The sequence below is a fragment of the Panthera tigris genome, chromosome D4 (assembly GCF_018350195.1).
Source record: "Panthera tigris isolate Pti1 chromosome D4, P.tigris_Pti1_mat1.1, whole genome shotgun sequence".
Classification (NCBI taxonomy): domain Eukaryota; kingdom Metazoa; phylum Chordata; class Mammalia; order Carnivora; family Felidae; genus Panthera; species Panthera tigris.
The window spans coordinates 1,884,493-2,028,671 of NC_056672.1; the positions used below are offsets into that span (position 1 = coordinate 1,884,493).

The window sequence follows — 144,179 nt, forward strand, 5'->3', positions numbered from 1 at the left end:
GAGCCGGTACAGGGTGGCTGGAAGACCGCCCCAAAGGGCTTCCTGCAGGGTCCTGGATTCACTGAGGTGTGAATCTTACCTGGGGTGGGGGAGGTGTGCCCTAGCTCTTGGTCTAGGGATAAGTTGTGACTCGGTCCAACCATTGATAATGTAAGGAGTGGTGGAGGGGAAGAGGGTTCCTTAGGAAGGTTGTGGAGGAGAACGCGGCTGCTTCCCTTTGAACACAGTTGTGTGATGACCAAGAGCCCGAGGAGGGGTTCAGGCCCACCTCCTCTGACATCACTGAGCTCCTGGGGCAACGCCAGCACTTGCTCACCTCCACACCTTAAGTTGTGTGAGAAGAATGAACTGTACCACAGTGAGTGGGTGTGCTGTTCCCTGCAGAGGAAATCACTGGATCCCACCCAGGTCAGGAAGCGCAGGGCAAGCCCCCAGGCATGCCGGCCTGCGAGAGAGTGCCCAGGTTATCAGCTGGGAAGGACCCTTGCGGCTGAGATAAGGATGCTGAAGAGTGGGTCTCTGGCATCCGAAGGCGTTGGTTGAGCCCTGACTATAAGCTTGACTTACGATGGGGATTGACAAAAAATCATATTTATTTAAGGTGTACAATTGGTGTTTTGATGTAAACACACCTGGTGTCCATCACCTCATAGACATACCGTGTGTGTTAAAACCAACTCAGATTTAATCTTACAGCAAATTTCAGGTATATGATACATTATCAACTGTAGTCGCCACATGTACAGTTGATTTCTATAACTTATTTTATAACTGAAAGTTAACTGAAGTTTGAAGAAAGTGAACCCTATGACCAATATTTCCCCCATTTCCCACATGTCCCAACCCCTGACAACCACCATTCTGTACTCTATTTCTCTAAGTTTCAACTTTTTAAAATTCCACAGACAAGTGATAACCCTGCAGTATTTGTCTCCCCGCATCTAGCTTATTGGATTTAGCATCAGGTCCTCCCAAGTTCATCTGCATTGTCATACATGGCAGGATTTCCTTCTTTCACATGCCTAAATAATAGTCTATTGCACATATATGCCACATTTTAATCTGTCAACGGGCATAGATGGTTTCAATACCTTGGCTATTGTGAATATCGCTGCAATTAACATGGAAGAGATATGTCTTCAAGATACTGATTTCATTTCCTTTGGACAGATACCCAGAAGTGGGATTACTGGATCATACGGTAGTTTTAATTTCAAGTCTTTGAGGGACTCCCCATGCTGTTTTTCTTGGTGGCTGCACCATTATGTATTCCCACCACCAGTGCACAGGGTTCTCTTTTCTCCACATCCTTGCCAACACTTGTTATCTATTGCCATTTTGATAATGGCTATCCTAACAGGTGTAAGATGATATTTCATTGTGGTTTTCATTTGCATTTCACTGATAATTAGTGATGTTGAGCACTCTTTAATGTAGTTGTTTGCCATTTGTATGTCTTCTTTGGAGAATGTCTGTTGAAGTCCTATGTCCATTTTCTTAAGAATTTTAATCCCGATATAATTAATATACAGTATTAGTTTCAGGTGTACAATATAGTGATTCAACAATCCTATACATTTATCAGTGCTCATCAAGAAAAGTGTACTCTTGATCCCCTTCATCTAGTTTATCCCCCAACCCCCCCTACCCCCACCCAATCTATCTCCCTGTCAGTTCTCTATAGTTAGGAGTCTGGTTTTTTTGGTTTATCCACTCTTTCTCTATTCATCTATTTTATTTCTTAAATTCCACATATGAGTGAAATCAGACAGTATTTGTCTTTGTCTGATTTATTTCAGTTAGCATTATACCCTTTAGATCCATCTGGCAAGATTTTCATTATTTTATGGCTGAGTAACATTACATTGTGTGTGTGTATCACATCTTTTATCTATTTATCAATGGACACTTGAGTTGCTTCCATATCTTACCTATTATAAATAATATTGCAATAAACAGGGGTGCATGTATCTTCAAATTAGTGTTTTTGTATTCTTTGTGTAGATAGTAGTGGAATTACTGGATCATATGATAATTCTGTTTTTAACATTTTTTTAAAAAGATTTATTTTGGGAGAGCACAAGGTGGGGCAGGGGCAGAGAGAGGAAGACAGAGGATCCAAAGTGGGCTCTGCATTGAGAGGCTGACAGTGGAGAGCCTGACGTGGGGCTCAAACTCACGAGCTGCAAAATCATGACCTGAGCCAAAGTCAGATGTTCAACTAAGTCACCAGGTGTTATTTCTTGTGTTTTTTATCTTAGCCATTCTGACGGGTGTGAGGTGGTATCTCAGTGTGGTTTTGATTTGTATTTCCCTGATGATGAGTGATGTTGAGCATCTTTTCATGTGTCTATTGGCCTTCTGTATGTACTCTGCACATTTTAAAATTAGATTATTTGTGGGTTTTGTTTGTTTGTTTTGGTGTTGAGTTGTATGAATTCTTTATATATTTTGGATAATAACCCCTTTTGGATCTATCATTTGCAAATATCTTCTCCCATTTAATAGATTATCTTTTTGATTTGTTGATGGTTTCCTTTTCTGTGCAGAAGTGTTTTATTTTGGTGTAGTCCCAATAGTTTATTATTGCTTTTGTTTCCCTTGCCTAGGAGACATATCCATAAATATATTGCTAAGGCTGTTGTTCAAGAGATTACTGTCTATGTTTTCTTTTAGGAGTTTTCACATCTCATGCCTATGTCTTTAATCCATTTTGAGTTTGTTTTTGTGTATGCTGTCAGAAAGTGGCCCAGTTTCATTATTTTGCATGTCGCCCTCCAGTTTTCCCAGCACTTTTTATTAAAAAGACTGTCTTTTCTCCATTGTATATTGTTGCCTCCTTTGTCTAGATTAATTGACCTTAAAAGTGTAGTTTTATTTCTGGGTTTTCTAGTCTGTTCCATTGGTTTGATTGTCCATTTTTGCACCAGTATCATACTGTTTTGATTACTGTTAGGCTAATGGTTTTTAATGTAAACAATATGAGAATTTATTGATTGGTATTCAGATTCTACATTGCATTCCCTTAAAAAAAACTACCAGTTACTGTGTTTCAGTGTAGTATTAAAGTAGAATACCCAGGGGTGCCTGGGTGGCTCAGTCGGTTAAGTGTCCGACTTCAGCTCAGGTCACGATCTCATGGTTCGTGAGTTCGAGCCTGGCGTTGGGCTCTGTGCTGACAGCTCAGAGCCTGAAACCTGCTTTGGATTCTGTGTCTCCCTCTCTCTCTGCCCCACTCCCACCCATGTTCTGTCTGTCTCTCTCAAAAATAAACATTAAAAAAAATTTTTTTAATTAGAATATCCGTAATTATCTAAAAAACAAAACAAAATGGGCACCTAGGTGGCTCAGTTAGTTAAACCTCTGACTTTGGCTCAGGTTATGATCTCACAGTTCGTGGGTTTGAGCCCTGCATCTGGCTCTGTGCTGATGGTGTGGAGCCTGCTTGGGTTTCTCTCTCTCTGCCTTGTTCTCTGCCCCTCCCCAACTTGTGTTCTCTCTCTCTCTCTCTCTCTCTCTCTCTCTCTCTCTCTCTCTGTCTCTCGGGATAAACAAACTTGAAAAAAAAAGCCATTAAGAAACACTATTAAGAAAATCCCCTCATTCCAACTGCATACTGGTATGAGGCTAGATTTTTATCAACAAAAATAGTATTCTCACCACAGACTGGAGAAGTAGATATGAGAATGCACTTGTCTTCTAAGTCAGACATTGAAGAGTGTTTTGCAAATGTAAAGCAATGCCACTCTTTCCTTATTTTTTTTTTGTTTTGAAAAATATATTTTTTAAATATTTAAACATTTTCTCAATCTTAACTTTTAATGTGTAAATATTGATAGGCTTAACCAATAAATGAAATTCTTTGGCATCTTCAATAATTTTAAGTATCTAAAGGAGTCCTGAAACCGAAAAATTTAGGGGCCACTGCTCTGGAGATTTCAATATACTCATGCAACTTATCACTGTCTGCCTTTAAAATAGGCTATGTTGCTTCATGGGCAATATAAGAACTTTATACAGTATATTTCCAGTTGTAACCTCCGTGCCTTTGTTGTCACATATGTTACTTCTCTATAGGGTAAAACCCCCGTGTTATGCTATCTTCACTTTATACAGTTTAGGAATCCATAGACTAGGTGTGCCTCTCAGAGCTGTCTTTAAGAAAAAACTCATGGTTCCTGTGAGAAGTGCAGTTATATGAGAGCCTCTGGTTACAGAACATCCAGGACTTGCCTCAGCTTTAGAACTGAGGCCATGGTTCCTTAGGCAACCTGCAGCCAATGAACGAGCATGGTGGGCTGGCCAGGACTTGTCCATTCCAGCACAGTGTCGCGCTCCTATGGTGGGTTTTCTTTGCTGTGGAGCTCCCTGTTAGATTGACTACAATTTCAGCAGATCTTCCTGCCAAATCCTGCTCCTTCTCCCATTCCTTTCTCAGATGTTCAATTTACATTGTGGTCTGAAGGCTTCCCCTGCCAAATTCTGACCCCTCTTATCTTTCACAGACAACACCTTCAATAAACCTCTTGCATTCCTAACTCTATCTTGTCATTTGCTTTCTGGAATATCCAGCTGATACAATGGTATGTCGTTCAAAAAGATTTTACTGTCAGGTGTTCTATTTCTCCCTGCAGAATTGAGTTTCTCCCTGTATCATTTCTTTTTTACCCTGAAGGACTTCTTTTCACATTTTGTGTAGGTCTGATATACTAGAGACAAAATATTCCAGCCTTTGTTTGTCTAATAGTATCCTTATTTTGAAGAGTATTTTCACTGTATATGGAATTGTAAGCTGACAGTCTGTCTTTCATCTCTTTAAAGATGTAGTTCCATTGTCTTCTGGCTGTATTGTTTCTGATGAGATGTCAGTCATTTTTCTTCTCATTCCTCTACATGCATTGTCTTTTTTTTTTTTTTTTTTTCCTGACTGCTTTCACGATTTTGTTATTTTTGGTTTTTAGCAGTTTGGCTAAAATATGACTGTGTGTGGATTTCTTTGCATTTATTTACTTGTGGCTCACAGATCATGCTGGATTTATGGGTGGATATATTTCACGAATTTTGTTACATTTTGGCCATCATATCTTCAAATATTTCATCTGTCCAGTTCTTTTTCTTGTACTGCAATAACACATAGGTTAGACTGATATTGTGTCAATTACTTCAGAGGCTTTACTCCATTTTTAAAGAAAACCTGTAGTGAAGAATAAGTGACATGTAATGACATATTTAAAATGTACATAAAATTTGATAAAAGTATACATTAAAATTGGACATAAAATTCTAAATTTAGTAAGTTTTGACTTATTTATGCATACATAAAACTATCACTTCATCATCTCCACTTGTAAACTTGAATGGCTTCAAGTTTAGCCATTCTAGTAGGTGTGTGGTGGTATTTTATTGTGGTTTTCATTCCCTAATGACTAATGATGTTGAGCTTCTCTTCATGTGCCTATTTGGCATCCATACATCTTCTTTGGTAAAATTTCTGTTAAAACTTTCCCCCTTTTTAACAAGTGAGTCACTTGAGTCCTTATTATTGAGTTTTGAGTGTCCTTTCTATATTTGGATATGAGTTATTTTTCAGATACTTGGTTTACAAATATTGTTTTCTTTTTTTTATGTTTATTTTTATTTATTTTGAGTGAGACTGAGACAGTGTGAGTAGGGGAGGGACAGAGAGAAAGGGAGAGCAAGAATCCCAAGCAGGCTCAGCACTGCCAGTGTGGAGCCCAACATGGTGCTCAAACCCACAATACCATGATATCATGACGTGAACCCAAACCAAGAGTCAGATGCTTAACTGACTGAGCCACCCAGGTGCCCCAACAATACTTTTTTCCAGCCAGTGATTTCTTTTCCATTCTTCTTAACAGTGTCCTAGGGTGTCCACTATCATATCCAGGAAATTGACATTGGTACAACCCACCAACCTTTCCTAGATTTCACATTTTCCATGCTCTCATTTGCATTTGTGTGTGTGTGTGTTGGTTTATGTAATTTTCATCACATATGTAGATTCATGTGATTAGCACCACAGTCAAACAAAACTGTTCCATCACAAGGATCACTGATGCTAATGTTTTATAGCCATAGCTACCTTCTTTCCTCCCCCTTCCTCATCCCTGGTAACCACTAATGAGATCTCTATTTCTATAATTTTAGCATTTCAAGAATGTTATGAAGTGGAATTATTTGTATGTAACCATTTGAGGTTGGCTTTTTTTCACAGCATAATTCCCTTGGATCCATCCAAGCTGTTGTACTCCTATTGATAAGTAACATTCACTCATTGAAGGACAGTGGGTTGTTCCTATTTTTTGGTCATTAGGACTAAACCTGCTTTGAACACTTGTACACATGTTTTTGTGTGAGTGTAAGTTTTTGTTTCTCTGTGATAAATGCCACAGAGCAATGTATGAGCAGTCCAGTTTTTCCACATCCTCACCAGCATTTGGTGTTATCACTGCTTTTATTTTGCCCATTTTGATAAGTGTGTAGTGATATCTCATTGTTGTTTTAATTTGTATTTCCCTAATAGCTAGTGATATTGACCAACTTTTCATGTGTTTATTTGCCATCCATATATCTTTTTTAGTGAAATGTCTTTGCATATTTTTTGGACCTTTTTAAAAATTGGGTTGTTTGAGTTTGAGTTTTAAGATATTCTAGATGTAAATCTTTTGTTGGATTTGTGGTTTGAAGTTATTTTCTCCCAGTGGGTAGCTTGCCGTTTTATTCTCTTTTACAGAGTGGAAGTATTTTGATTGGGTTCAATTTATGAGTTTTTCTTTTTATGAATCATGCTTTTTGTGTCAATGCTAAGAATTGTAGGCCTAGACTTGCTAGTCTTAGGTCTCAAGGCCTTTCTCTCTCTCTGTTTTTGTTTTTGTTTTTGTTTTTGTTTTCGTTTTTTGGTAAAAGTTTTATGCATTACATTTAAGTCTGTGATCCATTTTTTTAAGCTGTTTGTTTATTTAATGTTTATTTTTGAGAGAGAGAATGTGAGCAGGGGAGGGTCAGAGAGACAGGGAGACACAGGATCTGAAGCAAGCTCCAGGCTCTGAATTGTCAGCACAGAGCCCGACACGTGGCTTGAACTCACGAACAGCGAGATCGTGACCTGAGCTGAAGTCAGACACTTTACTGACTGAGTCACCCAGGCACCCCTTAAATGTTTGTTTGTTTTTTTAGAGAGAGAGTGGGAGCAAGGGGAGGCTCAGAGAGACAGGGGGACAGAGGATCCAAAGCAGGAGCCATGCTGACATCAGAGAGCCCGATGTGGGGCTCAAACCCATGAACCACGAGATCATGAACTGAGCCAACGTCGGAAACTCGATGGCTGGGCCAGCTGGGCACCCCAAATCTGTGATCCATTTTGAGTTAGTTTTTGTATAAAGTGTGAGGGTTGCTCCAGCACCATTAGCCCAAAAGACTATTCTTCTTGCAATGCTTTTGCAACTTTGTCAGAAATCAGTTGAGCATTTTTGGGGTCTATTTTGGGATCTCTCTTGTGTTAATCTATGTATCTAACCTGCTGCCAGCATCACACTGTCTTGATGACTGTAACTACATAGTAAGCTCCCACTTCTGCTTAGCTATTGTTTTAGCTATTCTAGGCCCTATGCCTTTCCATTAAACTTTAGAATAAATTCACAGAAACTTGCTGGAGTTTTGATAGGAATTGCATTGAACCTAACAATCAATTTAGGTAAAATTAACATCTTTACTGTGTTCAGTTTTCCAATTTATTTAGGTGTTTTTTTAATTCTTTTTTCTATCAGCATTTTCTAATTTTCATCGTACAGATCCTGTACATGTTATTTATTTACTCATTGAATTTAAACTCAAGTTAGTTAACTTATTGTGTAGTATTGGTTTCAGAAGTAGAATTTAGTGATTCATCACTTCCATATAACACCCAGTGCTCATCCCAACAAGTGCCTTCCTTAATGCCCATCACCCACTTAGCCCATCTTCCCCCTCACCTCACCTCCAGCAACCCTCAGTTTGTTCTCTGTAGTTAAGATTCTCTAATGGTTTGTTTCTATCTTATTTTTCCTTCCCTTCCCCTATGTGCATCTGTTTTGTTTCTTAAATTCCATATATGAGTGAAATCATTTGATATTTGTCTTTCTCTGACTTATTTCGCTTCGCATAATACACTCTAGTTCCATCTACATTGTTGGAAATGGCAAGATTTTATTCTTTTTGAATGATATATACCACAAATTCTTTATCCATTTGTCAGTCAGTGAACATTTGGGCTCTTTCCATAGTTTGGCTCTTGTTGATAGCGCTGCTGTAAACCGTGGGGTGCATGTGCCCCTTTGAATCAGCATTTTTGTATCCTTTGGATAAATACCTGGTAGTGTAGTTGCTGGGTCATAGGGTAATTATATTTTTAACTTTTTGAGGAACCTCAATACTGTTCTTCAGAGTGACTGCACCAGTTTGCATTCCCACCAACAGTGCAAAAGGGTTCCCCGTTCTCCGCATCCTCGCCAACATCTGTTGTTTCCTGAGTTGTTAATTTTAGCCATTCTGACAGGTGTGAGGTGGTATCTTATTGTGGTTTTGATTTGCATTTCCCTGATGATGAGGGACGTTGAGAATCTTTTCATATGTCTGTTAGCCATCTGGATGTTTTCTTTGGAAAAATGTCTATTCATGTCTTTTGCTCATTTCTTCACTGGATTATGTGGTTTTGGGGTGTTGAGTTTGATAAGTTCTTTAGAGATATTAGATACTAGCCCTTTATCTGATATGTCATTTGCAAATATCTTCTCCCATTCTGTTGGTTGCTTTTTAGTTTTGCTGCTTGTTTCATTTGCTATGCAGAAGCTTTTTATCATCCCAATAGTCCATTTTTGGTTTTGTTTCCCTTGCCTCCAGGGACATGTCTAGTAAAAAAATGCTGCAGCTGAGGTTAAAGAGGTTTCTGCCTTCTCCTCTAGTATTTTGATGGTTTCCTGTCTTACATTTAGGTCTTTCATCCATTTTAAATATATTTTTGTGCATGGTACTGGACAGTGGTCCAGTTTCATTATTCTGCATGTCGCTGTCCAGTTTTCCCAGTACGATTTGCTTAAGAGACAGTCATTTTTTCCATTGGATATTCTTTTCTGTTTCATTGAAGGTAAGTTGACCATACATTTGTGAGTCAACTTCTGGGTTCTCTGTTCTGCTCCATTGATCTGCATGTCTGCTTTTGTGCCAGTACCATATTGTCTTCATGACTAAAGCTTTGTAATACAGCTTGAAGTCTGGAATTGTGATGCCTCAGGTTTGGTTTTCTTTTCAAATTACTTTGGCTATTCAGGGTCTTTTCTGGTTCCATACAAATTTGTTTTAGCTCTGTGAAGAATGCTGGTGTTATTTTGATAGGGATTGCATTGAATGTGTAGATTGCTTTGAGCATTACAAACATTTTAACAATATTTGTTCTTCCAATCCATAAGCATAGAATACTTTCCCATTTCTGTATTGTCTTCAATTTCTTTTGTAAGTTTTCCATAGTTTTCAGCATACAGATCTTTTACCTCTTTGGTTAGGTTTATTCCTAGGAATTTTATGATTTTTGGTGCAATTGTAAATGGAATTGATTTCTTGATTTCTCTTTTTGCTGCTTCTTTATTGGTGCACAGAAATACAACAGATTTCTGTGTGTTTATTTTCTATCCTGCAACTTTGCCAAATTAATGTATCAGTTCTAGCAGTTTTTTTGTTTGTTTTGTTTTGTTTTGGTGGAGACTTTTGGGTTTTCCATGTAGAGTATCAGGTCATATGAGAAGAGTGATAGTTTGACTTCTTCTTTGCCAATTTGTGTGCCTTTATTTTTCTTGTGTCACTGCTGAGACTAGGACTTCCATTACTATGTTGAACAACAGTGATGAGAGTGGACATCCTTGTCATGTTCCTGGCCTTAGGGGGAAAGCTTTTAGTTTTTCCCCACTGAGGATGATATTAACTGTGGGTCTTTCGTATATGGCCTCTATAATGTTGAGGTATGTTCCTTCTATCCCTCCTTTCTTGAGAGTTTTTATCAAGAAAGGATGCTATATTTTGTCAAATGATTTCTCTGCCTGTATTGAGAGGATCGTGTGGTTCTTATGCTTTCTTTTATTAATGTGATGTATAATGTTGATTGATTTGTGGATATTGAAGCACTCCTGCAACCTAGGAGTAAATTCCATACCTGGTCATGGTGAATAGTTCTTTAATGTATTGTTGACTTTGATTTGTTAGTATCTTGTTGAGAATTTTTGCACCCATGTTCATCAGGGAAATCCATCTGTAATTCTCCTTTTTAGTGGGGTCTTTGGTTTTGGAATCAAGGTAATGCTGACCTCATAGAATGAGTTTGGAAGTTTTCCTTCCATGTCTGTTTTTCTGGGACAGTTTCAAAAGAATAGGTATTAATTCTTGTTTAAGCATCTGGTAGAATTTCTCTGGGAAGCCATCTAGCCCTGTACTGTCATTTGTTGGGAGATTTTTGTTTACCCATTCAACTTCTTTGCTGGTTATAGGTCTGTTCAAATTTTCCATTTCTTCCTGTTTCATTTTGGTATTTTTTATGTTTTTAGAATTCTTCCATTTCTTCCAGTTTGCCCAATTTGTTGGCATATAATTGCTCATAATATTCTCTTGTAATTCTTTGTATTTCTGTGGTGTTGTTTGTGATCTCTCCTCTTTCATTCGTGATTTGTTTTATTTGGGTCCTTCCTTTTTTCTTTTTGATAAGTCTGGCTAGGGGGTTATCAGTTTTGTTAATTCTTTTAGTGAACCAGCTCCTAGTTTCATTGATCTGTTCTGTTTCCTTGATTTTGATATCATTGCTTTCTGCTCCAATCTTTATTATTTCCCTTCTTCTGCTGGCTTTGGGCATTATTTGCTGTTTTTTTCCAGCTCCTTTAAGTGTAAGGTGAGGTTGTGTTTTTGAGACATTTCTTCCTTTTTAAATAGTTTATTTATTTGGGAAGAGAGAAGGGGAGAAAGAATCCCAAGCAGGCCCTGCCCTGCCAGTGCAGAGCCCAACGTGAGGCTTGAACCCATGAACCGCAAGATCATGACCTGAGCTGGAATCAAGTCCGATGCTTAACCAACTGAGCCACCCAGGCTCCCCACATTTCTTCTTCTTTAGGAAGGCCTGGATTGCCAAATCATTCCCTCTTATGATTGCCTTTGCTGCATCCCAGTGGTTTTGGACTGTCATGTTTTCATTTTCATTGGTTTCCATGTACTTTTTAATTTCCTCTTTAATTTCCCAGTCAACCTGTTCATTTTTTTGTAGGATGTTCTTTAACCTCCAAGTACTTATGGTCTTTACAGATTTTTTCTTGTGGTTGGTTTCAGGTTACATAGCATTGTGGTCTGAAAATATGCGTGGTATGATCTCAATCTTTTTGTATTTGTTGAGGCCTGATATATGACCCAGTATGTGATCTATTCTGGAGAATGCCACACTTGAAAAGAATGTGTATTCTGCTGCTTTAGCATGAAATATTCTGAATATATTTGTTAAGTCCATCCAGTCCAGTGTGTCCTTTAAAGCCATTGTTTCCTTGTTGATTTTCTGCTTACGTGATCTGTCCATCTCTGTAAGTGGGGTGTTAGAGTCCCCTACTATTATTTTATTATTATCAATGAGTTTATGTTTGTTATTAGTTGATTTATATATTTGAGGCATACATATTTATAATTGTTAGCTCTTCTTGATGGATAGACCCCTTAATTATGATACAGTGCCCTTCTTTCATCCCTTGTGACAGTCTTTGTTTTAAAATTTAGTTTGTCTGATACAAGTATGGCTACTCCAGCTTTCTTTTAATGTCCATTAGCATGATAGACGTTTCTCTCTCCCCTCCATGCACTTTCAACATGCAGCATGTCTTTAGGTCTAAAGTGAGTTTCCTGTAGACAGCACATGGTTGGATCTTGGTTTTTTTTGTTTGTTTTTTAAATCCATTCTGGTACCCTCTGTTTTTGATTGGAACATTTAGTCCATTTACATTCAGAGTGATTTTTGAAAGATATGTATTTAGTGCCATTGTCTTCCCTGCAGAGTTGGTGTTTCTGGTGATGTTCTCTGATCCTTTCTAGTCTTTCTTGTGTTTGGTCTTTGTTTTGTTTTTTCTCCACTCAAAGAGTCCCCCTTAAAATTTCTTACAGGGCTGGTTTGGTGGTCATGAGCTCCATTAGTTTTTGTTTGTCTGGGAAAGTCTTTATCTCTCCTTCTATTCTGAATGGCAGCCTTGCTGGATAAATAATTCTTGGCTGCATATTTTTCCCATTCAGCCCATTGAATATGTCTTTCCCCTCCCTCTGGCCTGCCAAGTTTCTCTGGACAGATCTGCTGCAAACCTGATCTGTCTTCCCCTGTTGGTTAAGGACTTTTTCCCTTGCTTCTTTCATGATTCTTTCCTTGTCTGTGTATTGTGTGAATTTGATTATGATATACCTTGGTGATGGTCAGCTTTTGGTGAACTCAATGGGAATTCTGTGCATCTTTGATTTTGATGTCTGAATCCTCCAGATTAGGGAAGGTTTCACCTGTAATTTGCTCATATAGACCTTCTACCCCTTTTTGTCTCTCCTCATCTTCTGGAATGCCTATGATATGAATGTTATTCCTCTTTAATAGGTTTCTAGGTTCTCTAAGTCTTGTATCACGATCTTTTGTCTTTGTTTCCCTCTTTTTTTTTTTTCTGCTTCATTATTTAACATGACTTTATCTTCTATATCACTGATTCGCTGCTCTGCTTTATCCATCCTCCCCATCATGGCATCCATTCCTCATTTTTTCTGGGTTATACCATTTTAAATTTTGGCCTGACTAGATTTTAGTTCTTTCATCTCTGCAGAAAGGGATTTTCTGGTGTCTTCTATGCTCTTTTCAACCCCAACTAGTATTCTTATAATTGTGGTTTTAAATTCTAGTTCAGATATCTTACTTGTATCTGTGTTGATTAAATCCCTGGCCATCATTTCTTCCTGTTCTTTCTTTTGGGGTGAATTCTTTCACCATGTCATTTTGGAGTAAGAAAAAAAATTAGTAAAATAAAATTAAAAATTAAAAAAATAAAAACAAAGCCAAATAATCAAATAAAGAAGCTAGATCCTAGGTGTGTTTTTGTCTGCTTGTTAAGAGAAGTGTGACAGAAAAGAGAAAAAAAATAAAAAAAATTTTTAAAGAAAAAAAGATTAAAACAAAAAAATTTTAAACAATAAAATAGAATAAAATAAAGAAAATACAACAAAAATTTTCTCTTTCTGTATCCAAGAAAGAAAAAGAAAGAAAAAACCTCAACATAAACAAAAACAGAAGCAAAGAAGATGAACAAACAAACAAAAAGAAACCGAAATGAAGCTAGACCCAGTTTCCCATAGATCTGAAACTTGGCAGCACACTGTGATCTGTAGACTAAGCCTGGGGGAAGGGATTTGTGCTGATCCTCTGGGGGAGGAGCCTGCTGCTCCGGTTCTCAGGCTTACTTGCCCTACTGGAAATGTGCCTGGAGAGCGCAGGTTGGGGGGGAGGGGGTGATGCTTGGTGTAATGACTCCATTCTCCACTTAGTGGTACTGCTTAGCTCTCTAGGGTTGATCAGTGCAGGTGTGCTAGTAGTGAAAATGGCTTTACCCTGCTCTCTAGTCTCTGGAGCAGGAATTTCATGCCCTCACGATCAATCACCCCTCCTTTGTCTCAGGCTTCCGTCAACTCCCTGCCTCTATCCGGTCTGTGTCCAAGCTGCCCACCTGCTAGGCAGTGCCTCTCTCCAGAGTTTTATCTCAGATGGGGCTGTGTTTCAAAACCCCATACTTCAGAGACCCCTGCCGCTTGGACCTGCACTGAACTTCTGTGGGAGGGTCTCACTGAGCAATGGCTGGGTACTGACTTGTCCCAGAAAACATCCACACGACTGTGTAGGGGCAGAGGTTCAGAATTTAGGGCAAATCACGACACACAGCTGGCACCAGGGTTTGCCGTCTTCAGCTGACGTCTTTGTTCCTGTATCAGTAAACATAGCAGCTCTCCAGCATCTTCCAGGACTTTACCCATGGAGAGGCCATAGGGCCTCTACCAATTGCACTCTAAGCAGGGAAACTGCTTCTCTCCAAGTGGCATAGGGGTGCCTCAGACCGTGCTGGCCACTGTTGGGGATTCACCCTACTTCCTCACCCGAGCAGCGCCTGGCACTGAGCTCCAAAACTGCAGATGCTGCGCTCTGCTGTTTTAAAAAAAACTGATAGTATTGAAATCCTCTCCTTTTTCACTTACAATGGTTTTGGGGAATAGATTTCTTGTCCAGTCTTCTGTGAGTGTTTTCACTCTTTCTCTCTCTCCTTCTTTCCAGCTACTTTCAGGGGGAGTGCTTTTCTTGCATGATCCCAACGCGCTTCATTATCTCCCCTTTTCACTTTCTCTCTCTGAAATCAGCTTCCTACCCTTTACTGCTCTGTGGCTTTTTTCTCCCCTAATTCACCTCTCCACACTGTGTACCTGCCAAGATCTCTCACTCAAATTATGCAGATTGTTGCATTAATCCTCAGATCAATTTCCTAGGTGTTCAAAAGTGGTTCAATGTTGATGTAGCTGAGTTTCAGGGACAAGACAAGCTCAGGGTCCCCATACTACGCTGCCATCTTAACTGCCCCCCCCCCCGATCCTGTGAATGTTTAATTAGACTTATATCTAATTATTTCAGTTTCTTTGGAAAAATTATAAATGGTATTGTGGTTTTAGTTTTGGTTTCCAAATGTTTGTTGTCAGTGTATAGAAATGCATTTCGGGGGGCGCCTGGGTGGCGCAGTCGGTTAAGCATCCGACTTCAGCCAGGTCACGATCTCGCGGTCTGTGAGTTCGAGCCCCGCGTCAGGCTCTGGGCTGATGGCTCGGAGCCTGGAGCCTGTTTTCGATTCTGTGTCTCCCTCTCTCTCTGCCCCTCCCCCGTTCATGCTCTGTCTCTCTCTGTCCCAAAAATAAATAAAAAACGTTGAAAAAAAAATTAAAAAAAAAAAAAAAAAAGAAATGCATTTCGGGGCACCTGGGTGGTTAAGCATCCAACTTCGGCTCAGGTCATGATCTTGTGGTTCTTGGGTTTGAGCCCCACGTTGGGCTCTGTGCTGACAGCTCAGAGCCTGGAGCCTGCTTTAGATTCTGTGTCTCCCTCTGTCTCTACCTCTCCTCTTCTCATGTTCTGTCTCTCTCTCCCTTTCTAAAAAACAAACATTTTTAAAAATGCAGTTCATTTTGTATTTGATTTTGTATCCTATAACTGTGCTGAATTTCTGCTATAAGTTTTATAGTTTTGGGTTTTCTGATTAGGTCTATAATCTATTTTGAATTAATTTTTAATATGGTAGAAGGTATGGATTGAAGTTCCTTTTTTTGTTTTGCATATGGATATATAATTATTCCAGCTCTATTTGTTGAAAAGACTATCCTTTATCCACTGAATTGCCTTTGTATCTTTATCAAAATTCAGTTTTCTGTATATGTGTGGATCTATTTCTGGACTCTCAATTCTGCTCCATTTACTATCTGCCCATCTTGATGTCAATACCACACTGTCTTGATTACTGTGGCTTTTTGGTAAGTGTTGAAATTAGATTTTCTTAGTCTTGAGATTACCACTTTGTTCTGTGTTTTAAAAGTTGTTTAGACTCTTATAGGTTTTTGCATTTCCATATGAATTTTAGAATCAGCTTGTCAGTTCCTACAAAAATATCTTCTGGTATTTTGATTGGAGTTTTATTGAATCAGTAGGTCAATTTAGGGAGAATTAACATCTTTAAAAAAAATTTTTTTTAATGTTTATTTATTTTTGAGACAGAGAAAGACAGAGCGTGAACAGGGGAGGGTCAGAGAGAGGGAGACACAGAATCTGAAGCAGGCTGCAGGCTCCGAGCTGTCAGCACAGAGCCTGACGCGGGGCTGGAACTCATGGAGTGTGAGATCATGACCTGAGCCGAAGTCGGATGCTTAACTGACTGAGCCACCCAGGCGCCCCGAGAATTAACATCTTAATAACATTATGTCTTCCTATGCATGAACAGGGTATCTTTAAAATGTCTTTTAAAAGCAATGTTTTGTAGTTTTATATCTTACAAATATTTTGTCATATTTATCTGTCAGAATTTTATACTTTTGATGATATTGTAATTATTATAATAAAATCTTTAATTTCTGATCATTCTTCATAAAAAGGGTTCATTAGAAAACACACTTTTAAAAATATTTTTTGCAAGTTGCTAAACTTAGTAGTTTCATTGAAACTAATCATTGGATTTTCTACATAGATGGTCATGCCATTTGTGAACAAAGACATTTTTACTTTTTCCTTTCCATTTTGGATGCCTTTTATTTATTGTTTTACAGTTATTCCACTGGCCTCCAATTCAGTGTTGAATAGAAGTGGTGAGAGTGGACATTGTTTTCTTCTTTTTGTTATTAGAGCAAAAACCTTTCATTCAGTATGATATCAAGTATGGGTTCACAGGTTGAGACAGTTTCCTTCTGCTCATAGTTTGCTGAGAGCTTTTAAAATTACATATGGATTGGATTTTGTCAATTACTTTTTCTGTGTCTGTTTAAAATTTTTTCCTCTTTCAGCTTATTAATATGGGGTGTTACACGGACTTTCAAATGTTAAGTGAACTTTGCATTTCTAGGATAAACCCACTTGACTATGATGTATTATTATTCAATTAAAAAATCTCCCTAACTATTTTTTTCATTGTTTACTTTTTTATGTTTCAATTTGAATATTTTCTCTTGACTTGTCTTGAATTTATTGATTCTTTCCTCTGCTGTGTTGTGCTGGTAAGTCCATTGAAAGATTTTTTTCTTCTCTGATGTATCTCTTCTAGCATTTCCTTTTGGCTCTTTTTGAAGGGAAAAAAAGTAGTTTTCATCTGTGTGCTAGAATTTCCCATTGTTCATGTTGTCCTCTCTTTCCACTGGATTCCTTGAAATAGTTGTCATAGGTATTGTAGTTTCTGTCTTTCTGCCCCACTTCTGGAGCCTCCCTGGATCCAGAATCTTTCCCGTCTTGAAGCTGACCGCTGTAGACGCCACTGTCTCAGAGTCCCCTCCGCCCTCCTCCTGTCCCCCAGACTTCAGCAGACACTGCCTGCCCCCTCAGCCAGTTCTCTCGGCCCCCTGGCCCGTCCCCACTCTGCGGACCACCATAGCCCCATACCAGTGGAACACCCAGAGGTCCTGTGGAGTTCCTCTGTTTTGCTTTTTGTCCCCATTTTTTTTCCCAGCAGTCTATGAGTGTCTGTGCCTCAAGGGGGTCTCTTTCAGCTCTGTTGCTCTGCCCCCATCTTTCTGGAGAGTGTTCAGTGAAAGCCTGTGTGGTGGCTGTAGGCTCCCTTTATGTCTGGGGCTCCTGAAGGTTCCAAACTGTCAAACCAGCCCCAGTTGGGCCTTCAGAAAGTCTTCCTTCTCATGTCTGTGGCACCCTCCTCTTCTTCTTGCTAAAATAACTGGGGTGCCTTTTCTTTCAAGAGGAGTCTGTCACTTTTCGTATTTTAGCTTAGCAGATTTCTTGGTGACCTCAGTTTTCTTATGGGCTAAACCATCATTTCAAAGAAAAAAATCCTATGATTTTAGGGCACCGGGGTGGCTCAGTCAGTTAAGTGTCTGACTTCACCTCAGGTCATGATCTTGTGGTTTGTGAGTTCGAGCCCCACGTCAGGCTCTGTGCTGACAGCTCAGAGCCTGGAGCCTGCTCCAGATTCTGTGTCTCCCTCTCTCTCTCTGTCCTTCACCTATTTGTGCTCTGTCACTCTCTGTCTCTAAAATAAACATTAAAAATTGTTTAAAAACGCATGATTTTGTAGGGTATCTGGCTTTTGTTGATCTTAAGGGTAGGAGAGATATTTCCCCGTGACTTGCTGTGTCCTAAGCAGGAGTGGAAGCTCCTAGTGTCTCCTGAGTCCCAGTCCCAGTTTATGAGGGGGCACTTCCACCCCATCATCCTGCCATCCTCCCCTTTTGCTGAGGTTGAGGCGGCCCCCGAGCCCTAACAGCAGCGGGCACCGTGGAATACTGTGCAGCTGCCTCTACCAGAAATGCCTCTGCTTGTCTTCTTGTAAAGCAGCGATGAAATTCCCTGCTCTGTCTGCTCATGAATCTGTTGGGAGATTCTTCTGGAATAATAGACGTGAATGAGCTCGATAAAATGTACAGTCTGCATGCATGTCTTTGCTAATGATGAAGTGCTTTTTTTCTGCAGCTTCAGTATCTGTGGAGCCTAGGGCTTCTCTCCATCAGTACATCCACGCTTTGGTTCAGGGCTGCATTTCTCACTTGAAGCTTAGTATATGATAGGTGCCCTGATGTCACTTAGGCATCTGGGCTATTCTTTTTTTTTTTTTTAAGTTTATTTATTTTGAGAAAGAGAGCATATGCATGCATGTGAGCAGGGGAGGGGCAGAGAGAAAAGAAGGGAGAGAATCCCAAGCACTGTCTGTGCACTATCAGCACAGAGCCCCACACGGGGCTTGAACTCACAAACTGTGAGATCACGACCTGAGCTGAAATCAGGAGTTGGACGTTTAAATGACTGCTATTCTTATTACAGATGTGGCCTATGGATTCCTGCAACTAACTCTTAGCAGATATGTGGTGTTAGATAGTACAACACCCAAAAGCCTTGGTTTCTTTATTTTAAACCGGGGATAAAAATAGCATATAATCCCACAGAGTAATTGTAAGAATTAAGCATTATGTTTGTGATGTTTGCCTGTCACACTGGAAGTGACCTGCCCAGGGCCATGTGGATGGTTTGCATCAGGACTAGGCTGCAGCCCACGTCTGGGATGCCCAAGGCATCATTTGGAATCACTGAGTTCTGTGGTCTCTGAATAGCTTCCTGGGCTCTCTGCCTCACCTTTGTTACATATTCCAAAAAAGAATGCTCTTAAGGTCTCTCACCTGCACCCAAACCTTTGCTTGTTCTTCATCGCCAGGAGCTCTCTCAAGTTTAATTACCTCAGCATTCAAGTCTCCTGGCAGTCCCACACAAACTTACCTGTCAGGCATGCCTCGTTGCTATGTTTAGCCCATGCGCGCTCTGGCTGTGCCTTGAATGGTGGGCGAGCTGAGGACAGGCCGAGGGCTGCTACAAGTCGTGTGGCAGAGAACATCTCTAGGAGGAAAGTAATGGGAGCAGAGGCCAGGGGACGGGTAAGCAAGATGACGTGTATGGAAATCGGGAAGCAGGCTGCCTGGGGTGCACAGAAGATGTGTGCTGTGAGAGCGTCATCCACAGCTGGACCGTTTGGACCGTGTGTGCAGGTCTAGGATGCCTGGCTCTTGTTCGGCAGGTGAAGAGGAGTCCACCCATGTGGTTTGGGGGGAAAAGACATGGCCATCTGCGTCCCCTGCAGGGCATCTTTCTGCTGGTTTTGCTGCAACCATCGCAGAGGTCACTCAGAGTAGATTCTAGATGCTCCCCTCCCTCTTTGTTCCCCTCATGGGCTCGGGGAGGCCGAGCCTCACCTGCCATCAGGAAGGTAATGTCTGCATACTCCCTGCCGAGACACCACAGCCTGAAGACCTGAGAAAGGCACAGATTGTGACCACAAGGTCTCAGCTTATCCTGCTTGTCCACACAGATCTCTGTATGCCTCAGTTTCCTCAACTGTGAATTGGGCTTACAGCACCTACTTTGGAAGGGTCCTATGTGGATTGAGTGAGATAATGTAAGAGAAGTGCACACATAGCACAGGGTACGGCATGAAGCCAGCCTCCAGTAAGGCCTTCTGCTCAGGCCTTGTCTCAGCCAGTCTTTCCTCCAGCATGTCCCACCCACAGACAGTGCGGTCTGAGGACACAAACCAGCTATTCTCCCCGCGTTCACTATGTGGGCATCACCTGAGAGGTAAGCCACGCTGTTTCTGCCACCAGGATCTCCCAGGCAACCCGGGAGCAGAGCAGAGCTGAGATGACTGGCGGCCCAGGTTTCTAGCTCACTCATGTCTGAGGAAGGTTCCTTCCCTGCTTGCAGCCTTGGTGGCCTTGGTGGGTTTGCTAGGAGCGATGTGATGCAGGGGAAGACACAGTCTGCATCTGATGACATCTTGTGACAGCTCTGCGAGTCACTGCTGGGGAACTTGGGCAGATCTCTCCACTTCTCTGATCCTATTTCTACCCTGAACTTGGGCTGATGAGAGAGGCCAGGGAGAGAATCCAGGAAAAGTGCTGCATATGGCTGGCCCTGCCAGCGCCTAGTGGGGCGGCCTTCTCCTGCACGGGCTCCCCATGAGACCAGACTGAGAGCAGGAGCCGGCAAGATGGTCAGAGTCCCCTTGTTGCTCCAGGGCCTTGCTGTGACCTGGAGCTCTGGGATGGGGAAGGAGTTCTGTGACATCCACATGCCATGTAGCAGTCCGTCTTCGGTTCCGTGCAGATCCCGTTGGGCGGTCCTATAGAGGGTCTAGCACAGCACCATCTAGTAGAAATGGAATGTGAATCACATATGTAAGTTCATATTTTCTGGTAGTCACATTAAAAAGAGTAAAAAGAGGGGCGCCTGGGTGGCTTGGTCGGTTAAGCGTCCAACTTCGGCTCAGGTCACGATCTCGCGGTCAGTGGGTTCGAGCCCCGCGTCGGGCTCTGTGCTGACAGCTCAGAGCCTGGAGCCTGTTTCAGATTCTGTGTCTCCCTCTCTCTGTGACCCTCCCCCGTTCATGCTCTGTCTCTCTCTGTCTCAAAAATAAATGTTAAAAATTTAAAAAAAAGTAAAAAGAAAAAAAGATGTAAATTTTAATTTATTTTATTTAAACTCATATCTAAAATATTATTTCAATATGTAACAAATGTAAAAAATATTAATGAAGTACTTCATGTTATTTTTTCATATTAAGTCTTCAAAAGCCCATGAGTATTTTACATGTAAAACAATCTTAATTAGGACTTGCTTGCCACATTTCAAGCACTCAATAACCATTACATGGCTAGTGGCTACCATATTGGATAGATTCAGCAGCTGAGACCTGGCCTCCTGAAACAGAGCCATGCTGCCATCTGGTGGTGACGCCATCACATAGCAGCCCAAGTACCCACCCTTGGCCAGGTTTTGTGCTGGCACCAAAGAAGAGAAAGTTACCTGCTTTCTGCTCTGGGGTGCCCTTAAACTAGTGTGAGAGAAAAGAGGGCAGAAAGAGCCAACGTGCAGAGGTACCCTGGGATTTTGAAAGACCCAGGATGATACTCAGCCAGAGATGTGCGAGGGCTCTAGAAACAAGGAGTCCTTTCACAGTTGTGGAGATGAAGGGGAATGGCCTGCTTGGAGCCACATGATAAATAAACAGCTGCCCTGAGGGAAGGAGACCTTTGACCAGGACACTAGCACCTCTCTCCTGGACCATGGAAATTGCTTAAAAAAAAAAAAAAAAAAAGAATACTGTTTCTTTTTAAACTAAGTAATGAATACATTCAGTGATTTAAAATCCAAAAAATACAAAAGCAAAGAAAGAGTTTCCCTCCCATCTGCTCCCCTAACTACCCTGTTTCCCCTTCAACAGGCATCACAAACAATGGTGTGATAACCCCATGTTCAAATTATTCCACATGTGCAAGTGTATCTGTAGAATGTTTCTGGAAATGGAATTACTGGGCCCAAGGATATGTGCATTTGTAATTTTAATACCTAAGGAGTAGCTTTTCTTATGTTTATTTCTGGGAGAGAGAAAGACAAAGAATACAAAGCAAGCCAGCAGCTGAAGTGTCAGCACAGAGCCTGATGCGGGGCTTGAACTCATGTACCACGAGATCATGACCTTGAACCCAAGTCGGACGCTTAACTAACTGAGCCACCCAGGTGCCCCAGGAATAGCTTTTTAAAAAGAAATAATCAATTTTATTTAGACATAATCTACATCCAATAAATTCATGATTTGGATTGTACAATTCGATGAGTTTTGAAGAATGTATACAGTTGTGTAACCACAACTATAATCAGGGCACAAAACATTTCCATCTCCCCATAGAGTCCCTCATGGCCCTTTGCAGTAAATCCCCTCGCCACCACCTCCAGCCTCTGATCTATTACTGATCTATTTTCTGCCCTTATGATGTGGCCTTTTCCAGAATATCACACGAATGGAATGGTATAAAGTGTAACCTTTTCTGGCCGGATTCTTTCACTTAGCCTATGGATTGTATGATTCATCCATGTTCTTATGAATCATGTATCAAAACAGAACTCTTTCTTATTGTTCAGTTGTGTTCTATTCTGCGGGTACACGAAACTTTATCCACTGGATGCACATTTGGTTCATTTCTGGTTTGGGGCTAGTATGAACATTCAAGTATATGTCTTTAATCTTTCAGTTCTCCCAGGTAAATGCATAGGAGTGGAATTGCTGGGTCACGCGTTAAGTGAATATTTAACTTTGTATGAGGAACTGGCATACTTTTTTCTAATGTAACTGCACCATTTTGCATCGCCACCAGCAAGTAGAGTTCCAGTTGCACCACACCCTTGCCAACACTTGGTGCAGATAGTCTTTTTAATTTTAGCGATTCTAGTAGATATGTAGTGGTATCTCACCAAGGTTTAAATTAACATCTGACTGATGCTGCATGCTGCCCGTGTGTTGCTTTGCTATTTGTATACATTCTTAGCTGAAGTGCCTTTCAAATCTTCTGTCCATTTTTCAATGGAGCTGCTTATCTTATTGAGTACTAAGATATCATTGTATGTTCTTAGATACAGATCCTTTGTCAGAAACATGCTTTGCAAACATCTGTGGTCTGTGGTCTATTCATAATCTTATCAGTGTCTTTTGATGAACAAACTTTTTAAAAAATGTTTATTTTTGAGAGAGAGAGGGGCAGAGAGAGGACCTGAAGGAGGCTCTGTGTTGAGAGTGGAGAGCCTGATGCAGGGCTTGAACTCACAAACCGTGAGATCATGACTTGAGCCGAAGTCAGATGCTTACCCGACTGAACCACCCAGGTGCCCCGATGAACAAATGTTCTTAACTTTGATGAAATATGTCTCCAGTTTTCCTATCTGTTGTCCTTAGGCTGCTCCTGTTCTTGGCTTCTTCACTATGTGGCAAGAAAACCATTGTTCTGTTCTCACTGTCTAGGGTGGAATTCTCCAGCATTGCTTCTGGGCTGCAGCTGTTGTATGAGACCATGTCTTCCATTAACTGCTTCTTGTTCTAGTCCTCTGCTTTCAAAGAGTTGTCGTCTTTTTTGGTCAAGGGATAGTATTCTTTTTGTTTTCAGGTTTAGTATTAAAATTTTAAAAATTGATAAAGTCATTGCCCAAAGACCATCAGGAACACACCTGTAGTCAAAGTCACATTTGTTACTATGCAGAACGGGGAGAACAAAGACCATATGGAACTGTGTGGGGCATCTCAGAATGGGGCAGGGCGGGGGCTGCTAGAGTAAGTCTGGGGGCTGGAGTTGGCCATAAGATGACATTGGCAGGGATTAGTCCAAATTTATAAATTAGGGACTTTAATAAATAGTGGTCTTTTTTTAGAATGCACAAGTTTCTTCAGGTTCCTCTTGGGCTTCATCTGTGGTTCTATCCCAGAACGCATTTGGGTCCGTCAGAGCAAACTGTTGTTACAAGAGTTGTACAGAGTTGCCAACAGACATTGTAGTTTTGGTTCAGTAGTTTCTTTTGTGAGTCATGGGACAGTTTATAAACTGTGCTTTTTTTCTTGATTTTTATCTATTATGTCACCCCTGTGGAGTTTTGATTACTGAAGTGCAGGGATCAGGAATATCAAATTAAGACAGCCTACCAAATAAGTGGTTAAGACCCAGAACTTGGCAGAGGCTATCAGGCTAAGTGGATGGCTATTTTGGAAACTATTCACACCTCTACTACCTGGATGATTCATACCATATACAATGCATTATAAGTAGATTAAGTGTCTAAATGAATTAGAAGAAAATATGGGAGAATATTTTTATAATATCAATAATATATTTTATAATATCAGTGTGAGGAAGGCATATCTAATAAAGACACTAAAGCTAGGACACAAAAGAAAACACTTATACAACAGAAGATTCGAAATCATAATATATAAATAAATTCAGCAACCCACTAAAAAAAAGGCAGCTTCTAGGGTGTGGTTAGCAAATGGCCTCAGCTTCTGACTCCTTCAGATTCACTTAAACTCTGGAGCTGAGGCCACACTTTTCTTGGGGTGGTCCCATCACTGACTCAGCAATGCCGTGGTCTGTGGGCCGGCCATCTCCACCCAGCCCGTGTTGTCCTGACAGCCCCTTGCCTGGTCCTGCTATTTTTCTTTCCTTTTCACAGGAAAAGTACTCCCTAATCAGCCCTTTTCTACCCATAATTCTATCTCAGTATCTGTTTCCTGGAGGACCTAATGGCACACAAGTTCAAAGAAAAATATGACAGGGGCACCTGGGTGGCTCAGTTGGTTAAGCATCCAACTTCGGCTCAGGCCATGATCTCGCAGTTCGTGAGTTCGAGCCCTGTGTTAGGCTCTGTGTTGACAGCTCAGAGCCTGGAGCCTGCTTCGGATTCTGTGTCTCCTTCTCTCTCTGCCCCAACCCCACTTGTGCTCTGTCTCTCAAATAAATGTTTAAAAAATTAAAGAAAAAAAACAGAAATAGGACAATTTATAAACAGGCAATTCACAGAAGTATAAAATGAGGAGATGTGATCAACACCATCATTGTATCTCAGTGATGAAATATAATTAAGGAAATGAAAACTTAGGGAGAATAAAGATAGAAAAAAAGTTTAAAGAAGTTGAATACTGTCTGTCTTGGCCAATGTGTATTGGAAATGTAAATGGTAAAATGTGTGGTAATATAAATTCCTGTAGCCATGTTGGAAAGCTGGTGTCCAAAATATTTAAAAATTACATAAAAACCATAGGACTCGAAAAACTTCACTTCTTGAAATGCATTTTACAGAACAGTTTTTACTGTGCAAAATGAGGCATATTCAAGAATATTCATTGTGACATGGTTTGTAATTGTTAAACAGTTCTGGAAAGAAACAAATGAAACTAACAATAGTATATACCTCTGAGGTAGTTTTGTAGAACCAATTGAAATTAGAGATCCTAGGGATGCCTGGGTGGCTCAGTTGGTTAAGCATCTGACTTCAGCTCAGGTCATGATCTCACAGTCCATGAGTTCGAGCCCTGTGTCGGGCTCTGTGCTGACAGCTCAGAGCTTAGAGCCTGCTTCAGATTCTGTGTCTTCCTCTCTCTCTGCCCCTTTCCTGCTTGTGCTCTCTTTTTCTTTCTCAAAAATAAATAAACATAAAAAAATTTTTTTAATAAAATAAAATTAGAGATCCTGTCATTGTTTGGCCAGCAATATACAGGTGAACTTTCAACAACATGGTTTTGGGCTGTGCAGGTCCACTTATACATGGAATATTTTCAATAAATATAGTACTTTAAATGTATTTTATCCTCCTTATTTTTCTTTCATATATATATATATATATATATATATATGTAATTTTAGGGATGGAAAAAAGGCAGAGAGAGAGAGAATCTGAGAGAATCTTAAGAAGGCTCCATGCTCAGCGTGGAGCCCAATGTAGAACTCAATGCCACGATTCTGGGATCATGACCTGAGCCTAAATCAAGAGTCAAGACACTCAACTGACTAAGACACCCAGGCATTCCACTTCCTTATGATTTTCTTTTTTTTTTTTTAACGTTTATTTATTTTTGAGACAGAGAGAGACAGAGCATGAATGGGGGGAGGGTCAGAGAGAGAGGGAGACACAGAATCGGAAGCAGGCTCCAGACTCCGAGCTGTCAGCACAGAGCCCGATGCGGGGCTCGAACTCGTGAACCACGAGATCATGACCTGAGCCGAAGTCGGACACTTAACCGACTGAGCCACCCAGGCGCCCCCCTTATGATTTTCTTAATAATATTTTCTTTTCTCTAACTTACTTTATTGTAAGAATATGGCATATGATCTTAGGGTCGTGGGATTGAGCCCCATGTTAGAGCCCAGCATGGAGCCTGCTTAAGATTCTCTCTCTTTCTGCCCTTCTCCTCGGCTTGTGTGTGCATGCTCTCTCCCTCTAAAATAAAAAATAAAAAATAAATTAAAAACATTTAAGAATATAGCATATGATACATATAACATACAAAATATGTGTTAACTATTTATGTTATTGGTAAGGCTTCTGGCCAACAGGCTATTAGTGGGTAAGTTTTTTGGGAGTAAAGTTATATGTGGAATTGTGAGTGTGTGAGGGGTCAGTGACTCTAGCGCTGGTATGGTTCAAGCACGGTACTGATTAAAAAAAACAACAAGTTTTTTATTGTGGTAAAGATACATAACATAATACTTATCATTTTAACCATTTGTAAGTGTACAATTCGGTGGCACTAAATATATTCACCATGTTTTCAAGGTCCATCTATGTTGCAACACATATAAACATTTCTTTTTATGGTTGAATATTCCATTGTGTGTATATAGCACATTTTGTTCATTCATTGAACTGTTGATGGACACTTGGCTATTGTGCATAATGCTTCTATGAACACTGGTATACAGATAACTGTTCACGTCCCTGGTCTCAACTCTCTGGATATATACCTAAGAATGGAATTGTTGTAGCATATGGTGGTTCTGTTTACTTTTTTGAGAAATAAAACTGTTTATCAAACTGTTTTTCACAGCAGCTGCACTATGTTACATTCCCACCAGCAATGCACAGGGGTACAAATGCAGGTACATATTTGCCAATGCTTGTTTTTAATTTTCTTGATTATAGCTTAGAAGGTGTGAAGTGGTATCTCATTGTGGTTTTGATTCGTATTTCCCTAATAGCTAATGACGTTGAGCATCTTTTCATGTGGTCATTAGCCATTTGTGTGTCTTCTTTGGAGATATGTCTACTCAAGCAAGTCCTTGCCTATTTTTGAACGGGGTTGTTTTCTTGTCACTAAGTTGTAGGAGTTCTTTATATTGTAGATCTAATCTCGTATCAGTTATATGATTTGCAAAAATTTTCTCCCATTCTGTGGATTGCCTTTTCACTCTTTTGATTTTCACAAAAATTTTTAATTATGATGAAGTCCAATTTTGTTATTGTTGTTGCTGGTGCTTTTGGGATCATACCCATGAAATTGTTGCTAAATCCAATGTCACATAGGCTTTCCCCAACATTTTCTTCTAAAAGTTATATCGTTTTAGTTGTTATGTTTAGATCTTTGATCTATTTTTGAGGTAATATTTGTATGTGGTATAAGGTCAGGATCCAATTTTATTCTTTTGCATGTGGATATTTAATTTTGCCAGCACCATTTGGAAAAAATATCATTCTTTCTCCATTGAAAAATGTTGGCACCCTTGGAAAAATCACCCCTGTCAAAAATCTTGTTTTCTTGCCTTTGTGTCCATGTTTTCTTTTAGCTCTTTGAGTATCTTCAAAACAATTTTTAAAAAGTATTTGGTAGTGAGTTTGATGTCTGTGTTTCTTCAGGGCCACTGGCTGTGGATTAATTTTTTCTCTCAAATGGGCATGTTTTTTTTTTTTTTCATGTGCCTTGTAGTTTTTCATTGTTGTTGTTAAAAACTGGACATTTGAATCTTATAATGTGGCAACTCTGGAATCAGTCTCTCTTTCTTCCCTAGGGTTTGCTGCAAGAAAATCCTTTTCTTCTAGTCAAAGGACTGAGAAAAATATGGCTTGAGAAGATAGCAAAAAAAAACTTTGACAGTATATACCTTACCGCAGCCAAACACCATTAGAACTACCACTATCCCCATGGAGTTAGTGGGCTGAGCATGAAGTTAATCTTACACCCACATTCCACTCTATGTAGCAAGAGGTGGCACTCGTATTTCCTTATCTCTCCTTTATTTTTGAAGGATAATTTTACAAGGTACAGAATTTTAGGTTGGTATTTTATTTCTATCAACACTCAATTCACTCTCTTCTTGCTTGCATGGTTTCTGAAGTCAGATGTAATTCTTGTCTTTGTTTCTATATATACATGGTGCTTTCTTCCTCTGGGCTCTTTAAGGATTTTTTCTTCATCTTTGATTTTCTGTAACTTGAATTATAGTACCTCCTGATTCCACGAGGCAAAGGATAAAATATTAGCTCCTTACTTGGTCACACTGACACCACTGATAAGAATTTCAAAGCAGCAATCATAAAAATGCTTCACTAAGTAATTATAAATTCTCAAGACAGATGAAAAAATTTAGAAAATCTCAGTAGAAAAATACATAATCTTAAAAAAACAAAAAGAGTGGTGCCAAAGTGACTCAGTGGGTTAAGTGACTGACTCTTGATAATCAGCTCAGGTCATGATCTCATGGTTTGTGGGTTAGAACCCCATGTTGGGCTCTGCGCTGACAGCACAGAGAATGCTTGGGATTCTCTCTTCCTCTTTCTACCTCTCTCCTGCTTGTGCTTGATCACGTTATCTCAAAATAAGTAAATAAGCATTAAAAATTATTGGGGGCACCTGTGTGGCTCAGTCAGTTACGTGTCAGACTTCAGTTCAGGTCATGATCTCATGGTTTGTGAGTTTGAGACCTGTGTTGGGCTCTGTGCCGACAGCTCGGAGCCTGGAGCCTGCTTCATATTCTGTGTCTCCCTCTCTCTCTGCCCCTCTCCGGCTCTTGCTCTGTCTCTCTCTCTCTCTGTCTCTCTCAAAAACTAAAGAATAAACATTAAAATTTTTTTTTAAATTTTATTGAACTGAAATATAATAAATCAACAACCCATCGATGGGCAAAACAATAGATTGGATGTTAGAAGGAAGGATTAATGAAGTCAATGAGATAAATAGAAATTACACAATCTGAACAACATAGAGAAAATAGAAATGAAGTGAGAATAGAAATGATAAAGAATGAATAGGACCTCAGTTCTGTGGGACAGTAACACAAAACCTTGGTGGTAAGCAATGAAAGCAACAAGCTAATTGTAGACCAGCTAGTTTACTAGAGAGAACCAGGGAAAGACAGCTAGGAAGAAACTTCCAGGGGTTAAAACAAACCTCAACTACTGGTCTCAAAAAATAACTCTTCCTGGGGCGCCTGGGTGGCTCAGTTGGTTAAGTGTCTGACTTTGACTTAGGTCACGATCTCACGGTTCATGGGTTCAAGCTCTGAGCTGTCAGCTCAGAGCCTGGAGCCTGCTTCAGATTCTGTGTCTCCCTCTCTCTCTGCCCCTCCCCCGCTCACACTCTGTCTCTCTCAAAAATAAATAATCATGAAAAAAACTCTTCCTGAATTTATTATATCTGACTGTGGGGCAATTTTTGCCCCAGGAATTTGTTGTAAACAATAGAGTGATAAACCAGCAATTAGTGGAGCTTAACAGATGGGTGTAATATAAGGCAAGGGAAAGAATGTAACACGGAGATCAGGAAAGCCTTTCCTTTTCAGCAGTTACCTTGCTAAAACTTTTGTCACTCCAGGGTACCTGTGTGATTACCCAGTGCTGTACTGTCTGAGGAGTTACATCAGGGTCTTCAAACTTCAGAGGAAATAGAATCATCTATTCATTAAATTTGTCTAGCCCAAACCACTAAACAAGTAAACAAGCAAATGATAACAAGCCATAGAGGGGGTAGGATAATCAACATTCAATTATTACACTATATTACCTAAAATGTTCAATTTTCAACAAAAAATTATAAAACTTGCAAAAAAATGTAGCTGTGATCCATACACAGAAAAAATAACAAGCAAAAGAAAGTGCCTGTGACAGAACCCAGATGTCAGATTTAGCAAAGACTTCAAAGCAGCTGTTTTAAATATGTTCAAAGAACTAAAGAAAAAACTATGCTTAGAGGAAACTATGATAACAATGCCCAAATAGGAAATACCAATAAAAAAGAAATTGTTAAAAATAACCGTATAGAAATTCTGGAGTTGAAAAGTGCAACAGGAAGAATGAAAATTATCACAAGAAATTATTCTAAAAAATTATAAAAATTATTACAAGAATGAAAATTATTACAGTAGATTTTAAATAACAAGACTAAGAAAACTTAGAAATATATTTATAGAGGTTATGCAATCTGAATAGTATAGAGAAAAAAGGATGAGGAAAAATTAACAAAACCTCAGAGAAACATTGAATGCCATTAAGTGCACCAACATATGCATAATAGGAGTACCAAAGAGGTGAAGGAGGAAGGAGCAGAAAATAATTAGAAGAAATAATGGCTGCAAAATTTTCCAAATTTGATGAAAACCATGTATTCACATATCCAAGAGGCTTAATGAACTCCTAGTAGGAGATCCATACCCAAGTATGTAATAGCAAAAATCTCGAATGACAAAGAGAAAAATTTGAAAGCATCAACCCTCCCAACTCATGACATGTAAGGGAACGTCAACAAGACTTAACTAGGTGACTTATCAGAAATATTGGAGGCCAGAACATATTGACATATTCAAAGTGATAACATTAAAGTGCTGAGACTTTGGAAGCCAGAACAAATTAACACATTCAAAGTGTCAATAGAAAAAAACTATGAAACAAGAATTCTATAACCAGAAAAGTCATCTTTCAAATGAAGGGGAAATAAACACATTCCCAGAAGCGAATACATCCACAAGAAGAAACACATTCACAAGAACTGAATTCAGAACAGAGAGAATTCATTGCTAATATACCCAACTTACAAGAAATATTAAAGGAAGACTTTTAGGCTGATCACAGATGGTAATGTGAATCCACATGAAAAAGACAAAGAGCAACAGTAAAAGTAATTATGTTATTATAAAAGAGTATAAATTCACATTTCTTCTCCTATTAACTGATTATAAAAAAATATATTGTTGAATATATAACATATAGAAATGTAATATATTCAACAGCACAAAGGTAGTAGCTCAGAGCAAAGCTGTATTGGAGTAAGGAAATCATCCAATGGTAAGTTGAACCAAATTAAGAAAGCCAAAAATGGTGAATAGAAAGGCTAATATAACAATATTAACAATATTAACAATGTTATATACAATTTTAATATTAAAAACTCTAGAAATTTATATTTCCTTTCTTTTCTCAGCTTATATAATAGGCATAAAATTAGATGTAGTATGTTGGTTTTTAAACATATATAAAAGCAATATGTATAAGATTGATAGCATAAAAAACAGAATAGAGCTACATGGAAGTAACATTTCTGTATCTAATTGGAATTAAGTTAGTATAAATCTGAAGTAGATTCTAATAAGATATATGTGGTAAGTCCTAGGGATACCACTAAGAAAGGAATTTTTAAAACATAGTAAGTCATTAAATATTATACTAGAAAATATTTAATGCAAAAGAAAATAGTAAAGGAGGAAAAAGGAATAAAAACCACATGAGTTATGTAGAAAATAAAATAGATACATATGGAACAAAATAATTATGTTAAATGTGAATGGATTAAACATTCCAATCAAAAGGCATTGTCAGGCTGGATACAAAAGTAAGATCCAAAAATATGCTGTCTACAGAATACAGACCTCAGATTAAAAATACAAATATTTGGAAGCAAAAGAGTGGAAAAAGATATATCCTATTGAATAGCAACCATAGACACCTGGAGTGGCTACACTAATCTCAGACAAAATAGATTTTAAACATAAACTTTTAATAGATAAAAAGAGATATATGTTATAATGTCAGGAGGACCAATCCATCAGGAATTTATAATGATTATAAATATAGATGCATCTAGTATCAAAACTCAGGACACATGATGCAAAAACTCACAGAACTGAAGTGAGAAATAGACAATTCAACAATACTAGTTAAAGAATTTAATATGCCACTTTTAATAATGGATATAACAACTAGTCAGAATATTGATAAGTAAATAGATGACTGAAACAAGATTATAAACCACATCGTCCTAACAGACATCTATAGAACACTCCAGACCCAACAATAGAATACACATTCTTCTCAAGAACTAGGATAAATGCACAAAGTCTTCAAACAAGCCTCAATAAATTTAAAGGATTAAATAATACAAAATATGTCTCTGACCACAATGGAGTAAAATTAGATATTAATAACAGACTGAGAGTTTGGAAATTCACAAATATGTAGAAATTAAACAGACTTTTAAATAACCAATAAGTCGGGGGGCGCCTGAGTGGCTCAGTTGATTAAATAACCAATAAGTCAGAAAAACCACAATGGGAGTTAGAAAGCACTGTACTTTGAGATGAATTAAAATAAGGCCGCAATACACCAAAACTTAAAAGATGCAGCTAAAGCAGTACTTAGATGAACATTGATAACTGTACACACCCATATTAAAACTGAAGAAAGAGGGGTGCCTGGGTGGCTCAGTCAGTTAAGCATCCCACTTGGGCTTAGGTCATGATCTCATGGTTTGTGAGTTCCAGCCCCGCGTGGGGCTCTGTGCTGATAGCTCAGAGCCTGGAGCCTGCTTCGGATTCTGTGTCGCTGTCTCTTTCTGCCCCTCCCCCACTCACATTCTGTCTCTATCAAAAATAAACATTAAAAAAAACTGAAGAAAGATATTAAATTAATAAGCTTCCATTTTAAGACACTGGAAAAATAAGAGCAAATTAAATTCAAAACAAGCAGAAAGGCAATAATGAAAGGAGAGTGAAACTCAGTGTAATGGTAAATAGTAATAATACAGCCGACAAGTTGGATGAAACCAAAACTTGGATTGAGGGGAGCGGCTTAAACATTTCTTTCTCAGTTCTGGAGGGTGGGGAATCTAAGATCAAGGTGCAGGAAAATGTGGTGTCTGGTGAGGACCCACTTTCTCATTCATAGACAGCTGTCTTCTCACTGTGTCCTCACTGGGTAGAAGGGGTGAAGGAGTTCTCTGGAGTCTCTTTTACAAGGAGACTATATCCAATTCATGAGGGCTCCACTATCATGACCTAATGACTTCTTAATACAATCATATTGGTGATTAGATGTCAACATGTGAATTTGGGGGGATGGGAAAGAAAATAAAAACAAAACCCAAAAGTTGGATCTTTGAAAAGATTAACAAAATTGACAAATGGTTAGCTACATTGATCAAGGAAAAAATAGAGAATATTGAAATAACTAACATGAAGAGAGAGGGGATATTGCTGCTGACCTTACGGAAATGAAAAATGATCATAAGGAACTACTATGAACAACTGTTTGCCAATAAATCATACAACTTAGATGAAGTCAACAAATTCTTAGAATGATACAAACTATTGAATCTGATTCAAGAAGAAAGAGAAAATGTGAATAAGCCTATAATAAGAAAATATGTTGAATCTGTAATCAAAATACTGACCACAAAGGAAAAGTTGAGGCCCGGATGACTTTGCTGATGATTTCTACCAATTTAAGGATGAATGCATAGCAATTCTTCATCAACTCTTCCCCAAAATAAGAGGAGAAAACATTCTCAACTCATTCTACGCCAACATTACCCTGATATGAAACCAAAGCCATCACAAGAAAAGAAAACTATGGGGGCGCCTGGATGGTTCAGTAGGTTAAGCATCCAACTCTTGGTTTTGGCTCAGGTCATGATTTCATGGTTTCATGGGTTCAAGCCCTGAATCGGGCTCTGTGCTGACAACATGGAGCCTGCTTGGGATTCTCTGTCTCCCTCTCTTTCAGCCCCTCCCTGATTTGTGCTCTCTCTCTCTCAAAATAAATAAATCTTAAAAAAAGAAAAGAAAACTATGGACCAATACCTCTTAGGAATATAGATGCAAATTCCTCAATAAAAACCCACCAAACTGAATCCAACAACACATAAAAAGTATTATGTACCTCATCCAGGTGGGATTTATTCTCAGAAAGGCATCAAAACTTTGATTTAATGTCTGAAAATTAATGAACATTGTATATCATATCAATAGAACAAAGGACAAAATTTACATGATCATTTTAATAGCCTTAGAAAAAGTATTTGACAGCACTTAACACATTTTCAATATAAAAACATTGAACAAATTTGAGGAGAAGGTAAATTTATCAACCTAGTAAAGGGCATATATGAAAAATCAACATCTAGTATCATACTAAATGTTCAGACACTGAATGTTTTTTCTTCCTATGATCAAGAACAGAACAAGGATGCTCTCTCTTGCCACTTTTATTCACATTTCCCTAATGATTTTAGCTAGGGGAATTAGGTTAAGAAAATGAAATGGAGAGCCTGGCCAACTCTTGATTTCGGCTGAGGTCATGATCCCAGGGTTGTGGGATTGAGCTCTGCGTTGGGCTCTGTGCTGACAGCATGGAGCCTGCTTGGGATTCTCTCTCTCTCCCTCTCTCTCTGCCCCTCCCCAACTCACATATGCATTCTCTCTCTCTCTCTCTCAAAAATAAATAAATAAACATAAAAAAGAATGAAATAAAAGAGGCCCATATAAGAAAGGAAAAAATAACACTTTCTCTATTTGTAGATGACCTTTATATATAGAAAATTTTAAGGTATCTGTTAAAAAGTTAACTGATAAGTGAGTTCAGTAAGGTTAAGATAAAAGATCAAGATATAAAAATCAGTTTTATTTCCATAAATTTATAATTAGCAATCCAAAAATAAAACCAAGAAACAATTTCATTTTATAAGAGCATCAGAAGAATAAAATTCTTAGGAATAATTTAATGGAAGAAATGTAAACCTTATATGCTTAAAACAACAAAAATTGTTGAAATAAATTAGGGAAGATCTAAAGAGTTGGGACAACAATCCATATTCATGGATTGGAAGATTTATAGTAAGATGGCACTCCTACTCAAATTTATCTACAGATTCAAAGCAACCTCTATTAAAATCCCAGCTGGCTCCTTTGCAGAGATTGATAAGCTGATCCTAAAATGCATATAGAAATTCAAGAAGCCTAGATTTCAAAAAAATCTTAAGAAGAACAAACTTGCAAGATTCACACTTCTCTATTTTAAAACTGACCGGAAAGCTACTGTATCAAGACAAGGTGTTACTGACATAAAGTAGACAGTAGATCAATGGGATAAAATTGAAAGTCCACAGATAAACCTGAATGTATGTGATTCACTGATTTCTGACAAACCCAAGATAATTCAGTGGGGGTAACAATTCTTTTCAATAAATGGTGCCAAGAGAATTGGATGGCTACATGGAATAGAAAAAAATTGAACTTCCTCTTACACCATACCCAAAAATTAACTCACAATGGATTGAAGATGTACATATAGAAGTTAAAATTACAATACTCTTAAGATAAACATAGGCATAAATTTCTGTGACCTTAGATTAGGCAATGGTTTCTTATATATGACACCAAAGCATAAGCAACCAACAATAAAATAGATGCATTGAACCTCACTCATTAAAATATTTTTGCTTTAAAGTACATCATCAGAAAGTGAAAAGACAATCCACAGGCTAAGAGAAAATTTCTGTATATCACATGTCTGGTAAAGGACTTTAAAGTATGTAAAGAATTCTTACAACTCAATAATAAAAAGATTGTCCAGTTAAAAAATGGGCAAGGATTTGAATAGACATTTCTCTAAAGAAGATATACAAATGTACAATAAGCACACAGATGCTCAGCATCATAAACTAGTAGTCAAATGTAAATCAAAACCACAATGAGATACCACTTCACACCCACTAGGATGTGATAATAAAAAAGACAATAATATTTATAGGTGATGATATGGAGACCTGCATATACTGCTGGTGGAAATGTGAAATGTTGCAGCCACTTTGGAAATGGGATTGATTTTAGTCATTCTGACAGGTGTGAGGTGATATCTCATAATAGTTTTGATTTGCATTTCTCTGATGATGAGTGATGTTGAACATCTTTTCATGTGTCTGTTGGCCATCTGATGTCTTCTTTGGAGTAATGTCTGCTCATGTCTTCTGCCCATTTTTAAATTGGATTCTTTGTTTTTGGGGTTATTTGTATAAGTTCTTTCTATGTTTTGGATACTAATCCTTTGTCCGATATGTCACTTGCAAATGTCTTCTCCCATTCCATAGGTTGCCTTTTAGTTTTGTTGATTTTTCCCTTTGCTGTGCAGCTTTTTATTTTGATGTAGTCCCAATAGTTTATTTTTGCTTTTATTTCCCTTGCTTCAGGAGACATATCTAGAAAAATGTTGCTGCAGCTCATGTCAGAGACCTTACTGCCTGTGCTCTCTTCTAAGATTTTTATGGTTTCAGGTCTCACATTTAAGTGTTTAATCCATTTTGAAATTATTTTTGTGTATAATGTAAGAAAGTGGCCCAGTTTCATTTTTTTGCATGTTACTATTCAGTTTCCCCAACACCATTTGTTGAAGAGACTGTCTTTTTACCATTGGATATTCTTTCCTGCTTTATCAGAGATTAATTGACCATATAGTTGTGGGTTTGTTTATGGGTTTTCTTTTCGTTTCCATTTTATTTTACTTTATTTTATTTTTTATTTTAGGGAGGGAGAGTGAGAGCGTGAGTGGTGGAGAGGGGCAAAAGGAAAGAGAGAGAGAGAGAGAGAGAGAGAGAGAGAGAGAGAATCATAAGCAGGTTCCACACTCAGCAAGGAGCCTAACGCAGGGCTTGATCTCACGACCCTGGGATCATGACCTGAGCCGAACTCAAGAGTCAGATGCTCAATTGACTGAGTCACCCAGGCACCCCCATTTCTGGGTTTTCTATCCTGTTCCACTGATCTATGTGTCTATTTTTGTGCCAGGGCCATACTGTTTTGATTACTACACCTTGGCAATATAACTTGAAGTCTGGAATTGTGATACCTCTAGCTTTGCTTTTCTTTTTCAAATTTTCTTTAGCTATTTGGAGCCTTTTGTGGTTCCATATAAATTTAAGGGTTGTTTGTTCTAGTTCTGTGAAAAATGCTGCTGGTATTGTCAGTTTTGTTGATCCTTTCAAAGAATGATATATTGGTTTCATTGATGATCTCTATTTTTTTTCTATTCTCTATTTCATTTATCTCTGCATTATTATTTCCTCCCTTCTGCTAGCTTGGGGTTTGGTTTGTTCTTTTCCAATTCCTTAAGTTGTAAGGTTAGATTGTTGATTTAAGATCTTTCTTGTTTTTTGATGGAAGCATTTATAGCTATAAATTTCTCCTTTAATAGGCTTTTGCTGTGTCCCATAAATTTTGGTATGTTGTATTTTTGTTTTTACTCATCTCTATCTTCTAATTTCCTTTGTGATATCTCTTTGATCCATTGGTTGTTTCAAAGTGTGTGGTTTTGTCTCTACAATTTTGTGAAGTTTTCTTTATGTTATTGATTTCTAATTTATCCTCTTGTGGTCAGAAAAGATACTTTGTGTGATATGTATCTTTTGAAATCTTTTGAGACTAAATTGTGGCCTAATATATGGCCTATCCGGAATGTTCCATGTGCATTTGAGAAGAATGTGTATACTATTGTTGGGTTGAGTATTCTGTATGTGTCTATTTGGTATACTGTGTTGTTTAAGTCCTCTATTTTCTTCTGTCTAGTTTTTGTGTCCATTATTATAAGTGGAGTATTGACAATTCTAATTATTATTGAAGAACTGTCCATATCTCCCTTCAATTCTGTCAGTTTTTGCTTCATATATTTTAATGGTCTATAAGTGGGTGTGTAAATGTTTATAATTATTATATCTTCTTATTGCATTGAACCTTTTATTAATATATAGTATCCTTCTTTGTCTCTTGTAAACTTTTTAATTCAAAGTCTGTTTTGTCTGATATTAATATAGCCACTCCTTATTTCTTTTGGTTATTTTTTACATGAAATATCTTTTCCCAGCCTTTCACTTTCAACTTGTTTGTTGATCTCAGGTTAGTCTCTTATAGACAGCATATGTGGTTTTATCCATTTTGCCAATCTCTGGTTTTTGATATGAGAGTTTAATTTGTTCATATTTAAAATAATTACTGATAGGGAAGGAATTTATTCTGTCATTGTATTGTTTTCTATATGCCATATAGGTTTTTTTGTTGTTGTTGTTTCTCATTTCCTACATCCATGTCTTCTTTTGTGTTTAGTTGATTTATTTGTTGTGAACCATTTAAATTCCTTCTTAATTTCTTTTTGTGTATATTTTGCTATTCTATTTGTAGTTACCATGGGGATTACATTCAACATTCTTAAGTTATAACATTCTAATTTGAATATATGGCAATTTAACTTCAATAACACAGAAACTATGTTCCTTTACAACTCTGACCCCACCCCTTTCAGTAGTTGATGTCACAAAGTTACATCTTATACATCGTGTGTCTGAAAACCTAAACTACTAATTCCTTTAAGTGAATTAGTCTCCTAAATTATGTAGAAAACAAGATTTGGAGTTACAAACTAAAGTTATAATGGCAGCTTACATTAATAATCATTGTTTCTTTAATTGTATTAGTATCAAATCATGAAGAAAACAAAAAGTATAGTTATAAACCACTGTTACAATAATACTAGCTTATATAATTGTACATGTATTTACCTTTATGGAGACCGTTATTTCTCTGTATGGCTTTGAGTCAGTCTAGTATCCTTTTGTTTCACCTTTCAGGACTCCCTTGAGTACTACTTGCAGGGCAGGTCTAGTGTCATAAACTCCCTTAGCTTTTATTTATCCAGGAATGTCTTGCTTCTCCCTCAGGATGTAGAATTCTTGGTTGATAGGGTTTTTTTTTTTCTTTTAGCACTCTGGATATATTGATCTACTATCTCCTGGCCTCCAAAGCTTCTGATGAGAAGTCTGCAGATTTTCTTACTGAATATCCCTTGTATGTAATGATTCACTTCCCTTTTGCTGTTTTCAGGATTTATTCTTTGTCTTTTGAAAGTTTGATTATAATGTGTCACAGTGTAGGTCTCTTTGGGTTCATCTTATGTCGAGTCTGTGAAGCTTTTTAGATGTTCATATTCATGTCTTTATTCAAATTTGGGCAATTTTCAGCTTTTATTTTTTCAGATATTCTTTCTGTCCCTTTCTCTCTCTCCTCTTTCTTTCCTCTCCCACAATGCAAATGTTGGTACTTTTGGTGGTGTCCTATAGATCTCTTAGGTTTTGTTAAACTTTTTTCTTTATGCCCCTCAACCTTGATAATTTCCAATGTTCTGTCTTTAAGTTCACTGATTCTTTCTCCTTCCTGCTCAAATCTGTATTTGAATCCTTACAATAAAATTTTCATATCAGTTACTGTATTTTTAGCTCTAGAATTTCTTTCTTTAAATTTAGGTTTTCTATTTATTTCTATTTCTTTTTTATATTTCTTTATAATTCCATTTAGTTAACACCTTGTTTTCATGATTTTCTCCACAGCTTCTTTTAGTTCTTTGAGCATCTTTAAGGCCACTGTTTCAAATTCTTTGTCTAATATATCTTCCAGTAAGTCTTTTTCAGGGGCAGATTCTGTTATTTCTTTCTCCCTTTGAATGGGCCATACTTTCCTGTTTCTTTGTGTGTCTGTGATTTTCTGTTGAACACTAGACATTTGAATTTAATAATGTGGTAAATCTGGAAATTGAATCCCTCCCCTTCCCTAGGGTTTGCTGCTCTGTTATTGTTATTGGGTTTTTAAAATTTTTATAGCCTCTCCGTGCCAAAAGTCTACCTGAGGTATAAACCTAATGTCTTCTTATGTCTTTTCTGAGCTTTTCCTTGGGCATACACTGTCACTTTGTAATGTTCTCCATATATGCAGTTGTTTTTGAATGTCCTAGTCATTAATATCTCATTCCCAAGGGAGAAAAGCAAAAAATGAAGGAAAAATAATGAGTTCTAGACTTTTAAATCTTCTGGAAGTCACTTGAGCCAGAGTGGGGAGGGGCTTGCAACAACAGGGGGCAGTGCAGCAACAATGGCTGCCCACCTCTTTGCACCTCTGAACTCAGAAGCAGCAATCAGAGCACAGAACTCCAATACTTGAGGGACAGAGTTCTTTTTGCCTACCTCAACTTTCACAAGCTCTGTGCAAGCTGCTACAAGAACACGAGTACAGCTTCCTGGTATGTGGGATATTTGTTACTGTGCTAAGAGCTGGAGTTGAATGAACGTGGCCACAATTTACTGTCCAATCTTCCCCTGGAACTTGTGACCCTTCAACAGACTCCAGAGTTCCAAATAATTACATTAGATAGATTCTTCCAGTGTAATTGTTTGGATGAGGAGACAGATTCCTGGTGCTTCCTACTTCACCATCTTCCCAGAATCGTCTAGGAATAGAATCTTAAGGATGAAATTTCTGAATTGCTTCTAGGGTTTCTAAAATTGGCTCTCTAACCTGATAAGACTTAAAGACACTAATTATTCTATTTCTGTTAATAAAGAGAGCCATGATGTGATTTGGCAATAGAGATATATAAAATATCATCATTGGATACTTCTTATTTTATTTTTTAAAATTCCAGTATAGTTGGGGCACCCATATCTCTTAACCAGTTGAGTATCTGACTCTTGATCTCAGCTCAGGTCTTGATCTCAGAGCTGTGAGTTCAAGTCCCGTGTTGGGCTCTGTGCTGTGTGTGAAGCCAACTTAAAAAAATAATAAATAAAAATAAAATTCCAGTATAGTTAACATACATTGTTATAGTAGTTTCAGGTCCACATTATGGTGATTCAACAATTGTATACATTACTCAGTGCTCTTCATGATACACGTACTCTTAGTCCCCTTCACTTAGTTCTCTTAATCCCCTTCACCCACCCCCTACCCACTTCTCCAGTAACCATTGGTTTGTTCTCTATAGTTAAGAGTCTGTTTTTTGGTTTCTTTCTTTCTTCATTTTGTTTCTTAAATTCCACATATGAATGAAACCACATCATTGTGTACTTCTAATAAAACACTTATAAGAACTAAGAATCTAAGTGGCAATGTATATATTTTCAAACACTTTTGTCAAACTAATGAGTATAATGAACTTTGCTGGTTGCTCCTAATATCACTGAACAAAGCGGAGAAAGAAACAGATGAGTTCAGGGATTTAAATTTCTGGCTCAAGTGCCAGATAAATGACCTGAAAGTGTCTATGTCTTTCCTGAAAGAGGCTCTTATCTCCTATCGCCACAGGATTAAGATTGCTGAAAACCAAACCCAGAATTGCATTTTGCAAGTGGATGACTTACAGCGCATTTTGAATTCCCAGCTTTGCAGGATGTCTCTTGATTAGGAAGAAATGAGATTCTGAAAGTTGGCACGGGGATGTGTGGAAAGACCTGGATGAATCTGGGGACATCGAGCACCTAAATTCTGATAAGACTTGTTTGCCAGTAGTAGCAACCTCTTCACCCAGTCTGAGGAGACTAACTGTGTTGTCTCAGGAAACTGTTGATGGCCTCCCTTGAGGCAGTTGCCTTGCAAGACAATGCTGATTCTCTTCAGAATCCACCCCTACCACCCTTCTCTGCTTCCAGACCTATGACTTTGGCTAGTTGATTGTGGTGTCCTTAGAAGTGAAGTAGATTGGAAGCCTACTACATTTTTACTTGGTCTGTATAAGGAGAAAAGTTCTAGGTCAAGAGAACAAAAGTTGTACCTGAATAATAAAGATAGGGAGTCACAGCCCCTGAGTAGATTACCAGACTTGAGTTAGATCCAGAAATTGTTGAATGAAGAATGGGTTCCCTTGAGGAAGGACACTGGTATACTGGTATACTGCTAAAATTTATTTTAGTTGTTTTCCCAGCCTTTCCCAAAGGAACCTATAGCCTCTACCAGGCTAACTCTGTACTGGGGAAAGGGAATAATAATAATAGACTTTTTGGGGCTCTGAACTGATACCAATTCCAGGAGACTCAAATGTCACTGGTGTCCACCAGTTAAAATCAGGGATTTTGCATGTTACATGATAAATGGAGTTTTGGCTCATATTCCTCTCACACTGGGCCAAATGGGTCCCCAAACCATCCTGTGGTTATTTCTCCAGTTCTAGAATGCATCATTAAAATAGACTCAGTAGCTGAGGAATTCTCACATGGATTCCCTGACCTGTGGGTTAAGAGCTACCATGGTGGGAAAGGCCAAGTGGAAGCCACTAGAACTGTCTCTACTTAGAAAAATAGTAAAGTAAAAGTAGAACTGAATTCCTGGAGGGATTTCTGAGATTAGTGCTACCATCAAGGACTGGGAAGATGCAGGGGTGGTGATTCACACCACATTTCCGGTCAGGTGGCAATACATTGTAGGAATGAGACAAGATTCTTTAGAAGGCTAAATATACTCTGAATCACCACTCAATATATGGTGCTGTTACTCCCGTAGCCAGGATTCACAGGTCCAGGAATCTAGGGATGGAATTGGGAGTGGCATCACTCACAACTACCCCTAATAACCTGCTAACAATATTTTTGCCTCCTATACCCACAGTCTTATACTCTGCTGGCCTAGAAGTCTTAGTTCCAAAGGCAGGAATACTTCCACCAGGAGATACAACAATGATCCTATCAAACTGGGAATTAAGACTGCCATCTGGCCATTTTGGACTCCTCATGCCTCTGAATCAACAGGGAGAGAAAGGAGTTGCTATGCTGGCTGGGCTGATTGATTTGGACTACCCAGAGAAGCTAAACAACTCCACAATAGAGGTAAGGAAGAGTATATATGGAACAGAGGAGATTCCTTAGGGTATCTTAGTATTGCCATTATCTGTGGTTAAAGTCAATGGAAAAGTACAACAATGCAATCTAGGCAGGTTGGCTACTGGCCCAAAAACTTCAGGAATGAAGGTTTGGGTCACCCCACCAGGTAAATAACCATGAGCAGCTGAGATATTAGCTGAGGGCTAAGAGAATATGGAATGGGCAGTGATAAAGGTAGTTATCAATATCAGCTGCAACCATGTGCTCAGTTACAGAAATGAGAACTGTAATTGGCATGAATGTTTCTTCCTTATTTTGTTATGAACATGTTTGTGGTTGTGGTTGTGTGTGTGTGTGTGTGTGTGTGTACATAATACAGTATCTTTGTTTTTGTTGTTCTCTTATCCCCTTATCATGTAATGTAAGCTGCATTGACTTTATATTATAGTCTTTAAATATTGTTAATTTTACATTATAGTATTTAAGTTATGTGATATCAAAGGAGAACAGTAAACATCATTTAAGGTCTTTGCATTGTCTTTTGGAAAAAGGGTTAGTGTCTTCATTTGTATGCAGGATAATTACATGTTAGGGGGAAGTATGACCATATCATTCCATATTTATGCATGTCTGTGATATAAGTTTTCTAAATATTGTTATTTTGAAAGCTCAAAGCTGTTTTATTACTTCTCGGCTCAGTGGCTACAGTGAAGCCCATGGAAAATAGGAAGAAAGTCAGTACTGGGTTCTTCCTGCACAACCTTCACTTCTTCCACTCCTTCTTATACCATAGTTTCCTTCACAATATGCTGTCCCTGTGTTCCTGCTGCCACCAAAATGCCCATTCTTCACTAGACATAGTCATAAGGTTGCTAGTTGTAATATCCAAAGTCACTGTATTTTCCCCTTCCATAATTTCTTCTACATAGTTGTCAAAAACACCTATGTAGCCCCCACCCCGGTTCCCACATCCAGGTCCTCCATCACTATATCTTCATTTTTGTCCCGCATAACCAGTACTGCCTCCAAAACTACCACCGAAATCCTCTTCTATACCCATTATAGCTATCCCTAAAGCCATGTCTTCTTCCTCATCCACAAGAACCTCCTCTAAACTTGCCTCTGATCCATTGCCCCTGCATTAATCCTTCAAAGCAAAATACCTTTCTCTGCCATTCCTAGAACTTTTTACCTCCTGTGTTTCTTGTCTGCACAAAGCCCACTGATGGTATGGTATTTCTGCAGTACAATTTTATCCACAGGATCATGGTCATCAAAAGTAATAAAACCAATGCCTCTTTTCTTTCCAGTCTGCCTATCAGTAATGATCTCAAATGGTATAAAGCTTTCTATATTCCTTGCATAATCTCTAGGTTGATATTCTTTAGTATTGTCTTTAATTCCATCACAAGCAGCTTCTTCATAGTTACATGAGCTCCAGGTTTTCTGGATTTCTCTTGCTACAGCACATTTGGACTTAACCGCTGTCCCATCCTTTGAATGAGATCTTGCAGCCATGATAGCACCAATCTCTGCCATGTATGAAGAACTTACAAAACCCAATACTCTTGAGCTCTTGCTTGCAGGATTCCTTGTTACCTCACAGTCTGTAAATTTTCCCCATGGTTTGTAGTGGTTCCTCAAACTTTCTTCTGTGGTTTCAAAACTTAAGCCACCAGTAACGAAGTTCCAGAAATGTACCTTCTCTTTCTCCATAGCAGACTCAGTCACTTCCACTGAACTTCAGTCCAGTGAGATGAGAGAGATCTCTGTGTACGAGCATGAGCACATTTGTCCTGGTGCTGCTGTCTTGAGGCTTTCTCTTCGTGTCTCTGCTTTGTTATAATTCATGCAAAGCCCTTCCGTACCACCAGATGGAACAGAGTGGTTTGCAAAATCATTTATATTTCATCATGTTATGTCTCTGATTTCTCTTTTTACATTTCTTTTGTGAACCAACTTAACTTCCCGCAAATAACTATTTTCTCAACCACTTCAAACTGAATTGAAATTGTCTCACTTTTCCTCTCTTTCTCCGTCTCCTTCCTAGTTCCCTTTAGTTCCATTCAGCTGACTCAGACCATCATCACACTGATTATTATAGTTTTGTATTAAAATGCTAATGATACAGAAAATTAAGCTCTATTGTTTGTCACCATTGTATTGAAAATATAGTCATCCAGATAATTGCTTTGTGGTGTTGAAAAGTATGCAAATGCTATTTGATTGGATCATATTAAGTGTACAGCTCACTTTATGGAGACCATGAATTCAGTCTTCTTTAAAATTTTATTTATATAAGAATATGTGTGATTCTGAATACATAATTCATGTAAAAATGAAAGTGACTTCTAAGATTCCTAAGACATATGTTTTCTCCCCCAAATTTAATATAAGAATTATCTATCAAGCATTCAGGTCTAATTTTGCCCCACTATTGAGACAAAACCTTTTGAGTACTTTATTCCAGGCCATGTGAATTATGAAGATTTTTCATTCTATCTGGTGGGAACAGGGGCGGTTTCTGGCCTATGTGAGCTCACAGTATTTCTTTCTAATCCCATCCAGTGGTTCCTTGCTCGGGGTTGCACACACATGTGTTGGTCAGCACTCAGCTGACACTTGAGGAGCATCCCCACTTGGGTTTCCCTTCTCTGGACTGTGTGACCTGAACTTTCTCTCCATCCAGAAAGTTCAAGGGCTCACCTGGTTTATTACTGACCTCCCAAGGTTCTCTGCTCTTCATTGTCTTATATCCAATGTCTTCAAACCTACTTTCCGGTATGTTTTGTCCTTTAAAAGTTATTTTAGGCAGGAGGTTAAATCTGGTTCCTGTTACTTCATTTTGAGCAGAAGCTAATAGAAGTAACTTGAAAACACTTGTTAAATTCCTAGAAAAAGAGGTGTGTCTCTTTATAAAGACCTTGATGTTTCTGAGCTCTCTGTTCTATTACATCAAATCAGTGATTTTTTTGTATTAGTCAAATAATTTTAGTTTTAATCACTATAGATTTAAGTGTTTTCACATTTACTTTGTAAAAATTAATAAAAGGAAATCTGGTTTAGTATTGAGTCAGGAGGACAGCAGGGAGAACTGTCACACCCTCCCTAATTACCACTCATGGTCAACTGCAGACCCAACAGGAAGAGGTGCACTTTGCAAGTAGACACTACTGTAGCTACTAATTTACTAACCCAGCAGGAGAAAGTAAGATTTCTTCCTCCCTAGCAACTCCCCAGCCAATGAGAGACTGTCACAGTTCAGCCAATGAGAAGCCATGTTTCAGCTTTCAGCTGAATGCACTTTCAGCTCCATGTTTACACCAATGGACTTGTAGTTTACAACATCTCCTCCCAAATCCCCCTTTCCTCTATAAAATAACTTTTCATTCTTTGAATTTCTGGGCTCGCCTACCATTTGCTGGAGCTTGCTTGTCCCAGATTGCAATCCTATGCTGTTCCCAAATAAACCCAGCTTTCGCTGGTTGAATAACTGGCTGTCTTATTCCTAAAGTTAACATTACTTGCTAATCAGAAGTGAGATCCAGCAAAGACCCTAAACCACTCCAAGACTAGGAAGCAAATGGGTGCTGGTCTCCTCAGAGCAAACCAGGCTCATTGGGTCCTGCTGGCTCTTTAGTTTGAGGGTAGATTTTCTCCTGGATTTTGAGCTCTTCTCTCTTTGTGTTCCAGCTCTCTAGGCTTTATTCAGGATCTGTTTTAAGGCTTTATTTTTTCTGAGAGTACTTATTTAGCCTTCAATCCAACTTCTTTTTGGAATTGCCTGTTCCTACTGGAACCATGCTAGCTTTGGTCTGATTCCTTCTGGACCCAGACTATTCCTGCTGAAATTGTGTTTTTTTCAGGATTTTTCTCTTTGCTGTAGAGAAAAATCTCTAAGAAATGGGATCCCCATCATCAAAATACTTTGAGAATACTCCCCCCAACACACACTGGTACTCCAGCTAGTTTTATGTTTAAAAAGACTATGGTCAGGGGTGCCTGGGTGGCTCAGTTGGTTGAGTGTGAACTCTTGATTTTGGCTCAGGTCATGATCCCAGGGTTGTGAGATCAAGCCCTGTGGTGGGCTTCATGCTGAGTGTGGAGCCTGTTTAAGATTCTCTGTCTCCCTCTCCCATTGTCCCTCCCCTGCTCATGTGCACACACACACTCTCTCTCTCTGTCTCTCTCTGTCTCTCTCTCTCTCACACACACACACACGACTATGGTCCTTCCTCATGTGCACTGATTTAACCAAAAGTAATTTATTTTATTTATTTCAGTGTAATCGACACACTCTATTATAATAGTTTCAGGTGTACAGCATAGTGATTTGAAAAGTTTATACATTATGCTATATTCCCCGTAAGTGTGGCTACTATCTGTCACCATACATCACTATCATATTATTGACTGTATTCCTTATGCTGGACCTTTTATTCCCATGATTTATTCATTCCCTAACCGGTAGCCTGTATGTCCCACTCCCCTTCACCCATTTTTCCTATGCCCTCACTCTCCTCTTCTCTGGCAACCATCCATTTCTTCTCTGTATTTAAAGTTCTGATTCTGCTTATTTGTTTATTCATTTTTTTTAAAGATCCACACAGTGAAATCATGTTATTTGTCTTTCTCAGTCTGACTTATTTCACTTAGCATGATACTCTTTAGGTTCATCCATGTTTTTATGAATGGCGTGATTTCATATTTTTTAATGGTTGCATAATATTCCATTGTGTGTGTGTGTGTGTGTGTGTGTGTGTCTGTGTGTGTATGTATGTGTATACATACCACATCTTCCTCATCAATTTGTCTATTGATGGACACTTAGGTTGCTTCCATAACTTGGCTCTTATAGATAAATGCTGCCATAAACATAGGAGTGCATGTATCTTTTCACGTTAGTATTTTAGTTTTTGTTGGGTACTCAGTAGTAGAATTATCGGATCATATAGTATTTCTATTTTTAACTTTTACAGAACCTCTACTGTTTTCCACAGTGGCTATAAAAGTTTACATTCCCATCAACAGTGTATGAAGTTTCCTTTTTCTCCATATTCTTGTCAACACTTGTTTCTTATCTCTTTGATTTTAGACATTCTGACAGATGTGAGGTGATATCTCATTGCGGTGTTGATTGGCATTTTACTAATGATCAGTGATGTTGAGCATCTTTTCATGTGTCTCTTGGCCATACATATGTCTTCTTTGGAAAAATGTCTATTCAGAATTTCTGCTCATTTATTAAATTGGATTTTTTTTTTTTTTTTGGTGTTCGGTTATATAAGCTCTCTGTATTTTGGATATTAACCCATTATTAGATGTATCATTTGCAAATACTTCTCTAATTCAATAGGTTGCCTTTTTGTTTTGTTGGTGGTTTACTTTGCTATGCAAACCCTTTTTATTTTGGTATAGTCCCAATAATTTATTTTGGTTTTTGTTTTCCTTCTCTTGGAATGCATAACTAGAAAAATGTCCCCTATGTTAGAGAAATTGCTGCCTCTGTTTTTTTCAGGATTTTTAGTGGTTTCAGGTCTCACATTTATGCCTTTAATTCATTTTGAGTTTATTTTTTGGCATGGTGGTCCAGTTTCATTCTTTTACATGTGGCTGTCCAGTTTTCTCAGTATTATTTATTTTTTAAAATTAAAAAAAAATTAATGTTTATTTTTGAGAAAGAGAGAGAGAGGGAGAGAGAAAGAGAGGGGGAGGAGCAGAGAGAGAGGGAGACACAGAATTGGAAGCAGGCTCCAGGCTAACAGCTGTTAGCACAGAGCTAGACGCGGGGCCCAAACCCACAAACTGCGAGACCATTACCTGAGCTGAAGTTGGGTGCCCAACCAACTGAGCCATGCAGTTGCCCCTCAGTATTATTTATTAAAGAGAATATCTTTCCCCCCACTGTATACTCTTGCCTCCTTTGTTGTAGATTAATTGACTGTATAATAGTGGGCTTATTTCTGGGTGCTTTATTATGATCCATTGATCAATGTGTCTGCTTTTGTGCCAGTACCATACCGATTTGATTACTACAGCTTTGTAGTATATTTTGAAATCTGGAATTGTGATACCTCTAGCTTTGTTTTTCTTTCTCAAGATTGCTTTGGCTATTCTGGGTCTTTTGTGGATCCACACAAATTTTGGTATTATTTCTAGTTTTGTGACAAATGCTATTGGTATTTTGATAGGGATTGCATTAAATCTGTAGATTGCTTTGAGTATTATGGACATTTTAACAATGTTTATTCCTCCAATTCATTCTTCCAATTCATTCTTCCAATTCATGAGCATGGAATATCTTTTCATTTGTGTCATCTTCAATTTCTTTCATCAATGTTTTATAGTTTTCAGAGTACAGGTCTTTCACCTCTTTAAGTTTATTCCTAGGTATTTTATTCTTTTTTGGTACAATTGTAAATGGGACTGTTTTCTTTATTTCTCTTTCTGCTACTTCATTATTAGGGAATAGAAATGCTACCAATTTCTGGGAATTAATTTTGTATCCTGCAACTTTACTGACTTATTCTAGTTTTTTGGTGGATTCTTTTACGATTTTCTATGTATACTATTATGTCATCTGAAAATAGTGATAGTTTAACTTCTTCTTTGCCAATATGAATGCCTATTATTTTTCTGGTCTGATTGCTGTGTCCAGGACTTTTGGTACTATGTTGAATAAAAGTGGCAAGAGTGGCCATCCTTGTCTCGTTCCTGACCTTAGAGGAAGAGCTCTCAGCTTTTTACCATTGTATATGATGCTAGCTGCAGGTTTTTCATATGTGGCCTTTATTAAGATGTGGTATCTTCCCTCTAAACCCACTTTGTCGAGAATTTTTATCATGAATGGATGTTGTACTTTGTCAAATGCTTTTTCTGCATATATAGAGATGATCATATGATTTTAATCCTTTCTCTTGATGTAGCAAATCACATTGATTTGTGAATAGTAAATATTTGTGACTATTCCTTGCATTCCTGAAAAAAATCCCACTTGATTATGGTGAATAGGTATTAACTCTTCTTTAAATGTTTGGGAGAATTCACCTGTGAACCCCTTTTACCAGTCAGGTGGTTTGACAAATCTGTGCTGTTTGGCCAGTTTTACAACATTTTCATGGTGAATACCATCCTCATTCCTCAGGGCTAGTTGAGCCGGACACAGGGTGGGTGGGGGGCCTCAGTCTCATGATCCTGGGATCATGACTTGAGCCGAGGCCAAGAGCTGGAAGCTCAACCAACTGAGCCACCCATGCACCCCCATGTTTTTTTTTTTTTTTAAAAACTTCATGACCTTCTTTAACAAAGAAAAATGCCAGTACCTTTGGCATTTTTTAAGAAGTTCGTTTATTTCATACTGTTATTCAAATTAAGATTCACAGGGGTGAATCTTCAGGATGGAGGACACACATCCAGGTAACTGACTTTATTATTATTAAACGAAAATTACAAGGCTCTATAAATTAAGACGACCTTCTGCTCACCTAAACCACCCTTCTCTTGCACCTGAAAGTCAGTTTGATTTTGCTCACCTGACTTTTCACAATCTCTTCAAGAGCCCAACGAACGGACTGTAACCCAATCCCTTCAGTTGAGGCATCCCATGGAGCTCAGGGGCAAGTACCAGATGAGGTCGCCCTAGACCCCGCCCTGGCCGGGAGGGGGCGGCGCAGCGCGCTGTGGTCTGAGGCATTGTGGGTATTGAAGACCCTCTCCCAGGGCACTGTGGGTAGCGCAGTCCCGCGTCCCGGGGCACTGTGGGTAGCGCACCCCGGGGCACTGTGGGTAGTGCTGTCCTGCGCCCGCCGGCGTCGCTGGTGGCTGGTGACCGTCCTTGCGCGCTTGTGGTGAGTGATTCCGCCGCTGCCGCCGTTCCGGGGCACTTCGGTGGGGAGAGTCGGGCGGGAGCGGACGGGGTCGGTTCGCTGTCGCCGCGGGTTGCTGGAGGTTTGGGTTTCCCGGCGGGGTTGGGGCGGCCCACCTGGGAGGGGCTGTGGGCGGGAGTCTGGGGGAAGCGCCGTCAGGCGGGGCTGGGGGCCCAGCGACCCGTCCTGCAGGAGCCGGGCTGGCCTGGGCGACTTGGGGCACACGGGCGGTGGGGCGGCGCTGCTCGGCGAAGCCGGCTCTGGTGATGCGGGTGCCGCTTCGCCACCCGCCCCCAGGTTTTGGAGGAAGATTGGCCTGGGGCAGATACCCAACCTCGCCTCGATGGTGGGGGCAGCCGGGGCGGAGACTCGGGTCAGCTGCCTCGGGACCGTGGGCTCCTCGGGGCGTTGGAAGGGCCCGGCGGGGTCAGACATCCCCGGGTTGCGTGGGGAGCCCTTGGGTCCCCTTCGGCGCTTTCCGCTTGTGTCAGCCCCCTCCTGGGGCCCTTCCAGGAGCATGGGGTGGTGCCATTGGAGTGGACCCTACCGGGCAGAGCACTTTCCCTACATCCCCTAGTCACCGGAGGTGGGAGAGGGAATGAATGGTGAGAACTCCGGCCTTAAACTTTCCTTTGTGAAAATGAAACTCGAGCGTACCCAGGAGTAGCCGGGAAGTTCTATGGGTTCATCAGTCTGATCCACCAGTTATCAACGAGAACCCTAGCTTTTCTCCCCCAGCCTGCAACCCCCAAGTGTACATCTCTTTGGGCACTGTGTCTGCCCACGGGCCTGTGCCAGGCTTGCTGTCGGAGCCCCCGACGCCCCTTCCTTGTAGGGAGAGTTCAAATCCAGACCTGCCCCTTTCTCACTGCCTCATCCTGGGCAAGGTACCGAACCTCCTGGAGTGGAGTGTGGAAAGAGTTAAAACCTGTGTCTGACCCATGCTAAGTGCCCCCCCCCCCCCCCCCCCCGGCACATAGAGGATTAATCTCCTGGGCGTCAGCATGCGTTCAGAGCAGGTTTGCTCCAAAACCCACACCCTGACTGTTCCTGGGGTTGTCCTGACCTTCCCTGCCTGCTTCCAGTATTTCAGTGGAGTGGAACCCAGTTGCATACTTGGAGGTTTCCAGCCTGCTCTCTGGGCCAGGAGAGACTCCTAAGGGAGGGAACTACTTCTGGTGTGCCCAGGTGGGCCCTGAAGCAGTCTCCCCTCCCTACTCCCCCTCAATCCAGAGGGAACTAACTGCCTGTTAGGGAGGGGAGGACTCCTAGGGGCCCGGTAGCCTGTTGTGGATGGGCACCACCTCCTCCTGTACTTGTGGTGTCGGCTTTAGTGTGTGTGTAGTATGCCCTGTGGGGTCAGAGCTGCAGGTGGATTCCCAGGAAGCCAGGCTTGTTCTTGAAAGGACACATTCCTGCACAGGGTGTCCTCCCTGGGCACATCCTCTGCCTTCATTCAGGAGCTTTTCAGCATCTCCATACGTTCACTCTGCTGTATTCTCAGGGCCTTGTGGTGTTGCCAAAACAAAGATGGTGAGAGGTGCTGTTTTGAGAACAGTAGTCTTGTGTTGGCCATATTTTTATTTCCTCAGCCATCTTGCACCTTATGTGGTAGAATATTCATTTTGTAGAAAGGTAAATGGTACAGTAGAGGATTAAATAACTTTTACCACGGAGCTAGCTGTTCTTTAACTTTCAAAGTTAATGAAAATTTAAAAAGAGAGGTGCTCTATTTTTAGACTGTCTCATACATCTAATGCTAATTAAATTCATTTTCATAAAGTTTTTTAATGTTTATTTTTGAGAGAGAGCACGAGCAGGGGAGGGGCAGAGAGAGAGAGAGAGAGAGAGAGAGAGAATCTGAAACAGGCTCCAGACTCTGAGCTGTCAGCACAGAGGCAGATGTGGAGCTTGAACCCACAAACCATGAGATCATGACCTGAACCAAAGTTGGACACTTAACCAACTGAGCCACCAGGCTCCCCACACCCCCAAATTTTCTCCTGATCCTTGGTCTCAGCCCCTAATGACATGAACTTCTGTTGGTGACATTAATGACACTACCTTTAAAGTTTCTTCTACTTTTCTTAGTTTTGAGGGTGTGGAGGGAAATGGGATTATTAAATTTAAAATTTATTATGAAAATTTTACAAATACAAAGATAGCGAGAATTTTCAAAGAGCATCTGTGCATCGGCTTCAGCAATTGTCAACATTCTGCTCTTCCTCTCTTCCTTTTTGGTTTTCTCTGCTGAAGTATTTTGCAGCAAATCCCAGATATCATTTTACCAGTGAATACTTCAGTATGCATCTGTTAGGAATTAAAAAAATTTTTTATTAAATTTTATTGAAATATAATTACCATACATTATTATATCAGTTGGTGTACAACATATTGACTTAATTCTGTACATTATTCAGTGCTTACCACAACAAATGTCACCATCTGTCACCATACAATGTTATACTCCTTCTCATCTCCATAACTTACTTATTTTATAACTGGAAGTTTTTCTTAATCCCCTTTATCTATTTTGCCTATACCTCCACCACCTCCCCTCTGACAACCACCATTTTGTTCTCTGTGAGTCTGTTTTTTACTGGTTCATGTGTTTTTGTTCTTTATCCATTTATCTATCAATAGGCACACATTGTTTCCGTATCTGGGCTATTTTAGATAATGCTGTAATAAACATAGGGGTGCATGTATCTTTTCAGATTAGCATTTTCATTTTCTTTGGGTAAATAATAGTGAAATTACTAGATCATATGGTATTCTATTTTTAAATTTCTGAGGAAACTCCATACTGTTGAACACAGTGGTTGTACCAATTTACATTCCTACCAACAGTGTGTATGTAAGGGTTCTTTTTTCATCATATCCTTACCAACACTTGTTATTTGTCTTCTTAATACTAGCCTTTCTGAATGGTGTGAGGTGATATTTCATTGTAGTTTTGATTTGCACTTCTCTGATGATAGGTGATGTTGAGCATCTTTTCATGTGTCGGTTGGCTATCTGTATGTCTTCTTTGGAAAAATGTCATTCAGGTCCTTTGACAATTAAGAAAATTATTTTTTGTGGTACTGTAGAAGTTCTTTATGTATTTTGGATATTAAACACTTATTGGATATATCGTTTGCAAATATCTCCTCCCATTCAGTAGGTTGCCTTTTTGTTTTGCTGATGGTTTCCTTTACTGTGAAAACCCTTTTTATTTTGATGTAGTCTGAATAGTTTATTCTTGCTTTTGTTTTTCTTGACTGAGGAGACATATTTAGGAAAATGCTGTGATGGCTGATGTCAAAGAAGTTACTGCCTCTGTTTTCTTTTAGGAATTTTATGGTTTCAGTTCTCACATTTAGGTGAGAAACCCATTTTGAGGGGTTTCTCTCTTAAAAATTCCAGTATAGTTAACATACACTGTTGTATTAGTTCCAGGTGTACAATACAGTGATTCAACAATTGTATACATTACTCAGTACTCATCGGGATAAGTGTATTCTTAATCCCTTTCACCTGTTTCACCCATCCCCCCCCACCTACCTGTTCTCTGGTAACTATCACTTTGTTCTCTATAGTTAAAAGTCTTTTTTGGTCTCTTTTTTTCCTTTGTTTTGTTTCTTAAATTCCACATATGAATGAAACCATATGGTATTTGTCTTTTGCTGACTGGTTTGTTTCACGTAGCATTGTCCCTTCTAGATCCATTCTTGTTGTAAATGACAAGATTTCATTCTTGTTTTTTATGGCTGATTAATTCCACTATGTGTGCGTGTGCGCGCGTGTGTGTATCACATCTTCTTTATCCATCCATCAATAGACAATTAGGTTGCTTCCATATCTTTGCTCTTGTAAATAATGCTACAGCAAACATAGGGGTACATATATCTGTTTGTGTTACTGTTTTCATATTCTTTGGGTAAATACCCAGTAGTGAAATGACTTCATCATATGGTAGTTCTATTTTTAATTTTTTGAGGGACCTCCATACTGTTCCCACAGTGGCTGCACTTGTTTGCATTCCCATCAATAAAGCACAAAGTTTTCTTCTCTCCACATCCTTGCCAACACTTGTTGTTTCCTGTATTTTTTATTTTAGCCATTCTGACAGGTGTAAGGTGGCTTTTGATTTGCATTTCCCTGATGAGTGATATTGAGGATCGTTTCATGTGTCTGTTGGGCATCTGTCTTCTCTGGAGAAATGTTTATTCTTGTCTCTGCCCATTTGTCATTGGACTAGTTTTTGTTTTGTTTTTTGGTGTTGAGTTGTATTAGTTCTTTATATATTTTGTATTCTTTATATATTTTGGATACTAACCCCTTTATTGCATACGTACCTTGCCAGTATATATATTCCCATACAGTAGGTCTTTTAGTTTTTTTGATTATTTCCTTTGCTGTGCAGAAGCTTTTTATTTTGATGTAATTCCAATGGTTTATTTTTACTTTTGTTTTCCTTGCTTCAGGAGACATATCTAGAAAAATGTTGCTATGGCCAGTGTCAGAGCCAAGGCACAGTGTCAGGTTCACAGGTTAAAAACAGGCTTGGCATACTTTCTCTGACACTGTGCCTTGGCTCTCTTATCACTACCACTTGCATGATAAATGCCTTTCCATCCCTTAACTTTTAATCTGTGTGTGTCTGGCTCTTTTGGGCAGCATATAGATGGATCTTGGGGTTTTTTTTTGTTTGTTTCTTTTTAATCCATTCTGCCACCCTGTGTCTTCTGATTGTAGCATTTAGTCCATTTACATTCAAGATGATTATTGTTAGCTATGTACTTACTACCATTTTGTTACTTGTTTTATGATTTTTTTTGTAGTTCTTTTCTGTTCCTTTTTTCTCTTGGTCTCTTCTCACAGTTTGCTGGCTTTTTTTAGTGATATATTTGGATTACTTCCTTTTTTTTTGCATATCTATTATTGGCTTTTGATTTGTGATTACCATTAGGTTTATAGATGACATCTTATGCATACAGCAGTTTATAATGAGTTGATGGCTGTAGGAGTTTGAACCCGTTCTTTATTCCTCTCCCATGTTTTAGTTATATGGTGTCATACTTTATATCCTTTTATTTTGTGAATCCCTTGACTGATTTTTATAGGTGTACTTAATTTTACTGCTTTTATGCTTCCTACTTTTCTTACTCCTAGTTCTGTCCTTTTCTTTCCACTCATAGTTATGGCCTTTTCTTTCCACTCATGAAGTTTCCTTTAACATTTCTTACAGGGTTGGTTTAGTGGTCATGAATTTCTTTAACCTTTTGTTTGTCTGGGAAGCTATTTATCCTTTCATTCTGAATGATAGCCTTGCCAGATTCTTAAAAAAAATTTTTTTTTTACATTTATTTATTTTTGATAGAGAGAGACAGAGCACAAGTGGGGGAGGGGCAGAGAGAGAAGGAGACAGAGAATCCAAAGCAGGCTCCAGGCTCCGAGCTGTCAGCACAGAGCCCGATGCGGGGCTCGAACCCACAAACTGCGAGATAGTGACCTGAGCCAAAGTCAGACGCTTAACCAACTTAGCCACCCAGGTGCCCCTAGCCTTGCCAGATTCTTAGTTGCAGGTTTTTTCCTTTTAGCACTTTGAATATATCATGCCACTTCCTCTGGCTTGCAAAGCTTCTTCTGAAAAATCAGCTGATAGCCTTATGGGGTTTTGTTGTGGGTAACTTTTTTCTCTTGATGCTTTTAAAATTCTCTTGTTATCAGTATTTTCTGCCGTTTTAATAACTATGTGTCTTGAATTTATTTTGTGGGGGACTCTCTGTGTCTCTTGGATCTGGAATTCTGTTCCTTTCCCCAAATATGGGAAATTTTTAACCATTATTTTTTCAAATAAATTTTCTGTTCCCTTTTCTCTCTTTTCTTCTTTTTGGATCCCTATAATGCATATATTATTACTCTCGATGGTGTTGCTGAGTTTTTTGTTTTCATTTATTATTATTTTTTCTCCTGTTCAGCTTGATTGCTTTCCATTACTTTTGTCCTCCAGGTCACTGATCCGTTCTTCTGCTTCCTCTAGTCTAGGGCTTATTCTCTCTAGTGTATTTTTAATTTCAGTTAAGTTCATCTCTGATTGGTTCTTTTATGTTTTCTGTCTCTTTGTCGAGGGTCTCACTGAAGTTCTCCAATCTTTTCTCAAGTCCAGTGAGTATTTGAATTTTTATAAAACTTACTTTAGATTCTCTATCAGGCATATTACTTATCATTGTTTCGTTTAGCTCTCTTGCTGTGATTTTGTCCTGTTCTTTCATTTGGGATATACTCCTCTCTTCATTTTGTCTAAGTCTCTGTGCATTTTCTCTGTGTTAGGAAAGTCAGCTACATACAACTCCTGGTCTTGAAAGTCATGGCCTTATGAAGAATAGGTTCTGTTGTACCCTGCTGTGCACATTTATTAGAGAGAGAGAGAGCATGCGTGTGCACAAGAGGGGAAGGGGCAGAGAGAGAGAGAGAGAGAGAGAGAGAGAATCCCAAGAAGGCTCCATGCTGTCAGCACAGAGTCCGACTTGGGGCTTGATCCCATTACCATGAGATCATTACCTGAGCCAAAATCAAGAGTCAGATGCTTAACTGACTGATATCTCTCCATTTATTTAGATATTCTTTGATTTTTTAAGAAGTTTTATAATTTTTCTCACACAGATTTTATGCAAATTTGTTTTAGATTTATACCTAAGTATTTCGTTTTTCTGGGTGTTAATATAAGTGTTGTGGTGTTTTTAATTTAAAATTCCATTTGTTCGTGGCTGGTATATAGGCAAATAGTTGATTTTTTTCATATTACTAACCTTGTATCCTGCAGCCTCAATATAATCACTTCTTAGTGCCAGAAATTTCTTGACTTTTTGGTATTTTCTATATAGTCAATCAGGTCATCTGCAGACAAAGATAGTATTGTTTTTTCCTTTTCAATCTGTGTACCGTTATTTCTTTTTTTTGTCTTCTTAGGTTAGGTAGGACTTCCAATGTGATGTTCATAGGAGAGATGAGAGGGGACATCCTTGCCTTGTTCCTGTTCTTCAGGGACAGCATCTGTTTTCTCAGCACTAAGCAGTACTGTGATTGGTGGCTTTTCCACTCTTTCTTTAAGCATGACCACAGTTATTTGCAGAGGCTGTCAGCACAGCCTGTTTTTAACCTGTGAACCTGACAAAATTAATGTTACTCCTTTACTGTTCTCTGACATTCAGTGTTCATATTTCCTGGATTGCTCAAAACTGCCAAAACAGTGTCCATGTGTTGCATTTGGTTGCTGTGTATCTAAAGTCTTTTTTTTATTTCTACAAGAGCTCTCTTTCTTTTTCTTTTTATGCTGTTAACTTGTTGAAAGCTTCACATTTTAAAAAGATTAAACATATGTTAATTCACTCTTCAGTACTTCAGCACCACTTAATAACAATTTATTTTCCCCATGTGCAGAATATCATGATCACAGCTAACCATGTTCATGATAATTAACACCATCTGACACCCACTTCCTCTTGAAGTGTCCTTTGTAATCCCCAAAATGCTTTCCAGTTCATCTGTGCAAAATAGGACCTAGTCAAAGCATATAAGGACATCTGAAGAACGGTTATCCTGTAAATATCTTTGCCTAAGGAAAGGTTTCCCTCTCCTATTTCTTCATGATATTGTCGTGCTGAAGACCTGGGCCATTTGCTGACTGCCTCTTAAATTTCAAGTCTCATTTCAAATCTTGGGAACTCAATCTTGGATATAGAAATGAGGGGGGCAACCAGATAATGGTGTCCACCCTGCTTCACATTCCCCTCAAATTCTGTGGAGACTTGTAACACTCTTTCTGTTTGGATTTCCTAGGACTTGTCCTTTAGCTTTAGGGCAGATATGGATGGAGAGTTTCTGTTTTCCCCATGGTAGGTCACTTTGGCTCTCAACGTGAGTGCTCTCCTGTGGGTATTCTGAGGCCCTTTCCTGCTTAATAGAAACCCCACAGTGATAAAAGTCTCACCTAGCTGTAGGAGGCTGGAGGCTTCCATTCCCAACTGGAGATTGGGGCTGAGCCTGCTGCTGGCCTAGTTCTGGGGGGCCTTTTTAACAGGACACTGGTTAAGAATAGGCTGTTCTGATGCCCTCTACAACCTGCCTTATCTCCCCTGAACTGGGAGGCTAATAGAAGGGTACTCCTCCCAAGCGCCCCCTCACTTTCTTCTCTTTCCCCAGCTCTACCTCTGCAACTTGACTCTTCTCTAGAAAGAGCACTCAGCTGACCAGGAATATGGCCCCAGGGCCCCTGACAACCAGGGATGAGGTGAGTCCTGAAATTTCTTCCTAGCTCTTGCAGGATGGAGTCCTTGCCTTTCCTTGTCCTTGGAGCTCCCCTGGTGGTGTTAGGTCATATTTAGCCCCGATTTTGGAGATGTGGCCCATCTTAACCTGGAGCCCTTTCTCAGACTTGCTCCATTCATGACTCAGGCATTCACCAAGCAGTAAAGTGTGACTATAATTAGTACAATTAACATACAAATATAGGACATTCGTGCTTATGTGCCCAGTGATTCCCAAGGCCTGAAAAATTGAAGGAAGGCTTTCAGGAGAAAGGTCTTTTCAGAGTTGCCTGAGCTGCCTCTGATGGACTTGGCAAGTTGAAGAACCGAGAGAAAGTCTTCCAGTGGGAGTGTGACAGCAAGTCTAGTACACATCAGAGACTGGGTGACTGGGCAGGCCGTCCCTCACTGTTTGGAAAGCTTGGAGCAGCCAGTGGCCTTTGGTCATCAGTTTTCTCTGTGTAGAGGTGAGGATGCAGACCTGCTGTCTGCTTGGGACTCACGGATACATTTAGTTTGGCCAGCCCCATGCTTTATATTTAAATGAGTTTTCCACACCTAAAAATTGGAAGATTATATCTGAAGGTCTGGATTGCCAACCTCTTTGAGAAAAGATTGCTTACCACTGTCCAGAGTCCACCCTTTTGGTGGATGACAAGTAGCTGAAGCCAAACAGTGTCTCCACCCCCGCCCATGGCTGAAGAGTCTGCCTCACTCACTTTCCCTGCTCTGAGCCAGATTCAGCCAGAATCTACAAAGGTAGGCTGAGGAGTGGGGGCTTGAACCTGGAGCAAGCTGGATTTTGAAGGAGTTTGCCATGTTGAAATCAAGGATTTGGAAATAAGCGGTATAGTTGATCCCTGAACAACATGGACTTGAACTATGTGGGTCCACTTATATGTGGAATTTTTTCAGTAAATACACGACAGTGCTATAAACATTTATTCTTCCTTAAGCATTTCTTTTTTTAAACAAATTTCTTAATACTTTCTTTAGTTTATTGTGTGAATATAGTATATAGTATACATAACATATAAAATAGGTGTTCATTGACTGTTTATGTTGCCAGTAAGGCTTCTGGTTAATCATAGGCTATTAAGTTTTTGGGGAGTCAAAAGTTATACGCAGGTTTCTGACTGTATGGTGGGTTGGCACCCCTATCCCCCTGTGTTGTTCAACTGTTAACTGTAACCGAGTGAATATATGTCCTTTCGGACAGATTTTCTCATCCTTAAGACTAGGCAGCATGTGAACTTGACATAATTGGATAAAGTTAACATTTACTAACCACCTAAATAGATACCAAGTAAGACACTTTTGTGCTTATTATATCAATTACACAAAATAGTGTCATTCAGTTTTTCAGTGCCTGTCATATCAAGTGTAGAATTTCTTTGCAGAAAATCTCAACTTGATCTTAATACTGGGCTCATATAGTGGACATTTGCCTGTTAATGTACAAATTAAAAATGACTGACTTCATCAGAACCATTGAGAACTGTGTGTCTCTCCTTTGTCAAATCTTGTATACCTTTAAGAGAACATGTTTATGTAGTGCATGCAGTTCAGAGTGTTCCTTAAGGTAAGAGAGAAAACTTTTTTATATTTTACTTTACCATTTATGGTGTTAATAGAGAAGCATTCTTGGCCAAAATGGGACATGGCACTGGCTTGTTTCATAAAGGGACCATAATTTTAACTTACTTTGAAAGAATGAAAGAACAAAGGGTTGTTTAAGTTTGTTATTTGAGGCATAGAAATTACGTATTTTAGGATTCGTTAAATTACATTTCCAGATACTTAGGTATGTGGCTGATCTGAATTATACAGAATGTTCTAATGTTCTATGTTCTTTGTTCTAATTGAATATATTGTTGACTACATACACACACGATATTTATGCATGTCTAAAGGGTTTGGCTTAATAGGAGAAACTGTAATATGCTTTAGGATTGTGGCATAGATTGGGGCTGGCCCTAAAGGCTCTTAGCTAGTATGAAATTAGCACTATTTTACAGAATCTTAAAATTTGTTTTGAATGTCTGCTGTGTGAAGGAGTCTTTGGTCAACAAATAGTGATACCTATAGCACAGCCTCCATTCTTTTTGTGTGTGTGTTTGTTTATTTTTGAGAGAGAGCACACGTGTGCACATGGAGCATGGGAAAGAGAGGGGACAGAGGATCTGAAGTGGGCTTTGCGCTGACAAACTGTGAGGTCGTGACCTGAGCCGAAGTCAGATGCTTAACTGACTAAGCCACCAGGTGCCCCACAGCCGCCATTCTTATAAGACTCCCATCTTATTTAGGGGTTTACCTATCATTGGAATTAAACTTTTTTTTTTTTTTTTTTGAAGACAAACTGCACTTTTATTCTTTCAGTGGTGAAAACCTAAATGAGAAAATTCCTCCTGACCATTAAATCTCTAATAAAACAATGCACAATAGACCTCTTCCCACAAGATAGCACATCACTATACAATGCAGAATGGCAGTGCTTTTCCTCATAATCCCTACTGTGCTACATATAAATTAGGATTTATATGATAAAAGCAAGGTATTAATTCTATACATAATATTTTTAAGAAATTATAAATTAGTCATCATTCTTCAAATGGAATTAAACATTTAAAAGTTTCTTTCTACTGAGGTATAATTCACATCTGATAAATTTTGCCATTTTAAAGTGTATAGTTCAGTAGTGCAACCCTTACTACTATCTAATTCCATAATATTTTCATAACCCCCAAAGAAATCGCACACCCATTAGGAGTCACTCTTCTCCCCTTCCCTGACCTCTGGCAAGTGCTAATCTATTTTCTATCTCTATAGATTTGATTATTCTGGTTATTTCATATAAATGGAATCATATAATATGTACTCTTTGTATCTGTTCTCTTTCACTTAGCATATTTTCAGGGTTCATCCATGTCGTAGCCCGAGTCAGTAATATTTCATTCCTCTTCATGGTCAGATAACATTCTATTGTATGGATATATGACATTTTGTTTTTTATTCATCAGTTGATAGACATGTCCTGTCACTGGAACTTAATGTCTTTGGTCTGTGGACATTTTTGATAGATTTTAATGATAAAATTGTATTAAAACTAGTGACTACCCCAGTGTCAGATCTTTAAAGATGAAGAAACCACTTACATTCACATTCAAATCTATGACTCGTTACAGGTTAAAAACATTCAGATTTTCACCATCCCATCCCACTATTTCTCAGTCATTGCAAATTTAACTTGTTCTTAATGTCTGAGAACCTGTTTCTGTGGGTAATTTTGTTCATGAAATGAATTTTAGGATTACAGTCAGTTATTCTCAACGCAAATGACCAAGTAAGATGACACGAGTATTTTAAGTTTTATGAGCTACAACTCTGTAAAAGAGTGTCTGTGTTCTTTTTTTGTTGGCTTTCAAAACCATCTGCAGGATACTGGAACACCTCTGCTTTCTATTCTACCACTAGCTACCTTTTCCTCCTGCCAGGTGCTTCTCACCCACACCATGGGCTTTTTCCCTCTCTTCCTCTTCTCATGATATCTGTGTTCCTTACTTTCCTAGGAACATGCTTCATTTTAGATTCTCAGCCCTCTACTCTTTTCTTGATTATTCTAAATCTTACCCATCTTTCAAATTTTAATTTTTTAGAGATATAATTCACAGCCTAGAATTCATCCTGTGGATGAAATAATCAGATAGACTTCAAAGTCTCTATTTTAACTATGCTCAGTGTGGAAAAGGAAAATGTAGTAATATCAATAAAATCCACTTCATGACAAAGGGAAAGAAGACCATTTCAGAATGATAATAAAAGAGTAGCTTCAGGAAGACATGACAATTATATATGTATGTGTCTAATAACAAAGCTTTAAAATACTTGACAATTAAAGGGAGAAAAAGGCAATTATACCTTTAAAAAGAGATTTAACCCCTCTGAGCAACTGATAGGACAACTAGGTGAAAAGTCAGTAAAGACAGGATTTAAAGAAAACTAGCAAATTCATCATCTTGATCAAAAATTATAGAACACCCTACCCTGCAACTGCAGAATATACTTTTTCAAGTACATTTGGTATGCTCAGCAAGACAGACTTAGTGAATTTGAAGGGATTTAAAGAATACAGTGTATATTCTGTAACTCCAGTTGAATTATATTAGAGACCCGTAAGATATCTAAGTAAATCTCAAATATTTAGAAACTGAACGACACATTCTTCACTAATCCTTACATCAAAGGAGAAACTGCAAAATTAAGAGAATATTTCAAACAGAATGATAGAAATAGATCATTAAATCTGTGGGAGGCCAATCTGGGTGGCTCTGCCCCAGCAGCACTCTGGCAGTGCCCTCTACCACCCCTGGGATAGGATCTCTGTGCTAGCCTCAACCCTGGCATCCTGGATATCGCCAGAGGGATCAAGAGAGGACAGCCTATTGCTTTATTGGGCTTCCATGTTCTCCCTCCATCTGACTTTCTGCTTCTTCATGTTGAAGCTTAGGGTCTGTGACTGATGCTGAGGTTATAAGGGTCAGCACCGAGGATGAAAGGGGGGGTTAGCAGTTGGAAAGTGACTAGAGCCAACACCTGCTTGCTTTCTCAGACATGGACAGAGGTAACTGTGTGGCCACAGTGCTAGATTGCCAGTTTGGCTGATGAGCCCCTTTGGATCTGCATTTCTTAGGTCTTAGACACTTTGGCCAGAAGGCAGGGCATCCTTTGCCTAATGCAAATGAGAACTTCAGGACAGAAACTTCACAGGCTCTGCCTTCAGTGGACTCATGTTCAAGTAGGAGAAGATTCATGTACACAACCTAAATCAAAACAGGCAGCTGTACAATAAAGACGGAGACACACAATCTTGTTTTGTGAAAGAAGAAATCTCAGATGATGGTTTCTTCTTGGCATTGAGGAACGGTCCTCAGGAACCTGGTGTGGAGACAGCTTGTGACACTGGCTCAGGTTAGATTTCTGCAAGTCTCTCCCCAAGGGACTCTTGTGTTCCTGGCAAGCACCTATATTCCACAAGAGAAATTCCACGTGAGCAAGAGCCCGGGGAGGTGATGAGCGTGTAAACAATGTCAGTCTAAATGCAGACCTTCCTACAGAGTGAGACTTCAGAAAGAAGAACTCACAGTGTCTCACTGTGGCAGAAGCTTCCTACTCAATTTTGAGCTTAGGCAGCATGAGGAAATCTATTCTGGAGAGAAACCTTTTGTGTGTGACAGTAAGTTCTTCATTCAAAGTTCAAAACTTAGGATCAGAGGATTCACACTGGAGAGAAATTTTACAAGTGTACCAAATGTTTAAAAAGCTTCAGTCAGAATTCGAATCTTCAGTGTTAGAAATTTCATACTGGAGAGGAACCCTATGGATGCGACAAATGTAGGAAAAGAAAGGATTCAAATCCAGCTTAAATCTCTTTCCGAATCAGTGCACCCCCCTGAGAAACCCTGGAAATTCTGGAAGGGTGAGGAAGCCTTTAGTTAGAGCTCATGCCTTGTTCTCACAGACTCCTAGGGGGAAGCCTATGAGTGTATGGAGCGTGGAGGTACTTTATCTGTAGCTCACATCTGGCCCAACAACAAAGAATACTTCAGAGAGAAGCCCAACAGATGTGATAAATGTGGGAGGGGTTTCCACAATTTGGCCAGTGTCACAGAACTTGAAGCATGGGGAAAAAGCCGTAACAATGCAGCATCTGTGGGGAGCGCTTCAGCCTGAGCTTTCACTGTCTTCACGACAGAATCCACACAGGTGGGAAGCCCTGCGGATGTGATAAATGTGTCAAAATGCAAACCTTATTCAGCGTCAGAAAGTTTACACTGGAAAGAAACCCCACGCATTAGTCTGCTAGGGCTGCCATAAAAGAATACCACACAGTAGGTGGCTTAAGCAACAGAAATCTTATTTTCTCACAGTTGTGTAGGCTGTAAAGTCCAAGATCAAGGTGCTGGCCAGTTTAGTTCCTAGTGAGGACTTTTCCTCGTTTGTAGATGGCTGCTTTTTTCACTGTTTGCCCACATGGTAGAGACAGAGAGCTGGAGTATCTCTTCCTCTTATGAGGTACCATTCCTGTTTGATCAGGGCCCCACCCTTAACCTTTGTTACTTCCTTACAAACACTGATATTGGAGTCAGTGCTTCAGTATATGAAATTTCAGTATATAATTCAGGCTATAACATTCCACCCCTGGAGGCCCCCCCCCCCCAATTCAATGTCCTTCTCACATGAAAATGAATTATTTTAAAAATTTATCTGAAGGGGTGGGAGGGAGACGGGGGCGGGAGAGAATCTTAAGCAGGCTTCATGCTCAGTGTGGAGCCCAATGTGGGGCTTGATTGGGATCATGACCTGAGCTGAAATCAAGAGTTGGGCACTGAACCGACTGAGCCACCCAGGTGCCCCAGAAATACATTATTTCTTGTTAACAGCCTCCAAAGCCTTGACTTACCCAGCATCAGATTTAAAGTCCAAAGTTTCATGTAAATGTCATCTAAGTCAGATATAGATCAGGCATGAATCTAGGTATCATTCATCCTACAGCAAAATCTCTCTCTTCTTGTGAGCTTGTGAAACTAGATAAGTTATATACTTCCAAAATAAAATGGTAGACAGACATAGGATACACACTCCCATTCCAAAATGGAGAAATGTGATGGGTCCCACCAAGTCTAAAACCTACCAAGGGAGAACGTATTAAATCTTAATGTTGATGAATAATCCTGTGTGGTTTGATGTTCTACCCTCCAGACCCACTGGGTTGAGTGTCCCTTTAGGTCAGATGGGTGACCCCTACCTCTGTGGCTGAGAAGGCCCTGCCAAACTGAGGAGTGGTGGGCATCCTTGCCCCTGGGCCTGCTGTGGGATTGGCAGCTCTGACAACCTCTGAATTGCCTTCAGGGTCGTTCTTTCCCCTTTTTGAAAGATAACGCGTGTCTGCAGCCTTCCTCATTCTGTCTTGTTTCCTCTGTTTAATCCCAGCTGGCAGTGTTTCTGCTGGTATAATTCCATCTCAATTCCTGGCTTCTAGGTGGCTGATTAAATTCATGGTTTACATCGATACTAATCTCTGTATCAGATTATTTTTCAGACACACCTTCAGTGTTCTCTTCAGAACAAGTTTTCTCTCCCCTTCCCTCTCTCTCCTTTTTGCAATGTGGATAAATGGAATTTTCCACATCTTCAGCTTGGGTTCCTTTTTGCTTAACAATTTTTTTCTTCAGCTCATCTTATGTCTCTTACATTTTACTGTAAGCAGTCAGGAGAAACCAAGTCATTTCTTCAACACTTGGCTCTGAAATCTCTTCAGCTAAAATATCCAGTCTCATTAATCACAAGGTCTACCTTATACAAAACACTAGAACATAGTTCAGTGAAGTTCTTTATTGCCTTATAACAAAAATCATATTTCCTATGGTTTCCAGTAACCTGTACCTCATTTCCATCTGAGACATCAGAATGGCCTTTAATGTCTATATTTTTGCCAGTATTATTTCCATGATTATTTGTGTATTCTCTAAAACGGAAGTGTTCTCTCCAGCTCTTTTCTTTCTGAGCTCTCATCAGAATCACCTTTAACTCCTGTTATTTCTATTAGCAGTCCCTTCATGTCAATCTTGTGTTCTTTTACTATGTGGCTCAACAGTCTTCCAGCCTCTATCACACTGTTCCAAAGCTGCTTCCACAGTTTTAGGTATGTGTTAACAGCGGCTCCTTGCTCTCAATACCAAAATCTGTATTGGTTTGAGAAGTGTGCCTTAACAAGTACTATAAACTGGGTGGCTTAAATAACAAATTTATTATCCACAGTTTTTGAGGCTGGGAAGTCTAAAATCAAGGTGCTGGCTGATTCGGTTCCTTGTGAGGTCTCTCTTCCTGGCTTGCAGACGGCTGTCTTCTTGCTGTGTGTTCACATGGAGAGACAGAGAGACAGGGAGCTGTGGTCTCTTATGTGCCAGCCCGACTGTACCAGAGTCCTACCTTTATGACTTCATGTAACCTGACTTCCTTGGAGGCTCTTGTCTCCATTAGGGGTTAAGGCTTCAACATACCAATTTTAGAAGGACATAGTTCACTCCATAGCACCCGATAAATGTCATGAATGTGGAAAAGCCTTTAGTAAAAATTTATGACTTCACAGTAGTCCATAAGTGAAAATACAGAGGGGTGAAGAGAACCCTGTAAATACAGTCAATGTGACTGTCTGGATTTGTTCAATGTCAGAATTGATAGGGGGAGAAAGCCCATAGCTACAAGTGACATGGAGGAAGCTTTTATGTGCTAAGCCCACACAGGGCTTAATTCCACGTGAGAGTGTTGACGCCAGCAAGTGTAAGGGAGATTCTGAGGAAACTCAGTGATTGTATATAGGATGGTGAGAATCATGTAAGCAGTCTCTGTTCCAGTTTGTTGAAACTACTCTTCTGAGCCATCTACTAGGATATGGAAAGTGCCCTTCGAAACAGATCTCCTCCTTGAAAGTGACTTTAAAAAATTTTATTGATGTGCAATTCACATAACATAAAATTAACAATTTAGAAATGTTCAGGGGTGCCTGGGTGGCTCGGTTGAGCATCTGACTGTTAATTTTGGTTTGGGTCATGATCCCGGGGTTGTGGGATCAAGCCCTATGTCAGGCTCCATACTGGGCATGGAGGCTGCTTGGGATTCTCCCCCCACCTCACCTTTTCTCTCTCCCTCTGCTTCTCTCCCCGACTTACATGTGCACTCTCTAGAAAATAAAAATAAAAAAATTTCGTTAAATGTACAATTCAGTGGCATTTAGGACATTCAGTGTTGTGCAACCAAGGAGTCATTAAGCAATTACTCTTCCTTTGCTCCTCCCCAGATACTGACAACCACTAACCTGCTTTGTGTTTCTATGGATTTAACTGTTGTGGATACTTTGTATAAATGGGATCATACAGTTAGAAACACTGTGACATCAAAATGTCAGAGTAAGGGAAGTATGAGGTTCTGTGCCTTCCCCAAAGCAACTAATGAGCTGCTAAAATCTGCCAGAATTAACTTTTGTCGAACTTTGGAACCTAGTCAAAAGTGGAAAATTTGGTGAAGCAGCTCTTAATTTATGGCAGGAGAGTGCTACAGCATTTTAAACTACCTGCACTGTTTAAATATACACAAAAAGCTAAAGGAAACCATGAACACTGAACTAAAAGAACTAGGTGAACAATGTTTGAACAGATAGAGAAAGTATAAAAAGCCATACAGAACTTTTGGAGCTGCAAAGTACAAAAACTGAAGTGAAAAATTTGTTAGGGGGTTTAACAGCTTATTTAAATAGGCAAAATAGAGACACTGACTTGCAAATAGTTCAACTGAGATTATGTACTCCAAGGAGCAGAAAGAAAATAATGAAAAATGCACAGAACTTGAGAGACCTGTGAGACACCAACAGATGTACTTGCATACGCTTGCAGAGGGAAAGGACGGGGAAAGTTTTCAGGAATCATGTCCAGAAATTCCCCAAATTTGATTAAAAAAAAAATCCATAAATATTTACATCCAAGAAGCTTAGTAAACACCAAGCACGATAAACTCCAAAAAATCCATACCCAGACACATTATAGTCAAATTCTCAAAACCCATACACACAGAATTTTGAAAGCAGCAAGAAGTTATTTGTTACCTACAAGGGATCCTCAATAAGATCTGATTTCTCATCAGAAACCATGGAGACCACCAGTAAGTGGGATGACATATTTAAGGTCTTGGAAGAAAGACTGTCAGCTAAGATTTTTTAAAAAAAATTTTTAACATTTATTCATTATTGAGAGACAGCGAATGGGGGAGGGTCAGAGAGGGAGGGAGACACAGAATCCGAAGCAGGCTCCAGGCTCCAAGCTGTCAGCACAGAGCCCAACGCGGGGCTCGAACCCATGAACCGTGAGATCGTGACCTGAGCTGAAGTTGGACGCTTAACTGACTGAGCCACCCAGGCGTCCCAGCTAAGATTTCTATATCCAGCAAAATATCCTTCAAGAATGAGGGAGAAATTAGGAGGTTTGCAGACTTAAAAAAACGAAAACAAAAAACAAAACCTGAGAGAGCTCATTAACAGTAGACCTGCTCTACAAAAAATGCTTCAGGGGGCACCTGGGTGGCTCAGCCAGTTGAGCGTCCAACTTTGGCTCAGGTCATGATCTCACAGCTTGTGGGTTCAAGCCCCGCATCAGGCTCTGCTGACAGCTCAGAACCTGGAGCCTGCTTCGGATTCTGTGCCTCTTCTCTCTCTGACCCTAACCCACTAGCCTTCTGTATTTGTCTCTCTCAAAAATAAACAAATATTAAAAAAAAATAAAAACAAAAAATGCTTCAGGCTGAAATGAAAGGACACGGCAGTGGTTCTAAACCATAAGAAAGAAAAGTGAACGCTAGAAAAGGTAACGTCATAGGCAAATATAAAAGGCACTATTGCAGGCGCCTGGGTGGGTCAGTGAGTTAATAAGTATCCAACCTTTGGCTCAAGTCATGATCTCACAGTTCATGAATTTGAGCCCTGCATCAGGTTCTCTGCTTTCGGTGTGGAGCCTGCTTCAGATCCTTTGTCCCCCTCTTTCTGCCCCTCCCCGCTTGTGCACACACTCTCTCTAAAAAATAAACATTAAAAAAGCCAATATTGTACTTTTTATTGGTTTATAACTTCTGCTTTTCCTGTATGATTTAAGGCAAACAGACAAGAAAATTATAAATCTATGTCAATGGTTATAGTGTATAACAATGCAATCTGTGACAATTACAAAAGTAGGAGAGGGATTAAAAAGTATAGAAACAGACTATATACTACTGAAACTAAGTGGATTTTTACAAGTTTACTATGTTAATTTTAATCCACAAGGTAAACACTAAGAAAATACTAAAAGAAAAACTGAAAAGAGAAGAAAGAAATAAAAGTGTGACACTACAAAAAAAATCAGTAAATATAAAAAAAGGCAAGAATGGAGGAACAAAAGACACAGACAACAAACAACTAAATGGTATAAGTAAGTACTTTTCAGTATTCATATTAAATACAAATGGAATAAACTTCCCAATTAAAAGGTCCAGATTAGTAGACTGGATTAAGAAACCAAGATCTATGTATATGCTTCCTACAAGAGAGTTACTATAAAGAATGAGGTTGAAAGTAAAAGGATGGAAAAAAAATATTGCAAAAGATTTTGTATTCCATACAAAAAAAAAAGGCTGTATTATGAGACAAACTAGATTTTAAATCAAAAGAAGGTTAATGAAAACAGACTCCTGGATCAATGGAATAGAGAGCCCAGAAATAAACCCATGCATATACAGTCAATCTGTGATAAAGGAGGCAAGATTATACAGTGTGAAAAAGTCTCTTCAGTAAATAGTGTTGAAAACACTGGGCAGCTACATGCGTAGAAATGAAACTGGACTGCTATCTTACACTATATACAAAAACCAAGTCAAAATGAATTAAGGACTTGAATGTAAGACCCAAAACCATAAAACATAAAAAAGGAAATGTGAGCAGTAAGCTTTTTGACATTGGTTTTCGCAATATTTTTTTGAACCATTCTCCTCAGGCAAGGGCAGCAACAGCTAAAATTAAAAGATGGGATTATGACAAACTGACAAGCTTCTGCACAGCAAAGGAAACCATCAACAAAATGAAAAAGCATTCTACTGAATGGGAGAAGATATTTACAAATCCTACATCCTAGAAGTGGTTAATAACCAAAAAATATAAAGAGTGTACACACCTTAGTACTCAAAAAACAAACGGGTGCCTGGGTGGCTCAGTTGGTTGAGTGTCTGACTCTTGATTTTGGCTCAGGTCATGATTCCAGGATTGAGCCCTGCATCAGGCTCCATGCTAAGTGTGGAGCCTGCTTAAGATTCTCAGTCTCTCTCCTTCTGTCCCTCTCCCTTGCTTGCGTGCTCGCTCTCAAAACAAACAAACAAAAAAATAACAAAACAAAACAACCCAGGAAACAAAAAACAAACAGCCTGATTCAAAATGGGCAGAGGACTTGAATAGACATTTTTTTAAAGAAGACATACCGATGGTCAATAGACATCTGGAAACATGTTCAGCATCTGTAATCATCATGGAAATGCAAATCAAAACCATAAGGAGATACTACCTCACACCAGTCTAACTGGCTTTTATCAAAAAGACAATAACAAATGTTGGTAAGGATGTGGAGAAAAGGGAACCCTCATGCACTGTTGGTGGGAATAAAAACTGGTGCAGCCACTGTGGAAAACAGTATGGAGACTCCTCAGAAATGTAAAAATAGAACTACTGTATGATCCATGAATTCCACTTCTAGGTATTTATCCATATAAAACAAAAACACCCATTCAAAGGGATATATGCATTACCATTATTTATAAAAGCTAAGATACAGAAGCAACTTAAGTGCCCAGCAACAGATGAGTGGATAAAGAAGTTGTTTACGCACACATTCGGGAATATCACTTAGCCATAAAAGAAGAATGAGCTTGCTGTCTGTGGCAACATGAATGGACCTAGAGGTATTATGCCAAGTGAAATAAATTAGAGAAAGACTAATACGGTACAATTTCACTTATATGTGGAGTCTAAAAAATACACCAGAATGGAAACAGGCTCACAGATAGACAAAACTATTGGTCACCAGAGTGGGGAGGGATTGAGAGTAGGCCAAAAAGGAGAAGGGGATTAAGAAGTTTCTAATTATAAATAATTCATGAGGATACAATGTATAGCAGAGGGAAACACTATGATATACACCAGAAACTAACGGGAAATTGTATGTCAATTATACTTCAATTTAAAAAGAAAGTTACAAAAGATTAAGAAGGATATCATATGTTGATAAAAGGTTCACTATGAAGAGAGGATATAACAATTATATAACTACCTAATAGTACAGTCCCAAAATATACGGAGTAAAAATGGGCAGAATTGAAGAGAAAACTAGTTCTACAATAATGGGTGTAGTTCAGTAACCAACTTTCTATAACAGAGCAGCCAGACAGGAGATCAAAGGCAATATACAACTTGAACTGCACTAATACACACACACACACACACACACCATCTATCCAACAACAGCAAAATATATATTTAACTTAATTGTACCTGAAAGGATAGGTCATTAGGCCACAAGGTAAGTCTTAATGAATTTGAAATTACTGAAATCATGCAAAGTAACTTCTGATCACAGTGGAATGAAACTAGAAATGAACAGCAGAAAGAACTCTGGAAAATTCACAGATATGTGGAAATTGAATAGCACACTCAAACCTTTGTATCAAAGAAGAAAAATCACAAGAGAAAGTAGAAAATACACTGAGACAATGGAAGTGAAAACTTGACATACTAAAACTTAAGGAATGCAGAAAAAGCAATGCATAGAGGGAATTTTATAGCTGTAGGTGCATCATGTAAACAGTAGATCTCAAATCTGCAACCTAATTATACAATTTAAGAAGAGCAGACTAAACCCAAACTAGAAGAAGGAAGCAAATAATAAAAGAGGAAAGATGAGATAAAATAGAGCACAGAAAAAATGATAGAGAAAGCAACAAAACTTAAAGCTGGTTCCTGAAAAAGATAAAATTGACAAACCTTTATCTAGACTAACCAAACCCCCCAAGTTACTAAAATCAGAAATGAAATTGGAGACATTACTGTTAATTTTTTTAAGAAGTGTTACAAGTAAATACTTATACAAGGGAATAGCTGTATGCCAATAAATTGGCTACCCAAGGTGAAATGGATACCTTTCTAGAAATGCACCATCTATCCAAACCTCAGGAGAGAATAGAAATTCTGAAAAGACCTAGAAATAGTGAAGATATTAAATCAATAATAATAAAAAACCTCCCAACAGAGAAAAGCTCACAACCAAGTAAAGATGGCTTTACTCGTTAACTCTACCAAACATATAAAGAATTAACAAAATGTTTCTCCAATTATTCCAAAATATTGAAGAGGACACTTCCTAACTCATTCTATGAGGACAACATTACTCTGATACCAGAAGTCTTAGACAAAGACACTATGAGAAAAGAAAACTACAGGCTAATATCTCTTATGAGCAATTGCAAAAATCCTTGCCAAAATATGCACAAAACTAATTCAGCAGCGTATTAAAAGTATTGTACCTCTGGGGTGCCTGGGTGGCTCAGTCGTTTGGGTGTCTGACTTCGGCTGGTCTGTGAGTTCGAGCCCTGCATCGGGCTCTGTGCTGACAGCTCAGAGCCTGGAGCCTGTTTCAGACTCTGTGTCTCCCTCCCTCTGACTCTCCCCTGTTCATGCCTGTCTCTCCCTGTCTCAAAAATAAATAAAACGTTAAAAAAAATTTTAATAAAAAAAAAGTATTGTACCTCTTGAGCAAGTGAGGTTTACTCCCAGAATGCAAGAATGTTTCAACCTGTTAAAATCAACTCTGTAGGGGCGCCTGGGTGGCTCAGTCGGTTGAGCGTCCGACTTCGGCTTAGGTCATGATCTCACAGTCCGTGAGTTCGAGCCCCGCGTTGGGCTCTGTGCTGACAGCTCAGAGCCTGGAGCCTGCTTCGGATTCTGTGTCTCCTTCTCTCTCTGACCCTCCCTCGTTCGTGCTCTGTCTCTGTCTCGAAAATAAGTAAACATTAAAAAAATTAAAAAAAAAATCAATTCTGTAATACATCACATTAAGAGAATGTATGATAAAAGCCACATGATCTCAACTGAGGCACAAAAAGCGAATGACAAAACTGAACATACTTTCACACACAAAAAAAAAAAACATTCAGTAAACTAGGAATAGAAGGGAACTTCCTCAACATGATTAAGGCCACATATGAAAAATTCACACTGACATCATATTTAGTGACGAAAGACTGAATGCCTTTTTTTCTGAAGAACATGAATGAGATAAGGATGCCAGCTTTTGCCACTTCTGTTCAACACAGTACTGACAGTTCTAGCCTGAATGATTACACAGAAAAAAGAAAAGGAATTGTAAAAGAAGTAAAATGATACCTTCACTGGAGCCACTCTCTCATATCCATAAAACATTAGAATCCATACACGTGAAAAAAATGTCAGAGCTAATAAATGAATTTAGCAAAGTTGCAGGATACAAAATCAACATGCAAAAAGTCAGTTTTATTTCCATATGCTTTCAATGAACTATCCGAACAGGAAGTATATATTTTTTAAGTTCCAATAAAATAAAATTCCAAAGAATACATTCTAATAAAATTCCAATTTATAGCAGAATCCAAAAGAATAAAGTACTCGGCAATAAATTTAACCAAGGAGGCAAAAGACTTGTTCACTGACACCCAAAGAATATGGCTGAAATTAAAGAAAACCAAAGTATATGAAAAGACTTCCCATACTTATGGACTGGGAGACTTAATATTGCTAAGATGACAGTACTACCCAAAGTGATCTATAGATTCAAAGCAATCTCCCTCAAAATTCCATTTGTGTGTGTGGTTATTTTTACAGAAATAGAAAAAACTATCCTAAAATTCATTTGGAACATCACAAGACCCTTGAGTCTTGCAAAACAAAAAGTATGGAGGAACCACACTGTCTGATTTCAGTACTCCGTACCAAGCTACAAACAGTGGCAAAATCGGTTTGCTACTGACATAAGGATAAACATATAGATCAATGGAACAGAACTAAGCCTGAGGAAAAACCCTCACATATATGGTCAATTGATTTTTGACAAGGGTACCAAGTCCCTACAGTTGGAAAAGGACAGTCTGTACACATGGTGCTTGGACAACTAGATACCTATGCTAAAAGAACACAAGATAAATGAAAAATTAGAAAGTCTCTGAAGAAGTAGATATAATGAATACATATGTAGAGATTTCAGAACTGAAAAATACATACCTGAAAGAAAATGGTTAGTAGATGGCTTACTAGCACATTAGAGGTAACAAATCACTGAACTGGAACACAGAACAATAGAAATTATACTGGGAAAAAAGTTATGAAGAGAGCCTCTAAAACTATGGGAGTATAACAAAATACCATTTGTGTCACTGTAGTTCTGCAAGTAGTAAAGGTAGGCAGTATTAGAAGAGCTAATGGCTTAAAACTTCCCAAATTTGGCAAGAGATGGAAACCTAAAGATTCAAAGAGCTTGAATGTATGTCAAACATGATAAGCCCACTGAAATCCATGTCAAATCCCATTACAGTTTATCTCCATAACCTAAAAATGAAGGAAACATCTTGAAAGTGGCCAATGAAAAACAACACATTTTCTTATAGGGAAAACTATTGGAATGGTAGTGGATGTCTTACCAGAAACCACAGAGGTTAGATGGAAGGGGTGTGATGTTCTTCAGGTGCTGAAAGAAACTGTCAACCCCAAATCCTGTACCACATGACAATATCTTTCAGGAATTGAAGGGAAACGCAGGACATTCTCAAATGGAGGGAAACTGAGAATTTGTCCCTAGGAGAGCGGATAGAGGCAATTTTATAAGCAAAAAGGAAACAATAAAAGAGGGAACCTTGGAACATCTGTGTGCAGTAAGGAGTTAACATAATAGGCCTGAGACTGCTATTGTTAGGAAATCCTGCTTGCAAGATTATCCTTTGGCTGGCATTGGGATCTTGCATTTCTAGAGGGTTGGCACCATTCCCAGAACTGATAAGAATGGCTCACTGTGCCTAAAACTATGCAAACTGTAGGGTTATGTTGAATGTGCCTGTGTGACTAGCCCCCACTAAAAAAGCTGGGCACTGAGCCTTTAATGAGCTTCCTCATTAGATAACGTTTAACACATGTTGTCACAGCCATTGGTGGAGGATTTAAGTGGGTCGTGTGTGACTCCACTGGGAGTGGAGTTTTGGAAGCTTGTTCCTGGTTTCCTTTGCACTTTGTCTCTTGTATGGTTTCCCTTTGCTGATTTTGCTTTGTATCCCTTTGTTATAATCATAGCCAAGTGTGCAACCATGTGAGTCTTGTGAGTCCTAGTGAACATCAAACCTGGGGGTGGTCTTGGGAACCCCTGACACAATCAGGAAGAAAGAAAACACAGGAAAAATATGGGTAAATATAGTAGGCACTCCTCTTACACATGGATTTTCTGAACTAATTTTGATGGTTGAAGCAAAAATTATTACACATTCTGCTATGATTCTAAATATATAGAGAGGAAACACTTAAAATTACAGTAAGGGCAAAAGGATGTAATGGGAGATAAAGCTTCTATACTTCATTCAAACTCGCAAAATGAAGATACCAGTAGACTGATTAGTTATGCATATGTAATGGAGCTCCCAGAGTAACCACTAAAAATGCTATATACAAAGAGATACACAGAAAGCGCTGGATATTTCAAAATAGAATTCTAAAAAGGAAAAAGAAAAAGGTCCAAATAACCCAAAAGAAGTCAGTAAAAAGAAAACCAAGCAAAAAGAACAAACAAAATGGTCTAAATACACCAACCAAAAGAGAGAAATTGGCATAACAGAGTAAGAAAAAAAGAAGCCACAGTAAACCCAATGTGCTGCCTAAATGAAGCTTCAAATATTATAGCTTAGGCAAGTTAAAAGGATAAAAAGAAACATGCAAACATTAATCAAAGGAAAGGAGTGGCTATACTAAATGAATAAGGTAGGCTTCTGAGCAAGGAAAGTTACCAGACACAGAGGGTGATCAATTACAGGAAGACAGTGATCCTGAATATGTGTGTCTCACATACAGTTTCACAACATGTGAAGAGGAAATAGACAAATCAACAAGTGGAGACGTCAACACCCTTCTCTCAATGGTGGAAAATCTAAACCCCAAATCAGGAAGAGCTTGTCAACACCATCAACCAATAGAATCTAATCTTTACAGAACATTTCACCCCCAAATAGCAGAATACATATTCTTTTCAAATGCTCACAAAAACATATACCAAGATAAGCATATCCTGGGCCATAAAACATAAGAAATTTGTTTACCTTAACAAATGGAAAGAATTGATACCACACAAGGTATGTTCTCTGACCATAATGGAATCAAACATGAAGTCAGTAAGAGAAAGTTGACAGAAAAGTCTCTAAACACTTAGAAAATATTTAAACTACACACTTCTAAGTAATCCATGCATCAAAAATGAAGTTTTAAGGGGAAATAAAACATTCTCCATGAAAAGAGCATGGAGAGGAAGATACAATGTATCAAAGTATGTGGAGTACAACTAAAGCAGTCCTGAGAGGAAAACCTGTAGCAGTGGATGTGTATGTTACAAAAGAGGAAAAGTCTCTAATCAATAAGCTTCTATCTCAGGAACCTAGAAAAATAAAAGCTAAATAAACTCAAGAAACACATAGGAGGAAATAATAGTGATAAAGGCAGAAATCAGTGAAATTGAAAAAAACAGAGAAAGGGCTGTTCTTTTGAAAATAATAACATTGAAACAACCTCTAGCAAGACTAAGAAAAACAAGAGCAGACACAAATTACTACATCAAGAATGAAAAAAGGGTATCTCTACATACTCTGAAGCCATCAAAAGAATACCAGCCTACAAATTTCACAACTTACATGAAATGAACTACTTCCTTGAAAAACACAAACTACTGAAAATTTCCCAATATGGAATAATTTGAACAGCTCTATAACTATTACGGAAGTTCAATTTGCAATCTAAAAATTCCTACAAATGAAATGTATAGGCCCACATGTTTTCACTGTGGAATTCTGCCAAATCTTTAAAGACTTAGTGCCAGTGCTGCATGATTTCTTCCAGAAAATAGAAGAGGAAGAAACAAACCCTTCCCAATTCACTCTGTGAAGCAGGTATGTTAACACCAAAATAATTACACACTATTACCAAGTACAATTTACTTTAGGCATGCAAGACTAGTTCCATATTTGAAACTTAGTGTAATCCACCATTTTAACAGACTAAAAAAGAAAAACCACATGATTATATCAGTTGATGCAGTAAAATCAATTATTTGTCAGAATTCAATAACCACTGTGGGGAAAAAAAAATCTTAGAACAAAAGGAATGCAGGGGAACTCCTCTACTTGAGTAGGAACATCTACAAAAATATCTATATCTAACATTCTTTATTGCTTATATATATATAAACATACATGTCTACTGCTGTATATATATTTATTTGTAATAATATATAACTATATATATAAAACAATTTACTGTTTTAACCATTTCACAAATTTATTTTAGAGACGGGGGCAGAGGGAGAAAGAAAGAGAGCATTAAGCAGGCTCCACGCTCAGTGTGGAGCCCAACATGGGCTTTTATCCCATGACCCTGGGATCATGACCTGAGCCGAAATCAAGAGTCAGACACTCCACCAAGCCATCCAGGTGCCTCTTAACCATTTTTAAATGCACGGTTCAGTGGTGTTAAGTACATGCACACTGTTGTGAAACCATTCCCATTCTCCATCTCCAGCACTGTTTCATCTTCCCAAGCTAAAACTGTGTCCATTAAACATGGACTCCTTCCTCATTCCCCACTCCTCCCAGCTCTTGGTAACCTCTGTTTTATTTTATGGACTTGCCCATTCTCGGTTACCTGCTGTAAGTGGAATCAAACACTTTTTGTCCTTCTTAGACTGGCATATTTCACTTAACGTTTTCAACGCTAATCCTTGGTGTTGAATGTATCAGAATTTCCTTTGTTTCTAAGGCTCAACATATGCCATTGTATGCACACACCACATTTTATGTTGATGGCCATTTGAGCTATTGTGAATAATGCCATTATGTTAGGGACTTTGCTGTACAAGTATATAGGGGTAGATAGCTAGGAGTGGAGTTGCTGAATCACAGGGTCAGTGGTATGTTTAACATTTTGAGGAACTGCTGGACTCTTCCACAAAAACCACACCATTTTACATTTCCCATCAGAAATGCATAAATGTCTCCACACTGCCAGAACTTGTTCTCTCCCTTTTCTTTGGTAGTAGCCATCATAGAGGGTATGGCGTGGCATCTTATCTTAACGCTGTGAGACATAATGCTTTTCTCCTCATGTTAAGAATAAGGCAAAGATGTCTGCTCTCACCACTCTCATTGTGCTACAAGTTCTGCAATAAAGCAAGAGGAAACAGATCATTGACTGCTCTCCAGGTAGCTGTTTCCTTCGAAAGCCAGGCTGGGCCCATAATGAAGCAACTATGTCTAAGGGACCTGCCGGTGGCATTGGTCTTGGCACCACCTACTCTTGTGTGGGTGCCTTCTAGCACAGGGAAGTGGAAATAATTGCCAATGATCAGGGAAACTGAACCACCCCAAGTTATGTAGCCTTTACTGACACTGAACGATTGATCGGTGATGCTGCAAAGAATCAAGTTGCAACGAACCCCACCAACACAGTTTTTGATGCCAAACGCCTGATTGGGCGTGGATTCGACGATGCTGTTGTCCAATCTGATATGAAGCACTGGCCCCTCATGGTGGTGAATGATGCTGGCAGGCCCAAGGTCCAAGTAGAATACAAGGGAGAGACCAAAAGTTTCTATCCAGAGGAGGTGTCTTCTATGGTTTTGACAAAGATAAAGGAAATCACAGAGGCTTACCTTGGGAAGACTGTTACCAATGCTGTAGTCACAGTACCTGCCTATTTTAACAATGCTCAGCGTCAGGCTACCAAAGATGCTGGAACTATTGCTGGTCTTAATGTACTTTGAATCATCAAAGTACAGCAGCCAACTGCTGCTGCTATTGCTTATGGCTTAGAGAAAAAGGTTGGAGCCGAAAGGAATGTGCTGATCTTTGACTTGGGAGGTGGCACTTTTGATGTGTCAATCCTCACTATTGAAGATGGGATCTTTGAGGTCAAATCTACTGCTGGAGACACCCACTTAGGTGGAGAAGACTTTGACAACCGAATGGTAAACCATTTTATTGCAGAGTTCAAGCGCAAATATAAGAAGGACATCAGTGAGAACAAGAAGGCAGTCCGTTGCCTCTGTACCTCTTGCAAGCATGCCAAGCGTACACTTTCTTCCAGCACCTAGGCCAGTATTGAGATTGGTTCTCTATATGAAGGAATCAACTTCTATACCTCTATTACTCGTGCCTGGTTTGAAGAATTAAATACTGACCTGTTCTGTGGCACCCTGGGCCCTGTAGAGAAAGCTCTTCAGGATGCCAAGCTAGACAAGTCTCAGATCCACGATATTGTCTTGGGGGGTGGTTCTACACGTATCCCCAAGATTCAGAAACTTCTACAAGACTTTTTCAATGGGAAGGAACTGAATAAGAGCATCAACCCTGATGAAGCTGTCGCTTATGGTGCAGCTGTCCAGGCAGCCATCCTTCCTGGAGACAAATCTGAAAATGTTCAAGATTTGCTGCTGTTGGAGGTCACTCCCCTTTCTCTTGGCATTGAAACTGCTGGTGGAGTCATGACTGTTCTCATCAAGCACAATTCTACCATTCCTACTAAACAGACCCAAACCTTCACTACCTACTCTGACAACCAGCCTGGTGTGCTCATTCAGGTTTATGAAGGTGAGCGTGCCATGACCAAGGATAACAACCTACTTGGCAAGTTTGAACTCACAGGCATACGTCCTGCCCCCCATGGCGTTCCTCAGATTGAGGTTACCTTTGATATTGATGCTAATGGCATTCTCAATGTCTCTGCTGTGGATAAGAGTACAGGAAAAGAGAATAAGATCACCATCACAAACAACAAAGGTCGCTTGAGCAAGGAAGACATTGAGCTCATGGTCCAGGAAGCTGAGAAGTACAAAGCAGAAGATGAGAAGCAGCGAGACAAAGTGTCCTCCAAGAATTCACTTGAATCGTACGCATTCAACATGAAAGCAACTGTTGAAGATGAAAAGAGTAAAATCAATAATGAGGACAAACAGAAGATTCTGGATAAGTGTAATGAAATCATCAACTGGCTGGATAAGAACCAGACTGCAGAAAAGGAAGAATTTGAACATCAGCAGAAAGAGCTGGAGAAGGTCTGCAATCCCATCATTACAAAGCTGTACCAGAGTGCAGGAGGCATGCCTGAAGGAATGCCTGGAGGCTTCCCTGGTGGTGGGGCTCCCCCCTCTGGTGGTGCCTCCTCTGGGCCCACCATTGAAGAGGTTGATTAAGCCAACCTGAGAATAGGTTTAGCATTGTTTCACACAAAATATTTGAAGGACCCAAATTTGTAGCAAATTCCATGGCAGTGAAGTTGAGCTGCTATAGTTAATAAACTGGGCATTCTTGATACTTGAATATGGAATATGTGCACAAGGAAAGGAAATACAACATTACACTTTATAAGCACTGTATTGTTAAGTAGAAAATACAATGTCTTAAAACTGTATTTAAAATTGGCACCAAAAAAATAGAGGAAATAAAATGCATATAGATTATAGATTATAAAGGAAGAAATAATTCTGTCCCTATATGCAGATGCCATGCTTGTCTATGTAGAAAATCTAAAGGAATCTAGGAGGAAAAAAAATCCTAGAACTAAGTGAGTTCAGCCAGGCTGTAGGATTTAAGATAAAGATAGAAACAATTGTATTTTTGTATCCTAGCAATGAACATAGTGTCACTGAAATTAAAAATACCATTAAAATCACTTAAAGAGATTCTAAGGTGTCAATCTAACAAAACATATGGATTTGTATGCCGAAAATCACAAAATGCTGATGGAAGAAATCAGAAGACAATAAATGGAGAGACATACCACATTTGTGGATTTGAACAGTCAACAGAGTAAAAAGAAGACTAAGGTGATCTACCTGATTTCAAGACCTACTATATAGCAGCTTCATAGACATAAGATCAAGAGAAGAAAAGAGAGGACCCCCTAACTAGACCCATGAGCAATGTGAGAAGGGGATTAATAGTCTTGAACACACGGCACTAGATTTTGGGTTAAAAGCAGGGGCTTTGAATCTCACCTGGGGCCCCACACCAGCCTTTCTTCCTACCTTGGCCCTAGTTAGTGGCTTAGCTTAGGTTGACTAGTGCATGTGGTTTGCTTCTGGGTGAGCAGGAATGTGTTTGTGTTACAGGCATTAATGGCCTTCAGGGATGTGGCTGTGGCCTTCACCCAGAAGGAGTGGAGGCTACTGAGTCCTGCTCAGAGGACCCTGTATCGGGATGTGATGCTGGAGAACTACAGCCACTTGGTGTCGCTGGGTAAGGATGTCTTGTCTCAGGTCTCAGACTGCCTGTGAACATCTTAAGATTTTATGTAGTAGCCATGATACGTTTGGCTCAAAAAGAAAAACAATATTTTCCCTATATCCCTAGAGAGTGTTTGGATTCTGTAGAGCTGAAATAGTGAAGGTGTGTGTGTGGCGGGGTGGGGGTGAAGCTATGTGACACTGAATTGCCAGGACTCTTCCAAGGTTGGGCCCTTCCTCCAAAGTGATCTTGCCTCAAATTTGGGAATACTGGTATTCAGTTAACCACAGGGGAGACTTTAGATCCGGGACTCCCCCTCCCCTTAGTCATCCTTTCTCAGCACTCAGAGAGCCTTTGCGTACTGCCACCGCCCACCCCCCCCCCCCCCCCGACCCGCTTTCTGGGTTATTGCATTCCCCTGCTGACTCTGAGTTCTGCCATAGCCTCTTAAACCACTAACCCAGGGTCACCTTGGTTTCTTTCCCTGTGAGTAGGAATTGCCTTTTCCAAACCCAAACTCATCACCCAGCTGGAGCAAGGGGATGAGCCCTGGAAAGAGGAGAGCGAATGTCTTCTGGACCTTTGTCCAGGTGAGTGGGAAGCAGTGGGCCGGAGAGGAGACCAGGCAGTGAGGTGCTTAGCAGATGAGGAAGGAGTGCTTATGAACTCCTGGGGAGGGCTCTTCTTTGGGCCCCCCTTCCATGATATCCTGCTTACCCAGAGAGGGCTTCCCTGGCCGTCCTCCCCTCCCCTACGCAGGCTCATTCTGTTCATGTGGTGTCTCTTTTCCAGCACCTTTTCCAGTTCTAGGGTCTCCTTGTTCTTGGGCTTTTGTTGGTTGGCCTGATATTCTGCATAGCACTTGCCTTCTGAGACTAAGTCTGCTGTCTCTGGGAGACACTATCTAGTTTTTTTGTTCATAACATGTGAATTTCTTAGTGCATTGGTTTTACTCCATACATTCCCATAAGCTTGCTTCTTTTATGATGGATTACTTAAGATTACAACAGGGTGTGTAGAATTATAGGAGTGCCTGTGTGCCTTCCCTGCAGCCTAAGAAATAGATGTTAGGACACCAGCTAACAGCCCCCACACCTTCCCTGTTGTGTCCTGCTCTTCCACCCCAGCCAAGAATCCAGTTTGTGCATTAGCATTTTCTCATGTGCCCTTTTTCTTCTTCCCCATTCGATGGGTCCTTCAAGCATATAGTGTTGTTTTGCATGTTTGTAAATTCAGCACATAGTATTGTGCTGTACCCATCCTTCTGGAACATGCTTTTTCACTGACTTTGTGTGAGTATCCTGTTAAAACACATTACCAGTTCCCTTCTTTTGGACACTTATTTGCAATTTTGGCTATTAAATAATGCTATCTACATATTCCTGTTACTTCCATAGAAACGGGCAAGAATTTTTCCAGCCTAGAGTTTCTTGTCCCACATCCTCACCAATACTGGGTATTGCCAGATTTCTTCCCTTTGCAGTGAATCTCCGAGGTTCTTGTCCCACACATCCTCACCAATACCAAGTATTGTCAGACTTCTTCCCTTTGCGGTGAATCTCAGAGGAGCTTTGCTTTTCAGGGAGCATGAGTATCTCTTCCTCTGTTGTTTGGTCATTTACGTCTTCTGTGATTTGTCTGTTCATGGGGTTTCCCTCCTTTTCATTTGGGCTGTTTCTGTTATTGATTTGTAGAAATTCCATATAAATTCTGAGAACATGTAGGTCTTTAATCCAGTGGGAATCAATTTTATGTGAATGACTGGAGGTAAGAATAAATTTTTTCCTGATTTATTTTTTTTTATTCTTTTGTTTTCAACATTCCTGGCATTTTGTTTCTAAATACAACCATATATCTGGACTTGTACTTTATAGCAAAATCAGTGCTTTTGTCTTTTTTTTTTTTTAAGAGAAACTATTATATAAGCTATAATAATGGTATAATATAAAATGTATTATGGTATATTATGGTATAACAGTTTAGGGATAAATAATTTAATATAAAAAACTACACGTATTTAAAGTGTAAAATTTGGCTACCGCTATGGAATCACTGCTACAATCCAAATACCAAGCATAACTGTCACCTCAAAGTTTCCTTGTGCCTCATTATAGTCCCTATCTCCTATCCTTTCGTCTTTCCCTCCTCCGCAGACTCAGGTACCCACTGCTCTGCTTTCTATCATAGATTTGCTCACATTTTCCAGAATTAATGTAAGTTAAATATATAGAATGTATACCAGATTCTTTCACTCAACATAATTATTTTTAATTTCATCCATAATGCTGTTTGTATCATAGTTCATTTCTTTTTACTGCTGGATAGTATTCCATTACATAGATAGCACAATTCATTTAACCATTCACCTACTGAAAGACATTTGAGTAGTCTCCAGTTTTGATTAATACAAGTAAAATCAGCATGGATGTTCATGACAAGTCTTTTATTTCTCTTGGATAAATACCCGGAACTGGGAATGGCTGGGTTATAGGATATAGTGTATATTTAACTTTTTACAGAATTCAAAAGCTGTTTTCCAAAGTGGCTATGCTATTCACATTCCCACCAGCAAGGTATGAGGGTTCCAGATGCTCCACATCTTTGCCAAAAGTTGGCAAAGAAATAAAAAGTTTCTTATTTTTGTGAGAAAGAGGGAGAGAGTGAGCACATGCGAAGGGGGGGAGAAGGGCAGAGGGAGAGGGAATCTTAAGCAGGCTCCATGCTCAGTGTGGATGCAGGGCTCCATCCCACCACCCTGGGATCATGATCTGAGCTGAAATCAAAAGTCGGACACTCAACCTACTGAGCCACCCAACCGACTGAGCCACTCAGACACCCTGGTATTGTTTTCATTTTAGACATTTGCATAGCTGTGTAGTGGCATCTGGTTTTGCCTGACAGTTTCCTAATGGCTGATGATGTTTTCATATGCTTATTTGCCATCCGTACACCTTTGGTAAAATGTCTCTTTGAATCTTTTGCCCATTAAAAAAAATTGTTTTCTTATATTTTTGTTACTGAGTTCTGAAAGTTCTTCATATATTCTGTATAGAAGGTCATTGTCAGATGTTTGATTTACAAATATTTTCCCTATGGCTTCCTTTTCTTTTCTTTATTTTGAGAGAGAGAGAGTGTGCAAGGGGAGGGGGAGAGAGAATCCCAAGCAGGTTCTGTGCTGTCAGCACAGAGCTGGACATGGGGCTGAATCTCATGAACTGTGAGCTCATGACCTGAGCTGAAATCAAGAGTTGGACACTTAACCGACTGAACCACCCAGGTGCCCCACCTTTTCAATCTTTTAATAGTCTTTCAAAGAGAAATTCCTAATTTTGATGAAGTCCAAGTTTTTGTCTCACGAATTTCACTTTTGGTAGTGTGTTTAAGAAATATTTGCCTGACTTAAGGTGAAAGAGATTTTCATATTTTTTTTCCTTTTAGAAGTGTTACAATTTTTATTTTATATTCAGCTCTATAATCTATTGTGAATAAATTTTTATACTTGGTACCACCTCTGGATTTAAGTACATTTGTTTTTGCATACAAATACCTAAATTTTCCAGCACCATTTATTGAAAAGGCAACCTGTTGTTTATTGAATTGCCTATTTACCTTTGTGGCAAATGAATTGACCAAATGTGTACAGGTCTATATTTGGATTCTATTTTTTTTTTTTTCACTCCTTTTTCTACCTTGATGCCAATACCACACGGTCTTGATTACTGTAGCCTTATAAGTTTGGAGTTCAGACAGTATAAATCTCCAACGTTTTTTCCTTTTTCAAGTTGTTTTAATTATTCTAGGTTCTTTGAATTTCCATATGGATTTAGAATAGCAATTTTCACATACACACACACACCCTACTTGGGATTCTGATTTGGAATGAATTAAATCTACCTCATTTTGGAGAGAATTTACATGGAAATAGCACTGTATCACCCAATATGTGAACACGGTATATCCATTTTTATGGGAGTTCTTTTAATTTTTGTCAGCCTTGTTTTATAATTTTTAGTACAGAGGTCTTATGCATTTCTACTCAGATTTATCCCTCTATATTTCATATTTTTTATACTATTGAAGCTATTTTCACATTGTTTTCAATTGTTGAAAGTACAGAGAAACACAATTAACTTATGGATAATCATCTTGTATCTGGTAAACTTGCATACTTACTTTTTAGTTCTAGTAGCTTTTGTCAAATTCTATAGGATTTTCTAATAGATGATTATGTTATTTGTGAATAAGCATAGTTTTACTTCTTTACATTCAGTATGTCTTTATTTTTCTTGCCACATTGCACAGGCGAGAACATCCAGTGCAATGATCAATTTAAATGGTGAGAGTGGACATCCTTTCCTTGTTCCTGATCTTATGGGGGAATGCTTTCTCCTAAGTTTAAGTTTTATAGCTGCCCTTTATGAGCACAACAAACTTCTGTTCCTTCTTTGCTAAAAGTTTTTATTGGGAATAGATGTTGGATTTTGTTAAATGTTTTCTGGGCATGTTTTGAGGTGATCATTTATGATCTATTTTTTTTTTAGTCTTTTATAAAGTTTTTATTTTAATTTTAGTTAACATACAGTGTTACATTAGTTTCAGGTGTACAATAGAGTGATTCAAAACAATTCCATGTGTCATTCTTGACAAGTGCAGTCCTTTTTTTCTTTTTATGTTTCAAGTTTAAATTCTAGTTAGTTAACATATAGGGTAATATTGGTTTCAGGAGAATTTAGTGATACATCACTTATATCTAATACACAGTGCTCATTACAAGTGCCCTCAATATCCATCACCCATTTAGCCCATCTCCCACCTACCTCCCCTCTGGTAACTCTCAGTTTGTTTCCTAAAGTTAATAGTCTCTGATGGTTTGCCTTCTTTTTTTTTTTTTCTTCCTTCCCCTATGTTCATCTGTTTTGTGTATTAAATTCCACATATGAGGTGAATGGATTTTTTTTTCCCCCCTTGTTAAATCAGGCTTGTATTTTTGTTAACATAATGCACTGACCTTATTCAGGTTTCACCAGTTTTACCTTCACTCTTTTGTATGTGTGGGTGTATGTTTGTTTAGATCTATGAAATTTTATCCCATGTACATTCCTGTAACTGCCAGTATATCCAAAGATACAGAATAGTTCCATCACAGGGATCCCTTGTGCTGCTCTTTTATAGCCACAGCCAACTCTCTCCCTCCTCCCCTGTCCTGTCTGGCAACTACTAATCTGTTCTCTTTCTCTATGAATTTTCATTTCAAGAATGTTATATAAAAGAATGTTATATAAAAGAAATCATATAGTATGTTAACATTTTGGGATGGCCTTTTTTCATTCAGCATAATTCTTGTGATCCATCCAAACTGTAGCATGTACCAATACTTCATTCCTTTTATTGCTGACTAGTATTCCATAGTATGAATGTACCACAGTTTGTTAAACCATTCACCCACTGAAGGATATTCCAGTTGTTTACAGTTTGGGGCTTTTATAGATGAAGGTGCTTTCAACATTTCTATACGGGTTTTTGTGTGAACCTAAGGCCTTATTTCTGGGATAAATGCTGAAGAGTGCAGTTGCTGAGTCATATAGTAAATAAATGTTTAGTTTTGTAAAAAAGAGCCATAGCCATGTCTAGAATGGTTACACCATTTTATCTTCCCACTAGCAACGTCTGCATGATTGTTTCTCCACATTCTTGCCAGTATCTGGTATTAGCCCTATTTTTTATTTTGGCCATTCTGACAGATTTCTAGCAATATCTCCTTGGTTAGTAAGAGTGAGGGGTTTAGTGCAAGCAGTTCCTCTCATGGAGAGCTGGGCATATCTGAGTCTGTGCACTGTATAAAGGATTTAGTTTCCTTGGAAAAGAGACTGGTGTTCTCCCTATGGGTAAAGAGCTTATGAAGCCTCTGGTTATGGACGGCTATTGCTGTCATTTTGCAAGGTCTTTGTGGCATGTCCTTGCATCTCTGTTCATTCTTCCCAGACGATCTCTATCCAAAAGTGGTTGGCAGGTGTGTGTGTGTGTGTGTGTGTAAGATCTGATCTGACCACTGAATGGACCTGGCAAAGATGGTCTAACAAGTGAGGGGAAAGAGACAATCTCTTCCTAGGTTGGCTCATGTGAGTAGTTGGCAGGCAGGGGCCCACGGACTTAGGTCTAGGGTGTCCAGCTAAGCATCTTCAGACACTGCATTTTAAGAGGGTAATCCCTGGTAGTTCTTCTCAGCTAAGCAGAGTCATGTAAGGTGGTTGACCACAGGAGCAATGGGTAGATGTGTATCATTACCTAGTGTATTCCTTTTCAGGTAGAATTTACTTACAGGAAATGCAAATTCTTAAGTTTGCTAGAGTTCAAACAATGTGTCTATCTCTACAATCCCTAGCATTCCAGATAGTTCCTTATGGCCCATTCCAGTAAACTCCCACCCTAACCCTCAGAGGTACCTCTGGTCTTGATTTTATTTCATCATGGATTAATTTTGCCCACTATACAATTTTGCATGAGTGGAATGATACGTATTCTTTTGTGTAGGCTTCTTCACCCAGTACAAAGTTTTTGAACTTCATCCATGTTGTTGCATACATTAGTAACCTGTTCCTTTTTAATGCTGCGTGGCTTCCCATCATGTGAATATACAACTATTTATCCTTTCTCCTTGGCAGACACCTTGATGGTTTCTAGTCCTTAGTTATTGTGAAAAAGCTGTTATTAGTAATCTTATGCTAGGTTTTTTGTTTTGGTAAGCCTATGTTTTCATTTCCTTTGGATAAAGACCTAGAGTAACGCCAGGTGTATTAGTTTCCTAGGGTTGCTGTAACAATTTACCACAAACTGAAAGGCTAAAACAAAAGAAATCTATTCTCACAGTTCAGAAGTTAGAAGTCCAAAATGAACCTGCTGGCAGGGTTGGTTCTTTTTGGAGGTTTGGAGGGAGAATCTGTTCCTCACCTCTCCTGGCTTCTGGTGGTTGCTGGCAATCATTCCTTGGCTTGTTGCTTTGTCAGTCCAATCCATGCCTTGTGACCACACAGCCTTCCTTCTATGCATCTCTGTATCTAAGTCTCTCTCCTTGTAAGGACACCAGTCATTGGATTAAGGCTCACCCTAATTTGGTATGACCCATCTTAACTTGATCACATCTGCAAAAACCTGATTTCAAAAGAAGTCCTATAGGTAGAAATGAATTTTGGTGGGATACCATTCAGTTTGATACACTGAGTCACAGGGTACAGTATATGCAATATTATGAGAAATGACTATTTTCCAAACTGGCTGTACCATATTTCACTTCCATGAACACACAAGAAGAGAGTGACATTTGTCTCACAACTTCCCCCACAGTTTTCACCTTATCTGTGATGGATATGTAGTGGTTTCTCATGGGATCTTTAATTTCCATTTCCCTGATGGTTAAGTGTTGAGCACTTTCTTTGTGCTTTATTGTATATCTTACTTTGTGAAGTATTTATTAAATCTTCTTCCAGTTTATTGCATTTTAAAATTGTTGAGTTCTATGAATTATTAATCCTGGATACCAATTTGTCATATGTACATTTTGCAAACATTTTCTTAGTCTGAAACCTTTCTGTTCATTTTTTAAAGTTACTTTTGATAAGCAGATGTTTAATTTTGAGGAAGTCTAATTTTTCTCCTTTAAAATTTTTATTGTCATGAAGATAATTTATATTTTCTAAATGCTATATAGTTTTAGCTTTTAAGTCCATGATCCACCTTGAAGTAACTTTTGTATATGGTGTCAGGCAGGAATCAAGATTTTACTCTTTCGTATGGATACCCAGTGGCTCTAGCATCAACTGCTGAAAAGACTTGCCTTCCCCTCACTGAATTGCTTTGTTGAAAATCCAATGGCTAAGTGTGGGTCTGTTTTACACTTTCAGTTCTATTTCTTCAATAGAATAGCCCTATCCTTAAACAAACCACACTGTATTACTGTAGGACCACCAGAAGTCTTGAAGCCAGGTAGTGGAAGTACTCTCCCTCTCTCTGTAAGTCAGGTAGAAGTTTTTCTTTTATTTTAGAGAGAGTGAGATTCCAAGCAGGGTCCATGCTCAACCCCCTCCTCCCCCACCCCCCAACATGGGGCTTGATCCCATGACCCTGGGCCAAAATCCAAGCCAAAATCAAGAGTCAGATGCTCAACCAATGGAGCCACCCAGGTACCCCTAATTTTTCTTTTTAAAGACTGCTTTGGGCAGTGTAGGTCCTCTGCATTTCCACTTAAATTTTAAGATCAGTTTCTCATAAAATTTGGGGTCTTTTGTGGTTCCATATAAATTTTAGGATTGTTGCTGTTGGTATTTGATAGGTATTGCATTAAATGTGTAGATTGCTTTGGGTAGTATAGACATTTTGACAGTATTTGTTCTTCCAATCTGTGAGCATGGAATGTTTTTTTCATTTCCTTATGTTGTCTTTAATTTCTTATATTAGTTTTATAGTTTATAAATAGTTTTTTATAGTTTATAGTTTTTTATATTTATAGTTTTTTATAGTGTTTTATAAATATAGTTTATAGAATTTTATAATATAAAATTCTTATATTAGCTTTATAGTTTTCAGGCACCTCTCAAGTTTATTCCTAGGTATTTTACTCCTTTTGGTGCAATTGTAAATAGGATGGTTTTCTTAATTTCTCTTTCTGCTGTTTCATTATTGGTATATAGAAATGCAACAGATTTCTGCACATTGCTTTTGTATCCTGCAACTTCACTGAATTCCTTTATCAGTTCTAGTAGCTTTTTGGTGGAGTCCTTAGGGTTTTCTATGTATACTCTCCTGTCACCTATGTTATTAGACAACATACAGAAAAGGAATTCAAATTGGTAAGTAGTAAAAGCTTTATTTCTTCCTTACCAATTTGAATTCCTTTTCTGTATGTTGTCTAATTACTGTGGCTAGTACTTCCAATGTTTTGTTGAATAAAAGTGGTGAGAGTGGACACCCTTGTCTTGTTCCTGACCTTAGGGGGAAAACAGTTTTTACCCCATTAAGGATGATGTTTACTGTTGGTTTTTTATATATGGCCTTTATTATGTTATATTCCCTCTAAACCTACTTTGTTGAGGGTTTTTATTATGGATGGATGCTTTACTTTTACAGATGATTTTTCTGTGTCTACTGAAATATGATTTTTATACTTTCTCTTATTGATGTGATGTATCAAATTGATTGATTTGCAAATATTGAATCACCTGTGAATCCTGGGAATAAATCACTTGATCTTGGTGAATGATTTTTTTAATGTATTGTTGGATTCTCTTTGCTAGTACTTTGTGAAGGATTTTTGCATCTATGTTCATCAGAGATATTGGCCTGTAGTTCTTTTCTTTGGTGGTGTCTTTATCTGGTTTTGCTATCGGGTATACTGGCCTCCCAAAATGAATTCGAGAATAGGTTAACTCTTTAAGTGTTTGGTAGAATTTGCCTGTGAAGCCATCTGGTCCTGGACTTCTGTTTGTTGGAAGTTTTTGATTATTGATTTCAGTCTCCTTGCTGATAATTGGTCTCTTCAGATTTTCTATTTCTTCCTGCTTCAGTTTTGGTAGGTTATATGTTTCTAGGAATTTATCTGTTTCTTCTAGGTTGTCTAACTTGTTGGCATGAGTTTTTCATAACATTCTCTTAGTTTGTATTATTGTTGGTTACTATTTCTCCAACTTGTGATTTTGATTTTGATTTTTTTTTTTTTTTTTTTTTTTTTTTTTTTGATGAGTTTGACTAGAACCTTTTCAGTTTTCTTGATGTTTTCAAAGAACCAGCTCCTGGTTTCACTGTTCTATTTTTTTAGTTTCTGTATCATTTATTTCTGCTCTAATTTTTATTCTTTCCTTCCCTCTGCTGGTTTTGGGTTTTTGTTGTTCTTTTTTTAGCTCCTTCAGGTGTAAGATTAGGTTGTTTGAGATTTTTCTTGCTTCTTGATGTATTATAAACTTCCCTCTTAGAACAACTCTTGCTGCATTCCTAAAGTTTTTGGACCATTGTGTTTTCACTTTCATTTGTTTCCATGTACTCTTTCTTTGATTTATTCTTTGATTTCTTGGTTGACCCACTTATTGTTTAGTAGCATAGTATTTAACCCTCATGTATTTGTGGTCTTTCCAGATTTTTTCTTATGGTTGATTTTTAGTTTCATAGGGTTGTGGTTGAGAAAAATGCATGGTATGACATCAATCTTTTTAAATTTGTTGATACTTGTTTTGTGGCATAATATGTGATCTATTTTGGAGAACATTCTATGTGCACTTGAAAAGAATGTGTATTCTATCTTGTTTTAGGGTAGAATGTTCTGAACATATGTTAAATCCATCTGTTCCCATGTGTCATTCAAAGCCACTGTTTTCCTTGTTGCTTTTCTTTGTTTGGATGATCTGTCCATTGATGTAAGTGGGATGTTAAAGTCCCCTACTGTTATTGTATTACTATAACATAGTTCCTTTATGTTTGTTATTAACTGTTTTACATAGTTGGGTGTTGCCATATTGGGTGCATAACTATTTACAATTGCTAGATCTTGTTGGATTGTCCCTTTTATTATTATATAGTGTACTTGTCTCTTTTTACAGACTTTGTTTTATAGTCTGTTTTGTCTGATATAAGTATTGCTACCCCAAGCTTTCTTTTGACATCCATTTGCATGATATTCTCTATCCCTTCACTTTGAATCTTCATGTGTCTCCAGGTCTGAAATGAGCCTTTTGTAGGCAGCATATAGATGGGGTTTTTTTTGTTTTTTTTTTAATGTATCCTGTCACCCTTCTGTCATTCTTTTGATTGGAGCATTTATTCCATTTACATTGAAAGTAATTATTGATAGTTATGTATTGCCATTTTGTTACTTGTTTTGCGGTTATATTTGTAGTTTTCTGATTCTTTTGTGGTTTGTTGGTTTTCTTTAGTGATAGATTTTTTATGTTTTGCTTATCTATTACTTTTTTTTGTGTGTGGTTACCATTCAGTTTATATCTAACATTTTCTGCATCTGTAGCAGTCTATGTTAAGCTGAGGGCTGCTCAATGTTAAACTCATTCTTTACTCCTTCCCTCCATGTTTTAGATATATGGTGTCCCATTTTATATCCTTTTATGAATGTCTTGACTGATTTTTTACAGAAATACTTATTCTTACTATTTTTGTGTTTACTTTTCACACTCTCACTTATCAACTTTCCACTGAAAGAATTCCCTTTAACATTTCTTGCAGGTCTGGTTTAGTGGTCACAAACTCCTATAGTTTTTGTCTGGGAAATTCTTGTTCCTCTTCTTCTATTCTGAATGATGGCCTTGGTGGATAGAGTATTCTTGGCTGCAGATACTTCCCTTTTAGCATTTTGAGTACATCATGCCAACCCCTTCTGGCCAGCAAGTTTCTGCTAAAAAATCTAACAGCCTTATGGAGTTTCCCCATGTACCTGTCCTCTTTTATCTTGCAATATCTAAATTCTTTACCACTGTTTCTTGCCGTTTTAATTGCTATGTGTCTTGGTGCAGACCTCCTTGGGTTGATTTTGTTGAGGGATCTCTGTGCCTCCTGAATCTGGATTTGTTTCCCTCCCGAATTAGGAAATTTTCATCTATTATTTCTTCATATACATTTTCTATCCCCCCCCCCCCTTTCTTCTGGGATCCCTATAATGTGAATGTTACTATGCTTGATGGTGTCACTGACTTCCCTAACTCTATCCTCATTATGGAGTATTTGTCTCTCTTTTGCTCAGCTTGATTGCTTTTCATTACTCTATCCTCCAGGTCGCTGATACATTCCTTTCCTTCCTGTTGCCTATTCCATCTGTTGTATTTCTGGTTTCATTTATGGAGTTCTTCATCTCTGATACGTTATTTTTTATCTCTGTGTTAAGAATCTCACTGATGTCCTCCATTCTTTGCTCAAGTCCAGTGAGTATCATTATGGTCATTAATTTAAATTCTCTTAGCTCTCCTACTGTGTTTTTATCATGGTCTTTCATTTGGGACATATTCCTCTGTCTCATCTTGTCTGTTTCTATGTGTTAGGAAAGTCTGCAATGTCTCTTGCTCTTGAAAGCAGTGGTTCTATGAAGAAGAGGTCCTGTAGTGTCCCCTGTTCACCAGGACCTGGCGCTTCAGGGGTGTCTCCTAAGTGTGTTGCTTGCATCCTACTATTGTGTCTGAGTAGCTTTTCTTTTCAGTCCAGACTTCACTCATTCTGCCTGTTATGGGCTGTGCCTGCTCTGTGGTGTTAGGGAGACTGAATCAGGCTGGCTCTGAAAGTGGAGTGACCATACGAGGGCTCAAGAGTGGGATGGCAGTATTAGCAAAATTTGCATTGAGCCACTAGTCCTAGGCTATAGATGCCATAAAGCACGGTGGTGGCTAGGAGCGTGGTGCACATTGGCAGTGGCGAGGGGTAACGCAAGCAGCTGAGGTGGCAACAACGGGCACGTGGCAGTTGACGTGTGATAGACGGTCATGGCATGTATGATGTTAACAAAATTTGCATTGAGCCATGTGTCCTAGGCTGATCCCCCCAAAGCAAGGCAACAGCCAGGGGTGCAGAGCACAGGAGTGGCTGTGACCTGGGGTTCTGCAGGAACTGGGCAGGGCATGTACACTACATTAGCAAAATTTGCACTGAGCTGCTAATCCTAAACCAGATCCCCCAAAGAAATGCAGGCCAGGGGGGCATGGCACACAGGGTATTAAAAGAATTTGTGATAAGCCCAGGGCCAAGGCCAGCAGGATGAGCAAGTCTTCAGGAGAATACATGGACATGGCACACTGCTAGCAAGTGTCTGTGCAGCCCCACTTCCCACAGGTGGCCCTGTGTTTATGCTGGGGGAGTGGGGGAAGGAAAATGTCACCTGCCAGTTCCTTTGTTCCCAGAGAAGTCTCCTCAGCACACTCCAAAATCAGCATAAACAGATCTCCCTCCTGTTGTGCAAGCTGTCGTTTCTGTGTTGACTCTCCTTGGGCTGCACTTTAGGGACAGGCCCTGGTTATCACTCACCCAGTGCTGAAGTGGTTGACTTTTAAAGCTCTAGCTCCAAATCCCACTGGGTATACAAACTCACAGAATTCAGCTCCTCTGGTTTTCAGGGCAGGATGCTATGGGGATTTCCTTTTTCTGTGTGGGCTTCCCATCCCCGTGACCACAGCTCCTCACTGCTCCTTCTTTCCTCCTTTTGGGCAGCTCCTGACGACCGTTTCTGTCCTTCATAATCTCTCAGATGTGGCTGCTCTCTGTTTAGTTGTGGAGTCTGTTCTGCCAGATCACTCTCCAGTTTACTGATGTGGATGTGAGTGACACCTAGTTGTAAACATGGGATGGGGTGAGCTGAGGTCCTCCTACTCCGCCATCTCGCGCTCCCTGCCCCCATGAGTCACATTGTTTCTTAGTGGAAGCATATATACATTTGTGGATTAACGTTTGCATTAGCATTGATTAGGTCTTGCAAGTGAACTGTATTGGTGGAAATGTGTAACTCTAATGGCAGCAGTTTATAGGGCTGGGCTGGTGTTTAGAGCTGCCTCATCATGTGTATCTTCTGTGTTGTAGTAAGATATGCAATAATGTGTCAGCAAAGGATGGAAAGTAGGTCTGTAAAGGAAGTCTTGGTTGTGAGAACATCGGAGCAATGACTGCTGGGCAGGTACGACCAACCTTTCACAAGGTGCCTGTAGTGATTCTGACCAACATCTTCTCTCCGGCAGAACCAGGAACAGAATTCCAGCCATGTGTCCATTCCTGCCCGGTGGCCTTTTCCAGTCCACAGTTCCTTCAACAGTACGTGCTGTGCGGTCACCTTCCTCAGATCTTCCCAAGCTCATATGCAGGAAGCCCCATCTCAACGGAAGCTCCAAGCTGCTCAAGTGAACAAGGAGAGGAGGAAGAGATAGAAAGGAGACTTGAGCTGAGTGGGGTTTCCCGGGTGCTCTTCAGATCCTCTCAGGGTCGGCCAGCAGACCGGGTAGAAGGCAAAAGAGCTGGGGGAGTGGACCAGGGGATGTGTCCTGAAGAAGCAGACCTTTCAGCATCTGGAGCAGCCATGTGTGGGAAATACAGACTGGGACTCGGTCCCAAATCCAGTCTCTTAAGCCTCCAGAAACATCACGTATGTCCTGAATGTGGCAGAGGCTTCTGCCAGAGGTCAGACCTCACCAAGCACCAAAGGACACACTCGGGAGAAAAGCCTTACAGCTGTAGGGAGTGCGGGCGAGGCTTTGGCCGCAAGTCCTCCCTCACCATCCACCAGAGGAAACACTCAGGGGAGAAGCCTTATGTGTGTCGGGAGTGTGGCCGCCACTTCAGGTACACGTCCTCACTTACCAACCACAAGAGGATACACTCTGGGGAGAGGCCCTTCGAATGTCAGGAATGTGGGCGGGGCTTTCGCCAAAAGATCGCCCTGATCCTGCACCAGAGGACACACTTGGAGGAGAAGCCCTTTGTGTGTCCCGAGTGTGGGAGAGGCTTTTGCCAGAAGGCATCGCTCCTCCAACACCGAAGCTCACATTCCAGTGAAAGACCCTTCTTGTGCCTTGAGTGCGGGCGTGGTTTCAGGCAGCAGGCACTGCTCCTCAGTCACCAAGTCACACACTCAGGGGAGAAGCCTTATATCTGTGCTGAATGTGGGCATGGCTTTCGCCAGAAGGTCACCCTTGTCAGACACCAGAGGACACACACGGGGGAGAAGCCTTACCTGTGCCCTGAGTGTGGCCGCGGCTTTAGCCAGAAGGTCTCCCTCATGGGACACCAGAGGACACATACAGGGGAGAGGCCTTACCTGTGCCCTGAGTGTGGGCGTGGCTTTGGCCAGAAGGTCACCCTCATCAGACACCAGAGGACACATACAGGGGAGAAGCCTTACCTGTGCCCGGAGTGTGGACGTACCTTTGGCTTCAAGTCGCTGCTCACCAGACACCAGAGGACACACTCAGGGGAGGCGACTGATGTGTACAGAGTGTGTGAGCAAGGACTGGGCCAGAAGTCTCACTTCACCTCTGACCAGAGGACACACTCAGGGGAGAAGCCGTGCGTGTGCAGTGAGTGTGGGCGTGGCTTCGGCTTCAGGTCGGCCCTCATCAGACACCAGCGCACCCACTCAGGAGAGAAGCCGTATGTGTGCAGGGAGTGTGGCCGAGGCTTCAGCCAGAAGTCTCACCTCCACAGACATAGGAGGACCAAGTCTGGCCATCGCCTCCCACCTCAAGAGCTGCTCTCCTGACCTTTCCTTTCCTCACGGTTGTGAAGATAGCAGAAAGCACTAGGAAATGTTCCACTTTCTTCAAATGCAGTGGAGGGAAAAAAAATGTGTTTTCAATGATTGTAAGATCATTAATTTATGGTTTATTTTCTGTACTAGCGATGGTTTTGATTTGCTAAAGCTGCCATTAAAAAAACGCCACAAACTTGATGGCTGAAGAACAGTTTTCACACAGTTCTTGGGACTGAAGTCCAGGATCGATGTGTGTACTTGGGTTTCTACTGAAGCCTCTCTCCTCAGCAGGCAGATGCCTGCATTCTTACTGTGTCCTCACATGGCCTTTGTGCATGCTCTTTCCTGGTGTCTGCCCCTCTTCTAAGGATACCAGACTTACTAGGTTAGAGCCCCCAATCTATGACCAAATAAGGTTGCATTGGGGGGTTCTGGCTTCAATGTATGAATTTGGAGTAATTCAGTCCATAATACTCAGTCCTCCAAACCCCCAAAATTCATGTTCTCACATCCATAGAATAATTTTTGTTTAACGTTTATTCATTTTTGAGACAGAGCATGAATGGGGGAAGGTCAGAGAGAGAGGGAGACACAGAATCTGAAACAGGCTGCAGGCTCTGAGCTGTCAGCACAGAGCCCTATGCGGGGCTCAAACTCACAGACCGCGAGATCATGACCTGAGCCGACGTCAGACGCCCAACCCACTGAGCCACCCAGGCACCCCTCACATCCATATTCTTAAAAGCTCCCAAAGTGCTGACCCATTCCAGCACTGACTCTATCCAAAATCTCATGTAAATCAAGTGTGGGTGAGGTTAGGGCTATATTTCATTTTGAGGCAAAGTTCCTCTCCAGCTGTGAATCTGTGAACCAGACAAGTTACCACAGATGTAGAATTTGCATTCCTTTCCACAGGGGGAAAGAAGAAAAAATTGATGGGTCCCAAGCACATCTTATGACCTAGCAAGCAAATTCTGTTACGTTTTATGGCTTGAGAAAAATCTCTGGTTGGATGCTCTGCCCTCTGGTCCTGCTGTTGTAGCAGCATGCAGCCCCTGTGAGACCATGGAGGCATTCACCCTCTGAGCCCACTGTGGGGATGGCAGACCTGATATGTTTCACCATGAGGGTCACTGTTTCCTCCTCTTGGTGGATAACACCACAGAGGTCCGACACCTGACCTTCACTGTGTCCCATCTACATATGCTTAGTTGAGCCACACAGTTTCCACTGAGGGTTGACCGGTTCCAAACTAATCTCCATCAAATGACTGTCCAGCAACACCACTGGTATTTTCTCCAGAACGTGCTTTCTCATTTTGCAATATGGACAGGCTGAGAATTCTCTAAATCTTCGAGTTCTGGCTTCTTTTTGCCGAACACTTCCTTCGATTCACCTCCCTTGTCACATTTTTCTATGAGAAGAAACAGGTTACACCTTCCATCACTTTGCTAGGAATTTGTCACTTCTGTTACTTAAGATTTCTACCCTGCACCAAACACTGGGACACAACTTGGCCATATTCTTTGCTGCCATATATATGTAAATAAATAACAAGGAATGCCTTTCCTTCAGTTTCCAGTAATGTTCCACATTTATGTCTGAGGCTGGGGCAGAATCACTTCTAATGCCCCTATTCCTACCATAGTCTCTTTCAGGCAACCCCAGCTTTCTCTACCAAGCACCTCAAAGCTCTTCTACCCCCTACCCATCACCCAGCTCTAAAAACACCTCCACAGTTTTTCACATATACTATGATAGCACACCACTCTCAGTACCAAAACTGTATTCTTTTGTCAGGGCTACCGTAACAAAACCAGAGACAGGAAGTCCAAGATCACCCTGACCTACTGAAGCCTCACCTCCTGGCTGGCAGATGGTGTGTTCTCCTCACATGGTATTTCCCTTCCCTGTACGTGTGCCAGAAAGCGAGTAAGCTCTGGTATTTCTTACTCTTATAAGGATGCCAGGCCTAGCAGATGAGGGCTTCATCCTTACATCATTTAACTTTCATTACTTCCTTAGGTCCTGTACCCAAACACTGTCACATTCAGTTCATAGCACTCTGCTCTCTGGACTCCCCCAAATTCCTACCTGGCCCTCAACCCCTGCCATTAATGGTCATGACCTTTCCTTTCCCATGAGTGTGAAGCCAGCAGGAAGCAATGGGCAGTGCTGCACTTTCCTCAAGTGGAATGCAAGAAGCATACTGGTCCTTTCAGTGGCTGAGGAGAGAGGGGAGCTGGACATGGCTGCTTTCTAAGCCTTCCTCCACACCTGGAGACCCATCTCCCTTACCGACAGACACCATGGGGATCCTGACATATTAGCAGCTCAACCTGTGAAGCTTTTTCTTCTTTGGGGCCAGAGCATCCCTTCTATCTGGACACCAAGTAGCCTGTTTTAGGGAAACTCCTTCCACACTCTAATACCAGCAGTGAAAAGTGGGAGGAATAGTGATATCAAATATGTCAAGTAGACCTAAATAGCATTGCAAGAACTCTGAAAGCGACACTGTCATTGGATCAAACAGAGCCCACAAAGTAGGCTGCAATTGGGGAGGTACCCTTTAAAGCAGGGTGACTGCCTGCCTGGTCACCCTGTTTAAATGAAAGGTTTAGAGAGGACCCGGAGTTTCTTAACAGCTAAATGTACAGAATGCAATAAAAAGTTACTCATAATTCTAAGAACCAGGAAAACACAACTTAAATGAGAAAAGACAATCAAATGACACCAACACTGAGATAAGCATGCCAATGGAACTGACAGGGATATCAAAGCAGCCATCATAGAAATGCTTCAAGCAATCACAAGTTCTCTTGAAACAAATGAAAAAAGTACAGTATCTCAGCAACAACAAAAAATAGAAGTTACACCAAAGTTGAAGGGGAAATTGTTAAATTAAAAACTAGACAACGGGCACCTGGGTGGCTCAGTCGGTTAAGCGTCCGACTTCAGCTCAGGTCATGATCTTGCGGTCCGTGAGTTCGAGCCCCGCGTCGGGCTCTGTGCTGACCTCTCAGAGTCTGGAGCCTGTTTCAGATTCTGTGTCTCCCTCTCTCTCTGACCCTCCCCCATTCATGCTCTGTCTCTCTCTGTTTCAAAAATAAATAAACGTTAAAAAAAATTTAAAAAAAAACTAGACAACAAATGTAAAAACTATTTGGACGGGCTTAAGGGTAGAGTTATGGCAGAAAATGGAATTGGGGAGAATTTGAGGGCAGATCAATTGAATTCAGCACATCTGAACAATGGAGAAAAAAGACTGAGAAAAAGAGCCAGAATCTTTGGGAGAAAAACAAAAAAAGCTAATGTGTCATCAAAGTCCTAGAAAGTAAGAAAAGAAGTGGAACTGAGAAAATATTTGAAGAAATATTTTTAAGAAATGCCCAGAAATATCCCATATTTGGCAAGAAACATAAATATACAGTCAAGAAGCCAAATGAATACTAAATAAAACAAATCCTAAGAAATCTACACTAAGACATCATAATTAAAATTTTGAAATCTAAAGGAAAAAAAAAATCTTGAAAGCAACCCCAGAGAAATGACTTACTACCCATAGGGGGACAAAATGAGTGCAGATTTCTCAGGAAATCACGGAGGTCACAGGAAGGTGGCACAACATTTTTCTTCGAAGTCCTAAAAGAAGACTGTTGACTGCAGAGTGAATATCTACCAAAACTATCCTTCCAAAATGAAGGTAGAATTAAGCACATTCCCAGGGAAAGAAAACTAAGAATTTGCTGCTAGCGGACCTGACCTTGAAAAATGGCTAAAAGGAAATTCTTCAAATAGAGAAAATGATAAAAGAAACACTGGCACATCAGGAAGGAAGAAAAAATCATGGAAAGAGCACAAATAGAACTATATAAATTGGCATCCTTCCACCCACAGGTTTTTAAAATCAAATGTGATAAGTTGTAATATCACTTGATACTCTAGACAATGACTTAAAAGTGGGGACAGTAATAAAGGGGCCTAAACAAAAGTAACATTTTCACACTTCACTCCAAGTGATAATATACTGATAGACTGTGATAAGGCACATATGTGTATTGTAATACCCACAGGAACCACTTAGAAAATTATACAAAGAGATACACTAAAAAACATGAGGAATGGATCTAAATGGAATCTTAAACAAATAACCCACAGAAAAGCAATAAAAGAGATACAGAAAAATGAGATCTAGAGAAAACAAATTTTAATTCAGTAATAAAATGGCCAACTTAAGCCCTAACATAGCAGCAATTACTTTATTATCTAAACATTGGTTCTAATTACGCTAATCAAAAGACAAAGATTGTGAAGGCGGATTCAAAAGAAAAAACAAAACCACGCAACCATGAATTTTAAAAGGCATTAAGTTCCCATATTAATATCAAATATAATAAACTTCATAGGAAAGAAACTGACTAGAGACAAAGAGGGATGTTATATAGTAATAAAGGAATCAATCCACCAGGAAGATATAACAATCCTAAATGTGAATGAACCAAATAACAAAATGCATGAAGCAAAAACTGATAGAGCTGAAACAGAAACTGAGAAAATTCATCATTATCATTGAGGACTTCAACACTGCTCTCTCAGGAGCTGAGGACTACAGAACAAATATCAGCAAGGATGCAGTAAACCTGAACACCATAATCAAGGACTAGGATCTGACATATAGATCATTCCATCCAAAAACAACAGAATGTTTTTCTGTTCACCAAGACAGTCATTCACCAAGTCATTCACTTGTCATTCACCAAGACAGTCCATACATATCCTGACTCATAAAACACACCTAAACAAATTTAAAATAATTGAAATCATAAGGAGTATATTTTTCTTTTGTTTTTAGTTTTTTTTTAAATTTATTATTTATTTTGAGAGAGACACAGTGTGAGTGGGAAAGGGGCAGAGAAAGAGGGAGACAGAGATCCCGAGCAGGCTCCACATTGTCAGCATGGAGCCCAATGTAGGGCTCAAACTCACAAAACCATGAGATCATGACCTGAGCCGAAACCAAAAGTCAGATGCTTAAATGACTGACTGACCTGCCCAGGCTCCCCATAAGGAGTATATTCTTTAGCTACAATGGAGTCAAACTAGACATCAATAACAGAGACAAAAGGAAAACTTACAAAGACTCTGAAATTTAACAACATAGTACTAAACCATGGTCAAACAGGAAGATGTTTCATAGGAAATAATTAACAAATATACTGCACTGAATGAAAATGAAATACAACAAAGCAAATTGTGGGATGCAGCTAACACCGTGAGAAGAAAAATGATAGCACTAAATGTTCACATTATACATACAAAAATGATTCAAATCAGTGACAGAACTTTATACTAAAGAGCTTAAAAAGTGGAGCAAAGTAAACCCAAAGAAAGCAGATGGACAGAAATAATAAAAACAAAAATCAGTGTAGTTCACATAGAAGAATGGAGGGAACAAAATGCTGGTTCTCCAAAAAGTAAAATAAACTTGACTAACCTTTTGTACGAATGACAAAAATTAGAGCATAAATACAAATCATCGAAGTCAGGAATAAAGTAGGATATCTGTTACTACAGATCCTATAGCCATCAAAAGGGTAACAAGGGAGTGCTATGAACAATTTTTACTACGGTCATGAACTATGTATCTTTGAAGTGGACAAATTCCTCAAAAAACACATCTGAAAACTCCAAATCAAATAGATAGAATCTGAGTATTTACATAACCACTAAGAAAACTAGATTCATAGTATCATTCTTTTTATACGTGGTTGGGTTCTATTTGCTAATGTTTTTGAGGATTTTTGCATTCATCTTCATGAGATATTGGTCTGTCGTTTTATCTTTATTTTTTTTTTAATTTTTATTTTTGAGACAGAGAGAGACAGAGCATGAATGGGGGAGGGCCAGAGAGAGGGAGACACAGAATCTGAAGCAGGCTCCAGGCTCTGAGCTGCCAGCACAAAGCCTGACGCGGGGCTCGAACTCATGGACCGCGAGATCATGACCTGAGCCGAAGTCAGACGCTTAACCGACTGAGCCACCCAGGGGCCCCGGTCTATCGTTTTATACTTTAACATTGTCTGCGTTGGGTATCAGGGTAGAACTGGCCTCATGAAATTAAGTTAGGAAATATTCCTTCCTCTTTTCTGGAAGAGATTGCACAGCATTGGTATTCATCCATCCATCCAATCCAAATGCTGGGTAAAATACTCCAATGAAACCATCTAGGCCTGGTTTCTTTTTCAGGAACTTTTAAGATCTACAACTGCTCTTGTGCTGAGTAACTTTTCAGACCAATAAGCACTTCAGTAATTGTAAATAAACTCAAAACTTTACAAAGGAGAAAAAAAAACAATGTGTAGGGCCCCATAAGCACCACATTTCTAATAAAGTCCACTGGCCTTAGCTATATCAACCAGGGCAGAGCTGAAGGCCACAAGGGAAGTTTGTGCAGTGGTGTGTTTTGGAGGTTCAGAACAGAGAACGTGAATCTTCCCAATTCCAAGCAACTGTGGTGCTGCTTCTATTCCATTTGGGAACCAAAAAAGTCCAATCACCTTTTTTAAAATGGTGGAAAGATGGGCAACAACTTTTTCTTCTATTAAATCCCCCAAATCTTTTGGAGGCTCTGAAGGCCTGGCCTATGGTTGGCCCAGCTGAGCACAAAATGGAGGGTCTTTTGTAGGAAGATTCTGGTTTCCTTCGCAAGCCACTATTTATTCACTCTTGGGTCTCCTGATGGGATAGGGTTTGCAATCAGCACTGCCCCCTCTCTGGGTCCCTGGCTCCATTCCAGAAGGAATCAGACTGAAGTGTGCTGAGAACTCTCAGAAGAAATGGTCCAGATAGAGAAAAGGTGGCACAAACGGTCACAGGACTCCAGGATATTGGAGGCCAAGCACACGACTCGCATTTATTCTGTCCACGGGACAATTATTTGTCACCCTTGAAACTGGTCATAATAACATCTACCATTTAGGTTTTTTGTTTAAGAAATAATTGAGGCAACATGTAGAATGTTCAAGGTATGGAGGGAAATCAACAAATATTAGAAACCTCCCACTGCTAACTTTAGCTCTTCTATAACAAATTGTAAAGTAAAAACTTTAGGGGTTTTTCCCCTTTCATAAAACATCAGGTTCCCTGGAATAGGACACACTGTGCTAACGTATATACCCACTCCCCAACACAGAAATTCTAGAAAATCATACAGTTTTGATACAAAACTTATGTTGAAAAATGGAAATCATCAAATAAAACATGAACAAAAATCCAAAATCAAAACATTGGAGCTGACCTTACAACATTTTCTTAGACCAAAATACGATAAAATTACAAATAATAAAAAACCTCTTAGAAAACAAAATTCTATTAATTAACACATCAGAAATGAAATCATAGTGTAAATCTAATAATGTTTGTAACTGAATAACACTAAACCCAATATATATCATAGAGAACTAAAATGTTAAAGGGATATCAATAGCCAAGATGACATCATTAGACATTAATATTAGGAGGAAATGAGGATTTCCCTCAGAAAGTCAGAAAAATAACAGGTAAATGCTCAAGGAAAAAGAACATAGAAAACATGAAAGATAATCGTAGAAACTAAATGAAACAGAAAACAAAAAAAACTTCAGTGTATTAGGATGCTCCAGAGTAACGGAACCAATAGATTTATGTATATTTTTTAAGGAATTGGCTCATATGATTCACGGGTAGCTGTTCTGAATCTGTAGGACAAGCCAGGAGGCTGAAAACCTAGTGAGAGTTATGCTTGGGGGCAGAAATGAACAACAACAACAGAAACAGAGATAGACTCAGATATAGAAAACAAACTCATGATTCCCAGAGGGGAACACAGGCAAACAAACAAAAATGATGCTTAGGATATAACTTACCTGGGAAACCTTGGTTTTTGCTGTTATGGCCTTGAAATCACTGGATGAGGCTCAGCCACACTTTCAAAGAGTAATCTCTACTTAAAGTCAACTGATGGTAGATGTTAATTACCATCCACAAAACGCCTTCACACAAATACCTAGATTTGTGTTTGATTAAATAACTAGGTACTACAGTGTAGCCAAGTTAACACATAGAACTATCTATCACAGCCCACCCCTTGTCAACTCAACACCTATATACATCTCCTTAAACCATACTTAATCTCCAAATAAAAACAACAACAAAGTCATACTTCTGCCTAACATGATACAACTCCTTTGCAGGGAAGTGGTAGTTCCTTTTTGGTTATATGGAGTTCACTAAGGTCATGTGGCTGAATCTGGTATTTACACCTACCTTATTCCCTACCCATTCCGTATTTTCTTTGCCAAATGAAGTGACCCAAACTTTCATTTTTGAATGGGCCATTAGTTCTAGCTGAATTATAATTTTCCATGGACTTTAATCACAGGATGAATGACATCTTTATGTCTTGAATCACACCTTTATGTCTTAGGGTATCTCCTCTGTTCTGGACCCTTTCTTCCTTAACTCTATTGTGTAGTAGCAGCCCAATTTCTCCTTAATAATCAGGATCAATCACCCCACCCAGTATGGTGTCCTCCTTTTTTGCCTATTGAGAGGCATGAGGATCTGAAAGTAGCAATTTCCAGGTCAGTAGAATTACTGCTGTCTCGTAGTAGAAGCAAAATTTTTGACAGATCTCTATGGCTAATAGTGAGCAGAACTACTTTCACTTCCACCCCTTGATTCCTGGACCAGTGAATCCTGGCTGTGGGAGAAACATCACTATATACTGAAGGCAGATTTACAGCATATATATATAGCTTCTGGGAGTACACTGTACTGACCCTGCAAAGTACTGCCATCTAGCCTGGCACTATAAATGAGTTTTTAAGAGGCCAATTAATTGTTCTATCAAGGCAACTGCTTCAGGATGGTGGGGAAATGGTAAGACCAGTGAATTCCATGTGTTAGCCCATTCACTCTTCATTTGCTGTGAAGTGAGTTCCCTGACCAGAAGCAATGCTGTATGGAATACCATGATGGTAGATAAAACATTCTGTAAATCCACAGATGATAGTTTTGGCAAAAGCAGTGCATGCAGGGAATGCAAAACCATATCTAATAGACTAAGTGTCTGTTCCACTAGGAACAAAGCACTGATCCTTCCATGATGGGAGACAAACTGTACAGTGTTCTGGTTTCCACAGGACTATGTTATTGTTTTGTTTGAGTAATTCTATGGACTGTCAAGGAACTGAAACCTACTTCTCATGAATAAGGCACTATGCCTAGTCTTTATGATAAGGAAGGTTGTTTGACAGGACAAGAGTGGAGAGGAGACCTTGCCAGTATACTATATGAGGTCCTGATGGCTTCAAATGTCAAGGCAGCACAGAATATTGAATTTAATAAAAAAAACTTATGGCCCCAATTTCTCCAAATCTAGGGTAGGAAATGGACATCCATTTCCAGGAAACTTAACAGACTCAAGTAAGAGGAATCCAAAGAAGTCCACAGCAAGAAGCATTATAATCCAATTGTCAAAAGCCAAAACCAAAGAATTTCAAAAGCAACAAGAAGAAAGCAACCTTTCATGTACAGGACCTCCCATAAAATTTGAGATTTCTCAGTAGAAACCTTGCAGTCCAGAAGGTAGTGGGACAATATAGTCAAAGCACTAAAAGAAAAAAACTGCCAACTAAGAACACTGTATGTAGCAAAATTATCCTTTATTTTATTTTTTTTAACATTTTTACTTATTATTGAGAGATAAAGACAGAGCATGAGCAGGGGAGAGGCGGGGAGAGGCAGAGAGAGGAGGAGACACCGAATCAGAAGCAGGCTCCAGGCTCAGAGCTGTCAGCACAGAGCGCAACACAGGGCTCGAACTCACAAACTGCGAGATCATGACCTGAGCTGAAGTCGGGCGCTCAACCGACTGAGCCACCCAGGTGCCCCGCAAAACTATCCTTTAAAAGCAAAGGAGAAAAGCAACAGAATATACTTTCTTCTCGAGTGCACATGGAACATTCTCCAAGATAGATCATATACTGGGTCACAAAACAGCCCTTCATAAGTTTACAAGAATTGAAATTATACCATGCATACTTTCAGACCACAATGCTATGAAGCTTGAAATCAACCACAGGAAAAAGTCTGGAAAACCTCCAAAAGCATGGAGGTTAAAGAACACCCTACTAACGAATGAGTGGGTCAACCAGGCAATTAGAGAAGAAATTAAAACATATATGGAAACAAACGAAAATGAAAATACAACAATCCAAACGCTTTGGGATGCAGCGAAGGCAGTCCTGAGAGGAAAATACATTGCAATCCAGGCCTATCTCAAGAAACAAGAAAAATCCCAAATACAAAATCTAACAGCACACCTAAAGGAAATAGAAGCAGAACAGCAAAGGCAGCCTAAACCCAGCAGAAGAAGAGAAATAATAAAGATCAGAGCAGAAATAAACAATATAGAATCTAAAAAAACTGTAGAGCAGATCAACGAAACCAAGAGTTGGTTTTTTGAAAAAATAAACAAAATTGACAAACCTCTAGCCAGGCTTCTCAAAAAGAAAAGGGAGATGACCCAAATAGATAAAATCATGAATGAAAATGGAATGATTACAACCAATCCCTCAGAGATACAAACAATTATCAGGGAATACTATGAAAAATTATATGCCAGCAAATTGGACAACCTGGAAGAAATGGACAAATTTCTAAACACCCACACTCTTCCAAAACTCAATCAGGAGGAAATAGAAAGCTTGAACAGACCCATAACCAGCGAAGAAATTGAATCGGTTATCAAAAATCTCCCAACAAATAAGAGTCCAGGACCAGATGGCTTCCCAGGGGAGTTCTACCAGACATTTAAAGCAGAGATAATACCTATCCTTCTCAAGCTATTCCAAGAAATAGAAAGGGAAGGAAAACTTCCAGACTCATTCTATGAAGCCAGTATTACTTTGATTCCTAAACCAGACAGAGACCCAATAAAAAAAGAGAACTACAGGCCAATATCCCTGATGAATATGGATGCAAAAATTCTTAATAAGATACTAGCAAATCGAATTCAACAGCATATAAAAAGAATTATTCACCATGATCAAGTGGGATTCATTCCTGGGATGCAGGGCTGGTTCAACATTCGCAAATCGATCAACGTGATACATCACATTAACAAAAAAAAAGAGAAGAACCATATGATCCTGTCAATCGATGCAGAAAAGGCCTTTGACAAAATCCAGCACCCTTTCTTAATAAAAACCCTTGAGAAAGTCGGGATAGAAGGAACATACTTAAAGATCATAAAGGCCATTTATGAAAAGCCCACAGCTAACATCATCCTCAACGGGGAAAAACTGAGAGCTTTTTCCCTGAGATCAGGAACACGACAGGGATGCCCACTGTCACCGCTGCTGTTTAATATAGTGCTGGAAGTTCTAGCATCAGCAATCAGACAACAAAAGGAAATCAAAGGCATCAAAATGGGCAAAGATGAAGTCAAGCTTTCGCTTTTTGCAGATGACATGATATTATACATGGAAAATCCGATAGACTCCACCAAAAGTCTGCTAGAACTGATACATGAATTCAGCAAAGTTGCAGGATACAAAATCAATGTGCAGAAATCAGTTGCATTCTTATACACTAACAATGAAGCAACAGAAAGACAAATGAAGAAACTGATCCCATTCACAATTACACCAAGTAGCATAAAATACCTAGGAATAAATCTAACCAAAGATGTAAAAGATCTGTATGCTGAAAACTATAGAAAGCTTATGCAGGTAATTGAAGAAGATATAAAGAAATGGAAAGACATTCCCTGCTCATGGATTGGAAGAATAAATATTGTCAAAATGTCAATACTACCCAAAGCTATCTACACATTCAATGCAATCCCAATCAAAATTGCACCAGCATTCTTCTCGAAACTAGAACAAGCAATCCTAAAATTCATATGGAACCACAAAAGGCCCCGAATAGCCAAAGTAATTTTGAAGAAGAAGACCAAAGCAGGAGGCATCACAATCCCAGACTTTAGCCTCTACTACAAAGCTGTCATCATCAAGACAGCATGGTATTGGCATAAAAACAGACACATAGACCAATGGAATAGAATAGAAACCCCAGAACTAGACCCACAAACGTATGGCCAACTCATCTTTGACAAAGCAGGAAAGAACATCCAATGGAAAAAAGACAGTCTCTTTAACAAATGGTGCTGGGAGAACTGGACAGCAACATGCAGAAGGTTGAAACTAGACCACTTTCTCACACCATTCACAAAAATAAACTCAAAATGGATAAAGGACCTGAATGTGAGACAGGAAACCATCAAAACCTTAGAGGAGAAAGCAGGAAAAGACCTCTCTGACCTCAGCCGTAGCAATCTCTTACTCGGCACATCCCCAAAGGCAAGGGAATTAAAAGCAAAAGTGAATTACTGGGACCTTATGAAGATAAAAAGCTTCTGCACAGCAAAGGAAACAACCAACAAAACTAAAAGGCAACCAACGGAATGGGAAAAGATATTTGCAAATGACACATCGGACAAAGGGCTAGTATCCAAAATCTATAAAGAGCTCATCAAACTCCACACCCGAAAAACAAATAACCCAGTGAAGAAATGGGCAGAAAACATGAATAGACACTTCTCTAAAGAAGACATCCGGATGGCCAACAGGCACATGAAAAGATGTTCAACGTCGCTCCTTATCAGGGAAATACAAATCAAAACCACACTCAGATACCACCTCACGCCAGTCAGAGTGGCCAAAATGAAGAAATCAGGAGACTATAGATGCTGGAGAGGATGTGGAGAAACAGGAACCCTCTTGCACTGTTGGTGGGAATGCAAATTGGTGCAGCCGCTCTGGAAAGCGGTGTGGAGGTTCCTCAGAAAATTAAAAATAGACCTACCCTATGACCCAGCAATAGCACTGCTAGGAATTTATCCAAGGGATACAGGAGTACTGATGCATAGGGGCACCTGTACCCCAATGTTTATAGCGGCACTCTCAACAATAGCCAAATTATGGAAAGAGCCTAAATGTCCATCAACTGATGAATGGATAAAGAAATTGTGGTTTATATACACAATGGAATACTACGTGGCAATGAGAAAAAATGAAATATGGCCTTTTGTAGCAACATGGATGGAACTGGAGAGTGTGATGCTAAGTGAAATAAGCCATACAGAGAAAGACAGATACCATATGGTTTCACTCTTATGTGGATCCTGAGAAACATAACAGAAACCCATGGGGGAGGGGAAGGAAAAAAAAAAAAAAAAGAGGTTAGAGTGGGAGAGAGCCAAAGCATTAGAGACTGTTAAAAACTGAGAACAAACTGAGGGTTGATGGGGGGTGGGAGGGAGGGCAGGGTGGGTGATGGGTATTGAGGAGGGCACCTTTTGGGATGAGCACTGGGTGTTGTATGGAAACCAATTTGACAGTAAATTTCATATATTAAAAAATAAAAAAAAAAATTAAAAAAAAAAAAATAAAAGCAAAGGAGAGATCAGGATTTTCCCAGATAAACAGAAGCTGAAGTTGTTCATCACCACTAGCCTTCCTTACAAGATATGCTAAAGGGAATTCTTTAAGGTGAAATGAAAGCATGCTAAACAGCAACAGGAGAGCAAATAAAAGTATTGTACTCACTGGTCAAGGTAAATATGTAGAAAAATATGGACTACTGAAATACTGTAATAATGATGAGAAAATCACTTATTCTAGTATATGTCTAGTAATAGACATATAAAATATATAAATATGTTAAGAGATTCACAATATAAAAGGTGTAAACTTTGATGTCAATAACACTGTGTAGGAAGAGAAGTAAATGTATACAGATTTTGCATACAACTGAAGTTCTGTTATCAGCTTAAAGAAAAGGAATCAAAGCATGTTGACTACAAAAAGTGAAACACAAAGGAAGACAGCAAGAGAGGAAAAGAGGGACAAAGGAGTTACAAGACAGAAAAACAATTAGCAAAACAGCAATCCTAAGTTCTTCCTAACCAATAATTAACTAAAATGTAAATGGATTTGAAGTCTCAAGTCAAAAGAGCAGCTGAATGGATAAGACAAAACACAAGACCCAATTACATGCTGTCTACAATAAATTCACTTTAGATTTAAGAGGCACACTCAGGCTCAAAGTGAAGAGATGGAAAAAGTATTCCATGATGAAGGCAACCAAAAGATAAGCAGGGTAGGAATACTTAAATCAGACAAAATAGAATTTAAGTCAAAAACTGTCACAAATGACAAAAAAGGACATTGTATAACCGTAAATGAATCAATTCTCCAGGAACATATAACCAATTATAAACCTAAGTTCACCTAACATCAGAGTACATAAATGCACAAAGCAATTATGATGTAACAGAAGGGAGACAACAGCAACACAGCAATAGTAAGGGACTTCAATACTCTCAACAATGGATAGAACATCTAGACAGAAAACAGCTTGCAAGTGCGAGTGAAAACACTCCAATAAATCACTTGATCTTAGCCAAAAAGCTGAGAAACACTAAGACTCCAATAAATCAAATAGGAATGAAAGAGTAGACATTAAAACAGATTCCACAGAAATAAAAAGGATTATAAGGGACTATTATGAACAATTATATGCCAATATGCCAAGAAACTGGATAACCTAGAAGGAACAGATAAATTCCTAGAAACATACAACCTACAAACACTAAATAAAAAATAGGAAATGTCAGCAGACCTATAACCAATAAAGAGATTGAATTAGTAATCAAAATCATCTCAACAAAGAAAACCCCAGGACCAGATGGCTTCATAGATGAATTCTACCAAACAATTGAAGAAGAATTAACAACAATCCTTTTCAAGCTCTTTTAGGCCATTTGCGCTGCTATAACAAAATAGCACTGACTGAGTCACTTATAAATAAAGGAAATTTATTGCTCAAGGTTCTAGAGGCTGAACATCTGAGATCATGGTGTCAGCATAGTTGAATGAGGGCCCTCTCTCTGGTTCAAAGCTAGTTCCTTTTCATCGTGTTCTCACATTGAAGGAGCTACAGGTATGTCTGGAGTCTTTTTTTCTCTAAAGGCACTAATCCCATTCATGATGGCTCTGCCCTCAGAACCCAAGCATCTTAAGGCCCCACCTACTAATTCCATCAGATTGGCCATTAAGTTTTTAATATGTGAATGGGGTGTGGCAGGGAACACATGTAGACCATAGCAAACTCCTGCAAAATATTACACGCAGGGAAGTCTTCCAAACTAATTTTATGAGGCTAGCATGACATTGATATCAAAAGTAGACAAAGACGCAAGAAAAAAATTTACAGGCCAATACCCCTAATGTATACAGATATAAAAAAACCCTCAATGAAACACTAGCAAGCTGCACATTAAATGGTTGTTGAAAGGACTATATGCCATGACTAAGTGGAGTTTATCCCAGGGATGCAAGGATAGTTCAACATATATAAATCAATCAGTGTGATACACACACCACATTAACAGAATGAAAGAACAAAAAAACAATTGTCTCAACAGATGCAGAAAAAGGATTTTAAAAAATTCAACATCCTTCCATGACAAGAACTGTCAACAAGACAGAAATAGAAGAAAATTAATTCAATATAATAAAGGCCATATATGAAAAGCCCACAGCTAACCATACTCAGTGGTGAAAAACTAAAAACTTTGTAATCTTTAAGATCAGGAAGAAGGCAAAATGCCCACTCTTGCCACTTTTATTCAACATGATTCTGGAAGTCTCAGCCAGGTAAATTAAAATAAAAAGCACCCAAATCAGGAAGAAGTGAAATTATCTGTTTGTAGAGTCCACAAACTCTTAGAAACAATAAAGTTGAAGGACACAAAATCAACATACAAAAATCAATTATGTTTCCATACACTAACAATGAAATATAGGAAAGGAAAATTAAGAAAAGAATCCCATTTACAACAGCATCAAAAAGAACAAAAAAGTACTTAAGGTTAAATTTAACCAGAGGTGAAAGCTTTATAAACTAGAAAGTATAAAAAATCTAATGAAAGGAATTAAAGACAACACTGATACATGGAAATACATGCTGTTTTCATGGACAACAGGACTTAATATTGTTAAGATGTCCACACTAGCCAGGGCAATTTACAGATTCAATGCAACCTTACCAAAATACGAACATTTTTTTTTTTTTAACAGAAGTAAAACATATGATCCTAAAATTCATATGGAACCACAAAGGACCCCAAAGGGCGAACACAATCTTTAGAAAAATAAAGCACAAGACATCAAAATCCCTGATTTCAAAATATATTACAATGCTACAGCAATTAAAACATATAGTACTGGCTAAAAGACAGACATAGGCCAGTGTAACAGATTAGAGAACCCAGAAAGAAACCCATGCATATACAATAAACAGATCTTTAACAAAGGTGCCAAGAACATACAATTGGAAAGGCATAGTCTCCTTAATAAATGGTGTTGGAAAAACTGTATATTCATGTACAAAAGAACAAAGTTGAACCCTTATTTTACACATACACAAAAATCAACTGTAAATGGACTAAAGACTTGAAAAACATTAAGATCTGAAACTGTAAAACTACTAGAAGAAAACACAAGGAAAGTTTCAGAACATCAGTCTTGGCAGTGAGTTCTTGAATATGAAACCTAAAGCAGAGTAACAAAAGCAAAAATAGACAAATGTGATTACATCAAAATAAAAAGATTCTGCACAGCAAAAGAAACAACATAATGAAAAGGCAAACTGACAAACTGGGAGAAAATATTTGCAAATAGTCATCTGGTAAGGGATTAATATCCAAAATATAGAAGAAACTACCACAACTCTCAATAGCAAAAAGTCAAATACCCCAATTTAGAAACACGCAAAGGATTTTAATAGATATTTCTCCAAAGAAGACATACAAATGGCTAAGGTATATGAAACTGTGGTGCAACATCACTAATCAACAGGAAACTGCAAATCAAAACCACAATAGGATCATTTCGTCCCTGTTAGGATGGCCATTATTTTTTAAAAAGTTCAAAGACAAGTCTTGACTTGAATGTGGACAAACTGGAACACCTGTGCACTGTTGGTGAAAATGTAAGGTGGTTCTGCCAATACAGAAAACAGCATGGAAGCTGCTCAAAAAATTAAAAATGGAACTATCATATGATCCAGCAATCCTACTTGCACGTATTTATCCAAAAGAATTAAAATCAAGACAGCAAAGTGATATTTGCACTTCTATGTTCATTGCAGCATTATTCACAACAGCCTAAATGTTGAAGCAATCTAAACATCCATTGATGAATAAATGAAGAAAAAGTACATATACAATGGAATACCATTCAGCTTAAAAAATAAGCAAATCCTGCTATATGCAAAAATATGACAAAATAAGTCAGTTACAGGACAAATACTTTACAATTCTACTTACATGAAGTACATAAACCAGTCAGGCTTACAGATGAAGGAAGTAGAATGTTCTTTGATTGAGTCTGGAGGTAGGAAGATATATACAGACATATTGTTACTGCTCAACAAGCATAATGTTTTAGTTATGCAAGATGAAAAAGTCCTAAAAATATGTACAAATTGTACTTTTAGTTAAGAATATTGTACTGTATACTTAGAAATATATTCACTGGATAGAGTTTATATCATGTGCCCTTACCACAATTTAAACTAAAGTTAAAGGATCCCAATTCAGTGGCTACAGTTCCCACTGAAATTTCTGACCTACAGAGAAGAATGACCATGATGCTCTCCAAGGATTCTTGGGACGTGCTCACAGATTTCTTTCTTAACAGCTGTAGTGAAAGTTGGGCCCTCTGGTCCCTCCTGGGGTGAGACCATGATAAATCCTGACATCCTCCCTAAACAGTCTCCCTAAATCTATGAATACTTTACAGTATATCGAGAAAGCTCTGGCATTTCAACCTCATTTAGCACAGGCCACATTTTGTTCCATGTTGCAGCCAACCAACCAACCAACCAAATTGTTAGAGCCCTGTCTATCCATTCAATAACTGAGTTTAAAATCTCTTAGTGGGCCTTTACCAATACATTAGGCCTGATACAATGTTATGTTCCTTCTACCATTATCCTACACCATTAACAAAATTTCCAACATACTCCTAACCTTATGTCTGTATATACTGAAATACCCATACAGTTTTTTGGAGTGTAGTATCCCCCTCCTCCGAGTCACATTTTTGACCTCACCCTGTGGCCTGCTGAAACTGAAGTCTAATTCAAGTCTATAAACAAGGACAGTGGTGGGGGTGAATTGTGAAAAAAATCAGCAGTATCTTGTGAGATAACTTCCTTAGAGAAAGACATTACAGTTTATTCATGCAAAGCAGGATTAATCTCAGATGGTGACAGAATGGCTATTTCTACTAGCAGAAAAGAGTCAGTGTAATGTAGGGGCTCAATGCCTCTAGCTTCATCAGAATCTTTCTGTATGTTTTCACTCCAATTTTCAGGGATCCATTCCTCCTCAATAAATGTCCACATTTTAACAGAACACACCATACAAAGTGAGAAACTCACCCTGCACAGTAATTCAGAATGAGACTCTGGGTTTTGTTTTCAGAAATGTCAGCTCTTTGGCTACAGGAGATAAATATTTCTTTTAGGGCAGAGACAGATAATTTCAGGTCACTTATGTGTAGTTCTAACTGGGAATTTAAAGCTTTGACTTCATGGTTTTATTTCCTTCCCTTTCTCCAGCACCAGAGCAACCAATAAATTTCATTTTATTTTCCAGTTTAACAAAAGGTCAATCTGAACTGGTTTCTGGGGTTCTGGAATTGATAACCTAACATGAATGGACTCAACTATTCTGTTTTTAGTCATTTTAAAAAGGCACAAACAGGGCACCTGTGGAGCTCAGTCGGCTGAGTGTCCAACTCGGTTTTGGCTTCAGTTGTGATCCCAGGGTTATGGGATCAAGCCCCATGTTGGGCTCTGCACTGACCATGCAGCCTGCTTGGGATTTTCTCTCCCAGTCTCTCTGCCCCTCCCCTGCTCATGCTATAAATACATAAATGAACAAATGAATGAAAAGGCACTAGCAGTCTGTGGCATGATGTGGAAATATGTATATTCAAAATATCACCACTGGATATTCTTAGTGAAATACTTATAGAAAGCAAAATTCAGGGTGACCAGGTGTTCAATACACTTTTGTCAAAGGTTTGAATCTTAAATGTTGTCTGAAAATTTAAAAAATACAAATTTTAGAAAGCATTCAGAAAACAACAGTATGAAGTTCTAGGCCTTGTATCCCCATGCAAACATCAAGTTACTAAAGGACACAGTAAAAACAGCTTTGTGGGAGCCCTAGAAACGATTCAGAGATGTGCAGCAATCAAGTGAACCAAATGAACACCCATGTATCTCTCAACAGTAAACAAAATGTGGTATATACACAGTGGAATATTATTCATCCTTAAAAGAGGAGGAAATTTTGCCATTTGTGGCAACATGGATGAAACTGGAGGACATTATGATAAACGAAATATGCCAGTCACACAGGAATACTGTGTGATTCCACTTACATAAGATATTTAACTAAAATAGTTAAATTCAGAGAAACAGACCATACAATAGTGGAAATAAAGTTTTTGTTACAATACACGAATAAGCTCTACAGATTTCCTACACAACATGATGTATACAGTTAACAGTATGTATTATGAACTTCAAAAAATTTTAGAGGCTAGATCTCACGTTAAGTGTTCTTAACACCAAACAGACACACAAGTATACTTTAGGAGCTATTGTATAGGGCTATTACTTTGACTCAAGTGATGATACCATGTTTGCAGGTCCAAATGAATCAAACTGTATATGTAAAGCTAATATTTTTTAATGGAAAGGAGTGACATAAGCAAGATGACAAACAAGGAATCTCCAGGCCCTTGTTCTCACAGAAAACATCAAGTAGATAATGACTGAGTAAAACAGCTTTGTGGGAGCTCCAGCGATCAGTCAATGATCTGAAGCAACCAAGTGAACACCCATTCAAGAGAGAGCCACACTCAAGAGGACAGGAAATTTCACATTATTTTTGTTCACTCTTGTCCTAGCTCATTCCAGTGAGATATGGTGCAGTAGGGTGATGCCAACCAATACTGTTTCACCCTTGGCAGAAAAGAGTGCTGCTTGACTGCAATGTTTGACTTGTCAGAGGCTGTCTGAGATGCTAATTTGTGTCTCACATGACTTGGAGCTGAGATAGAAATGACATGATATTTTAGCAGATTAGTGGCTGTGAAAGCAGTGATGGGTGCCATGGCACGTGAAAACTTTATGATAACTTAAGATTTGCACACACCTGGAGGTCAGAGATTAGTGATAGATACAACATCTAGGGCTCAAGAAGCCAGCAGAGATTCTTACGGAAATTAAGACTTTTAGAACCAGCTGTGAATGCAGAATAATTGAGAAGGAAAGAATATACACAGGCTGAGGGAAGACACATCCTCGGAAGGAACCTGAGAAGAACTCAAGTCTTTACACTAGATGATAGTGAAGGTTTTCCTCTGTATATGTATCTATCTAGTCTGTAAAAACTAGGTGAGGTGGCTGGTTTTCAAATATCCAGGTTTTGACAGTGCTCACAAAACATAGAAAGAAAGAAGAAAATGAAGCCCAAATAAACACAATAAATCTCATTCCTAAAGAAATACAGGCTTTGGACTGACTAGAGGAACACTTTAAAACAACTACCTTAAATATGCTCAAGGAACAGGAGAACACAAATAATGAACTAAAGAAAACCAGTAAGATAATATATGAGGAAATGTGAATATCAACAAAAAGACTTTATGAAAAAGAACTAACCAGAAGCCTAGAACTAAAAATTGTAACTAAATTGAAAATTTCATAAAAGGGGTTAAAACACAGATTTGAACAGGCAGAGGAAAGCATCAACAAACTTGAAGACAGTGATGTGAAGTGATCAATTCTCAGAGTAAAAAGGAAAAAAGAATAGAGAAATGTAAACAGAATCTAAGGGAATTATGGTTATCCATCTTACAAACTAATATATGTATTATGTGAGTCCAGAAAGAATAAAAAGAGTGAGAGAAAGAGCCAGAGAGCTTATCTGACAAAAACAAAAACTTCCCTAGTTTTGTAAATACATGGATATAAAAATACAAGTTAAACAAAGCCCAAATAAGATAAAGTCAAAGAGACCCACGTTGAGACACATTATGATCAAACTGATATTTCACCTTAAGAAAGTAGAATAAACTAAACTCAAAACTAGTATATGACAATAATAAACACAGATAAAGAATATGCACAGATACAAAGAACAGAAAAGCAGACAATGAAACCAAGAGTTGCCTTTTTCAAAAAATCAACAGGTATATATCACCAAGATGGTGACATAAGAAGCTCCTGAATCTTCTATAGATGAACTGAATATACAACTACACAAAGGTTAATTCCTTCAAAGAGAAACCCATAAATTAGTTGAGTAACTCCTACATACTAGGTGACAAAGAAAATACCCACATCAAATTGGATAGGAAAGGCTGTGACACACACTCTTACCATAACCCTACCTTGGCCTATTGCTTTTTAATCAGTAGGGAACCCCCAACTCCTATTTCTCCCTGAGGAGACAAGGGTTTAGACCACACGTCTAGTGCCCCAACTTTTGAGAATGCCACCTGAGGGACATAGATCTATCTAAATTACCTAGCACTGAGAGCCGGTGGGTCTTGGATTCACAAGTTCCACTGAAGTATAGCAAACAGGGAAGCAGCTGTTGCCAGGTACATGAACACTCCCCCTAGCTATCCCTTTGGGCTCAGCACACAGAGAGCAGACAAAAATCTCTATCTCCCAAGTTTTCACTGAGAAGACTGCCCTGCATACATTCCTAGTTGCTGCCTGAATATTCAGCTTCTAATCAGCTTGAATTTTAGAGCTTCTCTGGAGCCCAGAAGAGCCAGGGGGCTCTTCTCCTGCCCTCTTTTTCCAGCTTGCTGAAACAATGTAACTAAGTCACCTGCATATCCTTGAAAGCAGCTTGCCTACCCACCTAATAGCCCAAATTTTATAGCTTCCACTTGAGGGGTGAAGGATCAAAGCAACTATCTCTGAAAGCCAATAGGGCATGCACTGATGAGTCTCATGGGACTATAGCAAACAAGCATTTTTTAAATGGGCTTACAAGGATTTCCTGTATCTGTGCACCCAGATTCAGCACAGTGGGCGTAGGTAAAAATGCCCATTTCCCAGTTACTACCTGGAAGAAATAGGAGTGCATATCTGCCTAGATGCTGCCTAAGGTTCTGGCTTCTAATTAGCCTACATGTGGTAGCTGACTGGGATCCTCCTGATACCCTGATAAAGCACAGGGAGGGGACACTTTAAACAGTAAAATCAAGTCTGCAGTTTTTTTCCTGAAAGGAGCTTGTCCACATATCTAGCATCACAACTCTTTCAGCTGCCATTCCAGGGACTGGAGCCCAAATCACCATCTCTATGTAATGATGAAATGTGGTAGTCCCTGGGACAATTGAAAAAAAGGTGGAGGTTGTATTTGGGTGCAAAAGTATTCACAGCAATGCATAATTTCCCTTGTTTCAGTACAGAGTATGTAAGCAAAAAACCCATCTCCTGGTTTCTCCCCAACAGAGGCTAGATCGTATATTCAATGTCCTGACTTTCCCATTTGCTGCTTGATGACTGGCCTTCGAACTAGCCTAAGGGAGCTGGAAGGGGTAGGCAACTAATAGTTTATTGGGAACCTGACAGGCAAGTGGCCATTTCCCATGCCTTTGGGAAACTGATGGCTCTTGGCATACCCTCAACCACAGGGAGCCACCAAGAACAAAGACAGGAACTGGAACAATCACAAAGGTTTAAGAGACCAGAGGAGCTCAGGCCAGGATGACTGATGAGCTTCTCCTGCACAAGGCCAATCACTCAACTGTGAGACAAAACACACACCGACAGTCAAGTGAAGAAATGGAAATATGTTCCAAAGGAATGAGATAAATCTCTAGAAACTGACTTAATGAAATGGGAGATAAGTGACTTACCCAACAGAGAGTTCAAGACAATGACGATAAACGGACTTCATGCTGTATTACAAAGCTGTAATCACCAAGGCAGTATGGTACTGGCACAAGAACAGACACTCAGATCAATGGAACAGAAGACAGAACCCAGAAATGGACCCACAAACATATGGCCAACCAATCTTTGACAAAGCAGGAAAGAATATCCATGGAATAAAGACAGTCCCTTCAGCAAGTGGTGCTGAGAAAACTGGACAGTGACATGCAGAAAAATGAACCTGGACGTCTTTCTTACACCATACACACACACACAAAAAAAACAAAATAAATGACGACCTAAAGGTAAGACAGGAAGCCATCAAAACCCTTGAGGAGAAAGCAGTCAAAAATCTCTTTGACCTTGGCCGCAGCAACTTCTTACTCAATACGTCTCTGGAGGCGAGGGAAACAAAAGCAAAAATGAACTACTGGGACCTCATCAAAATAAAAAGCTTCTGCACAGCAAAGGAAACGATCAGCAAAACTAAAAGGCAACCAACGGAATGGGAGAAGATATTTGCAAACGACATATCAGATAAAGGGTTAGTATCCAAAATCTATAAAGAACTTATCAAACTCAACACCCAAAAAACAAATAATCCAGTGAAGAAATGGGCAGAAGACATGAACACACACTTCTCCAAAGAAGACATCCAGATGGCCAACCGATACATGAAAAAATGCTCAGCATCACTCATCATCAGGGAAACACAAATCAAAACCACAATGAGATACCCCCTCACACCTGTCAGAATGGCTAACATTAACAACTCAGGCAACAACAGATGTTGGCAAGGGTGCAAAGAAAGAGGATCTCTTCTGCACTGCTGGTGGGAATGCAAACTGTTATACCCACTCTGGAAAATAGTTATGGAGGTGTCTCAAAAAATTAAAAATAGAACTACCCTACGGCCCAGCAATTGCACTACTTGGTATTTATCCAACAGGTACAGGTATGCTGTTTTGAAGGGGCACCTGCACCCCCATGTTTATAGCAGCACTATCAACAAGAGCCAAAGTATGGAAAGAGCCCAATGTCCAACAATGGATGAATGGATAAAGAAGATCTGGTGTGTATATATATATATATATATATATACATACTGGTATATATATATATATATACACATATGTATATATATATAATGGAGTATCATTCAGCAATCAAAAAGAATGAAATCTTGCCATTCGCAACTATGTGGACAGAGCCAGACGGTATTGTGCTAAGCGAAATTACTCAGAGAAAGACAAATATCATATGACTTCACTCATATGAGGACTTTAAGATACAAAACAGATGAACATAAGGGAAGGGCAGCAAAAATAATATAAAAACAGGGAGGGGGACAAAAACATAAGAGACTCTTAAATATGGAGAACAGTTACTGGAGGGGGTGTGGGAGGGGATGGGATAAATGCATTAGGGGCATTAAGGAATCTACTCCTGAAATCATTGTTGCACTATATGCTAACTGACACGGATGTAAATTAAAAAAATAAATTTCTTCCGACCTCTTTGTCATCATCTTTTTAAAAAATTTTTATTTATTTTTTTAATGTTTATTTATCTTAGAGAGAGAGAGAGAGAGAGAGACAGAGTGTGAGTGAGGGAGGGGTAGAGAGAGAGGGAGACACAGAATCTGAAGTAGGCTCTAAGCTCTGTGCTGTCAGCACAGAGCCCAACGCGGGGCTCGAACTCATGAACTGTGATATCATGACCTGAGCCAAAGTCAGACGCTTAACAGACTGAGCCACCCAGGCACCCCCATCATCCTTTCTTGATAAAAAGCCTCAAGAATGTAGGGACAGAAGGAACATATCTTAAGATCATAAAAGCCACATATGAAAGGCCCACAGCTAATATCCTCAATGCAGAAAAACTGAGAGCCTTCCCTCTAAAATCAGGAACACAACAGGGATGGCCACTCCCACCACTGTTGTCAGCATCATACTGAAAGTCCTAGTCTCAGCAATCAAACAAAAATAAATAAAAGTCATCCAAACTGGCAAGGAGTAAGTCAAACTCTCGCTCTTCTCAGATGACGTGACACTATGGAAAACCCAAAAGATTCCACCAAAAAACTGGTAGAAATGATATGTGAATTCAGCAAAGTCACAAAATATAAAATCAACACACAGAAAGCAGTTGCATTTCTATACATCAACAATGAAGCAACAGAAAGAGAAATTGAGGAATCAATCCCATCTACAATTGCACCAAAACCCGTAAGATACCTAGGAGTAAACCTAATCAAAGAGGTAAAAGGTCTGTATACTGAAAACTATAGAAAGCTTATGAAAGAAACTGAAGACACAAAGAAATGGAAAAACATTCCATACTCATGGAATGGAAGAACAAATACTGTTAAAATGTTGATACTATCCAAAGCAATCTACACATTCGGCACAACCCCTATCAAAATACCACCAGCATTCTTCACAGAGCTAGAACAGTCCTAAAACTTGTATGGGACCAGAAAAGACCCCAAATAGCCAAAGTTATGTTGAAAATGAAAACCAAAGCTGGAGGCACCACAATTCCAGACTTCTAGCTGTATTACAAATCTATAATCATCAAGACAGTATGGTATGGACACAAAACCCCCCAGATCAATGGAACAGAAAACCCAGAAATGGACCCACAGACATATGGGCAACTAATCCTCAACAAAGCAAGAAAGAAGATCCAATGGGAAAAAGACAGTCTCTTCAATAAATGGTGCTGGGAAAACGGGACAGCAACACGCAGACAACTGAAACTGGAGCACTTTCTTACACTATAAACAGAGATAAATTCAAAATGGATGAAAAACCTAAATTGAGACCGGAAACAATCAAAATCCTATAGGAGAAAATAGACAGCATCCTCTCGATTATGCCCACAGGAAATTCTTACTAGACATGTCTCCAGAGGCAAGGGAAGCAAAAGCAAAAATGAACAATTGGGACCTCATCAAGATAAAAGGCTTCTGCACAGCAAAGGAAACAATCAACAAAACTAAAAGGCAGCTATGGAATGGGAGAAGATATATGCAAATTACATCTCAGATAAAGGGTTCGTTTTCAAAATTTATGAAGAATTTATAAAGAACTCAACACCCAAAAAACAAATAATGCAGTGAAGAAATGGGCAGAAGACACGAACACTTTTCCAAAGAAGACATCCAGATTGCTAACAGACACATGAAAAGATGCTCAACATCACTCATAATTGGGGAAATACAAATCAAAACCACAATGAGATACCACCACACACCTGTCAGATGGCTAAAATGAACAACTCAGGAAACCACCGATATTGGTGAGGACACAGAAAAAGGGGAACACTATTCCCTTTTGGTAAGAATGCAAACCGGTGCAGCCACTCTGGAAAACAGTATGGAGGTTTCTCAAAAAATTAAAAATAGAACTATCCTACAATCCAGAAATTGCAGTATTAAGTATTTACCCAAAGGGTACAAAAATGCTGATTCAAAGGGGCACATGCACCCCCAATGTTTATAACAGCACTATCAACAATAGCCAAATTATGGGAAGAGCCCCAATGTCTATCAACTGATGAATGGATAAGGAAGATGTGGTGTATATGTATGTATACATACATACCTACATACATATACATATACATACACATACATACATATATACACACAATGGAATACTACTTGGCAATCAAAGAGAATGAAGCCTTCCGTTTCCAATAATGTGGATGGAACTAGAGTGCATTATGCTCAGCAAAATAAGTCAGGCAGAGAAAGACAAATATCTATGATTTCACTCCTAGGTGGACTTTAAGAAACACAACAGATGAACATGAGGGAAGGGAAGGAAAAATAAGATAAAAACAGGGCGGGGCGGGGGAGACAAACCATAAGAGACTCTAAGTACAGTGAACAGACTGAGGGTTGTTGAAGGGGAGGTGGAGGATGAGCTAAATGGGTGATGGGTATTAAGGAAGGCACTTGTTTGTGATGATCACTGGGTGTCATACCTAAGTGAGGAATCACTGGATTCTATTCCTGACACCAAGCCTACATTGTATGCCAATACTTGAATTTAAATAAATAAAAGAGAAAAAGAAAAAAAAATAGGAATCTGAAGAGTGCCTGGGGCACACAGTGGGGAGGTTATGTGCTCATTTTACAGCACATCTCAGAGAGGCAGCATTCATGGAACATTCTGGGAACAAAGGAACTGGCCAGAGCCATTTCCCTCCCCTACCCCTTAGCAAAAGCACAGGGCAAACTGTAGGAACCAGTGCAGTATCAGCACTCACAACCTAACTTGTTTACACCAAGTCCCACCCCCACACCCTCTGATAGAACCACTCTTCCCAGTCAACAGCCTCATTCCCAGCTTGGCAGGCCCCTCCTCATGGAGACCTGCCCAAACCCCTGCTCACATGTATCTCCCAATCAGGAGGTTTGCAGAGTCTTGTTCCCATGGCAGTGGCAACAGGTCTCATTCCACAAGCAGACCAGGGAGCACCCAGTTAAAACTCGCCACATTCAAGCCAGGAACCAAACACTGCCCACAGCAGGCAAAGAGAGCTCTGCAAGTAACTGGCCCAAAGAATAAAGCAGCCCGTACTCAATAGCATAGCGCAAACAGCATACCTTAGAGCCACTCCCGGAAGCACCAGGTCCTGGGGAACAGGTGACACTATACTGCAGGGCACTACAGGACCTCTTCTTCAATAGGCCATTACCCTCAAGAACAGGAGACTCAGGGCGCCTGGGTGGCGCAGTCGGTTAAGCCTCCGACTTCAGCCAGGTCACGATCTCGCGGTCTGTGAGTTCGAGCCCCGCGTCAGGCTCTGGGCTGATGGCTCGGAGCCTGGAGTCTGTTTCCAATTCTGTGTCTCCCTCTCTCTCTGCCCCTCCCCCGTTCATGCACTGTCTCTCTCTGTCCCAAAAATAAATAAAAAACGTTGAAAAAAAAAATTAAAAAAAAAAAAGAACAGGGGACTCAGCTGACTTGCCTAACAAACAGAAACAGGCACAGAGACATAAGCAAAATGAGGAGACAGAGGAATTTATCCCAAATGAAGCAACAGGACAAGGTCTCAGCTGAAGACCTAAGCAACACAAATATAAGTAACGTGCCTGATGGGAGTATTTAAAGTAGTGATCATAAGGATACTTACTGGGCTTGAGAAAAGAGTGGAAGACATGAGTGAGACCCTTAACACAGAGATAAGGAGTACCATAGAGATAAATTGTTCAATAAACAAATGAGAAACACACTTAATAGAATGAATGGCAGGCTGGAAGAAGCAGGGGAACATAATGACCTAGAAGACAGAGTAACAAAAAGTAATCAAACTGAACAAAAGGGAGAAAAAAAGAATTATGCAAAACAAGAAGGCACTCAGGGAACTCAGTGACTCCATCAAGCATAGTAATATTCACATTATAGGCATCCTAGAAGAAAGTAAGGGGACAGAAAATGTATTTGAAGAAATAAAGCTGAAAACTTCCCTAATCTGGGAAAGGAAACATATCCAGATGCAGGATGCACAGGGAACCCCCAACAAAATCAACAGAAGCAGATTCGCTCCAAGATATATAATTGTCAAAATACAGTGATAAAAAGAGATATTTTAAAAACAGCAAGACAAAAGTAGACAGTAACAAACAAGAGAACCCTCATAAGGCTATGAGGGGATTTTTCAACAGAAACTTTCCAAGTAAGAAGGGAGTTGCATGATATACTCAACGTGTGAATGGGAAAAAATTGTAGCCAAGAATACTCTATCTAGTAAGGCTATCATTCAGAACAGAAGGAAAGATAGAGTTTCCCAGCCAAACAAAAACTAAAGGAGTTCATGACCACTAAACCAGCCCTTCAAGAAATATTAAAGGGAACTCTGAGTAGAAAGCAAACAACAAAAATGACAGTGTGGAGTCAGGAAAACACAAAGGAAGTAAAAATAAGTATTTCTGTAAAAAAATTAGTCAAGACATTAAAAAAAATTTTAATGCTTATTTATTTTTAAGAGAGAGAAAGAGAGAACGAGAGGGACGGGCAGAGAGAGACGGAGTCACAGAATCTGAAGGAGAGAGAGAGAGAAAGAAAGAGAGACAGAACGAGTGGGGTAGGGGCAGAGAGAGGAGTCACAGAATTCGAAGAAGGCTCCAGGCTCCAAACCGCCAGCTCAGAGCCCAATGCAGGGTTCGAACTCATGAGCTGCGAGATCATGACCTGAGCCGAAGTCAGATGCCCAATCGACTAAGCCACCCAAGAGTCCCTAAAAAATCAGTGCATTTTAACAATATTTTTCTTCCAATCCATGAGCACAGAACGTCTTTGCATTTTTTGTGTCATCTTCAATTTATTTCATCAGTGTTTTATAGTTTTCACAGTACAGGTGAAAGTACAGGTCTTTCACCTCTTTGGTAAGATTTACTCCTAGGTATCTTACTAGTTTGGCGACAACTGTAAATGGGACTGTTTTCTTAATTTCTCTTTCTGATGCTTCCTTGTTGGTCGTTGCAAGGAGTACGGCCGGAGTCGCAAAAGATGAGTCTGCAAACAAAGTGCAGTTAAGTGAAGGTCCTCATACTCAAGTCGGAATGAGGCCCTGACTCCACAATGAAGCTTCTTTTCATTAGGATAATCGATAAAGACTATGTGCATAAAGTCAGCTAAGCAAGTGTGTTAATCAATCTAATGGTTTAGTTTTTCAAGGTTGAATTTCGAGTTAGTTGGTTTCTATAACACGAGGAAGTGTCAGGTGTGAAGGAGGCTCTGGCCCTGACAATGTTAATGGCTTTAGGCGTTCCTTACTAGTCGCAGCCGTGGTCAGCTGTGTAAACATGTCCTAAGGCCTTGCACCTTCTCCAGCCCTTCCCTTCTGAAGTCTTTTCCTTTGATGCTTCTCTCCTGCATCTCCCACAGTTGGTGTATAGCCATGCAACAGATTTTGGCACGTTTATTTTGTATCCTGAAAATTTACTGAATTCATTTATCAGCTGTAGCAGTTTTTCAGTGGAGTCTTTAGGATTTTCTGTATGCAGCATCATGTCATCTGCAAATACTGTGAAAATGTCCATACTACTCAAAGCAATCTATACGTTTAATGCAGTCCCTATCAAAATACTAATAGCATTTTTTACGGGACTAGAACAAACAGCCCTAAAATTTGTATCGAACCACCAAAGACCCTGAACAGTCAAATCAATCTTGAAAAATAAAAGCAAAGCTGGAGGGCATTGCCAATCTGGACTTTAAGTTCTATCAAAAAGCTACAGTAATCAAAACAGTATGGTACTGGCATAAAAAGAGACACATAAACCCAGAAATAAACCCACAACTATACGGTCGATTAATCTTTGACAAAGCAAGAAGGAACATCCAATAGGAAAACACAGTCTCTTCAACAAACAGTGTTGGGAAAACTGGGCTCAACGTGCAAAAGAACGTAACTGGACCATCTTCTTACACCATACATAAAAATGATTTCAAAATGGATTAAAGACCTAAATGTGAGACCTGAAACCTTAAAAATCCTAGAAGAGAATACAGGCAGTATTTTCTTTGACACAGGCCATAGCAGCTTCTTTCTAGATATACCTCTTGAGGAAAGGGAAATAAAAGCAAAAGTAAACTACTGGAACCATATCAAAATGAAAATCTTCAGCACAGTGAAGGAAAAAAACCAACAAAACTAAAAGACAACCTTTAGAAGATATTTGCCTTTCGGCCAGAACCGCCATCTTCCAGTAATTCGCCAAAATGACCAACACAAAGGGAAAGAGGAGAGGTACTCCATATATGTTCTCTAGGCCTTTTAGAAAACATGGAGGTGTTCCTTTGGCAACATACATGCGAATCTACAAGAGAGGTGATATTGTGGACATCAAGGGAATGGGCACTGTTCAAAAAGGAATGCCCCACAAATGTTACCACGGCAAAACTGGAAGAGTCTACAATGTTACCCAGCACGCTGTTGGCACTGTTGTAAACAAACAAGTTAAGGGCAAGATTCTTGCTAAGAGAATTAATGTACGTATCGAGCACATTAAGCACTCAAAGAGCCGAGACAGCTTCCTGAAGTGTGTGAAGGAAAATGATCAGAAAAAGAAGGAAGCCCAGGAGAAAGGTACTTGGGTTCAACTGAAGCGCCAGCCTGCCCCACCCACAGAAGCACACTTTGTGAGAGCCAATGGAAAGGAGCCTGAGCTGTTGGAACCCATTCCCTATGAATTCATGGCGTGATAAATGTAAAAAAAAAAAAAAGACGTCAAGACTGTAAAAATGTTTCTTTTAATTGAGTAGCAGCATGGTATTGTCTTCCCCAAAGAAGTATTTAAAGCAAACTTTACATCCGAATTCACTGGGGGATGGCTTTATTCAAATTTTGTGGGTTTTGAGGCACCTGGATGACTCAGTTAAGCATCCGACTTTGGGTCAGGTCATGATCTTGCAGTCCATGAGTTTGAGCCCCGCGTCAGGCTCTGTGCTGACAGCTCAGAGCCCGGATCCTGCTTTGGATTCTGTGTCTCCCTCTCTTTCTGCCCTCCCCTGCTTGTGCTGTCTCAAAAATAAACGTTAAAATATGGAAAAAAAAAAGATATTTGCAAATGACATATCCAATACAGGATTAGCATCCAACACATATAAAGAATTTATAAAACTCAACACCCAAAAAGCAAATAACCCACGATACCACCTCACACCTGTCAGAACGGCTAAAATTAACTCAGGAAACAAGAGATGTTGGTGAGGATGCAGAAAGAGGAGAACACTTTTGCACTGTTGATGGGAAAGCAAACTGCAAAACAGTATGGAGGCTCCTCAAAAAATTAAAAACAGAACTACCCTACAACCCAGCAATTGCACTACTAAGTATTTATCCAAAGGATACAAAAATGCTGATTCAAAGGGGCACACGCACCCCAATGTTTATAACTGCATTAGCAACAACAGGCAAATTATGGAAAGAGCCCAAATGTCCACTGACTGCTGGATATGGAACATGCGCATATACACATACACACAATGGAGTATTAGTCAGCGATGAAAAAGAATGAAATCTTGACACCTGCAACAACGCTGATGGAACTAGAGTGTATTTGGTAAGTAAATGTCAGGCAGAGAAAGACAATTATCATATGATTTCACTCCTATGTGGAATTTCAGAAACATAACAGATCAACATAGGGGAAGGGAAGGAACAATAGAGGGAGGCAAATCATAGCAGAGAACTGGGGGTTAACAGAGGGGAGCTGGGGGGCAATGGACTAAATGGGTGATGGGCATTAAGAAGGGTACTTGTTGGGATGAGCACTGGGTGTCATATGTAAGTGATAAATCATACTGGGTTCTACTCCTGAAACCAATACTTCATGGTATGTTAACTAACTTGAATTTAAATAAGTTTAATATTTAAAAAATGGGCCCAAAACATGAACAGACATTTCTCCAAAGAATCCAAATAGCCAACGTGGAAAGATGCTCATCATCACTCATCATCAAGGAAATGAAAATGAAAATTACAGTATCATCTCACACCTGTCAGAATGGCTAAAATCAACGACACAAGAAACAGGTGTTGGCAAGAATGTGGAGAAAAAATGGACCCATGTAGTTCAAATTCGTGAAGTTCAAGGATGACATGTATACACTACTTACAAGATATTCATTTATATTCAAACCTATATAGACTCAGAGTTAAGGGATGGAAAAGGATACAATACCCCACTCAAATAGTAACCAAAACAAACTAGGAGTTTTTATACAAAAAAAAAAAAAAAACAAAACACCAAAAAACAACCAGGAGTTTTATACAAAATAGATTTTAAGTCAAAAACTTTCTGTAGACCATAAAAGGTCTGTATATGATGATTAAAGAGTCCATTTAACAGGAAGATATAACAACCATATGTACACCCGATATCCAAGCACCTAAACATATAAAGTAAATGCTGACGTATTATATTGCACTATAATGATGTTAGGGGACTTTAAAAACTCACTTATAATAACATAGAATATCCAGACAGAAAATCAGTAAAGAAACAGTTGACTTGAACAATATTATAGATCAAATGGACCTTATAGACATACACAGAACTCATATTCCATCCAACAGCAGCAAAGATTCATTTCTAGTACACAAGCAACGCTTTCCAGGATAAATAATACCTTAAGCCACAAACAGATCTTAAATTAAGAAGATCAAAATTATTCAAAGGATCTTTTCTGACCACAAGGGAATGAAACTAGAAATCACTAGCAGCAAAAACAAACAAACGAACAAAACAAATTCACTAATGTACAAACTAAACAGCCCACTCTTGAACAACCATTTGCTCAAAGAGGAAATCAGAAGGGAATTGAAAAAGTATATCAAGACAAACTCAAAGAAACACAGCACACCCAAACTCACAGGATGCAGCAAAGGCAGTAAGTACTAAGATGGAAGTTTATAGTCAGAAATGCCTCTATCAAAAAAATAAAATAAAAAGGACCTCAAATAAACAGCCTACCTTTACACCTCAAGGACCTAAGGAAAAAAAGAAAAACATAATCCTCAAGTTGGCAGAAGAAAGGAAATAATACAAATTAAAACAGAACTATATCAAGTAAAGAACAGAAAAAACAGCAGAAAAAGTTTTAAAAACTAAGTGGTGATTCTTGAAAAGATAAATTCAACACACCCTTAACTACATTAATTAAGTAAAGAGGACTTGAATCAAGAAAATCAGAAGGGAAAGAGGATGCAATAAAAAGTGATGCCTCGGGGCGCCTGGGTGACTTGGTCGGTTAAGCGTCCGACTTCGGCTCAGGTCATGATCTCATGGTCCGTGGGTTCGAGCCCCGTGTCGGGCTCTGTGCCGACAGCTCAGAGCCTGGAGCCTGTTTCAGATTCTGTGTCTCCCTCTCTCTCTGCCCCTCCCCTGTTCATACTCTGTCTCTCTCTGTCTCAAAAATAAATAAACGTTAAAAAAAGTGATGCCTCAAGTCCTAAGAGGAAAATACACTACAATTCAGGCCTATCTCAAGAAACAAGAAAAATCCCAAATACAGTATCTAACAGCACACCTAAACAAACTAGAAGCAGAACAACAAAGAAACCCCAAGGCCAGCAGAATAAGAGAAAAAATAAAGATCAGAGCAGAAATAAAAAATATAGAATCCAAAAAAATATTGTTTCAATGCCCATACTGCCTAAAGTGCCCTATCGATTTCATGCAATCCGTATTAAAATTCCAATGGAATCTTTACAGAAATAGAAAAACAATCCAAAAATTTATAGGGAACCACAGATCCTGAAGAGCCAAAACAACTTTGAAAAAGAGCAAAGCCTGAGGCATCACATTTCCTGATTTCAAAATATATTACAAAGCTACAATAATCAAAATAATACAGTACTGCCATATAGACCTGCAGGTAAATGGACCCAAGAGCCCAGAAATAAATCCATCTATAGTGTGATCTTCAAGAAGGATTCCAAGAACTCACAAAGTGGGGAAAGGGTAGTCTCTAATAAATGGTGATGGGAAAACATGCTTAAGAGTGAAACTGGTCCCTTATTCAACTTCCATCACAAAAATCAACTCCAAATGGATAAAAAAGACTTAAGACCTGAAACTACTAGATAAAAACAGAGATTCCGCTGCTGGGATCTACTTTGTGTCTTCAAAGCCTGGCATCCGGATGCATTGATCAGGGTTATGTTTAGTTGTTGGGAGGGGTTAACAAGTATGACTGATACTCTGGCACATACAAGGTGCTTCATCATGATTGCCCACCTCTGAACATCCACTTCATCACCTGCAAAAGTGAAACAATTAATGTTTCCACCTAGTGGGGTTTTTATGGATTTGGAATACATGCGTGTGAAAGTACTCCACACAGTGCCCTGCACACACTAGAAACTCAAGTGATGCAGTGATGATGCAAATTTGCATTTTCAGTGGAGCCTGATAAACACAGCTGGGCACTCAGTTTGGCTCTGCTCTTTCTTCAACAGTTTAGGACACCAAGAGTTTTGGCTGTCAATATTTGGATAACGGGAAACATGTTGCATTCTAAAAAGGTCACCATTTACAATTTAAAGCCAGTCTATTGAAGTTCTATGCCATGCCTGCTCCAGTGGGAGCCACCCAAGGGAGGAAACAGGTTTCTCTCTCAGGAACGGTCTGGGTCTACTTTACTCCTAGCAGAGTCCATCCAATAGGTCAGGCCTGCCAGCACATTCTGGAGAGGACTGGTCATGTCTGACTTCCTGGAGGGCAAGTCCTGACCTACCAGCCACCCCACTGAGGACAGGACTCCTGGGGGACTCAGCCCCATTCTGCATCCAGCCACCAGCAGAAGTGATATTCCCAGTCCAATCCAGGTGAAAATGAGAAGACTGCTGACAATTCCAGGGGAATGGCTGCCCTAGAGAAGAGACAAGATGACGGCAAGTCACAGAAGGTCAGAACAAACAAGGGTCAGTACACATGGGGGAGACTTACAGCCACCAATACAGCCCCATATCCCACTCCCAGGCCAACAGACACTCCACCCAGTCACAGTCATCTGTGCCACCATCAAACAGGCCCACAGAGCTCCACACATCCTCAAACACACAAACCCTCTACCTATCAGATGCCTGGTTGTGTACCCAGAACCCTCATGCCCCAAATATACATAAACCCTCAGCCCCAATAAAATTACAGCTATGGTCCTCAATAAAATAATGCACTCCCAGGGAACCTGGGTGGCTCAGTCAGTTAAGCATCCGACTTCGGCTCAGGTCATGATCCTGCAGCCCATGGGATCAAGCCCTGCGTCGGACTCTTTGTTGGCAACTCAGAGCCTGGAGGCTGCTCAGATTCTGTGTCTCCCTGTCTCTCTGTCCCTCTCCCGCTCACACTCTGCCTCTCTCTCAAAACAAACACACATTTAAAAATTTTTAACTAAAAAAATGCACTTCCAACCATCCCCGTATCCCCAAAAAATCCACTCAACCTCATAAAACCCCCAATGCAATGCACACAAACCCTCCAACAATAACTGAATACATTAAAACCAAACTCACATACTCCTTAATGTCAGACACAATCCTCTAATCCCACATATACCACACACAGTCCCCTAGAGCTGTGAACATCCACATAGGCATGCTTTCAAAGCTCAAATACATAAATACCCTCAGACAGACACAGACAGGGTTTCCTACCTTCTCCTAAATGGTCACTCCCCCCAAAAAACAATGACCTTACCACGCTGATACAAACGTACACCCATCTCCCTCTTGAGAACCTATAAATACCATGTCTACACCCCTCAATTCTGCACACACAACTCAAAACACCCCAATACACTAACAACCCCAATCTCCCAGATCCCTCCACTCCCTAAATTCTTACCCTGACAGGATGCATGAATACAGGTATAACACTGATATTGCAAACACACACAAAACCAACACATGAAGCATTAAAATGCATAACTCTACCTCTTCTGAAACGCACATACACATATTCACCATAGTCTCAAAATGCACACAACCAGCCACACCATCCAGCCAAACCACACGCACCCACACCCACCCACACACCATTCCACACCACCTGTATACACACAGCTCTCCTTGCCCCCCCAAATCACACATATACAATCCCTACACATCCTTAAAATTACCCCAAACTATCTCATACCCCCACATACCCACAAGTTATTCCACAACCTTCTTTGTCCTGATTCACATTGCTTCTCCCCAGCCTCCTTCCAAACACAAAACACACACACATACAACAGTCCCCCCAACCGCTGTCCCAACCCGAGGCCTCCAGAAAAATAAAAGTACTGAATATATAGAACCAACCCCTTAAACCTCTCAAAATACACAGGAACCCTTCAAAATTCCTCAAACACACTATGGACCCCTTACAAATAGAAACATACACATACGCGACCTTTCGTGTCCCAAGTGCACATGCACCCAGACACATACATAAGCAACCCCCAATCCTCAAACGTATATATTAGATTACTCACTATGATTTCACTCATATGTGGTTTTAAGAAGCAAAACAGATGAACATATGGGAGGGGGGAAATACACAGGGAGGCAAACCATAAGAGACTCTTAAAGACAGAGAACCAAACTGAGGGTTGACGGGGGTGGGGTAAATGGGCGATGAGTATTAAGGAGGGCACTTTGGATGAGCCCTGGGTGTTAGACATAAGGGATGAATCACTGAATTCTCCTCCTGAAACCAAGATTGCACTGCATGTTAACTAGCCAGAATTTAAGTAAGTTTTTAAAGAAAAAGATGACTCACTAAACACTGAATTCACACACACAACTCAGCCTGTACTATATACACTCAACACACCACACAAACTTCCTGCAAGCACCCTGAATATTCACAGGAATTCACACAACCCCAGCGCACACACACCCTCACGTCACTGGCACACACGCGTACAGAGCTCCAGTGTCACAATGAGAAAACCGCCCTCGTGAGGTGCTGCCCGCGTGACTACAGTAGGACAGCCTGCTCACACCCAGTCTGGACATTTCGATTAGGGCCTGAGCTTAGAACTCCCACCCCAAGCTCCCACTCTGCTTTTCCTAGGGCACCTTGGAAAGTAACCCTCCAGAGCTGAGCCCGTGAGAAGCGAGCAACCTCCACCCCAACCACCTGGCAGTACTAGGTGCTTGCTACCCTGCACTCTACGTCTGCTGGCTGTGGCCCAAGATGGACAACTGCCCTTCCCCTGGCTCACTGCACGCCCGTTACGGGGACCTGGAAGTCAATCTTGTGACTCTCCTTCCTTCGAGGGAGGCGGGTGTGCTGAAACTGTGCGTTCGATCAAACCACCCTGTGCTTTTCACTTCCCCACGGTGTTGCTCAGGTGCCGAGGGAGCTCCCTGCTGAGGCCGCGTGGGTATGACCGGCTGAAGGAGGTCTTAATCCAAGACTGGTTCTTATACGATCTACCAGCTCGGGACCCCCAACAATCCTCAGCACAACATACAAGGGCCATCCAACGCCCACCCCCCCCAGACACAAGCGCAAACCTACACACTCCCCAACTTCACACACAAAAACTCCATGCTCGTACAAACATTCACAATATTCACAACACCGATGCGCACTTACACAGTTTCCACCACCTGAAGACACCCACACACTCAGAATCTATATACAGAAACTGCGATGGGGAGGAGTTGGTGACAACGGCAAGTATCACCTGCCCCTCCTTCCAGGGAAGGCCCGGTGTCCCCCGCTGGCAAGGGTGCCTTCGGGAGGCAGTGTCGACTCCCGGCTCCTTCAGGGACTGCCGAGCTACACACAGTGGCCTCACCACGGGGCATCCCCTTTCCAGGAAGGCATGTGTCCCACGGGTTGATGGCGGCCTGGCCGGTTTCCTCCAACTGAGGACAGACAGCTCTGAAAGAGAGTTCAGTGGGGGCAGCACAGGCTGTGCTGGAGTCTGGGGGAGAGATCGATGGGTCCAATCCTGCTTTCTGCTTCTTCCCTCACAGGTGCTGTTTAGTAAACATCCTGTTCCCTAAACTCCGTGTTCAGGTCTGTTTTCGGGAGAATCCAAGCTACAACAAGTATTTACCAAGCACGGTAAAGACTCCTCTTCTGGCTCTTACTTTCCAGTGGAGAAAACAGATAGTAAACACAGAGCTGCATCACGGACACACACACACACACACACGCACAGCATCAGCCAATGTCCAGTCAGCACTTTGACCAAAAACTCTGATCTCTGCACATGGAAGGAGGAGAGGCTACAAGCACCGATATACAACTTATTAAAAACCGGTTACTGTTTCTAACTTTGTTTCTGGGGCGCTCCCAAGGAAGAGGCCTTGAGCTTCCTTAAACGCTGCATTTCTAACCAGGGTGCACCATGGACACGTTTGTTGTTTAAAGCGTGAGTGAGCCTCGGGAAGGAGCTGGACCGCTGACCTCCAAGCTAACATTCTCTCAGGGTCCCTAACCAGGAGCAGCCACAGGAGCAGGGTCTGGCGGAGGGATGAGGGTGGCGGACTTCATCCCCTGACTTGCTCCCTCCTCCTCTCCCAGCGGAGTCAAAGCCTGCCTCCAGCCCCGTCCTGATTCCCATCCTCTCCCTGCTCTGTTCCTAGTCCCACTGACCCCGTTCTGCTTTTCCCAGTCCCTGCAGGCTGTAAGCCCTTGGACGCGCAGCTCCTACAGCAGACATCAGAGCAGCCTCCTTTCTGCAGCCACCTTTTGGGTGTCCTCAGACCCACTCCTGTGTTGCTGCAGGGCTCCTGAGCCCCCAAAGCCCAGTGTGGGTGAGAGCGTTCAGCTCCTTTATCCCCACCAACTGCTGCGAAGTCCAAGGGGTGGGAGCTCCTAATGGCCTGGCCAAAGGGGCCGCTCCGTGCGGAACAGAGGATCCCTTCTGCCCAGGGAGAGAGGGGGGAACGCAGTGGCCCCAGAACAACCAGCTGTGATCGGCCTCAGCCATTCCAGACGTTTCCATCCATTCCACGTGAGTGGGGCGTTTTCAGTGCTGGTTTGGGATATCGAGACACTCCTGTTCTTCTCCCCTAAAGCTCAGGGTCTACACCTTCCCATATCAAAAACAAAACAAATTAAAGGAACCCAAGAACGTCTACCTTGCATGTGTTACATCATGTTCTTTTTAGAACATCAACTGTTTTAAAATACAAAAAACAGGCAAAGGTCCGTTTTGCCGACAAAACACAATGCAATTAACGTACCGTACTGTCCCTTTATTGGGGATAGGTTACAACGGAGGCAGTGAGAGCCCTAGGAATCCGCTAGTGCTAAGAGAGGTGGTATTGGGGCATTCAAGAAGGTGACGTCGGCACCTTTTGCTGGAGGGAGATCCACCATGAGGGAGAAGAGGCCAGTGGGAGACTCCCCATAAGGAAGGCCCAGAAAGGCTTGGGTGGGTCCCAGGGAGGGGGAGGCAGGAGGCAGCTGTGTATGTGGTCAGCTGGTGGCCATATTGACTGAACCCTCTGGTGGGTCTGCAGGTCCATGTGGACGGAGAGAAAGAGCATCAGGTCATCCCATCAGAGAAACATGAAGCTGAGATAAGCTTCCCAGGACTAGGAGCACCCTGAACCTTCGAAAAGAAAAGAGAGCATACCCTACAGGGTTCTGGAACATCACAGCCATACCTACCCAGAGCAGAACATCCCAGTCTCCCCGGGTCTCAGCCCCCAGCCCTTCTGCAGGGACAAAGCCTCCCAACTCCAGGCTTGTCAGTTCACTGACCCCCTCCCCCCGCCCCGCCCCCAGAGGTCCTGCCGAGCACCGAGGACTCAGGCTTCCACTGAGATGAGCTGGTTGAGAACTAGCGACATGGCTGACCAGCATGATCGCCCAAATCCCCCACCACCCGGGGCAGCTGCTCTCGCAGATACATGTTTCTACAGACCGTCACCACCTGGAACCCACGTGGAGGGTGTCCTTGCCTAGCAGCCATGCCCCAGAGGAGACAGCAGTGCCCGTAGCTGCCCGGCTGACCTGCGGGGGTTGCCCGCGAGAGCAGACCTTCCGGCCTCCCGTCCAGGAATCCCCATCACACCGACAGCACACTGGTGAAGGTTCTGCACCGACAGCCATCGATGCCCCCCAGGCCATCCCACTTGGGACCCAGATGCCAGGACCGCAGGTGCTGAAGGAGTCTCCACCCACCTAACAGACACCCCCAACCTATCTGCACATCACCAATGTTTACAGGGGTGCTTTGGCCCTAACCAGTGGGCCAACCTCATTAGGAGTGACGCAACGGTTCAGAATGACCAGGCTCGGTGCACACATTCCGGGCCCAGAGCTCCGGAAGCGACACTCACAATTCACAGAGTCACCCCCCCCCCCAACACCCAACGATGCCTGAATATGCTTGCTTCGCTCATCCATCCATCCATCCATCCATCCACCCACACAGACCGGTGGTGTGCTCGTAAATGCTCAGGAAAATGCTCCCGGAGAAAGGAGGGAGAGGCTTCATTTGTGGCTTTTACGTAGCATTCGCAGCTTGACTCCTTCAAGCGACCCGCCTGCTGACACTAAACACGGAACTAGGAACAGATGCGCACCACTCACCATCCCGAGTCGGCACAGGTCACACCCCAACGCTTCGCACAAGCCCACATCACGAGGGCACGTCAACCCCCGCCCCCACCCCCGACGCCATGAAAGAGTCACGGACTTGCCCTCTACACACCAACACGCACACACAGCTCCACTACCCGAAGAAATACCCTTGGAATGCTCCTGAAACCTCCACACCTTGCGAACAACTTGGGTAATTCCTGCAGCTGGTGAGGGACAGATACACAGCTGCCGACAATCAGGAAAAGAACCTGAACCCTAAACCACGTGGTCCTGCGACACTGGCCGAGTAACACGCAGCACGCCACACACCGAAGCTCACACGCGCAGGCGCCGTCCACACCCTGCCCCTACGCACGCGCGCCTGATCCTTCCAAATCCGCCGCGACTCGCACCGGACCCCGAGTCAGAGGGGGAAACAGCCGCACGTTCCCCACAGTACCCACAGCTAACCGCCAACTGCCCGAGGAGCTGGGCACTCAGCGTCCACACGCGACTCTCCGCCCACGCTCACACTCGGCCTCGGCCCCTCCCTCACAAACGCCCTACGGCAGGGCGGTAGAGACCGCACTACCCCACACGTGCGAACACACGTGCCACACTCCCGGCGGACAAGCTCCCGCGGCCCCACCTGTGCTCCGCTCGCCTGGCGGCCCCGCGCCCTCGGAGGGGAACCACGACGGCCCCTCGCCACCCGCCCACCGCACCCTCCAGGCCCCCGAAGCCCGACCGCCGGGACGCACATCCAGACGCGCGGCCGCCCGGGGCCCCGATGCCGACGCCGACACGCCCGAGAACCCGCCTCAGAACCGCCGGGTCGAGACGCCAGGGGAAGACCCCAGACGTACAGCCGCCCGGGACCACACTGCCGACGCCGACTCCCAAGAACCCGCCGCAGAACCACTGGGTCGAGACGCCCAGGCGAAGACCCCAGACCCGCCGCCGCCGCCCGGGACCCCGCTGCCGACGCCGACTCCCAGAACCGGTCTCAGCCCCGCACGGTCCACACCCGCACACCGCCCGAAACACTCGCGCGCCAGCTCACCGTCGCGGCGGCGGTCGCCGAGCGTCCACGCGGCCGGTTGCTACGTGACACGCGCGCACACTAGCTAAGGCCTTAACACGGCGACCGCAGCTACGCCTGAGCGACTAACAGCGCGCGACCCTGGCCTCGACTTGACGTCACGGTGGCACGAGGCCGCCAGGCAGGGCACCGCCTCCAGCCGGCAGTGCCGTTGAGCCCCGCCCCCACGTACGCGCGCGCTCCCCGGCACGCCCCCTCAACGGACGCGGCGGGCACCGGGGGGCGGGTCCAGAGCGCTGCAGCCCCGCCCCCCTGGGCGTGCGCGGGCGGGCAAAGGACACGCAGGGACCCGCCTGGAGGTCCCTGCGGGGTGGGACCCCAGGGGACCCTCTCGCGCTGGGAAGCCACTCGGGCGGCTCGAGCTCAGACGGGACGGACTCTTTATGGCCGTCCAGCCGTGGAGCCGGCGCCTGTGAAGCCAGCACTGGCGATTGTAACACCGCACACGTGCGCTCCGCGCCCTCTGACGCGGCCTTCCCACCGAGTCAGGGACCAGGTGCACCTGCAGCCCCACGGCCTCCGGTGGGGCCACGGCCGTCCTCGGCCGGGACCGCCCGTCCCTCTTCTCGTCCCCGCCTTTCCACAAGCGCTGTGCCCCTTGGACGCCCGAGCCCGAAGGTTCCATGAAGGAACAGATCAGGCGGAGAATGCAGACCTGGGGAACACTCCAAGGGCCCCCTCCCTCCCCGCCTCCTTTCCCGGAGTTTCCCGAACGCACCGCCTGTGCCAGGTTAGGTTCCTTAGTGTAGCTGCTGATACACGGGCTGCTCAGTACGTGGGATGCACGGACGCCTCCTTAGAGGCTTGTGCTCTGCCTTTGATCCTGCTGGACAGATGCAGTCACACAGCTGGGCTGGGAACGATTTGCCCTCCCCTCCCTCCTTTTCAAAACAGCGAAGAATTTCAACTGATTTTTTGAAAAAGACTCCACTTCTTGACCAGATTTTGTAGTATTCTTGGGAGAAGCTGCAACCTCCACAACCTCTTCGTGGCCACTTGCCACCTTCGTGCTATTTCTCAGCCACAGCAGAACGATGAAACCTCGCACGGCACACCCCCAAGTCCACGGGCTGCAGACTCCAAGAGACACAAGCATGATATCCCCCACTCTGCTAACGTCCTTGCTTGTGTGAAAGGCCACCCCTCTTCTGAGGCCTGTGATCCGTGTCCAGAGATGGGTTTGTCTCAGAAGTTAATGCGGGAACGGCCAGAGATCAGGGTCTAAAGAAATGCTCTTACTCCCTCCTAGGACCAGTCTTCCCAAGTTACATTTGGGCCAATTTGATGCCATCTAGACTCTGGACTCTAGATTTCGAAGTGTTCAAAAATGATTGCAGAATTGGGACCAGAGAATTTTTCTGCAGTGTAATCTTTTATCAGTGGCCCTGAGAAGGGTCACTCAAGTCCTACCTCTGAGCCATGAGTGAATATCTTAGCAATAACTGGTTGACTGACTGGACAAAGGGAGCAAACAAGAAGGAGCCTGCTTTCACGAGTGCCTGAGTACATGTTGCCTCAAAACTCTCTAAAACAAAGCTGTTGCTTGAAACCCATTTCAGCCTTCCCCTGATAAAAGCTCAAGTCTTGAGACATGCCTGCAAGTTGTTCACTTTTTCAATGCCCAGCAGGGATGTTTGCCATAAAGTTCACTATGATTTGCTTGAATGGCTCTCAGCTCATCTCCCCAGCTCACGTCCAGGAAGCGTGCTCAGAGCAGCTGCCAGAGAGAACACACAGATGGGTGCCTGTGGAGAGTCCCTTCCACACTGCAAGTGGGAGAAGCCTGGGGAATGCCCTGAAGGGCTGCACCGTGGAGCTCACCTGCTTTGGGTGGCTGGTCCTACACTCCAGAAGTGCTAATACAAATAATCCCTGGGCCCTGTCAGGGTGGGAGTTGGGAGAAAACTTAGAAACTGTGTGGAGATTGGAGAGGAATTGGGAAATGACTCTCTTACGTGACTATAGTACAGAGCAGGGGGAGGGGAGGAACTCCAGGTCCTGAACTCAAAGTCCGGTGCCTTTCCGCATCAGGGTGTCCACTGTTCAGTTTCCACACAGTGGTGGCCTTTGGAGTCAACTTTCCTCAAGGGGGCAAGGAATTGTTTCAGTGCCTTAACCAGGAGTCTTTTTCAGTGTATGTTCAGTGTGGAGCCATCCCTCTAAACCTCCCTTTCCTTCCCCAACACCCTGCCATCCTAGGAGCTGCACTGCTGTGATAGCAGGAGTGAAGCAGGTCTCCCAAGAGATTGGTGACAACCACTGAGGTTCTTAACCCTCGTCACCCTTGGCCAATTTCCTAACAGTCCTCTCTTCTGACAACACAAAAGTCCAATGCTCTTTCATACCATTTTGAACCTTCCCAGTAAACTGATGTTGATGTGCAATATGAAAAGAAGAATCAAACAAGACTTTAAAGAGGTGCTCCCATGATTCTCGTGCAGATGGGGCCACATGCACTGATGAGCATGGATTCCAAAGAACAAGGGTCTCTCATGCAGACAGGAAATACACAACCCCGTGCGCAGGGCTTCCAGGCTAGCATTGGCCAATTAGGACTTAGAGGAAGCTGGTTGTGTGAATGGGCGTTGGACGTCAGGGATAGATTACAGGTGCACATCCATTTCATGGGGATTGATTTTAACCCCTAGGAAAACCAGGACTGTAGGATGTTAGGGAGGGGAAGGTTTCCTAACCCTTACTTCTGTCCTTAGTCCCATTAATTCCAGATACTCAATTCTGTATATTTGGCGCCTCCAAATTCCATATCACCCAAAGAGCCTATAGACACTGTGTGTGTGTGTGTGTGTGTGTGTGTGTGCACGTGCGTGCGCAGGCAAATGATTTTGTGGGTGAGCCAAGGTAGCACTCTTTTTTTTTTTTTTCAAAGTAGCACTCTTGAGTCTCCTAATCCAAGTTCTCTTTCTCACAGGGTGACTAATATTAGCTGAATATATTACACTGTTTGGGTAGAGATGCCACATAAAGTACAGAACCCCAGCTAAATGCAAAATTCAAATCAACTGGGAACAAATTTCCATTAAAAGTTAAATCCAAAATATTGCATGGGACACAATTATTCTAAAAGCTGATCCCTATTATCTGAAATTCTAACTCACCTGAGCATCCATTATTTCATATGCTAAATCCAGCCACCCTATTCTACAGGGTCCTTGAAATGTAAAGGACTGTTGAACTACATGTTCCCAGAATCCAGTCTCCAGAAATAAGGACAGGAGCCACAGTATCAGCATAAAGTCAATCACTGGGCACACTCACACATATTTTGGAATATGTGTCAACTTTTAGCCACAGAAAAAAATACAAGCATTTTTTGAAAATGAAAATAGCTGACATGTACTCTTAGTTGCGTAATCCGTCTCTCTGAAGCTTTGAACGTCACAGATAACACTGGTTTCCTGCGAGAAAGGGGCTTGGTGCCCAGGAGTAAGAGGTGGGAGGAAGAGTCATCACTGCATATTCCTTTATGTCCTTTGACATTGAACCACACAAAGCTATTGATTCTTTGAGATATTCCACTAAAAGAAGGAGAAATGTTAACAGTCAATGTTGAATGACAGCACAGGATGCTGGGAAACAAAAAGTAGTGATTTCTGGTCCTGCATGTGTAGGCTGCACGACCTTTGTCTGATAGGCTGGGGCTTTCCAGCAGAGGAGAGCATTAGTAAGGCTCGTCCTGCTTGAGGCTGAGCAGCTTCCAGCGCCGGAGGGCGGCGAGGACAGAAGGACCCATGTGCAAGCACGCACGCAGGATCTGCTGAGACCATGCTAATTTGGAAGCTCCGTTCCATGTGGCCTTCAGGACCCATGTGTTCATCAGAATACATGTTCTGAATCTTGTTCAGAAAGTCCGGCCTCGGTTGAAGTGAGTCAAGAGCCAGGTGGGAAGCAGAGTGCGTTGAGGGACGCAAACTCGGCCGATGGATGAAAACGGAAGCAAAGGACCACCGAGTAACACCTCGGTGCTCGGAATCTGAGCAACTTGTATAAATTGCCTCAAAAGGCACACAGCAATTGTGTTGCCCCTGTGTCATTTGAGAGGGACTTGTGGTCCTTGCCTACCTGCCAGAGCCCTCAGGGAATGTCTCCCCACCCCCACCCAGGGCCCTGGCCCTCGGCCCCTCCCCCGCTGCAGAATGTCAGGAGCCCTACATTCTGTCCCTGTTTACATTCAAACTTTTCCCTCCTTAATTGGATCTTGAGCATCTGCTGGAGCAGGTCGCTGTCTGGGACCTGAACTCGACGTTTCTCACTGTGGTGGCTGCAGGGTAGCAGTGGTCCCTGCCCGAGCCTGCGGGGATGGCTTCAGAAGGAGGTAAGCCTGTGGGTTGGGCAGGTGTGTCTGCGTGCCTGCCATCCCTCAAATCCGTGGGATTCAAATGTGACGCTTGGACAGGGGCACATGGGGGCGGGGGTGGGGGTTGAGTAGGGAAAGAGGGTGGGGGCCAAGGACAGCTCATCTGGGAGGCTGGGAGCCCGTGGAAACCTGCAAGGACCCTGGGGAGGAGGCCGGGTCGAGACCTCGTAGGGGAAACGCCCTGGGTGTGGAGAACGGATGGAGGCAGGCACACTGCGTGTCTCTGAGTCACACACCACTTTGACAGTCTGTAGGAGAGGTGGCATCGTGTCGTGGTGGTGGCACAGGCAGGGTCCCAGGGAAAGGACAGCCGGGTGTGGTGTTCCTCAGACACCTGGACCTCCCCCACCATACCCTCCAAGGGACTTGACTGCAGATTCTGGGTCTCCATAGTGCCTGATCGGGATGTGGGGGGAGATGGTCTGAGCCAGGACGTGGTTCAGTGGGGCGGTCTTATGGCCAGTGTCCTCCCCGGGAGCGGGGCTGGAAGTTCCTCTAACACCCCCGGCCCAGGACTTCCACTCCTTCCAGCCCAGAGCTGACT

The 144,179-nt window shown here is 40.5% G+C and overlaps 3 protein-coding genes, 1 long non-coding RNA gene and 1 pseudogene across 8 annotated transcripts in view; 4 read left to right on the forward strand and 1 right to left on the reverse strand.

Annotated features, from left to right (window-relative positions):
- Positions 1–38,641: 38,641 nt before the first annotated feature.
- On the forward strand, positions 38,642–97,204 carry ZNF169 (zinc finger protein 169). 5 transcript variants are annotated; one of them, XM_042963348.1, is made up of 6 exons: positions 38,642–38,727; positions 42,310–42,527; positions 58,577–58,664; positions 81,681–81,807; positions 82,290–82,385; positions 95,502–97,204. In XM_042963348.1, the coding sequence occupies exons 3-6, from the start codon at positions 58,632–58,634 to the stop codon at positions 97,013–97,015; spliced, it is 1,770 nt and encodes a 589-aa protein (XP_042819282.1). In that variant the 5' UTR covers positions 38,642–38,727; positions 42,310–42,527; positions 58,577–58,631; the 3' UTR covers positions 97,016–97,204. The 5 variants fall into 5 exon arrangements, with proteins under 5 accessions (XP_042819282.1, XP_042819285.1, XP_007097388.1 ...); XM_042963351.1 differs by lacking the exon at positions 82,290–82,385; XM_007097326.3 differs by lacking the exons at positions 38,642–38,727; positions 42,310–42,527 and adding an exon at positions 50,281–50,368.
- Positions 78,672–80,981, forward strand: LOC102971094 (annotated as a pseudogene).
- A 16,359-nt stretch (positions 97,205–113,563) lies between the features above and the next one.
- LOC122232932 lies at positions 113,564–124,819 on the reverse strand. Its single transcript, XR_006210313.1, has 3 exons — positions 124,713–124,819; positions 114,444–114,504; positions 113,564–113,667 (listed from the first exon to the last, which is right to left on the reverse strand). It is a non-coding gene; the product is annotated as an uncharacterized LOC122232932 (long non-coding RNA).
- A 2,993-nt stretch (positions 124,820–127,812) lies between these two features.
- LOC122232931 (60S ribosomal protein L21-like) lies at positions 127,813–128,356 on the forward strand. Its single transcript, XM_042963353.1, has one exon. The coding sequence runs from the start codon at positions 127,834–127,836 to the stop codon at positions 128,314–128,316; it is 483 nt and encodes a 160-aa protein (XP_042819287.1). The 5' UTR covers positions 127,813–127,833; the 3' UTR covers positions 128,317–128,356.
- A 13,748-nt stretch (positions 128,357–142,104) lies between these two features.
- The window catches only part of LOC102961373 (NUT family member 2G-like), a 9,012-nt gene continuing 6,937 nt past the window's right edge, over positions 142,105–144,179 (forward strand). Inside the window, exon 1 of the mRNA XM_042964906.1 lies at positions 142,105–143,593. Within this exon, the coding sequence (XP_042820840.1) occupies positions 143,578–143,593 (16 nt within the window). The 5' untranslated portion in view covers positions 142,105–143,577. The remainder of the gene's footprint in view (positions 143,594–144,179) is intronic.

Bases quoted from the DNA above. Each gene is read 5' to 3' on its own strand.
- ZNF169 (XM_042963348.1), top strand. From the start codon at position 58,632: ATGGCCCCAGGGCCCCTGACAACCAGGGATGAG. The intron at 58,665-81,680 runs GTGAGTCCTGAA...TTTGTGTTACAG, and splicing joins CCCTGACAACCAGGGATGAG to GCATTAATGGCCTTCAGGGA. The intron at 81,808-82,289 runs GTAAGGATGTCT...CCCTGTGAGTAG, and splicing joins CAGCCACTTGGTGTCGCTGG to GAATTGCCTTTTCCAAACCC.
- LOC122232931 (XM_042963353.1), top strand. From the start codon at position 127,834: ATGACCAACACAAAGGGAAAGAGGAGAGGTACTCCATATATGTTCTCT.